The sequence below is a fragment of the Cottoperca gobio genome, chromosome 24 (assembly GCF_900634415.1).
Source record: "Cottoperca gobio chromosome 24, fCotGob3.1, whole genome shotgun sequence".
In the NCBI taxonomy this organism is placed as follows: domain Eukaryota; kingdom Metazoa; phylum Chordata; class Actinopteri; order Perciformes; family Bovichtidae; genus Cottoperca; species Cottoperca gobio.
Genome location: NC_041378.1, coordinates 21,942,201 through 22,049,487, shown reverse-complemented (window position 1 = coordinate 22,049,487; position 107,287 = coordinate 21,942,201). Strand labels below are relative to the sequence as shown.

The 107,287-nt window shown below is 41.1% G+C and overlaps 1 protein-coding gene across 1 annotated transcript; it reads right to left on the bottom strand.

The window, feature by feature from the left end:
• Positions 1–6,337: 6,337 nt before the first annotated feature.
• Positions 6,338–101,531, bottom strand: bach2b (BTB and CNC homology 1, basic leucine zipper transcription factor 2b). The gene is made up of 7 exons (XM_029462969.1): positions 101,263–101,531; positions 81,595–81,661; positions 81,156–81,229; positions 36,866–37,120; positions 22,939–24,450; positions 13,722–13,928; positions 6,338–12,165 (listed from the first exon to the last, which is right to left on the bottom strand). The coding sequence occupies exons 3-7, from the start codon at positions 81,192–81,194 to the stop codon at positions 11,671–11,673; spliced, it is 2,508 nt and encodes an 835-aa protein (XP_029318829.1). The 5' UTR covers positions 81,195–81,229; positions 81,595–81,661; positions 101,263–101,531; the 3' UTR covers positions 6,338–11,670.
• Positions 101,532–107,287: the final 5,756 nt, after the last annotated feature.

Genomic DNA, 107,287 nt, shown 5'->3' with positions numbered 1-107,287 from the left:
CCCTTCTTCTCCCTTCTTCTCCCTCTCTATCTGTATGCATTTATGTAAATGTATTTTACTAACTCACCATCCGGGGTATCATCCCCGGAGTGTCTGTCTCTCATGTGGCAGGTTGCCACTGATAAAGTTTACGTCAGGATCATGAATCGTGACAGCGCCTGCTGACCTGGTCCTGCTGGACACCGGGAAGCCTTATTGACATTTTCCTGGATTCATCCAAACTTTCTCTTTTTTTTTTCCAACACAACATAATTTCTGTCAAATGTTGTATTTGTACTATGTTGTTTATCCTGTACACACGACATCTATTGCACGTCTGTCCGTCCTGGGAGAGGGATCCTTCCTCAGTTGCTCTCCCTGAGGTTTCTTCCATTTTTCCCCCTTTAATTTTGGGGTTTCTTTTAGGAAGTTTTTCCTTGTGCGATGCAAGGGTCTAAGGACAGAGGGTGTCGTAACCTGTACAGTCTGTAAAGCACACTGAGACAAATGTATAATTTGTGATATTGGGCTATACAAATAAATTTGATTTGATTTATTTACCAGTCAGCGATATGGAGAAGTAAGGTCTTACAGTGTTCGGGTATATCATAAGCACAAATGTTTAACGTAAACATTGAAAACATAGCTTTAGCATAAGCTCTTACCAGATATAAAGTGGACGCCACACACACGGGTGAATTGTGCTTTTTCTTCAGTTAAATCCTCACGAGTTATGTTGCTAAACCATAGCTTACGGCGTTCGGTAGACAATTTATCCCTCTTTTGTGGATCGTTTTTGATGATTGTAGGAAATCTAAAGAACCGTTTCTCTGGGTCACGAGTAGCGTTATGACCACAATTATACACTGCACACACGATTGGCATTTTCTTTCAATCTTAGACGTTTAAATACAAAGAAAATTATGAAGCGTTGCAGCAACTCAACCATGAACGGCCACAGTCTTGGTTGTGTATATCATCCAACATGGTTGATTTACGGGTTGGGAAATAAGCGTGACATCACATGCACACGATCTATACGTCACCTTCACACTTCTCCACTTTTGTGCAAAATCGTAATCTTATATATAAAATAACACAATGAAAGAAATAGTGTTGTACATTCGTCCTTCATTGAATTTGTATTCTGTTGCCTTTAAGTGCTCTTCAGTTACCGTTTACACGACAGACGAAACAGCTTCACCGTATGTTGCTAAGAGCCCTGGAAACCAACCAGTACTCAAATACTGCTGTGAGTTTATGGTCATTTGATTAAACACAAATTATATAAGAATATACACTATGTATGCATAACATCGACTAGCAGCTAAAGAGACAGATACTTTTCACACGAACAACAACAAAACAAAGCAGCAAGGTCTTATGAAAGCCCATCTCTGCCAATGTGTAGAACATAGTAATGACTGAGTATCTAAAGGTATTGACTTAGTATCTCAAAGTAATGACTAAGTATCTAAAAGTAATGACTAAGTATCTAAAAGTATTGATATAGTATCTCAAAGTAATGACTGAGTATCTAAAGGTATTGACTTAGTATCTCAAAGTAATGACTAAGTATCTCAAAGTAATGACTAAGTATCTAAAAGTAATGACTAAGTATCTCAAAGTAATGACTAAGTATCTAAAAGTATTGATATAGTATCTCAAAGTAATGACTGAGTATCTAAACGTATTGACTTAGTATCTAAAAGTATTGACTGAGTATCTCAAAGTATTGACTTAGTATCTAAATGTAATGACTAAGTATCTAAAAGTATTGACTTAGTATCTCAAAGTAATGACTAAGTATCTAAAAGTATTGACATAGCATCTCAAAGTAATGACTTAGTATCTCAAAGTATTGACTTTGTATCTAAAATTATTGACTGAGTATCTCAAAGTATTGACTGAGTATCTAAAAGTATTGACTTAGTATCTCAAAGTAATGACTGAGTATCTAAAAGTATTGACTTAGTATCTAAAAGTATTGACTTAGTATCTCAAAGTAATGACTGAGTATCTCAAAGTAATGACTGAGTATCTAAAAGTATTGACTGAGTATCTAAAAGTATTGACTTAGCATCTTAAAGTAATGACTTAGTATCTCAAAGTATTGACTTAGTATCTAAAATTATTGACTGAGTATCTCAAAATATTGACTGAGTATCTCAAAGTATTGACTAAGTATCTAAAACTATTGACTGAGTATCTAAAAGTATTGACTTAGTATCTCAAAGTAATGACTAAGTATCTAAAAGTATTGACTTAGTATCTCAAAGTAATGACTAAGTATCTAAAAGTATTGACTTAGTTTCTCAAAGTAATGACTAAGTATCTAAAAGTATTGACTTAGTATCTCAAAGTAATGACTAAGTATCTAAAAGTATTGACTTAGTATCTCAAAGTAATGACTAAGTATCTAAAAGTATTGACTTAGTATCTCAAAGTAATGACTAAGTATCTAAAAGTATTGACTTAGTATCTCAAAGTATTGACTTAGTATCTCAAAGTAATGACTTAGTATCTCAAAGTAATGACTAAGTATCTAAAAGTATTGACTTAGTATCTCAAAGTAATGACTGAGTATCTCAAAGTAATGACTGAGTATCTAAAAGTATTGACTGAGTATCTAAAAGTATTGACTTAGCATCTTAAAGTAATGACTTAGTATCTCAAAGTATTGACTTAGTATCTAAAATTATTGACTGAGTATCTCAAAATATTGACTGAGTATCTCAAAGTATTGACTAAGTATCTAAAACTATTGACTGAGTATCTAAAAGTATTGACTTAGTATCTCAAAGTAATGACTAAGTATCTAAAAGTATTGACTTAGTATCTCAAAGTAATGACTAAGTATCTAAAAGTATTGACTTACTTTCTCAAAGTAATGACTAAGTATCTAAAAGTATTGACTTAGTATCTCAAAGTAATGACTAAGTATCTAAAAGTATTGACTTAGTATCTCAAAGTAATGACTAAGTATCTAAAAGTATTGACTTAGTATCTCAAAGTAATGACTAAGTATCTAAAAGTATTGACTTAGTATCTCAAAGTAATGACTAAGTATCTAAAAGTATTGACTTAGTTTCTCAAAGTAATGACTGAGTATCTAAAAGTATATGGGTGTGTGCATATGGTTGTGTGTATATGGTTAGGTGTATATGGTTGTGTGTATATGGTTAGGTGTATATGGTTGTGTGTCAGTGTTGTGTGTATGTGGTTGTGTATATATGGTTAGGTGTATATGGTTGTGTGTATATGGTTAGGTGTATATGGTTGTGTGTATATGGTTAGGTGTATATGGTTGTGTGTCAGTGTTGTGTGTATATGGTTGTGTGTATATGGTTAGGTGTATATGAATGTGTGTATATGGTTGTGTGCATATGGTTGTGTGTATATGGTTAGGTGTATATGGTTGTGTGTATATGGTTAGGTGTATATGGTTGTGTGTCAGTGTTGTGTGTATATGGTTGTGTGTATATGGTTAGGTGTATATGGTTGTGTGTATATGGTTAGGTGTATATGGTTGTGTGTCAGTGTTGTGTGTATATGGTTGTGTGTATATGGGTGTGTGTATATGATTATGTGTATATGGTTGTGTGTATATGGTTGTGTGTATATGATTGAGTGTATATGGTTGTGTGTATATGGTTGTGTGTATATGGGTATGTGTATATGGTTGTGTGTATATAGTTATGTGTGTATGGTTGTGTGTATATGGTTGTGTGTGTATGGTTGTGTGTATATAGTTATGTGTGTATGGTTGCATGTATATGGTTGTGTGTATATGGTTGTGTGTATATAGTTATGTGTGTATGGTTGTGTGTATATGATAATGTGTATATGGTTGTTTATGGTTGTGTGTATATGGTTGTGTGTTTATAGTTATGTGTGTATGGTTGTGTGAATATGATAATTTGTATATGGTTGTGTGTATATGGTTGTGTATGGTTGAGTGTATATGGTTGTGTGTATATGGTTATGTGTATATGGTTGTGGGTCACTGTTGTGTGTATATAGTTGTGTGTATATGTAATGTGTATATGGTTGTGTGTATATGTTGTGTGTATATAGTTGTGTGTATATGTTATGTGTATATGGTTGTGGGTCAGTGCTGTGTGTATATGGTCATGTGTATATGGTTGTGTGTATATGATTGTGTGTATATAGTTATGTGTGTATGATTGTATGTATATGGTTGTGTGTATATGGTTGTGTGTATATAGTTATGTGTGTATGGTTGTGTGTATATGATAATGTGTATATGGTTGTGTGTATATGGTTGTGTATGGTTGTGTGTATATGGTTGTGTGTATATGGTTGTGGGTCACTGTTGTGTGTATATAGTTGTGTGTATATCTAATGTGTATATGGTTGTGTGTATATGTTGTGTATATATAGCTGTGTGTATATGTGATGTGTATATGGTTGTGGGTCAGTGTTGTGTGTATATGGTTGTGTGTATATGGTTGCGTGTATATGGTTGTGTGTATATGGTTGTGTGTATATGGTTGTGGGTCAGTGTTGTGTGTATATAGTTGCGTGTATATGTTGTGTGTATATGGTTGTGGGTCAGTGTTGTGTGTATATGGTTGTGTGTATATAGTTATGTGTGTATTGTTGTGTGTGTATTGTTGTGTGTATATGGTTGTGTATGGTTGTGTGTATATGTTGTGTGTATATGTTATGTGTATATGGTTGTGGGTCAGTGCTGTGTGTATATGGTCATGTGTATATGGTTGTGTGTATATGATTGTGTGTATATAGTTATGTGTGTATGATTGTATGTATATGGTTGTGTGTATATGGTTGTGTGTATATAGTTATGTGTGTATGGTTGTGTGTATATGATAATGTGTATATGGTTGTGTATGGTTGTGTGTATATGGTTGTGTGTATATGGTTGTGGGTCACTGTTGTGTGTATATAGTTGTGTGTATATCTAATGTGTATATGGTTGTGTGTATATGTTGTGTATATATAGCTGTGTGTATATGTGATGTGTATATGGTTGTGGGTCAGTGTTGTGTGTATATGGTTGTGTGTATATGGTTGCGTGTATATGGTTGTGTGTATATGGTTGTGTGTATATGGTTGTGGGTCAGTGTTGTGTGTATATAGTTGCGTGTATATGTTGTGTGTATATGGTTGTGGGTCAGTGTTGTGTGTATATGGTTGTGTGTATATAGTTATGTGTGTATTGTTGTGTGTGTATTGTTGTGTGTATATGGTTGTGTATGGTTGTGTGTATATGTTGTGTGTATATGTTATGTGTATATGGTTGTGGGTCAGTGTTATATGTATATGGTTGTCGGTCAGTGTTGTGTGTATATAGTTGCGTGTATATGTTGTGTGTATATGAATATGTGTATATGGTTGTGTGTATATGGTTGTGGGTCAGTGTTGTGTGTATATAGTTGTGTGTATATGGTTGTGTGTATATGATTATGTGTATATGGTTGTGTGTATATGGTTGTGTGTATATGATTATATGTATATGGTTGTGGGTCAGTGTTGTGTGTATATAGTTGTGTGTATATGTTGTGTATATATAGCTGTGTGTATATGTGATGTGTATATGGTTGTGGGTCAGTGTTGTGTGTATATGGTTGTGTGTATATGGTTGCGTGTACATGGTTGTGTGTATATGGTTGTGTGTATATGGTTGTGGGTCAGTGTTGTGTGTATATAGTTGCGTGTATATGTTGTGTGTATATGGTTGTGGGTCAGTGTTGTGTGTATATGGTTGTGTGTATATAGTTATGTGTGTATTGTTGTGTGTGTATTGTTGTGTGTATATGGTTGTGTATGGTTGTGTGTATGTTGTGTGTATATGTTATGTGTATATGGTTGTGGGTCAGTGTTATATGTATATGGTTGTCGGTCAGTGTTGTGTGTATATAGTTGCGTGTATATGTTGTGTGTATATGAATATGTGTATATGGTTGTGTGTATATGGTTGTGGGTCAGTGTTGTGTGTATATAGTTGTGTGTATATGGTTGTGTGTATATGATTATGTGTATATGGTTGTGTGTATATGGTTGTGTGTATATGATTATATGTATATGGTTGTGGGTCAGTGTTGTGTGTATATAGTTGTGTGTATATGGTTGTGTGTATATGATTATGTGTATATGGTTGTGTGTATATGATTATATGTATATGGTTGTGGGTCAGTGTTGTGTGTATATAGTTGCGTGTATATGTTGTGTGTATATGGTTGTGTCAGTATGATGTTTGCAGTTTGCTCTGCTGCCCCCAACTGGCCAAACAGATGAATAAAGGCAGTTTTGATACTGACCAACATTTAGTCGTGTTTTTGTAAAAACATCCACAAAACACAAAACATGATATGAACGTTTCTTTATTTCATAAAGAGAAATGGTGTCTAGACAAAAGAGTCATTTATATAACACTAGCAATTGAAATGAATGAAAATGGGGTTTGCACAATACCATATTTACAATGGTTATTAAGCCATTTTAATTAATTAGGGTCATGTAGCATTTACAAATTATAAAGGTAAGAACTCTTAATAGAGAATAAGCAAATAACAGCTATTTCAAATTGACAATATTAACACAAAACAGTCATCTAGAAAAGTGAAAGAAAAAAACAACAACTTGAACTACAAGCTTAAGAGCTATTACATTAAAAATGATGCACCAAAATCTACTAATACAATAATCCATATAATCTGTGTAAAAAGCATGTAGAAAAAACACCTGATGCAGTTTGCTGATACAGTCATTGACCAGTTATGAGAGGTATGAAGGATTTCACAGGTAGATAAGTGTGAGAAAGTCCGCACTGGTGACTCAGGGATGGGGGCCCAGGCCCCTGCATACACTCACTTTACTTGAATGTGAACTATGGCCTCTGCAAGTTCTAAGGCAAATATCGGAGGTGCACTTGTATCCATGTAATGCTGACCCATCCCAAAAGTTGGAATAAAGACAAGGTGAGGAAACTCATTCTTTGTCTCTTTACACAACACCAAGAACCAGTCCAATTGAACCGAGCGATTTTTACATGGCAAAAGTTGATCAAACATGACATGACACCTATTTGTAAACATTTTCCATTTTTATATTTAACTCAATGATCTCAGCCTGCTTATTTAAGATACCAGATTGATTTTTTTCAAGAAAGTTGAGCGATCTGTGAAAAAGGCATGTTTTTGTTCATATTATTTGAAAGAACAACCTTTGGAGTTGAAAAGCCAGTGTTTGTTTCAGAGAAGCAGCAACAAAAATGTTCAACTAAACAAGACAAATACACAGCAAAAAGGTAAGAGCATCCAATTACAGCAACAGCACTCTGCTGTAATGGCCATAACCAAAATAGTCACCTGGAGGATTCCTTGTATCAAATTCATGAAGTCTTAACTTAATTTGAGGCGTTCATGTGTATTATAACATCATTTTAAAGCTGCACCAATCAACATTTTCATATCAACGATGGATCAGAAGACTATGTGTAATGTGAAACGGGTTGATGATCACCAACACTTCATCTCTGTAGAGCATTTTAAACCAATTTTCCAACCAGTAAATTCTGCTCTCATCAATCTTGTTTCCAGCAGCAGCAGGTAGCTGTTTTCAACAAACAAACAAACACTTTTAAAAACTCATTGTGCGCCTCTTGCCGAGCACCAAATGGCACAGATACAAAGTTAGATACTAGCTGGTGAACATAGTGGAGCGTTTAGCAGCTAAAGAGCCACACCATTCTCTTGAGTGGGTGGAGATCAAAAACAACGAGCTGAAAGGAGTGAATATTGGACACAAACACGACTTAATATGAATCTAAATGTTTAGCCTTTAAACTTTATAAGTGGTAATATGTCCGTGTTGTGATTCACACCGGTTTTGCTGACCACAAGTGGCTAAAAAAAATCAATTAATGCAGCTTTAAGTAATATTACAAATCATTTCATAGTAAGTACTAAAGTAAGTAAGAAAATCCAACAGTGGAAATGTTGAGGATGCCTGTTGCTGCACTTTGAACAAACAGTTAGTTTTGGAGCATGCAGCAAGACAACAAGACAAAAAGCTGTTCTGACTGGAGAGAGCACTTCAGGGGCGTCTATTCATCTCAGCTCTACAGGATTCTAAGGGTTGTTCAATAGGTATAAAAGAAAAATGTTATGCAAAAACAAGGATGTGATCATTGTAGTATTATTAGGACATCTGAGGAGACACCCAGGGGCCTTTGTTACAATAGTTTTGCTACAACACAAACTTCACAAATTAATTTTGTCCAAACAGAAAGTCAGAGTCGGTGCTCCCTAATGCAACACCGGGCTTCCTCCATTCAAGATAAAGCAAATGAAAAAGTACATGAAAAGAAAACAAGTTGCATAACATTTGCAGAAAAGAAGCGTCTGTAAAGTAGATTGTTCCACTTTAGTTTTCTGGCTTGAAGCTGGTAGAATCTCTACGTGGGTAAATACTATTTTGCTACAGTAAATATGCATAAAAGAATGAAAAAGAGTACAAATTGGATAAAGGGCTGAACAAACACGAAAAACCACACCAGTCAATGAGGAACCACTACTGCTCCGCACTCAGGCTGTGCCACAACGTATGTAATGTGTGTATTGCATGAATATTTGTGTGTATGTGTCTTTGTTTGGGTCTATGTACCTGCCTTTTAAGAATTTAAAGACAGTTTTATAAAATACACTTAATTTTTTTTGTCTCACATGAGACATTATATTTTAAACTACATCTAAAATTTACATCAGTTAAAGTCAGAAGGAGAAACATTTCATCCCAACCTTGAAGCCCCAATCCCGATTTATTTGGACAAAAAATAAATTATTTTTCAGGAATTGATATTTTGTTGTTTAAAAATAATCTAATAAAACAGAGTTTCAGCCTGTTCTGCGTAAAACACAGATTAAAAAAAGAATCACCCAAAGTTGGATGGATGAGTAGGTGGTGTGCCGACTTGTGGCTAATCTTAGTAGCATGACTATATGAAGTTTACTGTCCATATTAAACTAAAGGAGTATTTACTACAGAACTTTCCATTAGAATTTGAACAATAACAAAGTCAATTTAACCACTCGACATACTGTTTAACAAAGTTATGTTGCCGGTCTGGATTTTTTGTTATACATTATTTAAAAAATAAATGTGATTAAAACGTTTTTTTGTTTTTTTCACTATGTGGACTGCTGCGAAGGTCTGACCCTCATTCAGTAAACGTTTTGTGCCCACTTCTGTCAGACTACCGTGAACGTATGATGTCATCAGAAGGGGTGGAGCTTTAGAGCAGCAGTTACATTTCCAAACCATTGAGCATTTATTTTATTTTATAATGCCGGCAACATTTATACTTTTCTTATAATTCCCCATAAACACGCAGTATGAAAGCTTCTTCTTTTTTTTATCACAAAGGCTTTGATTTTTAATTGCAAGTATTGTAGTAAACATGCTTTTGTTTTAGAGTAAGGATAGTAAACTTCAGGATCACATCTCTGTTTCAGAAAGGCTATGCGATGGGACAAAATACTCAATGAGAGAAGCTAGTGGAACAGTGGCTACAGGTTACATTAGCTTCAGCTCTCTAATACGCCAATATGGATCGGCATTTTGGATTGGGGCTTTAAAGAGCAATGAACAAAGATTCACATTCCAATTGAATTCAACCTTATGCTAGAGTACGGCCCTGCTTGTACTTAAAGCCGGCCTCTAGTGAGGGTTAAGATGGTTCAGCTCGTCTTGCCTGTTTATACATAAAGATTTTAAAAATATATGAGTTTAAGAGCAGACTGCCTCAGAGAGAACTCACGAGGTAAACAGAAGCTAGACAAACTAACTAGGCCTATAGGTATAGGCAGCATGCATGCACATCACAAAGGAGGATGTTCAAACAAATGCACAATTAGGGCAAACGTGTTACTATCTTATACGATTGTTACTCAATCTACGCATACACTGCTTTCACGTTGAATGAAATTTGAATTAGCTTATTCAATTCCTAAAGAAATACAAATATAAGGTGTGAACACTCTTATACTAATCCATTAGCTTCTTCTGATGTTTAGCTTTCAGATACTTTTTCTTCATAGAGATATCTTTATATATTGTATATATAATCATATCAACCAGATGTTTCCTCATGAAGTGCCAGTTTAAGTGCTCCAGTCTGAGACTTTTAAGAAGTCTGAAACAAAGTCAAAGACCCTTATTGAAGTGCTAAATGGCTTTGAGTGCTTGGGGCCGGAAACAAAGTGCCTGATTGAAGTCAATATTTTTTCTTTTTATCATTTCATTCAGGATCAATTAGATTTTGTTTTTTTTAAGTATCTGTCACATATATGTTGGCTGCGCTTCTTTCTGTCTCTGAACATCTAACGACAACACTGAAGAAACCCAAAGCATGTCTGCGAGAGTGTACACAAATAGCATCTTTAAATACTGATAAGAAATAAGATTTCCTCCAAACAACACAAGGCAGAACTCTTTTTTCACATTTAAAGAGGATTAAAAGGGGGAGAAGAGCTGGCCTGAGCCTCGTGTAAAAACACGTCTTGAATGTCTAACCTTTATACATGCATGGGGCTTAAAATTGTACACGTTCGTTGACGCTTGTGTCTGTATGTACTGCATGTGTGTGTCTACATGTATCAAGCTGATTTCCTGAGTATAAGAATGCTCACCGTGATGGGGAGCGTTCGTTAGGCAGGACAGGAAACAGCAAAGCAAAGATTTTCCCTTAGAAAAAGGTGCTTGATATAACCCCGTGAAAAAGAAACGTCTAAGCCTCTACCTGTACAAAATCACTGTTACAGTCATCATGCTCCATACTATGTACATTTCTGCCAAACAAGCACTTGAAAGTCACCGTTACAACATCCAAATACAATGGTATTGCTGATGAGTGGGAAATAAAAATAGCCATTTAACCGCCTGCAAAAACTTTTTTTTCCTTTCAATTCAGTGCTGAGGAAGGCAAAGGAGGAATGTTTTCGGTTACAGCCTGTAAAAAGTTCTCCTGTACAGAAATACAAATGCCAGACGCTTGAAAACATTTTTGCATATGAACATTTTACAGTCTAACTGCATCGTAACTTCCTCCTGTACAGAAACTGTATTCTCATGAATTATGTTGAACATTCAGAAGATTTGTTTTTTTCCTGAGTTTGAATTGCTGTGACACAAAGGGCCACTGAGATATAGTGAGAGAAGAACCACAGACAGACAGAGAGAAAGAGAGCGAGACAGAAAGAGGTAGAGAAGATTGATAGAGACAGAGTGGGAAATAGAGAGAGAAGAAGGCAGGAACAGAGATACTGTTGGTACACAGAGAGACAAAGAGAGCTGCTGTTTAGGTCCGATGAGGTTCCACTTTGAGTTGTGATGTGTGACACATGGAGACCATAGTCTCCACTGTAGAGGTTGCTGTTGGGGCGAGGATAGCACCATTGTAAGTGTTTGGTGAGAAGTTCCCACTCTGTCATGGTAAGAGGAGAATACCTGGAGAACAGTATTGCTGCTGTTAAGACAACTTTAGTGTCAACCGTTCAAAAACAAAAAAGACATAAATACAAACAAAGCTTGTTTTTCAGTGAACACTGGCAGAGGCTGACTGTCTCAGCAACCCCGAGAGAGGGTTTGTCAGAAGAGTAAAATTAAATAATAAAAAAACATCAAAAACAAAACAGAGAACCACCACTACTTATTACAGTCCTTCCTTGGCTGCTCGTCAGTTGTACATTTGTCAGTCATTTCCTGACAAAAATCCACCGTTACCGCCTGGTTGGATTTTGCCAGCCCTGACTCTGTGTACAAGCTGGCGTCTTGGCCGTCCATATCTCTGTCTGGCCCGTTTCTGATGACCGAGTCGGGCTCGCTCTCTGAGGGGCCGGGCGATCCGTGGAAGCTGGGCTCCGGCGTGGCCGAGCCCGAGTGGGTGGTGAGGTCGATGCTGGTGGTTGTGTCGGTAGTGGGGCTCGGTGCGGGCTTGGGCTCGTGGGCCGCGTTGATGCTGTCAGTAGAGTTGGCTGGCCGCAGCACGGGGCAGTAGTGGTGTAGAGACTGGACCTGCTCGGGGCTCAGCTGCACGTCCCTGCAAACCTCCTGGGACAGGCAGGAGAAGTTCTCCCACAGCTCACCCATACACGCCTTCAGCTGGTTCCTCTCTGTCAGCAGCTTCTCCTTCTCACACACCTGCACACACACACACACACACACACACACACACACACACACACACACACACACACACACACACACACACACACACACACACACACTTACTTTAAAAGGTGCGGTTTGTGAGACAGAGTTTTAGTTAATTTAATAAAACCCTTTAAAATGTTCCTTTGCCACTGGACAAACCTACTAACATCACTTTGAAACTGTTAGAATTTATGTTGTCATTGGTCACATCCTCTGCTAACAAACCAAAAAGCTACTTTCTGTTCCTTATCCACCCAACCATCTTGCATGCACGCCTTATCCTCGATCCTCACACATGTATCTTGTTTCATGTCTGCCTCTTAAATCACCTGTTTTGTTTTGTCTCGCTTCAAGATCTAAAATTATTCATTATTTCCTAACCCACTAGAAGTAGCTGTCAGGAAAAGGTCAAAATCAGAAGTTTAAAGTGTTTAAACTAATAACTAATGTATTTGTTCAGACGCAAATATTTTTCTTGCAATGAGTCATTCACTACATAATACTCAACGTGCTTTTACAACACATTCATACATTATGATGGTGCTCACCAGAGAGAATTAACATTCACACACATCTTGCCCAAAGACACTTGGACATGTTAACCTCAGCGGCCGGGGATCGAACCACCGACCCTTCATTTAGTGCATGACCACTTGACCTTGAGCCATAGCTGAGTGTTCACAGTTTCATTTTCATTGAACACCATTACAAGCAGGTGTAGTGTTGCAGAACTGTATTTTCACTTCTATAAGACATAACATTGCATTGTGGTGTAAACCTGTAGTATCATGCTGTGGACATTTCATTTCATTGTGGGAATAATAGTGCACAAAGTTTACATTTAGAAGGAACTCACTCAAATATCCCTGCTTTGGAGCTCAACAAGAAATGTAGCTACAAAGCATGTGCTTATAATGACTGCGGTTGGAGAAGTTGAAGCTATTGAGGTCAAATGATTGAACATTTTAATATTCTGGATGTTATTTCCTCATCTTTCAGTGGAACTGCAACAAGAACAGGTGTCAGAGCTAACACCGCCTCTGAAATGTTCCAGGCATTTGCATTAGGAAAGGATCTTTTAATGTCTGAACAAAAAGTCAGCTGTATGGGAGGACCAAGTTTGAAATGATTGTCCCCTCTTCATCATAACACTCTTCCTCACTGTATACAGCTGGCCAGCCTGTGAGTCATTTGAGTTGCATCTTATGCATGAAAGGTGCTTTATAATAAAAGGTATATTAAAAGGTTGTGGGACTTAAGCAGACTACTGTAACTTTTCCAAAGGCTGACACAACATCCATCCATCACAACACCCCAGCTTCCCCATCCCACACACTGCTCCACACACTCAGCATGGCAGCCAGAGGGCACCGGAGGTGTGAAAGTGCTGATAGAATGGAGCCGCTCTAAACAATGGCAGCCCATCTGAGAACAGGGAAAAGTATTTCATCACATCATCATTTCCTTTTCTCTGCTCAGGTGGCGGTTGATGTAATTGACCTGGTTTAATGAAGAGTCTCCTGGACTGATGACAGTCGACTTACCAGCTTTCTGATCTCACACTCCAGGTTCATGATGCAGTCGAGCTTCCTCTTGCGGCAGCGCTGCGCCGCGATGCGGTTCTTACTCCGCCGCCTCACATCATGGATAAACTCAAGCTGCTCCGAGGTCAGTTTGTGCATTTTCACCAACATTTGGAAGTCGTTCCGTGGAAGATTAGTAATTTGATCTACAGGGAAAGGCAGCTTCACCTGGAAAAGAAAGACAAGGACCAGACATTATGTATGAAACAAGTGAATTGTATTTTATTATTGAGCATTAATTAAGGTGGACAGAAGTTTCCCATAATGTACAAAATAGAAACAGATACTTAAAGTTAGTCTTTCTTTTGTTAGGAGTCTGAAGTGTGCCGCTGGAATAATTACAGACTTTTGGCAGCATTTGATCCATTAATCCATTTTTTTATTTTAAAGGCAATTATTAATTGATTAATTAAATTAAGGATTAAACTCATAGAAAAGAAAGCCATTAAATTTGCCAACCTGTAAATGTTAAAGCAGGAAACAGACAAACAATTGTGAGATGGAATCTGATTCTGACGCATGTTGACATTTTTAAATAGAAAGATGTTTTTAGTTATTTTGTCTGATCAGACCTCTGCTCAGGTTGACATAAGAAATAAGGATGTTAGGGATGCAACAAAGCCAACAGGAGACTGAAGGAGAAGTCAATCAAACACACTCATCAACAGAAAGAAGAAATCTGTATGGGCATACTAGTCTTTTATTTCTTAAGAACAACTTAACAACCCATCTGCCACTGTGCCGCCTTCACATAGTAGCTGCCACCTCGGCTGTTTACTGTTTGGAGGAGGTTGCATCATACAAATGCACAGAAATCGCACATGGTGGGTTTTCCAGATGGGATTCTGATATTTCTTTAGACCCAATATCTTTAAATTTGCCTAAAATACACAGGATTTAGTATTTATCCAGAGTGATATAAGTGTAAGTGTAGAGAGGGCTTTGAAACAACTCATGATTACATTTGACTAACTTCTTTTGCAGCATAACGGCGTGACTCCCAGAGACGTTATGTAGTACTTGATGGGGGAGAGGGGCACAGGTTGGAACAAACGTGACACTGCCTTTTACTTTGGGACAGAATTAATGGTTTTCTATTTTCTTAATGAATGTTTTCTGTTGTTATGAACACTACAGACTGGGTCCAAAATCATTTTAGTTTATGACTCTATTATATATACTTTATTTGACTATAATATAGCATAATAAAGTGACTGTAAATACGATTAACTAAGTCAAAAGAGTGAATTTAGTATTAAATTGCTCTTTAATCAGTCAGTTGGTTTTTACATTCATCAATTTATTAATTTATTATATTCAAACACATAGAAGTCTATGTTTATTTCAGTGGCTCACACTGGACTACATACTTTGGAAGCACAGTCACTTCACATGGTTCACATCTCAATGTCAAAACAACCAACAACAAAAACATCAGTTACTTTCCTGATTGTCTTAATACACATCTGGTGTGTGTGATTCAATGAGGGAGATTAATGAAGGATTATGACTAAACTGACCAGGTACATAGAGGAGAATGTGACAGTTACTACACTTGACCACAAGATGGCAAAAGAGCACTGCTTCACATAGCTCACAGAGCAGGACTTAGTGAGCCTTCAGCTCTCTCCGCCTTATATTTAACATGTAGCACATTCTCAAGCAGAGGGGAGAAGATGATCCAAGAAAAGAGTCCCTCTCCATCTGTCCCTGAGTATCTGGAAAGGTGCCAGTATGACAGATTGGGGGAGCAGTGCCTTGTCAACCTGTTCAGTCAGTGTCAGGTGATTTCTGGGGGCATGAATATCTACACAGGCAACTATAAGCAGATCCCATGCACTGCAGAACAAAAAAATTAGAGGAATAAATGCAGCAGTGATTTGGCAGTGCAAACCAGAATCAGAAAAGCGTGTGGTATTTCTTCACTGATATGACACCATATCAAGGTTGGATGTGTTGATTCTCTTCTCTTAGTTTGGAGAGCGACAATAAGTCTGCCTCTCTCCCTCAGGTGATGGCAAACCTTATGATAAGCACATCATAGGCAGATCCACCCCAGCTGTATCTGTGTGCACCAGGGATCTGTAGCTTTAGGCAGCGAGTGAAGCAGTGGAGGCATAACAAAGAGCCAGAGGAAGACAACCGTAGAGCTTGGCAGAGATGCGAGTAGCTGCAGATCTCTTTCTCCTCTAGCTTTCCCTTTCCTTCCCTGTGGCTGCCTCTGAGGAGCACAGGAAGTCAAACAAAGGAGGAAGAGAGGAGAAAGAGGAGCAAGCGATGTGACTCCACACTCCCACTGTACCTGGCTACTTGAGCCGGGCCAGATGTTCCCCAGAGACCTTTAACCGCTCAAATGACTACATGCATAGCAAGTAGAGGTGGCATCAGCTTCTCCACCAGACGGTTCACAGCCGTGGCTGAGGCATCACCTGGTGTAAGCATCACACCCAGGGGGATAAGCAAGGTGCGTACTCATGACAGAATCCAAATGATTCCTCAGTGAAGAGCAAATCTAGATGTCAATCTATCCCTGGGAGAGAAAATGGCTTGAATTTTCTCATTAGAAGTGCAGCCCTCTGAGCCGCCAGGAGCCCTATTTCTCATCTCAGCTCGACATCTGCATGCAGACAAATTAATAAATAATGACCCGAGCTTTCAAGGCCACACTCGGCTCTCACTACTTTGCCAGGGCAATGACAACTTCAGCCTCAAAGAGAGGAGCAGGGAAAGCTATAAAACATCAGTACGAGCTGCCAGCTTTGTCTAAAGCAGAGGAGAAGATGACTGTTTGTGATCAGATAGCTTGTGTACATCATGCACAGCGCTTACAGACGTCAGAGCCTTCCCCCTGCAGGGCCTGATGGGATCTTTGGCCAAACCAGGCTAAAAAAACAAGAAGGAGACGCTGCGACCTTGTGATGGTTTCTTTCTCCCCCTCATCCAGCAGTCACCAGTACGCAGGGGACGGATACATTTAGCCACTTCACCACGAGACCCAGTTCACCAGCAAGGCTGGGATGACAGAATACGCTTCAACAGTGGTCATAAATTCACGCTAACTGTTCTGGAATGTCCTCTCTTTGTTTCTCCTTTCTACTGTCAGTCACTCTTTTTTCTGGGTCATTATGCTGCAAATGGGGTACAGAGCAAAAAGTAGGGCTCATCTGATATCAGGAGCTCAGCCTGCACTGTTAAAAAAGTATGGCTGTTTCAAAGTCCCACATTCAGGCTCAAAATACTATTTATGTGGGACAAGTGAACAATTCTGTCAAAGAGGTGAGATGATATAAGACTTTAGATTTGCTTTTCATTCAATACATTTAATTCAATACAATCATGAACCGTGGATAAAATCTGCCTGATCTTATGACTGCTCAGATGTTTTGTCCTATTAGATTTCTTTTTAGCAATGTACAATGTAATATCATAGGAGGAATAAAGTATAAAAATACAACCAAATATTGTACAAAAAGTTCAAACAATGCAATTTAGAATTGATCTTTTAAAAGGAGCAGCGTGACATTTTGAATATGTTTGTTTGTTTCTCATCTCAGCTAGAGTCAGATCAGAAGATTCTTATTAAACCTGTCTCTGTGCACCGCGGATAGCTTTTTATGTACAAATGTTGGGAAATCACTTAATTGCTTTCTTTCCGAGAGATATCACTTTAATATCAACCTCACGTCGGTGCTAGTACAGAGTTGGACGTGGTTAGCCTAGCTTTGCGTAGGTAGCTAGCCTGGCTCTGTTTGAAGTAAAAAAGGAAAGCTACCAACACCTCTAAAGATGACTTATTAACAGCTTGTATTTCATTATTCTTCCTGTATGATGAAATGATCTAATCCAATCTTGTCATATTTTTCACTTAAAAACAACAGTTTGAATAGTTGTTGTGGGGACTGGTTAAGTAGGATCTTTTAGCAGTGAGGATGGGCAGCTGGCAGCCTGCAGCAGCTGGAGCCCCGAGGTGAGTTGTAGTTGTGTGGGACGGTTCAATGGATGACCCGGACCAAGAGGGGTCACTGTGTTCTGCGCTCACCTGCAGTCTCTCAACCTGCTCTGAAGCTTTAACACTCACTTCACACAGGCCCCTGGGCTATCATATATCCTCTGCAGGTATTTTCTAAAATGATTGCTGTTGACACATCTGGGTCTCTGTAAGACTGTTCCTCTATCTTATGCTAACTCAAATGAGATATTATCTTGTGATATGAGGTATAGAATCCCACGCATTTGTGTTTCATGCTATCTCTGTAATTAACCCTGTTACATTTCACATGCTTGTAAATGGGATTATAAAGAAGCATCACACACTCATATCCTGAGTCAGATCTAAATGAAGATAATAATGTGGAGATGTTTGGTAGCAGCTGTTCTGCGGTGGTAAAGTAGTAATCTGCAACATCTTCAGATAAATAAATGAGTGTTTTGCTGCTCTGCTCTGTAATCATGAATAATATCTACCTGTAGGTTCATATAAAGCTTCCTTAAAGTAAGAAGCATTCAGTGTCATGTAGACATTTCCATGGAAAAATCATCTACTTCTACTGGCAGCAGCAGCAACTGCAGTTTGTTTGGAATATACACAAGAAGAAATGCTATTCGAGAAAAGTGTCAAACTTCATCAACAGAAAGAAAACAACAACAACACAACACCAAACTTGCAGGAGTGGACACACTGTTTGATGGCCAAGTTATTTCTGGATATTTGAGTGCAAAAACACCACAGCCCGAGCCGCCAAGCTGCAACGGCATAGCCAAAATCAACATAACAAGAATCTTGCAAATGACCAGTGTAAGGGAGCTGGACGCTAAATGTCTCAGTTCTTCCAGGACTGCCACAAGATGTAAGGCCCTGCAATAGAGTAGTTTCTGTGCCCCAGTTGGCCCTGAGGGCCCACGTACTGTGCAGCATGCTGTAACTCAGCTGCAGCAGCATCCTGGAGATCTCCACTCCATCCTGATCACACGAAACACACTCTCAGTGCAAGAATATCTCCACTGTTTGAGCTCTATATTTGTCCCGCTCCACTCAGCGCTCCAGAGCAATGCAGCGTACGCTCCAGGGGCGATTTGGGGCTAATGAAGAGGCACTGTATCTCATTACCTTGATACTACATTTTTTGTAAATGTATCAAGCTAGATAAATATAGATTTCTAAAAGAAAAATGCTTGGGTAAACAGCACTCCTCTTGCTCAATTTGAACAAGTCTCCCTCTGCGTACTCCATAGGCTACAAAATAAAGCTTCCTCTGTTACCACAAGTAACTTTTTCTATGCAACGCACTTGTTAAATACAGATTTAAGAAGGAAATGAATGGGCAAACATCCCTGGAATTTTAAGATTGTATAAGTCTCCTTTCACAATCGCTTGCTCTTGCAACAGCTACTGTACTAGAATCTACTCCTATTCAGGTACACTTATCACATGTTTCATGCCATGTGTTTGTATCCTATTAAATCATTTAAAAAATACTGATTTTCTATATTAACTATACTATAGTTAAAAACGATATTTACTCTACAGTATTTGAGAACATTTATTTTCTAGTTAACAATGAAAGATGTTGTCATATTGCTTTAATAAATGACCCATAGTGAAAGGGGAAAATCACCAATTACATCTCATCCATATACATTATGACTATCGTATATGACTTCAGCTCCACAGCAAACATTATGAATGGCAACTGGACTCAGACCATAGCCACATCACATCTAGAGTAGAGCAGAAGGTTCTCTGGCAGAAATTATATTCAGTTCTGTGCACTTCCTGTCAAACGTTCACACTCTTTTTCATGTTTTGCCTGATGATACAACAACAATGTGCTGATGTATCAGGACTACTTCCTCATTCCTCCCACTTGCTCTGAGATCAATATTTTCACCGCTGTGGCCAGACGATACGCTAGAATGAGCTCAACGCCTACGCTGCAACCAGGAGCTGCAGCTCTGAGAGGCACAAAGAGAGAAGGAGACAGACTGAGGTGCGAACGGTGCTGTGTAGAGACGCATGATACATTATCTGCAGCTCAGTCTCAGCTGAGACGCTGCGGGTTGCAGTGGTAAAGTCTCAGCACTGGAACTTTGCTTCAGTGCGGTCCAATCCAGGTGGGATTGTGGCCACCTACACAACAATAAACTCCTCTCTAATTTGAGACGTGTCATGGGCCTTTGCTGGGAAGCTGTGTCCTAAGAGCTGAAATGTAGGCCATTACAGCAAGCCTATGTAAGTTTACTAAAAAACATGAACTGTGGCCACATTGATACGTGCTAAAAACTTAGTGTCAATATAACATGAGTATAAAGTCAGTGAACGGACAGTGATGTAAGCATAACAGTAGCACAAGGTGTCAATTAAGTGATGTCAGTCGTTACACAGCATTAGCTATCCACCATAGGCTATTTGTTGTACTACACCAAGGCTGTAGCAGTGTATTATTAATGATAGATAACTATAAATGTTGCTACTTAATCCTGAAAACCACCAATAAAAAATACTCCCAGCCCCATCCTATATCCAGTCCCCGTATGGCCAACTCCAACTGGCACAGCGTGTAGCATACTTATCTAGATGAACATCTATCTTTTATTTCTAATGTCTTAGTTTACATTTCATCCCAACATATCAAGAACATTTCCATTCCTACACTTTTCTTTGAATATAATAAGAGTTAATTCTATAATTGCTGTGGTATAGTAGGTAGGTCAGCAGTATACATTACTGCTGACATAACAAGGAAGACCTGAGCCGGATCTAAACCACAATACATCCATCCCCTCACAAAGCCCCACTCGGGACCAACTTTGGGTCCAACTATTTATTTGTGCTATTCGTCTTTCAAAAGTTGCTTAGTTTCTCTTTTAAGGAGATTGTTCTGTCTGCCTTACAAAGCTCTCAGATGTGGCTCATGTGAACGCAACAGCCCATAACCACAGAGCAGGAGCTGCCCAGAGACCTAAAGTGACTCTGCTACGTTGAATAATTAGGTGGTCAGACTGCCATGCACTTTAACAACTTCCTTCCTCATTGGGATCCACTGTGTCAAGTCCACAGTCCAGAACTGAAGCTTTTTACCAAAGCTGCCTTCCCCTGCCATTTGCTCTGCAAACACGCCATGTTTGTTTGTTCGGTTGGACTACAGAAAGGGGTGATAGTAAATTGAGTGACCCAGGAAGCATGAGGTAGCACTTCTTTACCACATAAAGGCCAAGGGAGAGTTACCTAACACTGAGCTTCACGTTGGAAGTATCTTTCTGTGAGCTCCGATTTAGCACTGGTGCAATAAACTGTGGAGCAGGGAAACATTCATTCATGAAGAGTCTTATCAACAGCCTGTGAGAGTGGAAAGCTGGCAGATAACCCTGTGTAAAGTCATTAGAGATTTGACAGAGGATATTGTGTGGAGGAATGGAGCGCCAACAATGGCTGACACATACATATATAAACACAGTCAAACCCACACAAAGAAATGACAGAGTGAACTAAAATGTCTCCTAGTCATTTTTGGGCTGCCCTCCGAGCGTTGTAAATCAATCCCACATAATTTACAGTGGCACATTCAGCAGGCCCTTCAAAGGCCCATAAATCTAATGGCAACGGGTATTGTGTGCCAGGCTATGATGATAATAATTACATATTAGTGCTGAGCCTCTTTATCTCGCAGCTCTTTCCACAGAAAAGCAAAATCCTGTCATGTAGCTCCAACCATTGCAACACACCGACTTGCTCTTAGAATCTGATCACCATGGCAACGCACCACTTTCTTTCTCTCGTTCCCTTTCTGCTTCCTCTGTGCACTTAGAGCGGCCCTCTCCCCCAAGCTTATCAAAAATGATTCTGCCTGCACCTAAAGCTAACATCACTGAGGTAAACTCACAAGAAGGCCTGTGGGAACATGGAGCCTCCGGGAGCCAAAAGGTCGTAAGTTCAAGCTCTGCAACATGTGATGTGACAGTCTAGAGAAAGACATATGAAAATGCTAGTGTCATGAGAAAAACCTCATAACTGATTGCTGTGATGTACAATTTACTGTAAAAGTATTTCAAATCTCAAGCAGGGGAAAAAAACCCTCCTTTTCTAAGCTCCGACAATTTGGAGATACACGTTTTTCGCCTGACAGCAAAGTCCTGAAATGCAGATAAAAAATTTAATTATTAAAGTGAGTAAATAGCAGCGCTATGAGGAAGCAACGCTATTCTTTGAAAATGGATTTTTAATGCCCTAGACTTTCCCTTAGGTGGGAAATCTGCTCATTTTGATATTATTACAACTGCGCTGAGCTCCATCTGTGAATTAGAGGTTCCCTCACTGATCTTCACATGGTAAACAACAACAGTCTTCTAGTCTGCAGCTTGGAGGACGTCTGCCCAAGTGGATTAGGGGAGGTGATTAGAGGATTGGCTATTCATCCTTGTCAGCACTGTCGAGCTGCGCAGACATGAGACCGAGCTGAACCTCTCGCCCACTCACATTCACTGCAACCACCGACCATTAAAACTTTATGGCCATAACACATCGCTGCTGTAATGTATTGGTTGTAATGGTTGTAATCCCTTTGTGACGCACTGCACACCTTTAATGCGGCTGGGTATCATTGCTAATTGTCGATAGATGAGCAATGTCAGAAGTCGGCTTGGCTCACCTAGAATTAACATATGCATATTTGTAGGGGTGGATTATAGATGTCAGTGTTTCTGCTGGGATAAAATGAGCTAGTTGAGTAGTTGGCACTGGCAGGGAAACAGACAGAGCCAGAGGGAATCACTTCAGAGGGTAGTTCTACCCTGGGAGAATCCTGAGCCTTCAATCGCCTGCAGAGCTTTTCACACATACACACTACTCTCAGCTTAGATGATGAACCAATCACAGTCTTAAAAAACAGCACAACAGCCTCCTATATTTAGGCTATCCTAGTGCATTTGGGCTCACATATTCAGACTCATTACACAGATATCCAGCAGTGCATAAAGAAGATTAATAATATCAAAGCACATCTGTGCCCTTTGGTGATGCTGTAAATCTTGTACTGAACACTCCTGCTTCAATTACATGATGATTTAATGACTGCTAATGCAGACCTGGAGAGCAGGGCACTGCGATATAATTAGCCATGGTGGAATTGAGTGTAATGGCTACATTGTGTGTTACAAGTGAAAGACAATGTTTTACACTCACCTCTGGCCCTTGCTCCTGTACATGGCAGGACTCACTGTCTCCCTCTGAGAAGGAGCCCGACTCGTCGCTGGAGTTGGTGCCGTAGGACTGCTCACATTTGATCTTGGGCCGCACCTGGTTAAAAAGGGCATCCCCGCCCACGCTTTGCTCCTGCTGGTCCACATTGAGGCAGCGTGCCACGTTGGAGCATGGAGAGGATGAGAACTCAAACTGGGGTAGGCTGCAGGGAGAGTCTCCGCTTCCATCCTCCGCATAGGAGTACGAAGAGCAGGAGCTGGAAGTCCTGGTGCGTGTCTCACAAGGCGGCGAGCGTGGACACACTTTGATTGGCACTGGGCAGCTGGTGTTGGGTCTTGGGCGGCACAAGAGTGGGGGCTCAGTGGAGGTGGTGCTGGGAGAATAGGTCTGGGAGGTGGGGAGGGACTGGCTGGCTCCAGCCCACAGGCCCTTTGGCATGTGCTCAGAAAGCTCCATCTCCAAAGAGTTCCCACCAGGGTAGGAATGTGCTGGGGTTCCCAGACGGTCGCAGGCCCCTGAGGAAAATATGACACTACGGCGATCTAGCTCAACTTCCTGTTTGCAGACCCCATCGCAGGAAGCGGACTTGAGGGATAACCCCGCAGGGAAACCGTCCACGTCCTTTGGGGATGTAACAGACAGACTCAGCTCCCCAGTAAAAGGCCTGAAGTCTTTTATATGATCTCCCTGAGAGTTTCCTTTGTCCTGGGGGCAGACAAGTCTGTTGGCGAATAGCTGCTGTGATGTGTTGGGCAGAATGGGGAGGTCCATCCCTTTCTTGAAGAAGGCTCGAAGGCAGGAAGGGGACTTGGTTCTCTTGGTTCTCTCCACAGATATGGGGTTGTCCATCTCCATGGCTGTCACACTGTCCTTATCCCTGACGTCCTGCTCGTCCCCTGACAGGCACAATGAGATGGCCTCTTCCTCTACCTGTGGTTCAACTTTGATCTGTGCCAAAGGCAGCCTGTCCTGACCCGGCGCTGTCCCGCTAACGCTGCTCTCCTTTAATGTGCTTGGAAAACCTGAGGTACTGGTGTGTGAGGATGTGTCATTATTGTGCTTGTTGCAAGCCCACTGGTATTTCCTGTACTTTGGGCATCGTGGCAGATCGGACGCTCCATGCCGATCAAAGTCCAGCCTACCATCTGTGAAGTCGCTGGGAATAGCCATTGCTAGCCGATCATCGTCAGGGTTCCCAAAGGAGGTGAGGGCATCAGCGCGTCGTCGTGCCTTCGGGGAGGTGGGCTTTTCGGCCTCAGACTGCATGGTCTCATCCCCTGAGTTGTTTACCTCCGCCGCCACCTTGTGGCAGAGCAGCAAGCCATCCTCCTCGCTGCGCAGCTGAGCTTCTAGGAAGCGAAAGCATGAGTCCTCGAGGTTGTGCATGCGCAGGAATTCTGCACAGCGGATGACCTCCTGGATATTTTCTTTGCTGAGTAACAGCTTAGCGGTGTAGGCAAACTGCAACAATGGAGCGAATCCCCTGGCAGTGACCTGCAAAAAAACAGGGAAATTGCCAGCATTACCATCAGCTCAGCCATTGTTCAGATCACTTGGGGTGTGGTGAGACAACCTGACAGCTCGAACAACCATAAACAAACACTGTAAAATACCGGTTAATCTTTTTATCAGGTCAGCACTGAACATTCTATACGGCGTTAAATAAGATCTGGCGCTCTGGGGATGTTGGGAGGTTGTGTGTCCAGCCTCATGTTCATAATAACAACCTGTGGGACATTCCAGCCCGTCTGCCCTGGTCACATCATTGATTTTAACTACATACACTCTTGTCACTGCTTTAAATTTGCAAAACCCTTACTTACTTGAGGTAAGATGTCTAAGCACAAGTGCTGTTTTATATTCATTCAGTTACATTTATTTCCTGTTGCCAGTAGTAATATATGTAGAACATGCTGCCTTAACTGCATTACCGGAGGGCCAAGTGATGGTAATTCTAAAAAAATCTCTTCCTGACTTGTTTGATGAATTATATGTTAGCGTTTTAGCCTCAGTACTGAAGTTTTGTTATCAGCTGCAAAAGCTTTGACACTGATACCAAGCTAATACTTTTTTGATAATTGATAATCATAATCTATTTGATCAGAGAATAAGTAAACAACATCACAAATCTGAACACACATTTGATGCTAGCTTTTGTTACTATACAGTACAATAAACTGCTAGTGGTGCTATGAACAAAACATTGAACTTTGATACCCTGCCCCTAATATACCTGGGACCTTCAACTAAAAAACTGCTTTGATAACACTTTGGAGTTTTAGCTTCACAACAGTGATGTGAATGTGTCCAACAGTGTACTGTACTGTAAGCACCCCGATCAGGGCATGGTCCCAGAGCCTCACATTCTGTGTCAGTGTCCTGCATCCTCAGGTCAAGTGCTTGTAAAGCCTAGTGGTTTGTAAGACTACGGCTTATCCCCGTTGTGGCCATGTGGCGTGGGATGATAGAGGGAAGCCTTCCATTTAGACTTAATGCCAGATAATTAGGTAAACTCCTGAGCCTGCAGAAGTCCAGGCCACCCTCTGCTGCTGTTGTCACAGAGCAAAGAGACAAGAGAAAGGAGCCAGAGGAACCGGCTTTAATAAGAGGGTTGTCTGCTGTTTGGAGATCAGTGTGAGGTTCACACTAGGTTGCATTCATCGCTTAACCCAGGCTCTAGCAACCAATCCCTGCAGCTTTATTCTGGTTCATTCTCTGGTGACAAACAAATTACTGGTAGGCACTCGGGGAATGCAATCAAACCACACACATAGAAAAGGTGCGCTCACATACACAATTGCAATGCATTTACTTTGAATCTGAGACAGTATTGTTTGCTCTACAAAGCACCTTTTCAGAGGCTGAGTGATGTAACGTTTTCCTTACAAGAGTTAACAGAGCTTGCAGTTGTAGATGATGAGCGGCACAATGTGGTTTTAATGAGTCCACAGTTTACTGATTATTTAGCTGCCTTTGTTGGGAAAAACAAGAAGATGAATTACTCTACAGTAGGTGGACACTGTGCGAGCACTGCAGCACTTTCCACAGTTCCAACGGTCTCTGCCAGACACCCCACTAGTAAAACAGGATTTTCCCTCTTTAGTAATCAAGCTTCAAAAACCACAGAGTTTGCCCTGTGGACTTTTCCGCCTGGAAAAGCAACTAAGCAGTATGCACGAGGAGACACAAATATGTCAGTAAAAAATAGCTTGAGGTCATCAGATTGAGTCTAAGAATGAAATCTTCTGGTTTAGTGGATTTTCAGAAAGATAAATAAACATGTGCAATAGGTTGATGCTTTTGTTTCGTAAAGGTCTAAACCAGTTAGAGCTAATATTTTATTGACTTCTTCACTTCCAAACATACTGCGTGAAATTAGAGATAATATATGGTAGCGGCTCGGAACTCAACAGCACAACGGAGGATGTGACTGGGCCAAGTTTAGGGGATTATTTGATTCCAGAAGAGATATGAGAATTAGAGCTTTAAAATGTAAAACACCCAAGTTAATGTGTCAGCACAACTGTACTGAACTGAATCTGGCTTTAAGATGTGATAATACTATCTACCATAGAATTGAGTACACACTTTCATGCTGCACTTGTTTCTGATGATCGTCATGAGTCACCCCCTTCCCAGACACTATACATAACAAGGATTACTTGATGTTTCATAGTTTATCTATGAAGTAAACTGTTTTATTAGGTTAACTGTATATTATGTTTCCAACCATTAAGGTCTAAATGCTGTTTCAAACCTTTAGCCACTTTGCCAGGAATAAAATTCTGTTAATAAAAAATACTCAAAGTTCACTAACGAGATTATTCCTAATCTTTCAAACAAAGCCCACGTCTTTCTTCACTTTTCAATTTATTCATTGGCCCTCTATAGCTATAAATAAATGTTTTTTTTCCTTTTCTAATTGCAATACTGTGAAGTAAGGCGCTTCTTCTTGACAGCAACAGCTGTCTAATATGTCAATATCTCTTTCAACTGGCCCGTTACAGCTATACATATTTACCAGATGGGTTTAGAAGTTACTACTTGTGGCCTTATTATCTACATTACCAGTGTAGTGGTGGCTACATTTATTCAACCATGCTATAAAAAGACATGTAAATGCATTCTTGAATAATTATGTGTGTTTTGGGCTTAAATCATAATTCTCATGTTAACTTAATTTTAATATGTGCTGAATTTCTTTGTTGCTGTGATATGACTACAGACAGCCAAATGTTTCTGATGTCAAACATCATACCCGCAGCATCAGCCATAACAGATGAGTCATATGCTAAGTACACCTCTGTTTGCATACACTGTGTAATGTGTGATGACTTCTATAAATACAAACATAGTTCTGTATTTGGTGTGCAGGGAGCACTGCAGCTGCGTCTAGCAGTTGAACTCAGCCTCCCAGCATGCCTCTGGTCTAAGGCACCTTGCAGTGAGCACGGGCTAACAGACAGTCCAACAGCAGCAGGCATATCAGTCATTGTTAAGAGAAAGCTGCTGACTCCATATCTGTGAGGGGGGATGGTGTGCATGTGTGTGTGCATGTGTGTGTACGAGGGTAAGTGAGTGGGTGAGGGATTGGGGGGAGGGTAGAGGCTATGGACTCTCTGCTCTACTGCTGTAACACACATACAGACACACAGACACAGACACACACAGACACACACACAGACACACAGACACACAGACAGACACACAGACACACACACACACACACACACACACACACACACACACACACACACACACACACACACACACACACACACACACACACACTACTGTATTTGCTGCATTAATGAATCCATTGAATCTGAATATCATGCTCTTTTTCAATGTAAATGATATGATTATAAGTACGCTTTAGGCTGCTTTTATCTTCCAAATCATATTGCTAGTTTAATGATCTGGATTATATTGTATATACAAGATATAACGTGAATAATGCCTGTGCATCACTGACTCTTTGTGTCTACTTTAATTTGGGAATTCCTCTTTGAACACCCTAAAAAAGTGTTAGCCCAAACATGCAAATGTGCTCTTGGTGGTGTGAATTTAAGTGACTTGAGACTTATTTCTAGCTTCTAGTTTATCCTGAAGCTTTATTACTTTCAATTCATGATGGTATGGAGACAAGAAGAAAAAGTAACAACAAGAAGTGGAGTCTCCTGGCGAGATCCGTCTATCTGAGCTATCAGACACACACACAGACACACACGGACACACACACAGACACACTCAATGAATGAGTAAGTTGACGCAAATATACAAGGTGAAAATTGGCTTCAAGGTCTGTCTGAACACGACTTTATTTGACCATTTAAAAAAAGATAAATAGATTCTGTATTGCCTCTAAGATGAGTGAAAACCTATTCAAATCAAATCAAATCAAATTTATTTGTATAGCCCAATATCACAAATTATACATTTGTGTCAGTGTGCTTTACAGACTGTACAGGTTACGACATCCTCTGTCCTTAGACCCTCACATCGCACAAGGAAAAACTTCCTAAAAGAAACCCCAAAATTAAAAGGGAAAAAATGGAAGAAACCTCAGGGAGGCTTTATTATTGTAGATATAAAGATTTTGTATTATTTACTAATGAACAATAGCTCTATATTTAGTGTAAATGATTTTATAGGGCCTCACAAAGCCCCAGCTTATTATTGGTTGTTGATTGGTACAAGTGATTCACATCAGTTTAGATACCACTATGGACTTCATTGTATCCATTCTAATCAGGATGTGGCCTTTTAGTCAATGTGACTTCTGTATTTTAAATATATTGTACATGCAATTAATATTTATATTATATGATTTATGTGTTAAGGATTTCCATATACATTAAGATCTATAAAGAGTACACACAAAAAGAAAAAAACACAACACACACAGCGAGTTGCTGTAGATGGGGCTGTGCCGACTGTAATGGCGAGGCAGTGGCAGCTTAAATGGCTGGCCGGCTGCATTCAGGGCTGCTGATAAACAGCAAAGCTGCTGGAGGAAAAATGCTGAGCGTACCAGGGATCTATTTTCAGCTAGTATCAGCAGCTGTTGTCGGCAGGAGTGCATCTTTATGTGTGCTCTGCACCATATGTGATTACTACACTGTTACAACCAGCACAGCAGCCTGATGAAGGAACTCTTAAATAGAGCGACGCAGGATGGGAGGAGTGAGGGGGGTAAATATGAGGGAGGATGGACGGAGCACAGAGGAAAATGAAAGAGGAAGAAAGACAGTCACAGCGTAGGAAACTGTTGAAGGAAGAAGAGGAGGATAGGGAGTGTTTCCTGGTCATTAGCTGACTGCATGATGTTTCAGCCATTAGCAGCACTTAGTGTACGAGTTCAGGCAAAGAGACTTTGAAATTCATCAATGTGACAGATTAGTGCCATTTTAGGCTAACACAGCTTTGCTCTGCGTCTGGACTGGACAGGTGATACCATTACAGGGCAGGACATTATAGGCGGTGGCTAACCTGGACAGTTTGCATGACATTTTTAGGAGGCCTGCCAAATATCTTTTCAGAAATAGGCTGAACAATACTACACCCTCTCCTCTCTTCCTTAAATCATTCTCCCTCTTCCCTAACCCAGTGCTCCTCTCTTACATCGGCCTTTCGCCTCCGTAAAAGAGAGGGCTAATTTATGCAAATGTACTCTAGTGAATTCCTGCATGTCATGCATGCTAATGAGGGCAAGGCATGGCATGACAATGGAGTGCAGGAGAAAACACTCCATCTCCATTGGAGGGAGCAGCCAACGCTTTAACATCAGATGTGCTGAGTAACCTGACATTAACCTCTGTGTTCGCAGACAAACAATGAGAAGCCTGAGTCACAGCCCTAATGGAAATGAAACAGGCGCTGTACTGTATGCTGACATGACGCCATTGTGGCTTGAGCTGTTATGCTAGAGGGGATGACAGGAAATGTGTAGCGACAAAGGCCTGCTCTCTGAAAAGCTCTGTGGCCAATCTTTTATAAAGACAGCTGGAGCAGACCTACAGTAACTTACTAACATATCAGACAGCTTCTATGTGTCCTGCAGCTTGCATTAGAAATATATAATACTATGAAATGGATGACTACTGTGGAAGTACTGGCTAAAAGTCAGGTGTAATTTAATGTGACAAGCTACTTGCATTACTTTAGAAGTTCACTGCACTGTAAGTAAGTAAAGTATCTTTTTTCCATACCTGAGATTTTGCATGTTCACTTCATTTACAAATGAAATTGTTGTATTAGTAATACCAGGGTATTTGATTGGTTCCAAGCAGTCATTCTCTCTGCAAAATGAACTAAAAGACTCAAATCTTCCTCCGTTTACATTTTCAATCACTGTGAACATATCTGCTTTTGGTGTTGCCTCATAAATACAACAAGCAACAATGTTACTTTGATAAACATAAACACAAACATTATTGCACGATTGTTTGTGGAGAAGCTCAGTTTTACAGATCTGTCCGTTAAATCAACTAATCGATTAGTCGTCAAAATCGTTTGAGTGTTAGTCGACTTAAGATTTCTTAAGTGGAGGACAGCCTTAGAACAGTATGCTTTGAGAAGGAAATACTCTGCAGTAAGAATTAAAAGATGCAAAAACACTGGTATAGTACTTTAAATGTACCCATATACAGTACCTACATGATATGAAATGCATCTCTTGCTCAATGATCTTTAATCAAGTAATAAATAGAACCTGACAAATTTAACAGTGATACCAATATTTAACCAAATAATTACAAATAAAAAACAACTGCAAACATGAACATCTTTTCATGTGTTTATTAATTACTGAGGGAGCATAATCTAAAATCTAAAATTATAGTACATTTTATTAAAATAAAAATATGAATATATTAAACCCTACCCTAACCCTAACTCTTTTACCTAACCCATATACACTTAATTAAAAATATTATTCAGAAGACATTACATGCGGCCACAGTGAATACATTTCACAGACATGTTGGGAGAACTGGAAACGTAAGGAAAGTGTCATCCTCAGTGACAGCAGAAGCTCAGACGTTCCTGGTGCTGAGCTGTGGGTAAGTAAACCTCCCCTGACGGTGGATTAAATCAGATAGTGTACGTCCTAATCCTCTGCCATTGCAGCTTACTGTACAGGCCAGACACTGGGGAGGACGTGACCCTACCTCTACACTGTTTAAGACACAAGGGGATTGTGTTTAGGCTTGTTTCTGACCATACAAATATCCAATCATTGAATTTATCCAGGTATGTTAACACATAGCTACTCTAAGCTCTGTGTCCAGCATTTGTTTTGTTCTCCATGGCAGGTTCTTCACCCAGGCTGATGAAAGCCTGTGTATTCCTTCTATTAAGGAGGATATAGCTGCTTAACTGTGCAGGGTTTGAAGGTTAAATACAAAGAGCATACACATGGGGATCACACCGCAGGCTGTCACCCGGCAGGCTGGCTGCTCAAGGTGCTCCTATACCTCTCACACTCAGACAAAGACCCTGCATCTTCTCTGTCAGTACTGACATGAGATGTGTCCTTGTGTTGGCAGAGAAAGAGAGACTCCTGCTGGACCAAGGGGGTTGGGTATTAGTGGTGGTACTACAATACAGCATATAACAACTCTCCCCACCGCTTCCTCCTCATCTTCTACCACCCAACCCCCCATCTTTAAGGAAAGCAGGGCTCTGTCCCCGGCTCCCACCATCTGTCTAATAGGCTGTATTTCTGTTAGAGTGTCTTGGCCAGGCACTCAGTGTGGGGCCAGTCTGTGTGAGGCCCCTTCAGATTAGCTGGCATTGTGCAGGTCGAGCCCCGATCAACTGCTTGACCTAAAATGGTGGATGGAGGTCACTCATCAATCCTCCTAAACCACCACAAGAGCATTACATTTGCATGTCTCTGGTCTGTCTCAAGCTCTTCCTCTGAGCAGACAGACTTATTAGTTACATCACAAGCAGCGGAGTCTGGAGTCCTATACGTCCTCACACCTAAACAATACAATCGGTGTTTTGGCAGTGGCTTCTTAAACGACCTATAAGAATGTTTTCTGACTTGCAGCCTGTACGGTTTAGTACGTAGCTAGAACTACTGGATTCAGGTCAGGGCAAGACGATGGTCATTTGAGCTAATACAACCAATGGGTTCTGAGATTGCACTTTCCCCAATGCGTTCCCCCCTTTTGCCCTTGACTAACACCTTGATTCATTATGAGATCTATGGGTAGATACTTCATTTTGGTCACTCTGTGACATTTTTCCTCTAGTGTCTTCTACCACTGTCACTTTTGCAACCGAGATATTTCCTAATCTAAATCTCAGATTGCAGAGTACAGTCATGCAGTTTAAAAGACTATTTTATATTCTACCCTAACCCGCCTGTTAGTGCCGGCTCTCTGCCTTGGCCTTTAATCCCTGGAGCAGTCTGCCGACACCACAACCCTCTCAGCTTGGATGCATAACCCCAGCTGGGTTTGCCTAACGCCAAATTCACACCGGGGGATGGCGAAGTGTGGCCGCAATAACTACATTTCTCCGCGAACGGGGGCGTGTCCATTAATTTCTTTCATTATGTGTGCCACAATAATATACTACTGATGTGAACCAAAACATGTATCATCCATTCTTGCTTTGTTTATGTCGGTTTTCTTTGTTTCAGGTGGGAAGAAATTCTTTGTAACATAGATCACATCTCTGTTCACTGATTGGCTGCGGGTACTCTCTCGCCACACTTTGCTGCAAAAAGTTAAACTACACCCAACTTTTAGCTCGCCACACCTCGCCGCAGAATCAAACAGCTACAGTTGGAGCAGCCGTTGTAGATATTGCATGGCAGCTCGCCGCAGGCCACACTTTGCTACTCCCCTGTGGGAATTTGGCGTAAGTCATCCCACTGTCTCCTGGATTCTGCACTTCTCATCTCTGTCCTCCACCACACCAACGCTTTGGTCAGGGGGCTCCTCCTGACTGAGTAGGGGTCCATATGATGCGTGGAGTCTTGAGTGTCGTACCTTTGGCTCTGCCTAATTGACTGCTTTAGGTGTCGAGAGCAATTAAAGATCTCCAACCCCGACAGCCTTACACCCCTAACCCTAGCCAGGATCAGGATACACTACTGTTTTTGCTGCTAAGGCTTCTTTTAAGTCAGGATTTTAGTATTCCATCGAACCTTTTACATTTGTGTGGTGTTAAGAGGAGCCCCAAGCAGCACTTCAGACTTTGAGTCTTTGTGACACTGCAGGTGGATACACTCTCCTTTTAAACCGGTTGCATATTTGTGTGTGTGTTTTGTTTTGAATTGAAAAATGTGCAGTTTTCCCTGGCTCACGAAGGAGGAAAGAACCGACAAACAGGAGGTGGTTTGAGGTCTGTGAACCAGCGCTCTGCTGAATCACAGTGCTGCCCTCTCCTTTTTTCCAGAGGTAACACTAATGATCTAGCCCTCCACTGTCCCCACATCGGTCCAGAATTATTCATTGCAGCCAGTCAGGACACTCCCACATTGGATGTCAGCTGTGCAAACAAGTGGACAGCGCAGTAGCTATTGATATAACTCTCTCATTGGTTATTGGATTAATTGAAGTTAACACAATTATCCTCTGATGTAATTACTACAATAAATGAGCTTTCTCCTACAATTAAGGAATAAAGTCCCAATGTACAGTAGTGAGGATTCCCAACATCAGCATCTGACAGCTGACAACAGTCTGCTGTGATCATGGCAGTGAGGATTGAGTCACAGCTTTGCATACAGTTCCACTATATGGAGGTCATTTCTGTTTGTCACAGTGATGACTGCTCCTCTCCAGTGGAGGGCTCTCTGTGGCACGCTGATTCTTATGAATCCCTCTTTGTTCTTACTCTCACAAGAAATATGATGCAGAGAAACACTGTGTGTGTGAACACGGACGTTGTGCTCTTCTGTTCCTTACCCCTGCCGGCTGGCCCGGAGGACAGCATTGCTGAGATAAAGCAGGATTGTTTTGTTCCTATGATGTGATGTCCAACAAAGCCCCTTGATGAAACTGGCTGCCCCTCTGCAAGCCCACAATCACATTAGATATAGATGATGTCACTCACCAGAGCCAGCCCCGGCTATTCCAGGGGCGGCGGGGCCATGAGAGGAGTGATGAAGGTTGTGGGGGAGGTGGTCTTTGTTTCATTTGCACCAACCTCCCCCCCTCTTTTCCCCAGTGGCAGCCAAGGCCTTTCTTATTTGCTCTTTTTTACACATAGGTGGCAGCCTTCATTAGCAGCAGAAGAAACACTGTATATGACCCGAGCCACAGCTCAAGGCTGCTACTCTGAGCAGACGCAGCCCTCCTCCCATCATCAGAGAGAAGACGGCGTCCCGTCATGAGGCAGGGGTGCGTCAGCATGCTTGAGTCACTGACCGTGAAGCAAGGGTGGCAGGGACCTTAAAAAACTTGACTGGCCACTTAAATGAAATGACAGTCCTCCATGATGCGACTGTAGATTGTTAGACAGTCAGATAGAGATGTACTACTTGCTGTACAAGGCAACAGGAAAGTTCCACCTTAAATAGATAAGCCAGTTTGTTGTTACTCTTGGACTAGAGTATTTCCCTTCTTATGCCACTTTATATTTCTACTCCACTACATTTACTACATTTATTTCACAACTGTACTGTAGTTACTAATTAGTTGAAAGATTGGGATTTTACATCCAAAATCACACATTAATAAATGAGCTCTTGAGCTTTTCACTAGTTTCTGATACTGACAATGAGATAGTGATCATGAACATAACTGTATTTTAAAATACAAAAATACATGCGTAAGATTCCATATACATGGTGGTGTTGATTATAAAATAGTCACCTCAAATGTTCATAGTGACAGAATAAAGCCACATTTTTATGTTGTTTTACCATTTAGATAAAACAATTGTCAAAATGAACAGGGATGGACAAAGGGAAGAAGACGTGGTTAAAACCTCAAGAGGAGTAACTCTCTCTCTCTCTGGCACATTAAAGATGTAACTTTCCACACTCCATCTCACACCTGAAACACACAGCAGCTCATGCATTATTCATGCATGCAGTGAGTGAATGAAAGAGATGCTGCTTTGAGCATCCAGGAGCTCTTCCCTGCAGTCCTTCTTTGAGTTAAGGAGCAGAAAAAAAGCCCCTGATGCTCATTTTACATAAGACGACAATCTGACGGTGACTTCTTTTTCAATGAGCGCAATGACAAAGTCAGTTGACAGGCGTTACTTTATTAATGCTGGCTAGCCCCAACTCCACAGCACATGTGGGATGTGCCCCACTTTTCACAGCAGCACATGTGTGTACGCATATGTGAGTGTGTGGTTGTGTGACATCAATACGTCAACGGGGCACTTTCATCATGTGTTCAGTGAAAGAGCTCTGAAGGGGATCAGTTGAAAGTGAGAGCAAGAGTGAGGAGTGTTGCTAAACCTGATGAACGCTGAGCCCGAGGTGGCGTTAATCTTGCTCCCAAACGCTACCTGTCGCCGACAACAGCAGCAGGCAGCTGACAGGTGCTAATTGGCAATCACAGCCTCATAGGCTCAATAATGCACTCTCACACCTTTCACTGAGTCTTTATCCTCCGGTGAACAGCACATTATATTTATATTATATTTCACTGCTATCCTCTCTGATGACATGCAAACAGAGAAGAAACTAAAAAATATTCTAAATGTCAATAGTGAAGTTCAAGCTGGGTAGTGATAATATGTTAAGAAAGGAGCAGATGGAGTTTAACAGAAAATGTGCCACCTTTTATGTGGATGTGGAGTGTTTATAGTAAAAGTAGTTGATTGAAGCAATAAATTCCTCAGTGCGTGCTGGATTGACTGAGAAAGCTGGCAGTTTGCAGCTGAAAATCTTGTTTTTTCCCACTAAAACACTAAAATTGAATAAACTTCTGCATGAACAATCTCACCCGTGTGAGTCCAAAGTGTTTGTGAGGTAGTGAGCGTACGACTGGATAAATGAAACTTGGATTAGACTGCTCGAGTTGTGCTCGAGTTTGCAAACAGATGTTTTCATATAGTTTTGCTGTTGTTAAACGCGGCCCCCATTTACTTTATTTTGTCAAGACTTTTATACGTTTTTGGATTCTTCGTTCACCGTGGAGGCGTGTGAGAAAAACTACGTTTTCTTCAGAAATTCAAGGTAACACAGGGAGAGTAATTGTTTCACAAAATATTATTTTGTAGGTAAAGTATTCCTTTAATGATATACAAGTCTCCATTAATATTGCTCTTTGTGAAACTAGAGAGGATAAATGTTCTGATAAGGCGCAGCATAACTTGCTGTCAGTCCATGTGGGTCCATGTAACACTCATGATTCAGGATGACAGTCACCAAAACTGTCCAGCCAATGAGTTACCTGTTAGTCCATATCACTTCAAGTTTACTCCTCTTGGTTCTTTTGTAAAAAGCCAGAGAGAATATAAAAGGCAACATCTATGTTTAATTTCCATTGGTCTGAACCAAATAAACTGATCTACTAGAGATTTGAAAGATTTTTCCATAGAAAATACATATAATCCCAGTGGACAGGATCACTATAGTAAGAACACATCTATTGCTGGGTGTAGCTGCTTTGTAGCACAGAAAGGAGTGTGTTATGGGTGTGAGATGGAGTTTAGCACCAGGTATACCAGTTACAGCTAGATTGATCTGTGGCTGAGTGCGTGTTGATCCATGTGATTGAATGAACGTTCTAAGAAAGTTGTTAATGTTGCAGTGGACCAAATGAATGTACAACATAGGTCCTTAGTTAGCTGTGGATGAAGGGTGTGGAGAGCCTTATTAGTATTGCTTTTGTACTGGGGTCAGTGGGGAGTTTTAGTGTTGCATTGTACTTCCACCCCTGCAAAAGAAACACTGTGAGGGAAAATGCGTGTTTGATAGACGTACCTCTTCTGGAAGACTAACGACCAAGCCATTCTCCGCCTGGCCCACCAGCGCCTGGAGGAAATATTCGCTACAGGCCGCCAGCACGGACCGGTGCCCGCGGAAGTCCTTGCCCTGCACCAGGACAGTCACATCGCACAGGATATCCTGCTTCCGCTGGTCGTTGAGGCAGAGGAGGATATTGGTACAATGAACTGTCGACTCATACACATACATGGGGGCTTCAGGCTTCTCATCCACAGACATTCCGCTCACGCCCTGGAAATAGAAGCACAACAAAGGGGGGTCAGCTTACAACCGAGCCCAGCGAGCGCATACCGCAGGGCTGACATCAGCCCCGGCCTCATGATTCAACACATACAAGCCTGACTGACTGCTGCTCTCTGGTTCACATGCTCACTCCACTTTTAACATTTAAAAGCCAGACAAATGTTGTTGTGCATGCCGCTGCTCAGTGTGGACCCACACAACATAGACTGACTTTGAGTGTAGTCTGCACATTTCCACTTCCCACTGTACATTCAAAACACATGCACAAAAAAAGGGTATCACAAGACTTTTTATTTAAAAAACAAACATTCAAATTAAAGGTAGCCAGGAGACTTTAGTGTAAAGTACTGTTTCTGTACTTTGTGCTCTAGAGATCCACATGTGTTTGTAATCTAAGGACTGACTGTTAAAGGTATGCTGAGCATCTTAGACACACTCAGCAAGAGAACATCAGCAGAGGAAGAATGGGAGTCCTAGTGCAGCTTTTCACAGGATAACAACCCAGATCACAGCACTGACGTTGTTTTGTATCCACGAGAGAAGAAACAATTAAAGAAAATACTGTGCAATATGATTACATATATGCAGCTTCTAAAGAAAAACAGCAGTTTTACCCTCTGGTTTGTAAAAACGTTATCAAGCTAGGGGAGCTCCAGGTCAAAAATTAATTGTATCACCTGATGCTGTTGTGCGTCAGTTAGTTTGCAATCATTTCAATTAAACACAAATGTATGTAAGATAATGCTCCATGTACACATATTATCAACTGAAGTATTAAAGGGAATACTTCCACATTTTGGTGTAATATACGTATTACTAAAATGTATTACCAAAACCAGTTAATCAATGAGCTTTAGAGGTGCTGGTAGGTGTATTTGTTAGCTTTAAACCGAGCCAGACTGTTAGCCTGTTTCCAGTCTTACTGCTAAGCTAAGCTAACCACATCCTGACTCCACAGGCACGCACACCCTTAGGGGCATCAGGACAGTCGCCCACTGAGCCCAGTTGGTAATCCATCCTTGGATTTACAGGAACAGCTTCAGGGCAGTACATTTAATGAATATTATCAAAAAGTGTTATCATCTACTTCGGCTCCAGCTTGTCCGGCTGGAGTCACAGTAAGTCAGCGTAACTCCACACTTTCATCAAAACAAAAACCCCAAGAAGCTCAACTCTTGGAACATAACAGCACATGCCCCTGATTTTTCCTGCCAAACGTTCCATCCCGCTCACCCTGTGGAGACAGACGCAGAGCTATCTTCCCTCAGAGAACCCACTAGACACACACACAGACACATAACTTCATCAAAGGGCCTTTATATTAGATGGTATGCAGTGCCAAGATGCCCCTCTGCTCTATGTGGGCTTGTGGTCGCAAGTTTGAAATGAACTCTACATTACTCTCTGTCATCTGCTGACACAACAGCACACAGACAGAAGCTGCTTAGCAGACATTTGTTACATTACTGTTCCAGCTGGCTTTGTGTGAGGATTCAGTCCACACATATGCAGGTGTTTCTTGTAAACATAGCTATTTTATGCTAAAGTTGCTATATTAATAAAGTGTATTATTATTATTATTATTATTATTATTATTGTTATTGAGGAACAGAAACATAAGAATGCACCACAGAGGTCACTGCTAACACCCCCACAACACAGAGCCTGCTGCCAGTGTGTGTGTGTGTCCAAACCTGTCCACTGGCACAAATTGTGCTTTTGTGGCATCAAACTCAGCCTCAATAAGAGTACAACTCTGAACTTGAGTTCATTTGTGCCATTTCATTGAACACTTTAATTTTCTGTCAAAATGAATGCCTTGACATTTGTGACTTTGTCCTTTTGGCCCAGTGCTACAAATTAGATTTCCTCAGAAAAGTTCTCATCAGTGTTTCTTTAGTTGGATATCAAGCTATGAAACAAATGTAGAGGTCTAGAACATGTGATTTTACACAGAAGATTGTTATTATTATTATTTAATTAAGTTAATTAAATGTCTCCTTGGAATGATTGGAGATACAATAACATGAAGTGCTCGATGTTGACTGCAACTGATTACCAGTTCATGGGCTATATGGGCTCCTTATATGTTAAGTGTTTATTGAATGGGATCTTTACTAACCTGATGTGTTTTTTAAGACATGTTTTTTGTGTGAATAAAAGGAAAATACATTACATAATACATTTTAACTTCCTGGTTTTAGCAATGACCACAATTTACCAATTTAAGCAAAGGAAACTGACTAAACAAAATGCTTAGCAAGAGCTGAAGTGTTACTGTAAATGAGGAAGCACAGCCAACATCCCTTAAGTAAATAAAGAATCAAACATTCAGTGATGAGTCCCATCACTTTTGGACTTTTCCATCGTCCAGGATTCTCAGAGCCATCTGATCTGGTAACATCAAGCGCGTGTGTGTATGTGTGTGTGTGTGTGTGAGTGTGTGTGTGTGTGTGTGTGTGTGTGTGTGTGTGTGTGTGTGTGTGTGTGTGTGTGTGTGTGTGTGGAATGGTTACTACTACTGCGAGTATGAAAATGGTGATTAAGAGACGTCTTCACCCTTCAAATAGAACTAGCTCGCATCGTGTGAGAATAGGAGCCTCTCACCGTGTAAATGCAGTGAAGGAGAGCGTCGGCACACCAGTACAACCTTTGAAAAGCCTGCATCAAGTGTCAGGCACAATCTTTGCATAACTGCTGCAATTTCATCACTTTACATAACAGTAAATACTGAACAATAAATGTAATGTAATAATGCGAGTCTGAGATATATTCTGAGAAATAGAATATAAAGTAACTGGTTTGAGTATTTGCACAACAACATCTTGATTTATAAAATGGATTGTGTAAGGTTTGAATGTGGAATAAAAGGCTACATGTAAATGCTTGGATTCTTAATTCTATATGAGAACAGATTATTGGATTAAATGCTAAAAGGAACAATGTTGGAAAGATATGCCATCACTTACATTTCCCTAAATGTAATTACATTGTTGTTTTATTTAATTGTGCAAACATATTTGGTTACTTTATTCATTATCATATTAGTGATCCCTTACAGATTGTACTAATTCATTCTAAGCCTTGGATCAGCTGAGCCTTGCCTAAAAAAAGAGCCCGGAAAACATCTGGACAACCTCCATTGAACAACTGACTGAGCTGGAAGCCAGACGGATCCAAGCCAGCTTTACTGTGAAGTGTTCTAGTTATTGAGGTAATTCGTCACATTTTAAAACTCTCAAATGTCATGATTATATATATAGGCCAGGCATTATAGATGAGATAAGCAAACAACTCAGTGACTTGGATGACCTATTTTTGACCTCAGGTTTATGAAGAAACAGAGAGAGAGCATTTCCAGAACAATCAGCATCTTTGAAACCCACAAGCAAATACTAATCACAATGCATTGAGTGGTGCTTTTGTCCAATTGGGTGCAAGAAGGGATCAAGTTGATGTCTCATCCACTTCAATCATCCACGATCTACTGTAGAGCCTAGACATGACATCTGACAAAAGCAAATACGTACTGAAACTAGTCCCCAATGACAAAAGGGAAAGATTGTAGGCTGGTTTTGCGAGGCTACACTGCGACATGAATTACATTAAAGTATTTTAATATCAGGTCAATTGTAGATTCAGTTGTTTACCTGTGAGTGAGTAGTAATAATGATTTGACTGGAGCAGACCACTTTGGGGCTATTGTGGAACAACTATGTCAGTCCAGCCTTTGCTGTGGTTCTAGCTGGTCTAACTGTTGTACAGTTTGCTTATTTCCACCAAACATTTCTCAGTTGGCTTCCTATGATAATGACCTGTCTTCCAAGAATAATGTTTCCAGATGCGGTCGTGAGGTTCAGAGAAATCCAAACATGCTATTTCTACCCTGGTATGCACAAACATGGTTTGTTGCTGTGGGAGGAAAATGCAAGGATGACACAAACACAAGGCACACACATACGCACAAACATATTCCTACAGGCATGCACACATACCCAGACAAACACACCACAGAATAAAAGGTTCTGGCAGAGTTCTGATTAGAAGTGCTGATAGATGCAAAGTATTTATTTTTTGACTTCCATGGTCAGTTGTTGACTAACACTGATACCGCCAACCTTCTCGGTGAGTTGCTAACATTCCTGCGTAGATCAAAAGCACAGCGTGATGGTGAGGAGTTGCTCCCTCAGCAGTCGGAGCTGACTTCAAGGTGTAACGCCTTAGCTCTGCATTACCCATTACAGCAATTATGTATGTGGAGCTATGGTGCAGTGCTTAAAGTGTGTGTGCACTACCATACAGTACAGAAGGTGGCTGAGAGCTGAAGGTAACATCCTGTACTAAACCATTCATTGTGTTCACCTGTCACAGTCTTGGTTAAATGGATTGCTTACTAACACATGGTGTTACAGTGCAGTCACACAGTTTTATTTTTTTGGTTCACAGTATCAACATTTCTTCTTCAATACAGCATGATGTTCATTTAGTAAATGATGGTTCCATTTAGAGTAACATGGACAATAAAGCAGTGTATGCTTTAGGGCGGGTCTACCTTGTGATTGACAGGTAGCTACCACGGTGTTGTCCGGTTTGGATCTATTCCAAATATTCAATCTGCTGCTGGCACAAAACTATCCAAATCTTATGTCCTTAAATGATCTACAATTATTACTTTCAGAGAGAGATGAGAAGGTCAATATCAGTCTCATGTCTGTGTGTTCAGTACAGAGCTGGAAACAGGACGTGGTTAGCCTAGCTTAGCATAAAGACTGGAACAGGAGGGAACAGCTAGCCTGTACCTGTCCAAAAGTAAAAAAATAATTTATCAACACCTCTAAAGCTCAATGATTAACATGGTGTATCTCATTTGTTTAATCTGTACACAAACAGAAATATAAAGATGACAATTTGTGGTTCAAGGGGAAAGTACATTCTTAGCCTTTATGCTAAACTATGCTAACTGTGTACAGATGTCCGCTCTGTATTAACGCACACACAAGATTGTATCAATATTCTCACCTCACTCTTGGAAACAAAGCACTTAAGCATATTTCCCAAATGTTGACCTTTAAGTAAAACAAATTATCAATGCATTCTGGGTAAATTAAGAATTCTCGTCAAAATAAAAAACATGGCAAATCGAGCAGGGCTGCAACTAACAAAAGAAAAATTGACCACAGCCCAAGATGATGTCTTCAAACTGCTTGTTTTTTCCCCCCCAGCAACAGTCCAAAACCCATAATTACATTTATAAATTGAACTGCAATAACATATCATCACATTTTAGAAGCTGGAACAAGCCAATGTTTTTTTTGCCACTTCTATCATCTGAATTGTTGTAAATGACTGTTGACTGATGAATTGATTAATCGTTTCAGCAGTATAAGGAACCACTCACGAATAGAACTTGTGCATGTTGAAAGAATTTAACAGATACAAGGATGATTTCAGAATTTGAAAGATTTCCAAAGGTTTACTGTCGCCTTATTTTATCTGCAAAACACTTCACAAATTGTGAGCCATGTTTTCCACTTGTTTTAGTTGGTTATCAGCAGATTGGTGTCACTGTTTATTACCATGGAAACACAGCTGAGATACCCTAGGGGGGTGGGTCAGATTTTCATGCATCAGTACATTAGAATAGTAGAACTAAGACTGGACCAAGCAAACACTAACAGAGGAACAAATACATTTATATAGCCAAGCATGAGCTGAACAGGGCCAACAGCAGGATGTTTGAGTCAGCTTTGGCCTGACTGTATCATATGACGCAGACTTAGTTTGGGGACTTTAAGTAGGAGGGGTGGGACATGTGACAGTGTGTCTCTCTCTCTCTGGGCCTATGAAGGACTGAAATATGTAAAGGAGCGAGGGCTGACAGACTTCAGGGGCTGAACTGGGCCCCGAGAGGCAGAGTCATAATGGCTCTTATCATAAAAATGCATCATTCACCATTCAGGAAGCATGTCTTCAACACATTCTACTGCACTTCGTCTACATCTACAGCACCATGATGGGCAAACACAGCAATGCAAGTTCTTTTCACATTGTTTACTTCCCCTTGAATCAAAACCAATACTCATAGTCTTATATGGTTCCTAAAACAAACTTCCTAAAACACAACGTACTCGCGACACTAAGACCTAAATTGGTGAATAAACTATTACACTCGTGGTCCACTTACTCGCTTGTCTAGGAACATTCTACCTTACAGTAGCTTTTCAAATCTCACTTACACTCTCCTCATCTACAGTTTTACTGAGATGTGGGCAAAAGCTGGAGAAAAAGCGAATCAGTACAGCTTGAGTGCAAGGTGGTTTGCCCACAACTTGGGTTCTAATTTCTTTGTTTTGGCCAACATTTCTATAATTCATGATAACATTGTGCTCATCAAAGTCATTGCTGAGATCTGGTAATGCAGAGACATTAAAAAGAGTCCCGATGAGGGAGCAGTCAGATACACCCCTGAAATGTTGGTGAGAATCCTTTATTAGTGTGTGAGCACACTATGACAAGTATAGTGGGTCAAGTTTGGTTGGATTATCTGACTGTCATGTTTCTTGTAGCAATGTTACTGTGTTCCCATAAAGTCATTACTACTAACTGAAACTATGGTCAAGACATAAATGAGAACCAAGTTGTAATAATAGGGACTATCCCTTGATAAAAAGTAGAAGCAAGTCTAAGAAATGCTTTGTGTAAATGATCAGACTGCATTTTCAGAAGCCAAAACAGATATATTAACATATTGGTAATGTCTTCCATCATTTCCTGACAGATTAGAGCCTCAAACACGAGACAATGCATCTGCATGGAGCAGAATGTGGCACCAGCTGCGAGTGTTGAGCAAACAATGAAATCACAGACAGGATGTCTAAAGCACAGCTTACTGTGGGACAATCAGTGTTACATCTCTTGACTTATTGCGATGATTTAGTCAAATGCAACATCTATGGCCTCATTGTGACAACACACAAACACACCGTGGGACTCCTTGTAATAAACAAGGTTAGTCTCAACTGCTGCTGCTACAGTCTTATAACATTATCTACTGAGCCAGTAGAGTCAGAGGGGAGACTAACATGAACTCTGTCACTGTGCACAATTAGGGGGGGGGGGGAGGTCCTGCCAGGTGACTGTAATTACTCGATGATGTTTTAATTCGAATAATCAAATTAGGCCACGGCGACGAAGGCCTTTAGAGCAGTACAAGGCGGCAGATGTCAACATGGATGGTGATGACGATGATGGGTAGGTATATGGTAGCCTTAAACAGAATTATTACTATGTAAGGTTCAAATAAAAATCCCTTTGCAGACTGCTTTATGACAGTGTTTGCAGGCAAAAGAAATGCATTTTAAGATACATAATTCACACTGTAATGTAGTGTCTTTAAATATAACATGCAGATGATATTTTTAGAGGTGTTTAATTTCCTCAAGGGAAACTATGTGCTTCTCCAGACCCTCAGATTAGTTTTTGTGGCAGTGTTTGTCAGTGTGACAGTACATCTATCCATCAGTCTGCTTTTAATACTTTGGTCTAAGATATTGCCATTTTGCTATGACACTTGTTTTGTTGTGAGAAGTGCAAAAGATAGCAATAGTTAAGCAACAGTCCCTGCAATAGTCTGGCAAGCTAATCGCCATTAATGGATTAGCTTGCCATAAATCTATGGCAGTACCAAATTTGCTCAGTGGTGTGGATTAGGTTCCAGTTTATAGGTCAAGCTCTGAAAACACTACATTTCCCATAATGCAACCATCTTTTCTTAACCCCCCTGAAAAATGATGATGTCTTTCAAATTCCATGCTAACAGTTTATATTGCAGGCTTTCTGTAATAAATGTATATTCTCCAGGCTAAGGCAGCGCACTGACTTTCAGTAAAATGAAAGATGTTTTAAAATTACATTTGAAAGTCAAGATTTTCAGTTTACAATGTTGAAACAACATTTCAGTTTATGTTTAAGACGGTACCAGAATCTTGAAACACATCTAGATATAAGGTACATACTACATGTAATGCAGCATACGTGGTCTCCTTTAGTATTTATCAAAAGGTGGTGCTAGTCATACCCAGGAGGGTGCTTCGCTGTAGGAAGAACTGCCGAGATCATCAGAAATGTGTTAATGGTTCATTACCAGCATCAATAGGGATATCAGGCATGGGGATTGGTTTATCTGGGCGGTAATAGAAAATGTTAATGAGGATGGAGCTCCTAATTTTTATTAAATGTCTCCCTGGCTATTTTGCTATTACATTCCTTCGGTTTTTCTTTCATTCATTTACACACTCTAAACGTTTTCATGTCTTAAGACGTCTTAGAACGTCTTCTAATAAATGTAATTATCCAGAATTTGTTGTGTAAAAACTTTGTAACTGCAATTCTGATACAAGGTTTTCACTTTACAAATGCTGTTTATCACTTTTATGTTATAACTTCAGTAGAAGTCCCTGGATGTCTATGTGCTGACACCATACTGTTGCAAAACACATTGAATACATATAAATGTGCACTGTCATCAAGACTAATAACAAGGCTGTTTTTGTCAGTTCCTGAAATATGACATTTTCTTATTACCCAATGTGTTTCTCATCTGCAGCTGCAGACACAAAGCATGCTGTTCAGGCTCTATAACACATCTAATATAAATTCAATAATAATAATAATAAATTGAATTTATATAGCGCTTTTCGAGACCTCAAAGCCGCTACACTTCAGCAGAAACACTTCCACCTCGCTGCCAGTATTCCTGTTAAATCCCAAAGAAATTATTTCTAAAGGAGAGGCCATTCTTAGTCAGATGAAGGAAGTCTGATGTGTCTCAGCATTACAACAAGCAAACGGTAACTTAGGAAGTAACTGAGTAATAAATAAAAAATCAGATGTGGCTTGAAACATAAAAAAGAGAACTTCCAGAGCAATGAGATATTTCCACATGGTTTAACAAACTTAAGCCTTCAACACGTTTCTTCCCACCTTGAAGTAATTATGATAAATCCTTGGATAATACATCCTTGGTGTTTTGCATTAAAACAAGTAACACATCATCCCTGAAGTAAATTCCCCCGCTTAAGCTTGTAAGACAAGTTTGAAGCTGAGAAGTATTTTTGGTGCTTTCCACCACACAAAGTTCACTAACATTCATGTCAGAGGTTCTTCATTGTCAGCACTGCTGATAAGGTAAACAGCCCTTCAGAAGGTCACTGGGTTGCCGATATTGATCCTGAGATAATAGATGCAAGACAGCCACGTCTGAGACACGCTGCTGATGCTCACCAGATTACAAACTGAGGAAGTTGGAAGCATAATAAGCATAATATTCAGAAAAATACACATTCTAAAAAAACTATTGCGCTAAAGCAAAAGACCCTCACACTTAGATGTGACAGGTACAGTTTTTACTATAGACGATGTTCAAGAAAGTTCAAGGTAAAACCTAACATAGAGGATACGGCTGGAGTTATTACGCTTCAGTCCATCTATAAATGGATCAAGTGCTCTCCAAATAGAAATCAATACCGTCTCCTCCCTGTGCTTCGATCAGGGGACTGAGCAAAGACAACACAGCAACAACTGCTGAACAAGAAAGCTCCGCCAAGACAAGGTATTTATGCACAGGATTCAACAGGACTCCAAATGTCGTCCTGGATCTCATTTAGTGTCTGAGCTGAGCAGGGACCTTCATCTGATGTCCTCAGCAACACCCAGGTGACTGGTGTAACCAGGTGAGGTTGAGCCCCTGGGTGTAGCCGAGCTGCTGACCATCCTAAGGTGCTCCTACTGCTGACACTGATGAATGGGACCAGCTGTGACAGCGCGCGTCCGTCTGCATGGCCCAGAATGCACTTGGAGCGCTGCACAAACCTGCATCTCTCTGCAATCGGCCTAATTAACATCAGAGCTACTTCATCTCTCAGCGATGGAAAGGTCCAGCCAGTGACCTCAACCACATGAATCAATACACAAACCACCTCCTGGATTTACCTTTTAAAAGAAACAATTAGTGAGGAGCACAAGCTGCATAGAAAGACATCATCATCAAAGACAGCTGGATTAGATACAGAGCAGCCAACATCTGCATTAAAAATACATCAAGACTTATGTCTTTGACATCAGAACAAGCAAGACGACAGGGTGAAAGCTTGAGTATAAAAAGCTCTCACTGCTTCAATCTCTGTGTCAACCAAAAGTCGACTAACGTGCAGAACGTGAACACACATGGTTAGCATTCTTATCTTGAAGCACAACTTGGTGTCATTGTGGACTCTTGCATCACAACAACAATACTAAAGAAGCTATTAATAGATGTATCCTGCTGACTAATTGCTCTTGAAAGATCTGCTAACCAACAACATCAAGACAAACAGCAAAGGTTCATTATTGGACCAAATCAGTTTGACTTAAGAGAAGATATGTATGCTCTCGAGCAATTATTTGCATCGTTGAAACGCAGTGAAACTAAACTACCTGTTGCAAAGAACCAGACTTGACTTTTAGATCTCAAGAATCGTCTTTTCCATCGATTCAAAGTCACACAAATAGAAAAAGAATTAAGCCTCGAAAGTGTCAGCTGCTAGCGTACGTTGGTATTACCTCAAACAGGCATCAGCACCGATCCAGTCATCTTGTTATTCCAGTCTTTGCTCTGACAACTTTCTAATGTCTCTCACTATATGTTACCGGCAGCATCTGAGCCGATGAGCCTGTGGGTGGTGAGTATGACTGAGCAAGTGAGGTATGTGTGAGAGTGTGTGTGTGTGTGTGTGTGTGTGTGTGTGTGTGTGTGTGTGTGTGTGTGTGTGTGTGTGTGTGTGTGTGTGTGTCTGTGTGTGTGTGTGTGTGATAGTTGTGTATGTGTTTGTGTGATGGCATGCCAGAGTATTTTTGGGCCCTGCCTGCTTAAATGCAGCTTGCATGAATCATGACTTCCCACATAGTAGGTCAGTGAGCGGGGTGAGTCATATTGCTGTCTTATATGGTAACACGCTGCACATGTGATAGAAACACTGGGGTTATCTATAGACTGGGCTCCCTTTCCAATGTCTGCAGCAGAACTGTAATATCTCAGCTCTGTCTTCAGGTGATATTAGAACTCAAGTGTCTTTGTTTAATCTCCCCTTTGATATGCATGACAAGAAATATCTAGATTTTCCGATATTCCTGAATTAGATTTTTGGTTTTGAACAGTCCGGACAACATTTTGGTGTACCTCAACATGACTTGGATCCATTTTTGGTTTTCATTTGAAACAGCTTCCGCCCTAAATGTAAATACCACAACAGCCATACATTACTGCAAGAGTCACCACCAAGGACACATATAGACTAAGTCTTTGACAGAATCTAGAGAGAACAGCAGATGCTTAATGCATTTTCTATCTCATGCTTGATATTCACACTGACAATGACAAGGTACACCTGCACCCCTAATACACTTGAGGGATTGGATTGGGATATGTGATGTTCTCCAGCAGCAGCCAGAGAAGGAGCATACTTTGTGTTAATTAGGGTAGTGATTGGCAGGCCAAGGGGCCGCTAGCATGAGTGTGCCCAAAACAGGATCATGTGCTGCATCAGTAATGGGGCCGGGTGGAAACATATGCAGTAAAGTGTAGGGGCCGCGAGGAGGTGGAAGTCTTCAATTCAAAACAATACATTCAGTGCGTGCATGAAGTTGAAATTTAACTGTCAACTTTGATAAAAAGCTCACGCTCAGAGCACTCATAGAAAAAAGGCAAGTGGAAAGTCTCCCCACAGGAAAGAGTTGACACAGAGGCATCGCCCACGACAAACCTTCAAAAGCCACATCTGTACTGATATATGCGTGTGCACAGCTAAGAGTGTGTGTGAGTGTGTGAGTGTGTGTGTGCGCGTGTTAATGTGTGTATGTGTGAGTGGGCTGGAGGGTACAAATCGGTTGATATGGCAAAGAAAAGCACTTTTTCCTACAGTGCTCTTGCATGTGCGACATTTCCAGTTTTAAGACTACATGAAAGAGCTCTTATTGTTGTAGCAACATGCACACATGTGCCAGAGCAATAGTGTAAATATCCAGCTGAGATCAAAGCTGAGGCTGTGAGGAAGATGAAAGACAACATCTACTGATGCGAATGATTGTAATACACCGATGACAAGCACAAAGACAGCCAACATGTCTGAAAACTGGACGCCATGCTGGCACCTTTTCACATCATATTGCTCCTCGTTTATGTGTTTGTGTGCTGTTGTCACATCTAGTTCTGCAGTTCTAGCTGCCGTGAAAAGACCACACACAAGACAGAAGGTCATGTGTGTGCCTTTCAGCCATTCCCAAACAAGCTTATCTAACAATGCACTGCACTTGCGTTGGACAAACAGTTTGACTGTGAAAACGAGATGCTTTTTCTATATCTTGGTAAGAGTGCTCTCAAACATTCGTATAAATGTTCTCCTACCTAAGAGAAGAGCAAGAATAAGAAAACATTGGTCAAATCTAGTAATCAATGGGTAATAACAGAACAAGAATAAATCACAGATATGAATAATAATAAGAGGAAATGTGTTCTTCCTGCATGGGGTCCATTGACACACAGATCGTAGACCTTAGGCAGTACAACAGGACGGTACTAGACCCAATTACTCTGACGCAGCCCGATCCATGATCAGGTCAGGATCGGTAACTGACAGTCCGTCTTCTTATTCCTTCAGTAACAGTATTTTATCTACTGAGCAAAACTGATTTGACCTCAAACAAGAACACCTTAAGATGATATTTTAAAAAGGACTTAACGCCTCTCATGCATGAAAACTCCAAATAAGTATGTGCGTATAATTGTTTATCTTACTGTGACTATGATTCTGAGTGTTAACAGAGTGCTGCTTCACAGTCTGAACAGTTTAACTATCTCGCAGACTTTCACCTCATTGGTTTAAAAAACAAACAAACAACCTATATGACATTCAGGCAGTGCATGTGCAGGGATCTGCGGAGCAGCCGTCCCTGTCAGTTTACTCTGGCTGCGGCGGCCAGTGTGGGAGGAGGCGAGGCTGCAACACATTCACACGTTCCAACACTTGAAGCTGAGCTGCAAGCTCACTCACATTACCCAGCCAGAGAATGGCCATAGCGGGTTAGATGACCCAATGGCAGCAGCAGCAGCAGCAGCCACACAGTATGAGGGAGCTAATTTAGGAAGTGATGTGAGGGTGAAAATATACAAGCGCACACACACACACACACACACACACACACACACACACACACACACACACACACACACACACACACACACACACACAGATGAGTGTACTAACATACATATTGCAACATCATGGTAATCAAATAACAAGAACAATAACATCCAGCTTCTTTGTTGTGTGAATAAGATGTTGCTCATACATAAAACGAATCATGTGACAATAGTTGTCATGTCATCATCATTCAAGTGGCTGGTTTAAGCAAGTGGCCCTAGTTTGGGTTCAGGTTAGAGGAATGAAGAAAGGTCATATATGAACTCACAGTCCAAATCTAACCCTGCCTCCCTTTCTTCTACACATGGTGTTCACGTATAACACATTCGTAAACAGCAAATATGTTTTAACGAAACTTAATGCTGCCCAGATTCAGTTTTTTAATGAAGCAAACGAGGAATCTGTAATTCAGTATCTAAAAACGGTTCACTGCAAAACTTTCACTGTCAACCTATTTCATTAGCTTTCAATGTTCAAGTGTTTGCTTCTGGCAACTAAAGCATGATTAATGTGTGCGTGGTTATCTGCAGTTTAGAACCTTTACACTAACCAACACCACAGCATTAATGAATTATTAATCTAAAGTGTATTTCTAGCCTAAACCAAACAACACATGTGATGCAGGACAGGAAGGTGTCGAAGTCTTGTGCTTTCTTTGCACCACCATCCACTCCCACCTCCCGCTTACAAAGTCTCTGCTGTATAGGAACGTCACACACTTTGGATAAAACATCGCCAGTGAAAGTAATCCAGGTTTGTTACAAATGTAGTTCTAGATAACAAATATTTTCTGGGATAAACGGTTAAGCCACTTAACTTGTTTCCTTAATTTTGATCAAATATTTCCTCACGTTTAGACAAAGTCGGAACATGTGCTGACAGGTTTTTTGTTAAATCTAAAAGTTTTACCTGGCTATGAAGAGAGAATAATTATTGTACAGGTACCAAAACTCAGGTATTAAAGAGGCACCTGTGTCAGAACATTGAAGGAATACCCTGTGCGCAAATACAGGTATACAGTACAGTATGTTCACTCGTAGCTTTACTCGCTAGTTTTTTATGTTTTCAGAACTGAATTGAGCCATCTCCATGACAACCAAACAAACTCCATCTGCTGAGGAAGAAGTAAAGAAGTAAAAAGCTCCGCAAAAAGGTACTTAGTGAACCTTGAGATTTCTTTATTTGCCAAAATACTGCAAATGACACCTCTAAGATTCTAAGATTAAGAATTGACTGCAAAACATGACACCATTTCTGAAAAAAACTGGAATTATTACATATACTAAGGTAGCAACTGTGTGTGTGTGTGTGTGTAGAGTGTGGACATCTTCCAGAGAGTAGAAGAGTTCAAGAGTTGAATGTCTGCAGCATCTCAAGAGAACTTATTGTGATATTGGTGCACACAACCTCAGTAGCTGCTTCTACTTATCTCTCTGTAATCTCTCATCTCAGTGGTTTCTGTAACCACTGTGCTCCTTGCACAGCATTTGGTGAAGTACCAAATGAATCGCAAGTGCGAGTTTGCAGTTTTTATACAAAGCGATCATTAGTCAGCTGATTTCAGTGATTTCCTTGCAGGTGCCAACAAAGGTACTTTTGGCCTGACATGAAAATAACAAGTCACAAACTCTGTCTGTGCATTATGTCTTTTAAACATGTGCTTGCAGATCGTAAGCTCTCAGACATAATTCCTAATATACATATATCACATTATCTACTGTAAAGCATCAGTGCAGAGCACGTATCAAAGGTCAGTCAGAGCTGTCAGAGTACGCCAACACAAGCCCCCGTCTGCCTCAAATCAAGTGCGAGGGCACAGAATGAAAGGTTATGGTTTCACGTGTGCGCAGATGTGACACAGTGTGTGATTTAGTGGCTTTTGGGCTCCAGTATTGATGACTCAACCTGAGAAGAGAAAGCAGTACTTATGTATTGAACCCCTTTCACACACCAAAGCATCACAAGACACAGTGGAAATATTCACAGGGAGGTGGAAATGCATCACCAGTGAACAGTGTGTCAGATGTTTGAGGCGTTATTTGGTTTTGATAACTTTGTTCCGAAACATAGATGGGGTCATAAACACATGGCTAAATTCAATATAGAAAGATTCCTTCTAAACTGTGAGCCAGTGTGTGTCAGTCGATGTTGTCCATCTGGTACTATTTAAGGAGTTTTAATTCCACAACCTGCAACCATCAACATTTTTTACGTCATAGGCTGGTTGAGAAAAAAGGCAGTCAGTCATAAAGCCAATCTATGAGTAATGTACACATGGGTGGGCCAGCTGTGCCATGCAGTCATTAGAGCAATCTGTTAAACAGTGTTGCAATCTGACTAATAATGTGTGCTGTGCGCTTTCCCATTCTGATAATACACAGTTTGGGTGATAAAAGTGAAAGGCTGCGGTTCAAATAACTCAGCCACAGTCTTGTCACTGTCAGTCAATACTGAGAGATCAAGATTTATTATTTAAGATTATTGATTTCTTCTTGATTAAAATACTGAATGGTAAGAGAGACAGCACTGAGTGCAACAGCAGACGGGTGTTCGATCTTGCAATCACTGCAACATTGCACACCCCGAGCTCAGCTCAGCACAGTGCGGACACTGATGCTTTATATGGTGGACGATATTTCTCTGAGCCATGTGTGATTGATTTTTCCATCACGGCTGGGAATGACTAATCCAATAATCAGTTGAAAGCATCTATATCTATTTATCTATAGGCAACACACATATTGATCCTCTTCTGATGTGATTTATTTTTCCTCAAACTAAAAAAAGGAGCAATGACTTAAAACAGAAACGCTCATCACAGTCTTTGTTGAATATCAGATTCATCCCCGGTGTATATGCAGCAAAGCCTGTGTCCATTTGTTAGAGTCACCATGGCTGAGAGCAGCGAGGCCGACGGGGGAATATGATGCCAAACCGAATGTTCATATCTCCGTCTGTCCACCTCCTCGTGAAGATAAATACACCAACCGATATGAAGCAGAGTACCTTGATATGACAGAAGCCATTAAGTGTTCACCAAAGTCCTTTCCTGCATGTTAATTTCCCTTTCAGAGCAAACATGAAAAGAGTGACTGAAGGACATTTGTTATGCTGTTTTATTCACAAGTCAATCAAAGGGGAATTAATGTTACTCATAAGCAAATGTTTTGTCAATGGTTCAGATTTGGAGCCAATTTTCCATCACGGTCAAACAGGTGTTCACTTTGTCTTTTAAGGTGCACTAAAGCAGTTCTCTTTCATGTTAACGTTCGATGAAATGACAAAGAGTAGCTCTTCGTGACAAACCTACAGAGCCACTTTTATGTCATATTGTTCAATCTGTAATTATGAGCAGTCGAGAGGAAAAAGCTGAGTGAGAAATTTTGAGAATTTCCGACAGCTACAATATCTCCAAACTGGCAAAAGAACTAGAGAAGTATCAAAACAGTTGTGGCTACATCTCTGGCAGTTACAGCTGAAAAGAATGCAAGCTTCTGTAGTGTTCCAGAAATATTCTTAAAGTGTGTTGAAGCAGCACATCACATGACATGTGCACAAGCAGTGGTCTCAGACGAAGGCCACTGAAAGGCCCAACACATACACTGCCATGGCTGTGACAACCATCAGACATGAACTGCATGAAACAAAGTACACATGGCAGCGTATTCTTTTATTCTCAGGCTTCATTCAGTCAATTAATAAGTTGATGATTCAAATAATCATTAGTTAAAGGCCTAATTTAGTGCACAAGCCGCCAAAAGCATCCCTCTCCAAGTGCTGCGGATAGGAATTGTTGCAGAAAACACCTCCATGACTGTACTTTTATACTTCTTTACATTTTTCAGTGGAACGGCTAGCAGAAATAGCCACTTTACAGTGACGGACGGAGGAGGCCAGCCTTCCTCTCAGATCAGCCCTGTGGAAACCTCTGGGGAGAAAAGCGCAGACGTAAGCGGCTGCTATTTGCAGATGAGAGACAGCGTTGGCTGAAATGACACGTTGGACAGTCTGCGGCAGGACATTGGCTTTTCTAGTGGCACACAGTTCTTGGAAGCCATGATTGATGCACATCTCCGCTCGAGTGTCCTAAGCGTTTTAGCTCGTCTGTGGCCGTGCAGCCGCCACACAGTGGACGCAGCCTGCGAGAATACCACTCTTAAGCTCCAAACAGGGCTAAATGGCCCTGTTTTATCCTGCCGCTGTTTCCTGACCGAGGTCAACCTCTTTGCACACCACAAATTACTCCCTGAAACGCTGGCAGACAGGGCCGCAGAGAAATTGGCATTTGTTTGTTTAAGTGTCAGACTGTGCACTAAGCCCCCGATCATAAGAGGCTATTTTTAGCTGCCTCATCCTTCAATGGATTCACGATGGCCCAAACTGGCCAGATGACAAAAGGAAACTGCCTCATGTTAAACACTATACTACTAGGTTTAAGTCTCATCTGCCATTATTTCCCTTTACATTTCCATTCTAAAAAGAAATTCCCTGCATCATACAGTTGTACTTATCAAAAGGGTTATTTATACAGTATATACATATCTTCCTTAATATTAAACGTGAGGTGATAAATCAGAGCTACAAGAAGGATTTCAGCCACAAGTGTTAAACAACAGGTTCTTTATGGAGAGCGTCTGATTCATGTCTTTCAGAACTGTCTCACCTTCGACATTGTGCACGGCTAAGCATTAACTGTGCTGCTAATCTGCTGAAGTAGGTGGGGACAAACATGACCACACACAGACTGGATGAACTCCACCCTCAGGCTTTTACCAGGAACTCTTCTGGCTGTCTAGAATCCTGCAGACATTAACATGACCTCTTGCCCTTAAATAGCTGTAAAGCATCACACTGGGCCCACTTTTCCCATCTCATTCCTGGGATGCTCTGCTGTGGGCTAATGGGCATTCTACAACTCCACAACAAAATCCTATGATGCACGTCTTTATGTAAGAACATGTTAACAGGTGCTTTCCAGATATTGCACTGGGTATCAGCTTCAGAAGTCATAATATGAAGTAATACAAAATAATGTTTTCCCCAAATTGTTCTTTTGTCCCCTCGATATTTTGTGTTTCTGTACATCCAAGTAAGCAAGATGTCAATCACTTCATGCACCAGTGAACATCTTCTAGTACAAAATTCACCAGTAAATTCAGAGAATACAACGACTCGGACGATAACAGCAAAGAGCCAGCAGATGAACGTGCAGACATGTGGTGTACAGCAGAGAAAGAGACGCACACTATAATCTTCCAGGGATGCAGAGCCTCTCTGAACTCCACACACTACAATAAGAGCACACACTTAAAGATGATGATGTGATATCGGCTTTGATTTAGATTTCTAGATTTCCCAGGAGTTGATAAATAGGTGCGTTTCACATGAAGTAGGTATTCAACCCTAACCAGCTGCTCTCTCTGCCCTCCGTCCATGGTGAGGTCGTACACTTGTCCCACTTCATGTGCAACAGTCCAGCTCGCTGCTCAATATGTTTTAATGTAAAGCCGACAATTAAATCACAGCCAACATGAGCTCAATAACACTGTGGACACACTGCATCAGCCACCGGACAGACAGTCAATGTCATCTGGTTTAACCCCTGAGTGGACAGTGTCATTTTCCTAGGTAAGTTAAGGTAAGTTAAGTTAAATACGCAGACTTTGATTAGAAAGGTGTTTGTGATTTGTCAAAAACCGAATACGGGAGAAAAATAAGTTTCCCTGAAAATGCAATTGGCAATGCAGTTTCCTTGTATGGGAACGTCATTTTTAGGAGACCAGGCTGTTTATGTTTAACACTCATGTGTGGACACAGTTGACCTGGACTGTCTGGTTCTGGTTTTAAGAGTTTGGTTTGTCAGTTGAGAATCTGTTTTCCTCAGCGTGGTGAGCAAAGCATTTCCACATTTGGCACTTGGCAGCACATTGGCAAACTAGTTTAGGTGGAAATGAATTTAATTCAGTGCAAAGTGGACTGCTTAGTGTTGAATTGAGTCTTAGTCAAACTGAACACGGTTTGGACTGATCAGATTCAGCAGTCGCCCCCTCTAGGGGAAGGAGTTAGTCACACACATGTGAACGTGTTTTTCAGTCTCAAACAAGTTAGCCTGAATCTGGTGATGTCACAGGCTGCGGAAAAAGAAATTGCCTTAATGCAGAGGTGACGTGAGATCTGGACTCGAGAAGCACTTGAGGTGCAGAAATTAAGAAGATTAGCAATTTAACTCGGACTTCTGTGAAACGTTGACACTTGACTCAAGACGGACTGGAAAGAGTATTCATTTACAACTCTTGTCTGATGGGTGTTTTAGTGTTCTGTAGTATTTATGCAATATTATGGTTTTAGACAAAATATGAGGTTTTTATGGAAAACAATTAAATTGACAATACTTTTCATGGAGCTCGCGTTCCCCTTGTTAGATGTCTGGGTAACTTGTGTAAGTCAGTGTGCTCTGTTTCTCCTGAATGTAGAACATATAGGATCATTGCCACAGTGGCTATGTTTCCCTAGACATGTTTTTTCTGTAAAAGCTCTAGGAAAGCAGTTCAAAGGCAATGACTTGGTTACATCTGCCTACAATACAGATTAGTCTGTAGACACCTGTTGAACTGTGACAGTCGTGCACATGTCTTAAACACGGTGCATCACGAGTCCTTGTTCTGATTTATAATGCATTGATTATAAAGTAATACTGCAACTCTTCCAACATTCCTGATGTGTGTTTGGGGCTGCATCGCAGGGATCTCCGTGCCCGCACACAAGCTGCAGCATGAGCACAGTTTACTGGCGTGGCTCAGCAGTGCCTCTGGTCCTCACTCGCCTCATTTGGTGAACTTTTCTCATCACCTCTGCAGCTCGCAGAACTCGTAAAAGCCCCAGCCCAGACTTCACTTGTCAGGGCAACAGCTCGGAGTGAGTCACGGTCCATTCATCACCCCCACTGACTGAAGGTTATTTGAGGGAAGAGCTCACGTCAACTAAACTGCCTGCTGCTGTTTTGCCTTTTCAAAAGAAACGTTTCCTTGCGGTCTCGGAATTGACACACCGGGTAATGTAAACAAGTCCGACAATCTAAAATGTGATGGTGTATGCGACAAGCTGACTTTTTCTGAACTCTATCACATCCTGTGTGACTGTCGTAATATTGTTTCTAACAGTTGCTCAGGCTCGTCACAACAAACTCTCTACAGCGAGGTGACGCAAGGCTGGGGTGGAGGAGTGAGGGGGAGGATGGGGTGGGAGGTGCTGGGCTACAGAGGAGACTCGTAAACAGCTCACAAAGGTTGCCGCAGGACATGCATCCCCTCCCATTCTTTCACCCACACACACACAGATGCACAAAGTGGAGGTGGAGGCGGAGGGGAGGGAGCATTTGGACTCTATTTCACTTCCCCATTCCCACAGATATAGAACAGCGCAGGGCCACACACATGTGTAATGTCCGTACTGTACTGTATGAGTAAACAGGTCTGTTTGGTATTAAAGAGGCCTGTCAGACCTGTTTGCACCGCTTATTTTCTTTTACATTTACAAAAATAACTGCCAAAATCTTATCAAGTAGTGTTTGTCTCACTGAGTCCAACATGTGCATTATATTATAGCTTGTGTGAGGGAGGGGCTGCACTTTATGGTGGTTTTTCTTGAGTTGTGATATATTCATCATTGGAGCTTGGAAGTACAATAGGGAACTAGCAAAGTATTCCAGCTGTGTCCATGCTGGAAGGCAGAGTGAGGCAGACAGGGTGTGGGGGTCACAAACCTGCAAATAATGCATACCTCTTTATTAACCATACGTTTAAGATGCTTAATCCTAACCATAACTTAACCAACGTTTATCTTTCATAACCACAATCTTTAGCTACCATGCAAACATATTGTAGAAAGCAAGAATTTTTAAAACTTGTCAAAAAGAAGCTGGGGTTTGTATGTTAAAATGAGCATTATGCTGGGGGTGGCGTTCACTGATTTACTTGTTGGTTGTAGGTACTGCACTTTATGATTTGATCACTTTTTATATGTGTAAATATTTAATTCCTGATTGCTTTCTGTATTGATTTATCCTTTCAATATGAGCTTTATAGTATTAAGAACTTAGGAACCTCGTTCCATTGTTGTTCCCCTGCAGTGATAAAGTTATGCTAAATAGCCGTAGAGCACAATTGCTTTTTTAAATGCAGGTAGCAGTAAAAATAAATAAAAGAGCTGATATTAAGTCAGTTAGGCTCACAGAGGTAAGGCACAACCAATGAGTGCTTTTACACTGATTTTGACAGATTCTTTAAAGGCTTCCAGTAAAGCCCAGAAAGACTTCTGTGCCTAATAGATGCAGGTTGGTGACAGGATTACATCTTTCATAAATGCATCTTTTCTCATTAATCAATAAACAAATCTATATTTCATGAACTTCATTTCGCACTTCACTTCAAATTTCGCAATGAATAATTCACAAAGTGAACCAGATGTACAGTGTTTCTTGGAACAGCCATAGTAATGAGATCACCTACTTTTAGAAAGTGTGTCTTGGGGACGACTTCACGTTTCACATTTGCGATCTGATTACATCATTTTATAAATACAGTGCGGGCCGCTTGCATTGGTCTCTCACTCCTGCACACACACACACACACACACACACACACACACACACACACACACACACACACACACACACACACACACACACACACACACACACACACACACACAAGAATGCTCTGAAGTCTGAAACTTTTTTTCACCCTGAGCCTCTGAGTCATACTATGAAGAAGGAAGCCAGGAATGAGTCAGAAAATGTTCCACAAGCCTAATAGTGCATCTCAGTGCTGCATGAATGACTCTCAGCCAGAGACTGTTTGTCTCTTGACATAATAAATACAACTAGTGACGAGAATGAACTTGATGTCTGGTGTGTGGTGACATGTCTCTCTCCAATAATAACTATGATTTTGCGATATATACTGCAGTGAGAGAACGGAGGTTTGCTGCGGTGAGCGTTTCTTGCCTTACATTAAAACACAATTTGTTTGTGCAAAAACGTCAAATACAAAGCACATGTATTGTGTATGGTAACGCAACACCATTTTCCTTTAAACCAAAACATATATATACACTGCCCTCTCTACAGCCACTCTATGAAATTCTACTCCACGCCACAAATTAATTGGCTTTGCAGATGAAAGAGACATGCATTGTTAAGTGTTAAGTGCTGAATTGAGAGGCTTAGCGGAGCAGCGTCACATCAAAGATCAAAGCTACAGCAATTATGTTGGGTATCCCCACACCATTGAGAGGAGCGATGCTCACTGTGAGGGGGGATGGAAGGCAGAGTGGAGGATCCTGGGTAGCTTGGACTCAAGTCTGTGAAAAGACTGTCTGTCTGTCCCACTCACACTCCATCTCACACAGGAGAAAGCTTCAGCACCAACTGGATGTATTAGTCATAGACATCATCTCTGACCATTTCAACTGAACCTGCAGGATAATATTCAGACTTTAAAAAGTATTCTTTGGCTCCACGCATTGAGGTTTATTTCTGCCTCCAGATGAGCTCGGTCTCTGAGAAAGCTTTTTACAGACAGAATATTGAACCATAAAAAAAGAAAAGAAGAAAGATTGTGGTTACTTTCCTCTTCGCTATAGAAAGGGCACACTACTTCCTGCACTTGCAGCAAACATCAGAGCTGGACTTAAATCGGGCACTGCATCATGTGAACATAATTCCTAGGGATGCCCAACTGGAAACACAAAACAAATCATATCCTAACATTTTGGATCTCACATTTAACAAAGCAATACTGTAGCTGCGAGTGCTCGCTCCAGAGCACCAAACAGGTAAACCTGACTAACCAATCAAAGGCTTTTGTCTGGAGCCTGCTGTGATGTCCTCTCTGTTCCACAAACACAGCTGTGCTGCAGGCGAGAGCAATTCTACTGCACACATGATGAATATACAAAAGCTACTATTATTGGGTTACATCTTGACAAGTCTAATTAGGCAGAAACAGATTTTTGAATGATAGATTTATACACTTGGAGAAGCTATTTTATCAAACTATATTGCTTTATATCTACTGATGTTTATTTTCTGTAAATAAAACTGCAGCTAACACTTATTTTACTTCTTGTTTTATGTTTTGAGTATTCACTTTACGGTGACGCAGAGAATGTTTGATGTTTTGTCTGATAAATGATCTAAATGTTTGACCGATTATCGAGCGACTAATTCTTTACTTGTTCCAGCACTAAATAAAACTGTTTTGACATGTCACTATAGTAAAAAGCATCAACCTCATGGCAGTGCGAAATGAAAAGTCAGAGCATCACCAAAAGCCTCAAGAAGTCCTCTGAAACTATTCAATATTTGTCAAGCGGTGGATGAGCGAGCATTAAACAGAGCTGACCGTCGCCATAACTACGTAGTTAGCATGGCTGAAAAGAATAAATCCATCTAAGAGAAAAAATCTATTTATGAAGATAACGACACAATGTGCAGTGTCCAGGGCGACATTGTGTAATACGTCGTCAGTATTCAGATCCTTCACATAAGTACCACACTGTGAAAACACTCCACTACAAGTCAAAGTCCTGCATTAATAATCTTACTGAAGTTAAAGTATGTAAGTACTATCAGCAGAATGTACTTAAAGTATGAAAAGTAAAAGTTGCTGTGCAGTAAAATGTTCCCTGTCAGTGTTTTATTATTAAATATGATATTTTTGGATTAATGGAAATTTGGAGATACATGATTTTTACTGCACTGGAAGGGTATGGAATGTGTGATTTGTAAAGTAACTAGTAAAAGAAGATGTCAGACATATTTAGTGAAGTAAAAGTAATTGTTTTGCCTCTGAGATGTAGTGGAGTAGAAGTATAAAGTTACAGGGAAATACTTTTAAAGTGCAGTTCTTAAATAAGAACGTTTATTTAAGTTAATTGAAGTAGTAAATGTGCTTATTTACATTCCACCACTGGTTATGAAATATATAAAAACCACAGAGTTGGTTATAAGTTGATGTTTTGTCTTTCATTAAATTGTGCATATTTCAGTTAGTAACCAAGCTCTTGCATACTTTCCCAGTGGGCGAATGAAAGCTGTTGTAAAATCATCAGGTGTCAGTGAAACCACATGGAAGACCACTCAATCACCCCGGGAATCGTCTCAACAGAGCCTCACTGATTTATTTCACAATCCAATAAAGACGCTGGGCGCAAGAGTGGTGATGTGGCGAAGGGGAGTCAGTCAATGTCGCAAACCACTAAGACGTCATCGTATTTAACCGCTGATCGACCAGGTCTCCTTGTCCTCTGTTGGCCAACAGGTAGAGTCTCCCCTGTTGATGAGGTGGCCTTGTATGGGGGTCCCAACAATGCACAGAGGCGGGAGGCTAAAGAGACCCATCAATGAGTTCCTTTCTCCCTGTGGAGCCACTGTTTACTCAGCACAGGGCAAGCTGGAGAGCAGCACAATGGTGTTGCTGGGCCTCTGCGCCTCATATTGATGTCATACTACTCATCTCCACGTTATCCCTGCTATTGATTAGTCTGATCTCAGCCTGGAGCGCCAGGGAGTAACAACAAACAGAGATTGTTTTTTCTTCTCATCTCTCTTTTCCCGTCTCATCCCGCCAACTCCCACACACTCTGAGAGAAACTAAGCCGATTTATTTTTTCCCAGCCTCCTCCCTGAACCCCCTTCACCATCCGTTCATGGTTTATCGATCAGAGCCGGGTCAATACTGCAGAGAAGTCCTGAAGTGCACAATCACACAAAATGAGTAGCAGCTTTTCATCCCTCGTGGCTAAATTGGTTTTGCAGCAGAAAGATCATTAAGAAGTTTGGTGTTCACAAAGCAGATACTTTCACTCTGCATCGAGCTCCATTGAATGGAAGCAGAGCAGACCGCTCAAGAATATACATATGTTGCTATATAACAGCCAGAATATGAGTTGTTAGACATGTAAAGTTGTGCAGAAAAACTTTGAAGATGCTGTCTCATCATGCTAGCAGCTAACAATTTACTCACAGAGAACACTCAGCTGCCAGAAGCTTTACAGTAAGTGGAAAATGTGAATCACCCACTGTAACGCTTCAACCCAAAATAAATCTGTGGAAATGTAGGCTGGGCCGACTACCCCCTCATTGTTTCCACACAGGAAAATGTACAGGGGTTTAACATTCATAAAATCCGTATCACATCCCTGACTGCAGGATATCTGCCTCCGCTGAGGAGGGAAGTGGGTAGAACAGCGTTTTGATCTAATGCTTAATGAGTCACTGTATGACATTTAGTTAATGTAAATTAATGCTAATGCAGTTTTGATAAGACGGAAATCACCAAGTCATTTCTGAGATCCGGGTGACAGCGTTACAACCAAGTGGACAATGGTGATTACAAGTTGTTTCTATGGCAGCAAGGTTAAGGATTATAATAAAAGAAGGTTAAAGAAGTTAAAAATAAATGACATTTTTACAATTTTTTATGAAATAATTTTTCTGCACCATGGTAGTTATCCTTTACATGTTCAAAGTATGCCATTGAGGGCAAGGCAATACGAAGAAGTGCTTCATGGCACCAATGTGATATAACAACAAGTTGTTGGTGTATGGCATTAGGCACAAGCCACTTCAATCTAGTTAAAGCATCTTTAATAGTATATAGTATATATATATATATATATATATATATATATATATATATATATATATATATATATATATATATATATATGGTTAGTGGTTATTGCAATATAACTTAATAAATAATAAAATGACACTATTTCATTAGCACATTTGTATTACATCACCACATTTTGGCCTCTTTGAAAATAAAATACAATTCTCAGTACATGAACTTCCAATGTTTTGTTTTGTAGCCAATCAAACACAGCACAGTAGAGAATGCACTGTAAACATATCGGCTACAAAAGGTAATTAAGTTCCATATCAAGAGTCGATAATTCCACTTCTTTTACTCCAGTTTGATTTTCAGTGCGTTTTATTCCAGTTAAAAGTCACTAATTACACTAAGTACTGAGCTTAGTTTAATTCTGAAGTACAAAACTATTTCCACTTCTTGCTACTTATATATGTATCCACTGTATTTATTTGATTGTCATAATTAGCGGTTACTATTCAAATAAAGATATTCTAATCTTAAATAAGTAAATGAACTATGATTCAATGGTATGTAATTATACCCACAAGCATATACATTCATCAATCATATAATGATCTTTCAGCTCCACCCTGACCAGCTACAACATTATAATGCTTCTTAAGGCCCTGTCACACATATCCGTATGACAGAAACGTATGCCGGCGCATACGAAATATCAGCAATACGTTCATATAAATTAAGGGTAATTTGTGATCGTTTGAAGGACTTAATAAGTCACTTAATAACAAGTGACTTGGTAAGATACAGCTCTGCTCTGTGTGTTGCTGACGGTGCCATCAGCGGGCTGTAGCTCTGTGGAGTGCAGGTGGGAGCAGCACTGACACCTTGCACTGTATGTGTGACACAGGAACACTTTGCCCTGGCTCCCCTTGTGCTCTGCTGGCCTGCTGCCTGGAGTCTGCCACTCATTGGTGTTGCCTTTCAGCCTCGCCTCTGACATCAGTGCTGCCCGCTGGGCCGGGTCGCTGTCCAGATCATCCTATCTAGGGTTTCATGTGCAGCAAGGTGTAGTAGGAGGATAATTTGTCCTCTGATGTCTGCCGGGTCACAGTATCTCCCTTAGCTAAAAATACACCTCTCGTGTGTCCGCCTTCATACGTGTGCAGAGGGAAGCCCGTGGAGGGCCGGCGGAGCTTTACAACCGGTTTATTGATGACGGAAAAACAAATGAGAGCCCTCTCTGAGCAGCCTGGGGAAACAACAAAGTGTGTGCCAGTGTGGCTGTCACGTTGACGGCTCACTGAGAGGATCCTTTCTTTCAGATCATGCCTTCATACAAGCTGCTTTTAAAGTGTAAAATGGCAGGATGTGATCATTCACATCAAGCAGATGTACCACACACACACACACACACACACACACACACACACACACACACACACACACACACACACACACACACACACACACACACACACACACACACAGTGTTGCCTTGTCTTCTTAAATATACACCTAGTTAATTATTCACAGCCCTGAGGGTCTGTAGTCTAGCAGGGTAGCTGCATGCGTAAGGACCTGTCTTTCCTGATTTTATCTCTCAAGATTTCGTTATTCTGGGCACAGAGTCAACAATAGGCACGTCATCAGAATTTCTTTGGTTTCTAGGAAGGGAAGGGAGGGGAGGAAGGGGTCACAGAGCAGTTAAACTGACAAACCTGGCTGACAGAGCAGCTAGGTGAACGAGTGTGAATGGCAGGTGAGAGGCCGGCCTGCGAGGCTCGCTGGAAACAGATGTCAAACAGGAACTTGTGTGTTTAACGTCTCCTCTGCAACAAGCTTCCTGGAGACACAATCTGCCTCGACCGGGGCCGGCGGGCGAACTGCTGCCTCATACTTTAACTCGGTCAGCCTGCGACCTACTTTCTGCAGGGATGTGGGGAGTCAAAACAAAAAGTACAAAAAAACAAAAGGCGCACTAGCTCACTGGTTGATTTGGAAAGAAGGCTTCGTAGAATATCTTGAGGGAGTGTTAGGACAGTGTCTGTCTTTTCTAGCTGCTCCTTACCCAGAGGCAAACACACACTAAGCTCAAAATATAGTCCAAGGGAAATACTGGGGAATGTACTTTGAAAAATCTTCAGATACCACAAAAATAAGTATTTTTAACATGACCACAGGCAACAGTAGTACGTTTTCAATATAGAAAAAGAGAATGACAAGCCCCCATGAATCAATAGACAGAAAAGACACAGAAACTGCTTGACATTACACATAACACTGTTTAAATGACACCAGAGCAACAAACCAAAATCACACATAGTGATAGGCAATCATTGACACATTTGTGTAAGTGAGCTGTTAAAGGTTCGATGTGTAAGATCTGCCAGAATTTAAACATGAAACATTAAAACAATGCACTAACATTACCACTAGAGTGTGAAGAGGTAACAGTGATGACGTTATGGCAAAGACGTCTCTGTGTTGTGTTGCAGAGATATCTCCTGAAGTTAGCATGCTAACAGCTAGCTGAGCTCCGTCCAGTCTGTAATACCACTTGTTCCTCTAGAGGTGATAGTGAGTCAGTGTAGCTGCAGTCTGCCTCAGTACAGAGGGAGAAGAAGTACAGCTACTGACTCAGCAGACTCAGGGTCAACATCACATCCATGATCCCTGCACGCTTTCATAGTTTGTTTTGATTAAATCCAAAGTGGCCGAAACGAGATAACGACTCACAGCATCGCCTCACTGTTCACAGGAGGCTGCTTCACCGGGAATAGAGTGCGGGAGAGATGTCAAAACATAACGTTACACGGAGCGTTCATCAACAGTAACACACACATATCTGAGCTCTACGTGAACATTATAAGATATTTATGTTATTTAGACTCTCAGAGTTTCAACAGTCTGCTCTAATGAACTGACTGACAGGCTTACACAACCATCTGACTATTCATTTGTCTGTCTTCATAAAATATTGTCTGTTTGCACTTTTTGTTTAAAAACCTATTCTATATTTCAATACTGGAATAAATAACTTGTTTAGCTGTCATGTTTGTGCAGAGCTCCAGTGTCTGCTGTGCTGAATTCAGATAAAGCCCATTGACATTTCCCAGTCATAGTAATTGACATGCAGGGAGTATCACTGACAAGACGGCTCTGGATTCCCACAGAGTCATGGATTATTGTTCCCCCATCAGATCTGTGGTCAGCTATTCATCATGACACCTCCTCTCATGATGCTTCTGTCAGGCCAAGGACTGACTTTCACCAGATCCTGTCTCCGTCAACATGTTCAGACATGAAGCTGTGTATTGCTATGAATGTTCTGGTAACACTTTGTATGACCGCCATGTCTATAAAGTATTATAAACATGCTTATAATGCGCTTAAATCTGCTTATAGCACTGTGCAAGTATATTTATAAGTATATATAGTATATTTATCACAAGCATGTTTATAATGCATTATAGATATGGGCTTGCAAAAACATGTCATTGAGGGACCAGTAATTATAAAGTATTATGATTATTTACCTTATAAGTCATTATAAAATGCTTTATAATGTGTTATGAATACTAATAAGTGCTTATAACTAGAATTATACAGCGATATAGGCATATTACAAAACATTATAAGTATGTTTATAATGCATTAATGACATGGGTGTGATAAAAAGTGCCTCCAATGTTCAGTAATGGCTCAAACATGACAGGACTGTGGAAAGAGCCAGCTCACACAGTACTTGGCTCTTAGTAGGTGAGAGGCAGCGGTGGAGCTGCTTGGAGAACAGCGGTGAGTGGATGGATTTTAAGTGATGCAGAAAACAAAGATTATGCAAGTCAAGTCTCACTTAACGAGCATTTCTGAATTTCTAAAAATAGGGAATAATACTGGGGACCCTTTGTACTCTGTACACGGCTCAGCTTGACTCACATTCTCACTGACATTTGTTTTATTACTCAGCATGAGCTTATGACCTTAACGTTTGCAGCTCGAGGATGAGCAACAGGGTGACGGGGGTCAGGTGGGGGTTGGATTAGGTCTCTTAGGGCATGGGGGAATATGCTGTCCAATGAGAAGCCATGAAGTGGAGTGTCTGTGAATAAGGGGGATGGAAAGGGAGGGGCAAGCAAACGAGGAGCATTAGGATAGGTTCAAGAACAAAACACAGGGGAAAGTGGGAGGGAGAGGTGGGACAGACTGGCCGTGGTGGAAGTGGCTGACTAAAGCAGGGTTCACTGAGTTCAGCTAGTAAATAAGTGACTGACTCCTCTGAGTGCATTCCAATGCTCCACCTCACCCTCCCGCCCAGCGTCTTCTCAGGGGATTCCTGGGGTTTCTGGGGCTGCTCTCCACACCGCGTGTCAACATTTCCAGACCCCGCTGCCAGCAGTGAAGGGAGGGCGGCTGCTGCGTGGCTCATTCACTTTTAGCGTGTTTTGCTGCAGATGAAGAGGGCAAGGTCCACATACTGCCCGCCCACCGCCCTAACAAAAACATCCTGAGGGTCCCAGTCAATCGGCCTGCCACGGTAAATGAGCCAGCTCCATCAGAAACCTCACACACTGCTGGAAAAGACTGACTTTCACACTCCCATTCAGTCATTTAATACACAAAAACATTTCTCACAGTCAAACATGGCTGTCAGTTGTATATGCAGATTAATTGACGCCTGAAGCAATGCAGAATCTGGCCGTAGGACCATCTGCCTCGGCTTTTGCTAATCACCTCAGCCAGATGGGCCCGCAGATCTTTAGGTAGCTTGTTTTCTTGCTCAATAACAATGTGCCATGTCAGGCCATAGCACCGAAATTGGCACTGCTTTTTTATATAAAAAGTAAAAGTGGAATTTCTCTCAATGCCTTAGAGTAATCCCAGGTGATAGGCTAAAAGATTGCTGAGCGTTTCAGGTTTATGAATTTATACAGCCGAAAAAACACCAGAGGGAAATGTCTGTGAAGGGCAAAGAGGTAATATCACTGTGAATAATAAAGAAATATCATATTCTGTTCAGTAGGTAGGGCTGAGTTAATGATGCACAGCTTGGCAATTCAATGAGCATTCTGAATCAGCAGCACTTTCTCTGAAATTTGAGTCTCAGCACATCTGCTCTATATGAAGTCTTCATCTTATTTGTGTTTTTGCCACATCAGGACAAAGAATGTAGTGCAGTGCAAATCATTTCATTGCCCTGATCAAAGTTGAAATTGACGTTATGCACTGCTGCGGTCTGCATGAGTCAATGAAATGAATCTTTTAAATTAGATTTCTTCTGTATAAAAAAAGACACAGTGAGAATCCAGAGGCATTGGAGCTTCCCTGGTGGCTTCAGCCTGTCTATTTGAGATTTCAAACCTCAGCCAGCGGCTGGGTTGTTTTTACGTCCCTGCGTGGAGACGGGCTATAGGTCGAACATTCCTGAGCCGAGGCCTGCAATCCTGAGAACAGCGCCTGAAGTAAACTAGCTCCGAGACAATGGCGAGAGGTTGAAGGTGAGGAGAGTGGGGCCTTTGCAGCCACTAATATATTCCAAGGAGATTTCTAAAGTGCTCTGCCGCCAATTGCCCCACATAATGGTTTCCATGGAGATGGGAATTTGGATCCAGGGTTGCGCTACAGAAATGAACCGGCAGAACAATGACCCCAACTTCCACCACGTTACAGAACATTTTTCAGCCGGCTCCTTATTCCACTCTGTGTCAGAAGGTAAGTAAACGCTGATTTACAGAAAAGAAAATCCGCTTTTGTCCGTGTTCCGTCTCCATCTCTGCTGTTCCCATGGTCCATGGGTACAGCCCCAGACTTCCTAAGGCTTTTTTTTGCCAGAGGCATCCTTTCAGCCTACAGTCTTGACAACACCGTAGGAATTTGCATGCATCAATAGTCTGGAGGAAAACAACATCCTTAACAGAATCCACAAGTCTGAATAACCACATCTCTACGGAAGGGTCGTGTCAACTTCAGCAGGAGTACAATTATTGGGAAATTTACATTATTGATTAGAAGCAGCACTCTATAGTCTCATATGAGCAATTTATGAAGCCTCTTCATCAATAACCCTTTTTTTGCAATGTTACGTTTTTCAGTAAATTAACATTAAACTCAACAAGCCACGAAGGGAAGGCAACGAATCTCACTCTTCTGAGAAAAACTACATAGCTGGGTGCCTCCTACTGACCACAGGCATAGCTTTGGCACCCACACCAACCGTGAACAGTGCTGACAGCTAGGGTTGACGTCCCACTAGATGCCACACAACATCAAATACTGAGCGGACAATAAATCCAGTCAAGGCGAGGAGTTAGACTTTAAAATGAGATATCAATCATTAGGAAAAGGCAGCACCTGCTGGCACGAAATGTAGAGTTACAGTCATAAAGATGCAGTGTTTGGCCCAATCTTGCGTGGACAGGTCTTTGTTAAAGCATCCTCATGGAGGTCCGGAAAAATATTAAAGTGCCACCGATTTTACATATCAGGCTAACTCATCATAGTTAGTATAACTCAGCTTGTGAAAATGACTTGCTTGGCTCTAGAGAAGCTTTGTCAACTCTGACCCCTGATAGCAAAAAGAAGTCCGATTGTATAGAAGTCTAAGAGAAAATGTCCCAATTTCTCACTTGATGACATTTTCCTCATGAATTTTTGGTCTCAATCACTAGTTGCAAGTCTTCGATACAGCCTGACGTTCATTTAGTAAATTGTTGTGACATTTAAAGTAGAATAGACAACAAAGCAGTGTATGCTTTAGGGTGTGGCAACCTTGTGATTGACAGGTTGCTACCACGGTTTGTCCTGTTTCAGTGTAGTGACTTGCAAAAACTTGCGAGAGTTTCGCAAATCAAAGGTTATTGCTACAACGTTTACTTCTTATTTACAGTCCGTGCTGCTAACCTTGTCTCTTTTGTGGAGCCATTTATACTCTGGCAGAGCAGGTTAAATAAAAAGTGGATGGTGCAACAGAGCTAATAGACTATAATGGTTTTGGACTCTCTTATATGCAGCTTTAAACATCTCTGGGTGACTCGGCTGACACATTGGGCACTTTGACAGTACACACTAGAGCTCTATTGTACAGTAATGAGACATAACACATCAGAGTTGGGGTTTAGATGTTTTTTTCCTTTTGTATGCGTGTCAGAAGGTATGCATCTCCTCCCATCCCCCCATGAACATACATAGCAGCATGGCAGCATATAGTTCCCAGAGACAAAGTCACACATGCACAGACGGAGGATATACAGCCTCCTGACAGCTCCATTGGGAGTGGGAAGACCAGCTCTGATGGAATCTAAATAACACTTGTGCAGGGCTCATTAATGTTGCCCTGTGTGTTGGTCATTAACTCTCCTCTGCTGTGACCTTCATCACTCAAGGTGGATGTAAGGGGTTGCCACTGCAGTGTACAGCCTTGTTTCCAACATGCTTCAGAACACCCCGCAAAGACAGACTGTGCTGATTTATGTGCTGTGAGAGTGTTGCCGCTTTTTATAGGCTATAAAAATCATTAACCCACTGAATGTCCTCTAAACAGTTTAATTCCACAATGGATAATATCTGCCATGTAAAAAAGCCGGTTCCTGTTCCTGCAAAGCTAATACTGCTGTCAAGATGAACTCATTGGGCATCACTGCTACTGGCTACCAGTCATTGAGTTAACACTGAACCTGACAGTAGCATTCTGTGTCAGTCCAACTTCAAAAGGAGTTCAGATTCAATTATTGATGCTAGATAGGCATGCTTTTTTCTCTATCTAACAAGACTAAGAGTCTATGGCCACGCTAGCATCTCTAATTTCTAGACACTGTTGTGCTTTGAGCTACTATATATAAAGTCTGCTTACATGCTCACAATGACAATTTGACCTGATGATTGAGCTAGATGAAAAGTCACCAGTTCCCCAAAACATAATTCATCCTATGGGGAACATGGATGTCTGAAGCACATTTCATGTGATGCTTTTGAGACCCTTCACTAAAAAACAAAAATGTCAATCTCATGAAAAAGTCAGAATCAGTGAAACCCATCCATGGAATGTTTAAGGACCAATAAAATAAAAAAACAGGAAAAACTATTTGAGTTTGTAGAAAAAATCCTCAAGCTGCTTTCGATGATCAGCAGTAAAACTAGGCGGAAGTGCTTCCCATGGCGCGGCGCTTCGTTCGAAATTGCCACCGAGCGCTGTGCTCAAAATTCTAATTCGACTTCGATTGCCGCTGACCTTTCAAAGTGCAACCAATGAGATAACAGCTGTATGAAACGGCTCAGACCATAGACTGGTAACCATAGAAACAAAAGGAACTAGCTGCGCTCACCGCAGAGAACAGCTTAACACACACTTACCAGCTTTGTCCTCAGCTTTCACACCCAATCAATAACTATTTTGATAATCCACTAATAATCGTATTATTATCATATAATCAATTAATTAAAAATATAATTAATAGATTCATTAAGTATTCATAGAATATTAGTTGCAGCCCTAACAGTATCTGATTAGTCAAGTAAGAAATCATTCCTTCTCTAAAACTGATATGGAACATGTGTATTCTTTCAGGTGTGAAGCGACAGCAGACTATCACCTCTGGATGCGTAACTACCTTAAGGCAATTACTCATACTGTATCACTGTGATGTTAAACACAAGACTGAAATGCCAAACCCAGACCTCCCTGCAGGGCAATTCACTCAAAACATGCATCTGTGAGAGGAGCTGGTCCATCATGAAGACAGCATGAGAAGAATGAGTTCAAACAGCTTTCATGGGACAGAAAAAACAATCCAGTCTGATCATGCAGATTAAAAGGTCAAACTTGGACTGAAACTTGTCTCCTTTCAGTGTGTTTTATTTGCCTGTGGTGAGTTTGTCTACTAAAAAGTCTTGTCCGAAGTGTGACAGTGGTCCTGGGACGAGCTGGCAGGCTCAACATCCCTCCCCCCACTGGCAAGACCGGCAGTGTATTAAAATAAATCTTTGCACACGTCCCACCCCAACATGCTCACTAGACATGACCTTATACAAGGCTAGCACCAGGCAGTGCGTTCTGCTGTCTGCTGGTCTGTGAGCAGATTTTAGCTCCCCTGCTGCTCTTGGCCTTAACCCCATCCGACTCATTTACCCCACAGCCCCCTCCACCTTCAGCCCCCACCCCTCCCGTGTTTCTGTGTACATGATCTCACATGACTCAACAAAACCTCAGGCCTGGAGCAGGGCTGTCCGTAGCTTTTTCCCAAGAGGGGAGGAAAAGATTGACTTTGTGGAAGGGACCTGAAGCACTGCCCTCGACTTGCCTCAAATTGCTCCACTTGTCAGGCTTGATGGATTTGGCTAAAAATAAAAGCAAAAGGAGGCCCTTGACAGGCGGATTAATGAACTCAGCAGTGCTCCTTCTGCTCACCGAGCTGCCACAATGTGCAGCGTCTCCAGGTCCCGAGGTCTGAAAAACAAGGACGGTGTGTACGGCCCTGAGAGCGCTGTGTTTCACAAACAAAACATCCCCTTTTCCATGTGTGGAGGGGGAGATTCAGAGAAGGAGTAGAACAAATGCAAGATGAGCCAAGTGAGTGGGAATTTCTGTGCTCCCCCCCTAACCCCCCCAGTTACCCCGCCCAACGCAAATTCCCCCGTCACATTCATAGCATCAAAAAAGCTGAGCAAAACAGAGCAGCAGTAGCATGGCTGGACAGGATGATCATAAGTCAACCAAAACAAATACAGCAGCAGACGAGCCTGTGAGCGTAGGGTGAGTTTAAAATATGTGCGCATCAGTGTGCACATGTGTGTTTTGCTCAAAGCTCAAATTCAACATTGACCTCGGTTTCCACTGACCAATGAGATGACAGCTGCATGTGGCGTAACCACCTTTTGATGATGTATACCTGCGCAACGCTTTTTCTTCGGGCTAACTCGCGTTTAACGAAGAGCACATTTCTTATCATCTGAAGGGTTTGGCGGTTGCTGTTAGTGATGTAACCATGGAAACAATAGAAAACAATCATCTATACCAGGGGTATTCAACTAAAAGAGGTCCAGTTTGAGAACATTTCCGCGAGCAAAGGTCCGGAGCATCATAATGTCTAACGTGCGTTATGAATTAGTGTGATATATATTGAAGTAGCCTAGTAGTTCAAAAACGACTTCATGAAAGAAAGGGAAAGAAAAGGAGAGACCCTGCCCGGAGGAAGCCAGGCCCAGAGGGAGGGCCCGACAGCGAGCGTCTGGTGGCCGGGTTTGCCACGGAGCCCGGTCGGGCACAGCCCGAAGAAGCTACGTGGTGCCTCCCATCCATCCATCCTGTGGGCCCACCACTCATGGGAAAAACCGCTGGGGTCGGGTGTGCTGTCACATGGGTGGCAGTGATGGTCAGGGACCTCGACGGACCAGACCCGGGCAGCAGAGGCTGGCTCTGGGGACGTGGAACGTCACCTCTCTGTGGGGGAAGGAGCCGGAACTAGTGCGGGAGGTGGATCGCTACCAGTTGGATCTGGTGGGGCTTACCTCCACGCACAGTCTTGGCTCTGGAACCATACTCCTGGATAGGGGTTGGACTCTATTCTTCTCCGGAGTTGCCCAAGGTGTGAGGCGTCGGGCCGGGGTGGGGATACTCACTAGCCCCCGGCTGAGCGCCGCTACGTTGGAGTTTATCCCGGTGGACGAGAGGGTCGCCTCCCTACGCCTTCGGGTTATGGGGGGAAAACTCTGACTGTTGTTTGTGCCTATGCCCCAAACCGCAGTTCTGAGTATTCGGCCTTCTTGGAGACCCTGAATGGAGCCCTGCAGGGGGCTCCAGTAGGGGACTCCGTAGTCTTGCTGGGAGACTTCAACGCACACGTGGGAAACGATGGAGACACCTGGAGAGGCGTGATTGGGAGGAAGGGCCTCCCTGATCTAAACCCGAACGGTCGTTTGTTGTTAGACTTCTGTGCTAGCCATGGAATGGCCATAACAAACACCATGTTCGAACATAAAGATGCTCATAAGTGCACGTGGTACCAGAGCACCCTAGGCCAAAGGTCAATGATCGATTTCGTAATCGTATCATCTGACCTGAGGCCGCATGTTTTGGACACTCGGGTGAAGAGAGGGGCGGAGCTGTCGACTGATCACCATCTGGTGGTGAGTTGGATCAAGGGGTGGGGGAAGACTCTGGACAGACCTGGTAAACCCAAACGGGTAGTGCGGGTGAACTGGGAACATCTGGAGGAAGCCCCTGTCCTGGGGATCTTTAACTCACACCTCCGGCGGAGCTTTTCAGCCATCCCTGTGGAGGTTGGGGGCATTGAACCTGAGTGGGCGATGTTCAAAACCTCTATTGCTGAAGCTGCGGTGATGAGCTGTGGTCTCAAGGTCTTAGGTGCCTCAAGGGGCGGTAACCCTCGAACACCGTGGTGGACCCCGGTGGTCAGGGAAGCCGTCCGACTGAAGAAGGAGTCCTTCCGGGTTATGTTATCCGGGAGGACTCCGGAAACAGTTGCAGGTTATCGAAAGACTAGAAGGGCGGCAGCTTCTGCCGTGTCAGAGGCAAAGCAGCGGGTGTGGGAGAAGTTCGGAGAAGCTATGGAGAAGGACTTTCGATCGGCACCAAGGTGCTTCTGGAAAACCATCCGGCACCTCAGGAGGGGGAAGCGAGGAACCATCCAAGCTGTGTACAGCAAGGGTGGGACCCTGCTGACTTCAACTGAGAAGGTTATCGGCCAGTGGAAGGAGCACTTTGAGGAACTCCTGAATCCGACTAACACGCCCTCTATGGTTGAGGCAGAGCTGGAAGCTGATGGGGGATCATCGTCAATTTCCCTGATGGAAGTCACTGAGGTAGTCAAACAACTCCACAGTGGCAAAGCCGCAGGGGTTGATGAGATCCGTCCAGAAATGCTGAAGGCTTTGGGTGTTGAGGGGCTGTCTTGGTTGACACGCCTCGTCAACATTGCATGGAAGTCTGGGACAGTGCCTAGGGGTTGGCAGACCGGGGTGGTGGTTCCCCTATTTAAAAAGGGGGACCAGAGAGTGTGTGCCAACTACAGGGGTATCACACTTCTCAGCCTCCCTGGTAAAGTCTACTCCAAGGTACTGGAAAGGAGGGTTCGGCCGGTAGTCGAACCTTTGATTGAAGAGGAACAATGCGGATTCCGTCCTGGTCGTGGAACAACGGACCGACTCTTCACTCTCGCAAGGATCCTGGAGGGGGCCTGGGAGTACGCCCATCCGGTCTACATGTGTTTTGTGGATCTGGAGAAGGCGTCCCCCGGGTGATACTGTGGGAGGTGCTGCGGGAGTATGGGGTGAGGGGGTCACTTTTGAGGGCCATCCAATCCCTGTACGCCCAAAGCGAGAGTTGTGTCCGGATACTCGGCAGTAAGTCGGACTTGTTTCCCGTGAATGTTGGCCTCCGCCAGGGCTGCACTTTATCACCAATTCTGTTCGTGATTTTCATGGATAGGATATCGAGGCGTAGTCGTGGAGGAGAGGGGTTGCAGTTCGGTGACCTGAGGATCTCATCGCTGCTCTTTGCAGATGATGTGGTCCTTATGGCATCATCGGTCTGTGACCTTCAACAGTCACTGGATCGGTTCGCAGCCGAGTGTGCAGCGGTTGGGATGAGGATCAGCACCTCCAAATCTGAGGCCATGGCTCTCAGCAGGAAACCGGTGGAGTTCAAGTACCTCGGGGTCTTGTTCGCGAGTGAGGGGACAATGGAGCGAGAGATTGGTCGGAGAATCGGAGCAGCGGGGGCGGTATTACAGTCACTTTACCGCACTGTTGCTGAGCCAGAAGGCAAAGCTCTCAATCTACCGGTCGATCTTCGTTCCTACCCTCACCTATGGTCATGAAGGCTGGGTCATGACCGAAAGAACGAGATCACGGGTACAAGCGGCCGAAATGGGTTTTCTCAGACGGGTGGCTGGCGTCTCCCTTAGAGATAGGGTGAGAAGCTCAGCCATCCGTGAGAGACTCGGAGTAGAGCCGCTGCTCCTTTACGTTGAAAGGAGCCAGTTGAGGTGGTTCGGGCATCTAGTAAGGATGCCACCTGGGCGCCTCCCTAGGGAGGTGTTCCAGGCACGTCCAGCTGGGAGGAGACCCCGGGGAAGACCCAGGACTCGGTGGAGAGATTATATCTCCTCACTGGCCTGGGAACGCCTCAGGATCCCCCAGTCGGAGCTGGAGGATGTGGCCCGGAGAAGGGAAGATTGGGGTTCCTTACTGGAGCTGCTGCCCCCGCGACCCGATCCCGGATAAGCGGTAGACGATGGATGGATGGATGGATAGTAGCTGTATCAACGTCTGCACGTCATCAACAGCTGACTGTCAAATCTAATAAAGAAAGTACAATTTAAAAACATTTAGATAATATTTATTGTCACTTAACATTGAACTATACAGATATATATAATACTGTAGATATGTATAGTGTTCTTCTCGGGCTTCATTTCAAAATAAAATTGAGAAAATAAATAAAATAGCTTTTGAAAAATTGTGCATCTTAAAATGAAGTGCTTAATCTTAGAATGATAAAATAAAGTGTAGCAGCAGCTTGAGTTTCCCTTTTTCTTTAACTGTTTCACATCTTGATGTGAGAATAAAGTCTCAACACATCTTAACACTTGAACAGTTTAACCCAGACTAGCACATCCTGGGTTAAACTGTTCTCTGTGGCTGATGATGCTGACAGGTGGCCTATTTGCTTTATTTTGTCACAAATCAAAACCATATTGGGCTCTGAGTGCTTATTTTCTGTGCCCTCACTTCAGGCTTGAGTGGGTATGTTCGGTCAAAAACGTTGTGCTTTGCCTCATAGTGGCGTTTCACATCACCACTTCTAATGAGCGCTACGGTCTCTGAGCATATGAGACACTGGTGTTGTGCTCCAGTGGGAAGGATGAACATAAATGAGTCCATTCTGGGTTGAAAGCTCTGTTGACTTTTCTCTTCTTGGAGAGCGCCATGAGTAGTTATTGTTCTCTCCCTGTCTGCCGCTCACTCGTCTCTTCGTCTGTGTTTCTCTCCCTTTCTTCGTCTTCTCTCCCTGTATTGCTAACTCGTCTTTCCGTCTGTCACGCGCCTCTCGCCTCTCATCTGTCTGTATTCAGAGTCGCAACGTTTCCCGCCTGGAATGCACAGATTTGATTGGCTGTGTAGCATCACGTGGGATGGCTTAACTTGCATGCAATTGGTCTGTGAGTTTCCTGAACCGCTAAACCAGTGCCGTAAAGACGAAAAAAGCTGCGCCGGTTAAAATAGAAGCGCCCAGTCAAAATTGAAAATCCCTTAATAATTTATTGATTATAGGTCCGGATAGGTTGGCGTCTGGGTCCAGACTCGGACCGCGGTCCGCCTGTTAGTGACCCCTGATCAGAACGGCTTTTGAAAAGTCTGAATTTCATGAAGAGAGATTCGAAGTTGTAAATTGTTCAAGTAGATTTAGGGATGTTAATCACCAACTGAGATACTGTCATCACAGCAGTATGTGCACAATGTCTCTCTGTTGTAACTTGAATAAGTTAGAAGAATGAGTTTGAATGTTTTGCAGATTACATTGATGGAGTTTCAATTAATAAGAGTCACAGAGTTTAAGATGTAGTTGGCCAGGTAAGTGCAGATAAGAAAGTAAGAGGGTGTCTAAAGAGATTCATCACATCTTGTCCCTGTCTATGACGGCTGGCTTTTCACCTTACCTTCACAGAAACGTACACACACTTTTGCATTTGATGTGTTACAATGACACTTTGTACAAACTATTAATCCCATCCAGAATCTAAATACCGCTCACAGGACACTGATTACAAATGAACTGCCAATTCTACAAAAGCAAGGCTCCTTTAAATATTCCTTTACTGTTTTCCATATGTGAAGCTCATATGAGGTCTGCACGGGTGTTCTAGACCGCCATCTGGATCCTATCATAGACCACAAATACAGATGTAGTGAAAGCGCTTGGTAGCAGCGCAGGCCGCCCAGCCTAATGAATGGGAAGAGCACATTTTAAACCCTTGCTACAGGTCAGTGGCAGGCGTGGCCTTCACTCGCCTCACACACACATGAAGCAGAGGGAAGATGAATTGTCGGGGAGAAGATCCGCCTCACCTCGCCTCCCACGCTACCCGAGTGTACTGAAATATCCCTCCCTGCCGAACAGAAGAACTAACTAACTAACTAAGAGTTGATACGTGATACAGCAGGGTTAAAAATAGACTCACCGCTGACGGACAGTGCAGTCTTTTGTGACCTCTACATAGTGCTCTTGGTTTACACTCGGAATAGCTGTGGCTCCTCAAAAAAACTAACAAGGATATGCATTTTTTGCATCACTTATAAATATAAGGATCAGGAAGCCTCACTTCTATTAGGGTTATATGAGGCCTGGAACTTGAGAACAGAGAGACATTCTCACACACGTCAAAGCAAAGAACGCCTTGTTTAGGGGATTCATAGGGTCTCGTGGTATGTGAAGCATAAATGATCTGCCTGAGAAGACAGAGTAGTCCACGTTTTCAGAGGAAGGATATTGCTTTTGTGTTGATGTAACTGCACATGGCATACTACATAGATGGTCATCAAAACATTACATCATGCAGGAAAATCCACGAGAGAAACTGCAAGCTTTTCCAACTGTGGTTTGCTGCACATCAATCAAAGCAAGGAAAGGAATTAGTGAGAGAAGTCCTGAAAGCCACTTGTTGTCCTGCAAAGGTTCAGTTCAGAGGATCAGACATGTGAAGGCTCTGGAGGTGATCTGCACTCAGGGTCAGGCTAAAAATAAAATAATGCCTCATTTGAGGAAGGAAATAAAACAAGTTTTTGCTTTTGATTTGAAAACTTGAAATTTTTTCTCATCTTTGTTTTGTTTTGTTTTTACTATACTTAGTTCCAAACATAAGCACGTTTGTGAGTAAATGACGTTGTAAATCAAAGTCTGCTATAGAGCAGCATTAAATTATACCAAATTGATTGATTCAAAGACATTCCAGGAGTATAAAGGGAATAATTTCTCCCACTCTGTGTCAGAAGTGCATGCAATATGCCTCAGAGTGACAGGAACAATGGCTTCTTTCACTGCCTTCGCAAGGCCGGACATGGGGAGGTGCATTATGGGAAGCAGACAGGCAGACAGGCTCGTACAGTTGAGCGCAGATACTTCAGAGAGGCCTCACACAAACCCTGGCAACAAGCAATGGCACTTAAACGTTCAGATATGGGCCATGTGTGAACTGTGTGCTTGGATTACTTCTGCTTTGTAAAACACACAGAGCTGAAACACTCCGCCTGGATCAGAGGGCAGGCAGTTCACAGACTCCTCACAACTCCTCATGTTATGTAAGAAAAAATAAAGTATGACTAGTGTGATGGGATGTTTTCACTTGTTTCTGATGTACAAGCACATCTTTCTGTATTTCATATGATTACATGTTCTGCCTGATTTAAAGATGTTGAATTCACTTAACTGTGGCAGTTTTCACACATTTTACTGGAAAGAATATTGCTCTGGTGCACAATGCATTTGAAAAGAATGTTTTCCTAGTTCTTTAGAAAAGGGGACCTGCAGACATGTTACTAAAGCTAATGCCTCAAGGAATATCCTTAAATAAGTAAAGATCTATTTTTAAGTACATTTTGAGACTATGGAATCCCTTAAAGTCTGCATTATATTGCATCCTCATCAACTAAAATAAAAGATTTATCATGTTTTTACATGTGTTAACTTACACTGGATAAGAACTTTGGATTACATTTTTTTCTTTTGCCATTTTTGTCTCCTTCAGTTTGTCTCATTTTTCTCCAGTTTTTGCCAGACATTGTTTTAATAAACACACAAGGTTCAGTTGGCCTGAGCAGGAACAGGAAGCAGGAAGTCATTCAGGATTTTAGCTTCCTGTTTGAGACATTTCTTCCACCCCTAGGTAGAATAGTTAAGAAATATTAAACAACTTAAAGAGACGGCATTAAAATATTTACGCAACCTAGCAATTATGTTCCAACAGGTCTCATTGGTAAAGTAAAAGACGTATGTGACCTCAGCCCTTTTAAACTGTTGAGATAGTAAAGGTTTAGTGCCCACGCAAACACATATTTCACCAATGAAATCACAGTAGTGTCCTTGCAGAAAAATAAAAGATCATTACATTTCCTTGATAATAAACAATGTTAATAATAATACTCAATAACCAAATAATAAAAAACAAACACCAAGGAGATTTATTTTGGTCTTATTACGATTTCAGGTATATGTATTTTACAGTGAGAGGTCGAGGACTCACAGCCCAGAGCAGCAGGCCACAGCCGCCAAAAGTAAAAGTGTCCACGTTGAGCCGGTCTCAGATGCCAGCACTCCACGTGGTCGGGGCTAAGCACTCTGACAACTTATATTATTACTACAGCAGCTTTAACTCCACTATATACGCTAAGTCACAAACTCTGGCTATGAGACTAACAGCTCCGGCACAAAGAACGCCTCTGTGTTTGCTAGTAGACTCTTAAGAAAAGCAGGCTTGAAGGCTGCCATAAAGAGATCTGTGAGCAACATGTCACTTTAGAGTTATAGTTTCTCTTTTTAACAAGCACATATTCAATGGAGTACTTTACACAGATCTATTGTTAGAGGGACAGGCTTAAAGAAAAACGTGGCTGAGTTTGAGCGGTTACGAGGCTTGTTCAAAGATTTACACTAGCATAGGAAAAAGACACAGTTGGACCACTTATCATTGAATATTAAGTCTACTACTACAGCCGCTATTGTAGCACCTGCAAAGGAAGTCAGTGAAGGAAGTTTTATTTCCTTTGCAACAGTTAGTTATAAATGGAAATGCACACAATGTATTTGTTTCGAGCTGTGTGGTTTTCTCATGTTTGAGAGCACACAGTGATATTATCAGTCTTCAAAAGCCTTCAAATCATCGGAAAATTTAATTTTCTTAGACCTTTTTTCAGCTTCAAAACAGAAAGGAATCCATGAGTTATTTTTTATTAAGTCTTTCTCTTGGGGTTATACATGATATATTGAATAAATATAGCTTATAAATGAATGTAATCAGACTACAGCACCGTCTTGCTTCGGTTTCACACACTCTAACCACAACAGGAAAAAATAAAAAAACAGCCTTCCTGCCAACACAAAATAATGTTTTGACATATAAAAACAAAAGCTGAAGTATGTGCAGTATAAGTGTTACTTACAGACTTGTCCTTCATCTTCTGATGGTGATTAGTGATCATTTATCCACGAGCAGCGTACAGTCACACTGACTCATCTACATCACCATCAGTCAGAAAGACACAAGGTCAGGTACATGATTGGCAGGTCGGCGGTGCAGGGAGGACGTCCCTGCAGTGTGGAGACAGGCCGTCCTATCATCCACAATTACTCATGCAATCTCACAAGAAGGCTCCAGAAACACATACATGCTTTACATGTGCACATTCCAAACACAGATTATGTGACTAGAAGTTAAGAGTTTTGTCCCTTTCCAACACCTATTAGAAGGTTTCTTATCAAATCTATGGCAGGACAGGGAAAAACTGTTTATGTACGGATATAATGTGAAACATTAAAGAAAAGCTCAAAAAGTTATTTATTTTCTTTGAATTCAGGTTTAAAGAACAAATGAAAACTTACCGTAATAGCTGTACATCAATAGGAATACTTTTGCTTTCAGAGCAAGTTTACTTGTGTCAGGAACTTTCTAGAATCAAAAATCAGAAATAAAGGAAAAAGGGGAAGATTAATCTACTTATAGTATATAAATAAATAGCATTTGATTTTACAGTGTTGCTGTCCCTGAATAAATCCAGTTAACTTGCTCTCTAAACTAGAGGCAGGAAGCTTTCTTTAAGCATGAAGGTTCATTCTTTACGTTGGTAGATAACAAAACAAAACAAAACAAAAAAGAAACCCCAAACTAGCTTACTAGCTTTTTGCTGCGCTTTCGACTGTATCTCACAGTCCTCCTCAGGAGAGTTTGCTCTCATTGATGGAATTTACTCCATTTGCTAAAGACCATGGAATGCTGTTGAAAGCCAGAGAACAATACAGAAAGTGAACGTTGAGTTTGGATTTGGTTTGTCAAATGACATTTTGTGTTTTATTTTTGTGTATTTAATTTAATTTAATTTAATGTATTTACAGTGCAATCCCCTTAATAGAGGCTACATTATTTGTTATTCACCACACTTTTTATATTTCACTCAAACTCTTCAAGTCAAAATAAATATTTTCCTAATTTTCTTCCAAATCTCAATAGTGACATAAATCTACCCACTTAATTTATATCCACTTGCTTTACATAAATGCTTCATATCACAAAAGTAAACTAATTATCTTAGTAGTACTGAGAAAATTATAGTATTTAACTGATTTCACAGAAATCGCCTAATGAACCATTTTGATAATCTGATTAATTTATCCTAGAAAATCAAAAATGGGATTTCTTAAAATTGAGGCTTTGTTGTTTTTCTCAATGTCAATATACCACTTCTGAGTTTTTGTACAGTTGGTTGGACAAAAATAAGCAGTTTAAAAGCAGCAATTTAGATTGTTAGAAATTTCAATTTCCATTTGTCATCATTTAAAAAAAACGTTATGGCTAAATAAGATATCTAAAAAATAGAGCCTTCAACCACATCTCAGTCTTCATCAGTGGATGGAGTTCGCTCACTTAACATGAAAATGAATGAGATGTTGTTGAAGGCTCTGGAAAAAACTATTATGCGGATCTTAAATTGACACACTTCATTTATATATTAATAAAACATTTAAAAGTTAGTTTAAATCAAATAATTTCAAAACATGATATTGAGTTATTTATTTTAAATTCTGTAATCTTATTTTCTTATAATTAAAAAAACTGTGCGCTGCTGAGAAAGTGTAGTCTGTTTCCAAAACAAGGAATTTGATTAATTTGGTATTCATGTAGCTGTCTGCCTCATTCTGTCTTATTTCAACAGTTATTCATGAAACAATGAAACAAGTACAATTAGCGACTAAGGCTGAATCTGGTGGATGGTTTTTGCAGTACAGACTATAGCCAGAGTCCCATCACAGAGCAGAACCAGAGACTGTCTGAGATGATTTAGTGGTGACTCTACCGTAGTGAGAGCTGACAGCACTGGTGTCTCTGCGTGTGCTGGTGGTTAAAGAAACCCTTCACTTTCAGATTCAAATCAGCTGTGAAATCTCTTTTTCAATTTCTTCTCTTCTCATTCTGCCATTCTGTGGACCGATAACGATCACAGAGCTCGACCTGAACGTGTGCTCACTGCTGCATGTTTGTGAGATATCATGAAGGTTACAGCAGCATGCTGATGAATCACATTTTGGAAAAGCTGCAGAGCAGAGTATGATAGATTAGCCTGTTTGTGGTCTGTCACTGTGCTCTTGGAGAAGATGACTGTGATAGTTGGCTTAAAGCGCCGTGTAAATGTTCCTCTTGTATGTCATCCTGAAGGAATATATACATCAGTGTTCAAACAGACTCAGCTATCAGAATGAGACTGAGCAGCACTTGCTAAACATGATGAGAACCAATTTGCTTCCTCCCCTCCAGACACAATCCCTGAGTGAGATGAAAGGGAAGCTGTGCTACTGTAATCCATCTAAATGGCCGCTTCCTACATCCTTTCATGCAGCCATGACTATTGATCTCCACTCACTCTGCCTTTGTTTCTCAATCTTTCCACTTCTCTGCCTTTCATAGGACATCTCTGCAATTGGACTTGTGAAACATGTGAAACACTTTATCCATGACAGCTAAAGTTATGCTCCTGTTAATTATTCTGTGATTTATTCAAATCTAAAGAGTTTATTGGTAATAACCAACTGTAGTACAGATTATCAAAGCATCTAGCATTACATTGATTTATTCTTTCATCAGTCACTTCCTAACTTAAATAATTGTAACAATTTCAGCCTTTTATTCAGTCAACATACTTCAGGTGTTTAGGCAAAATGTAAAGTTATTTTGTTAAAAGAAAAAAAAAAAAATACAGGACTCAATGGATGGAACCCCCCAAAAAGTGAATAAAAATCATACAATATATATTCATGACGGTGAAGTTCATTCTTGACCTTGGTTTGTGCCCTCGAGAAAGGACTGTTTGGTCAAAATATCTCTTACATTATTCTTACTAACAATGTCTCAGTTCATTGTTTAACACTATATCATACATGTCATATAATCACACAACCGTCAACTTAATTCTGAGATCTCTTCTACTCAAACCCCACAGACACACGTTTGTGATAATGGAGTATGGTTTTTGACGAAACCTGTTTAAGAAATAAACTACATTTCATTAACAAATGTAATTCTCTTTTGCCTTCAACAACTCAAAAGCTGCATGTGAACTAAAAGTCGTGGGATGAACAATTGTAACGACAACGGACACGGGGAAGGAAGACTCAAATGCACGACACCAGAGACATATATAAAGTGTAAAATAAAAATACTTTCCTCTCAAAAAGGTAGCACAAACTCAAAACGCTCACAAGGAGGCTACACCAAGAATACTGCTGACACACTGGTTCAATACACAGGGACATAACATGACGAACTGTCACAAGACAAGGGGAGACAGGACTATGTATACATGAGGTGAGTGGGCACAGGTGGAAACAATCAGGGGCGGGGCAGACGCTGACGATGGCGGGAAACCACACAAAGGCAGGAAGTAAAGGGATCTGGAAAGAGGGACAAGAGGTAGGTACAAAATAAAACAGGAAGTGAAATGACAGACAGTGACTGACAAGACTACTTGTAAACTCGACGAGATATGACAACAATGTTCACCTTTCTCTTGGCCGTTTCTTTCTCAACAAAATGGTTTCAGCATGTAGACAGAATTAAACTAAAATATTGAATATATTAACTAACTCGATCAGTTAGTTAGGGATTTGGTGTAGAAGAAAACATTAGTTTATTTCCTTCAAAGTACGAAATCAATTATAATTAATTATATCAAATAAATTGAGCTATTGTATTGGCACTGGTAGTGAAAAAACAATACTGATGTCCTTACATATAAAACTGTAACTACCCTGGACCCTGATTGGCAGACACAACCAGCTGCTCTTAATGATAAATAAATAATGACACGATGATTAAATTGTGTCACGCTCTTCTTGAGAAAACACTTGTCATTGTCTGAGTCTGAGAAAAAACAAAAAGAATAAAAAACAAAAAGTCTTATTAAAGATTACATCTTTTAAATCAAACAAAAACTATAAATAAATGGTCTAAAAGTCAGAGGCAGGTTTGTTTTAACACGCCTGGCTGACTCAGATCTTGTGACTCAGTATCAACAGAGTGTCCACCATTCTGCTTTGTTGACCTTTCACCATCTGTCCTCCATGACACGGCCCGGCCGGTGGACTGCTCAGGGCAGCATGTGACCGCCGCAGGTACACACCAACAGTATGATGACTCACTGCGGGCCAGAGGGAGACACAGGTGGACTCCCACTCAACTGGCCATGAACTCAGATCACACCTACTTGTTAGTTCCTTGTGCTGCTTTACAGTTGATTTGGGTCATTTAGGTTCAAACTTCCTGACTCACTCACCAGGGCTCAAACTGATTGTGTGGTTTCTGCCATAATGAAGCTATTCTAGATGTAAAAACACCTTTTATTACTTGAGGTTTTTGCAAGAATGAGTAACTGCTGGCTTTCAGAGGTCAACATCTGTCATCTTACAGCCATAAAACCTTGTGCTCTGGGGTCATTTACTCTAGTTACTCTGGACTACATTTTAAATCTTAAATCTTAAATAGGGATTGAATGATGGCATTTTCAAGATTATTCAGAATTGATGTTACCGACATGTATTGTTTTATTTGAACAACAAGCAATAATGGAATCAAGGGTGAAGAATAAACAATTATTTAACTCCTGCATGTATATACACTTTAGTGTTTTTCTTCCACATTTTTTTCTAAAATGTTATCTGCATGCTGCTGTTAGTTAAAACTCGTCGATCTCAGCTTGCTGCCTTTGTGGTATTAATACTAATAAAGCCTGTTCAAACTAAAGGCTTCCAACACAAACTGAAGTTTAATGGAGCAAAGCTTCTTCAGACTGCATGTAGGAAAACGTGTGTAAATGTATGGAAATGTTAACTTTTCAGTTTTCTTTCAGTTTTGAACTCACCTCCCAAGAGAAGTTGGACTAAACAATCAGCTTTCCTATTTGTGCATGTAACTCTGGAGAACCATCATTTCAGGCTAAAGTCTTATTATACTTTCCATATTCACTTATCTGCAGAGGACGGCATGAAATACATTTTCATTAGTGCATTATTGTTATGCAGGTAAAGGGTTTTCTTTTAAGGTCTGGACCCACATTGTACTCCCTGCCAGCAGTCATCACTAACTGCTTGAAACAATAAGGGGTGAACATTCAAAAGCATCATCGCTGAACACAATCTGAGGTTTTGCAGAATCGTAATCACCTAATGACCCAACATGAGGTTGACATGGAGGAGCGAACTCTCCAAAGTCTGACTGAAGTGCTCCAAACATGTCTGATGACAACAAACCCTGAAAAGACTTGTGATCATTCACTTTACAGGATGACATCAGCATAAACCTGGCTGACAAGTATCCACGCACAGATTACACCCCCACAGGAAGGACTGTATACATGGATTTAACGCAACACATAGACTTTCATGTTTTCCACATCTGTGCGCAACAAATGGAAAACCCATCGGGGTGAACGCCATGCTCTCAGTTTTTAATGCGTTCATTTCCCAGCATTTTTCTTCCTGTAGAATTAATGTTCCTTTTCTTGCTCCTTTACTCTACCATGATTATAAAAAATACAAAAACACCTTAAGGAAAAGTATGAGGCACAGTGGGACATTAGAGCGCACAGACAGGATCTCCACCTATGGCTGCCTGCTGTGAAATGGCAGGAAGCCACCACCGGCAAATACTGCTGATCTCGTTGTAAGATTTCTGTTTTACAGTACAGCACGGGGGCTCGGTGCAGGAAGTGGGCACATTACTGCACTTCTACGCCCCCACAACCTCCCCCCTCCCCTCCTACCACTACACCAACCCCCTCCCAACCACCTGTGCTGGTCTCACAGGATGTCCCCCCTACTCTCTTCACCTCCCTCACACAAACTCCTATACAGCTGCACTTCTTTACCAAACCGCACACTGAACATACTTTGTTGTTTTACACTCCACCGCTTCAACAATGAAGACATGATTCGGTTTAAACTGTAAACTGCCTCAAAATGCGTGCAGTCGTTAAGAGGCTGGCCACCCCACCCTAATCTTTAGTGTTATCAAGCCATGCAGATAGTGTTAGAATTATTTTCTACAGAATAAGTTTATGATTATTCATATTCATAATAATTAATTCAAAGCAATTTTGGTGATAAACTTAAAACAATGTAAACTCTATAAACATAGTTTGCATTCATATGTAGAATATGTATGAAACCTGACAAGAACTTGATATCGAAAGCGTTCTGGTTTTTGTTTGTAGTCCGAATATAGTTTTGGCCAATTACGTTCAAGCGGGCTTTAGTATATATGCAAGTAAACAGACTGTTTTAAGCAAACTGATTATTTTGCTTTGTATTAGCTTTAAACTACTTGTGAAACAATCCAGTCCTAGACTTTGTCTCTCAACTTCAACTCCATGCTTGCGTCTCAGCTGGCTGCGGCCCCCTGAGGATTATCTTCATGAGGCCGAAAGCCAATGGGTTCAGAGATTGAAAACAGTGATATGATGTGCATAAAGTTGAACATGGAAATGTCTACCTCTCTTCACAGAAGGTCATTCACTTGACAACTACCAAGCTAGTTGCTAATCGGTAGCTGTCAGGAAATTATAGTGTATAGTAAGACTCAGCACTTTGAGGGTTGTGCACTACATTCTGTCCTTTCTAACATCAAAATGATAGTTGTTCTTTCTAGAATAATATATATTTTTTTACTAATTGCGTGAAACTGAAGTGGAAAAAGTGACATTCTGTAGTTTAATTTATTTCAGTTCATTTAAACTGTCTCTTGTGATTGGAAAACTGAACTCATTCCTATTGCAATTTCGATAAAAAAACAAAACAATCAATGAATAAATTCTACTCGCATTACAGTATATCAGAGTTCAGGAAGAAACCTCGGAACCAGGAAAACTCAAAATAAGTGAGTGAAGTGTCGCTTTAAACTGGATTTTGTAGTGTCCAGGATCTTCTGTTATCTTCAAGTATGAGAACGTGCAGCAATAATAACCAAGAACATTTCTCAATGTCATCTCGTATGTGAGCTCACAAAGCAAACAAGATCACATTGTTGCTTGTCAATAGTTTTCTCCGACACTTTGTTTACTCCGACCTCGGAGAAGCATGCCCATTATTTTCTATTTATACTACATTCATCAGCCACAGATGACAGAGCTCTGCGTTAACGTGCCTCACGGACACAATGAGAGTGTTTTGTTTTTGCAGAGTGTCTCTGATGTGCAAAACAAATAAATCCATCTAGAGAGGAATTCTGTAGTCTGTCGCAGCCAGAGTCAACTGCAAGTTCACAGCGATCACTGAGCGACTCTGGAGGATGGACAACAACCTCCTGCCACGAGGGTCATCCCCGCTCCCCCCCTCCTTCACTAAAACAATGATCTCACTCCCCGTACCAGGAATCCACTGATTGTTTGAAATACCTTCCACGATGCTTGACTGAGCGCCAATTCTTTTTCCCATCGACCCGAAAGACTGAGGGAGAGGTGGGGGGGAAACAAAACGACCTTGGCAGGAAAGATCCAGCCCTCTAGTAAGATGAGAACTAGCTGCATTTAGCTCCTTACAGCTAATGGTTAAAATCACAGACAGTAACGATGATGCCGTTGTAACTCAGAACAGGTAATGCACGACTTAGAGGCAGATTGACAAAAAAAACTACCATGAGGTCATCAGAAATGTATCGTTAAAGGCAACGTTACATAATGTTTTGTAATAAGGATTTGCCTAAGAAAATATATTGGACCAAGATTTGTCAATGGCACTAATTATCACGAACAGTAAAAACCTGAGGCCGGCATCAAAGCTCAGAATTGTAATCTTGTTATGAAGATACGTGTATATGTAAAAAAATGTAAGAACATTTTATTTAGTTAAGTTCTGTTTTTAGACCATCTTAGAACGTTCTTTTGGTAAATATATAAATACAAATTAAAAAAGGCTTTTAAAGAAAACTATATTCATATTTCTCAAAGTGAAAGCAAAATCGCAAATTGTGATAAAAATAAATAAATTGCAGCAACAATCTAAAAATAATTATACAAAACCATAATAAAAAGATTAAAAAACAGTATCAAACTTGAGCTTGATGATTTATTCTTGACCTTGGAAGCAGCAGTCGACATAACTCAAGGTCCACTTGTTCACTTGTTCTGGACCTTTAACCATATCACATGGTCTTCATTAACATACTTCTAACCCATGTTGGCTCTGAAATGTAACATTTGAGCCAGAACAAGTGAGTAAGTATCTTCAGTACAGATTGATCTGCCAACATATGTAACAGACTAGAGTAGCCCGCTAACATCAAATTTATCTAAAAGGTTCGAATTCCCAGCCACACCAATACAGCGAGAATGACACCAAGAATTGTATAAAATGATTGACTTTTATTACATTACTTTTAAAACACCTCGTTAATTAATAGTTAAAATAATGTTAAATGTGTCAAGCAATAGTTTAGGTTTAAAAATACCAAAAGTCCAGTCCAGTTAATATGGCACAACCGCTTCACCTTGCGCCAGGGAAAGGGGGTGCTCCAGCCGGACTGTCGATAGAGTGCGGAAAGGAGCAAGAGGGATCCGATCCAGTCCGATCTGCGGGGAGGCAAGGCAGCAACTGTCCTGGGAAACATCCTCCAGTCAGTGCGCAGCGAGAAGCAAAAGGGATCCGATCCGGTGAGGCAGCAACTGTCCTGGGAAACATCCTCCAAGGTCTGGTTCACCAGACGAGGAGGAGCTGAGGAGGATCAGTGCGCGGCGAGGGAAACATCCTGTAAGGGCTGGTTCACCAGACGAGGAGGATCAGTGCGCGGCGAGGAGCAAAAGGGATCCGATCCGGTCCGATCTGCGGGGAAGCAAGGCAGCAACTGTCCTGGGAAACATCCTCCAAGGTCTGGTTCACCAGACGAGGAGGAGCTGAGGAGGATCAGTGCGCGGCGAGGGAAACATCCTGTAAGGGCTGGTTCACCAGACGAGGAGGATCAGTGCGCGGCGAGGAGCGAAAGGGATCCGATCCGGTCCGATCTGCGGGTAAGCAAGGCAGCAACTGTCCTGGGAAACATCCTCCAAGGTCTGGTTCACCAGACGAGGAGGAGCTGAGGAGGATCAGTGCGCGGCGAGGGAAACATCCTGTAAGGGCTGGTTCACCAGACGAGGAGGATCAGTGCGCGTCGAGGAGCAAAAGGGATCCGATCCGGTCCGATCTGCGGGCAAGCAAGGCAGCAACTGTCCTGGGAAACATCCTCCAAGGTCTGGTTCACCAGACGAGGAGGAGCTGAGGAGGATCAGTGCGCGGCGAGGGAAACATCCTGTAAGGGCTGGTTCACCAGACGAGGAGGATCAGTGCGCGGTGAGGAGCAAAAGGGATCCGATCCGGTCCGATCTGCGGGGAAGCAAGGCAGCAACTGTCCTGGGAAACATCCTTCAAGGTCTGGTTCACCAGACGAGGAGGAGCTGAGGAGGATCAGTGCGCAGTGAGGGAAACCTCCTGTAAGGTCTACATCCTTCCAGCGTCTACATCCTTCCAGCGTCTACATCCATCCAGCCTGGTTCAGCAGGTAATCTGGCGTATTTATAGGGGAGTATAGTCACCAACTGGCGAATGAGATCGCTGATTTTAGCTGGGTTCAGGTGTGTCAATTAGCAACGCGTCTGTGTGTCTTTGTTATGACAGTTCGGGGAAAAGGTTAAAGGAAGCATGCAAATATTTATACACATCAAGAGTTCATCGCCATGATAGCGCACAACAACATTAAAATCACAATATATATAACATGCAACAGTCATAAAAAGGGTTAACCATACATCACACTGTCTTAAAAGATGGCTTTATGACACAGTGTTGGCCTACCAACATACTGGTCAGGCTCTACAAAACAATACCTGGACTCTCTGTGTCTGGAGGAAACAGTGTATCACTCCAGAATGTATTTAGATGACAAATGGCCTGAAATATAATTTGAAACCATATTTATGACCACAGTAGCTTCCATACCCAATTCTTACTGCAGCCTCCATGAGTCTGTCTGGGTTATGAGTATAACCACAAACACATAAACTCAGTTGTTTTATAGACCCAAAACATTTTCCTCAGCAGCAGTGTAACAGTGGTGACTGTCACATTCACACACTAATCATAGTGTCATAAAGGAGAAAACAGTGAGGATTGCATCAACACTGGCAATATTTTCCTTGTTCAGTGTCAGTGAACAGATCAAAAGGGTGTCACATAAGGATATGACCTCAAGTTCAGAGGAGGAAGCCTACAACAGCATTCTTCTGCAGGACAGGGGGAAACCAACACTTTCATTAACACTGACGTCTTTGTATTTAGAAACACACGTGTTTGTGACCAGCAGCTTCTGTCGGATGCTGCTGAGTTTACAGATGGGTTAAGCATGTTATGTGTCATTTGGCTAAAAGTGAAAGTTTTCTAAAACATGCTACTCTTTCCGTTTTAGCTAGGAGTTTTAAGCTACTCTGAGGTACAGTTAAAAGAACAAATCTCTCACTTTACCTGCAGTGGTAGGTAACTCTCTCAATTAGTTGTTTTTGGAACATCTACTTTACACTTATGTGTGTGTGTGAACCCTGAGATTTCTTTGCAAACTTGTTCACACCACTGCAACTTCTCAGTTCTGGTGGAGGGTATGTGAGTTTTGAAGATTGTACAGTATAGAATCTGTCCTTGTACTGCCTGCTGCAACATGTGCATATCCCCTCCGAGCATCAAAAAAGGCTTGTCTTGTCTAATCTTTTCTATTAACTTTTACCTCACTCTATATATAATAATGAAGATTAATTATTGTTTAAGTCTATAAAAGCCTAACATTTATACAGTACGTTTAGAAAAGAAAGAAAAGAAAGTAGCTGTGTCTGAAATCCCTCAATACTCTCTATGTATGTACTCTCTATGTAAGGACTCCCTATGTATGTACTCTCTATGTATGTACTCTCTATGTAAGGATTCCCTATGTATGTACTATCTATGTATGTGCTCTCTATGTATGTACTCCTGTGTATGTACTCTCTATGTATGTACTCCCTATGTATGCACTCCCTATGTATGTACTTTCTATGTATGTACTCCCTATGTATGTACTCCTTATGTATGTACTCCCTATGTATGGACTCCCTATGTATGTACTCCTTATGTATGTACTCTCTATGTATGTACTATCTATGTATGTACTCCCTATGTATGTACTCTCTATGTATGTACTCCTATGTATGTACTCCCTATGTATGTACTCCCTACGTATGTACTCTCTACGTATGTACTCTCTACGTATGTACTCCCTATGTATGTACTCCCTACGTATGTACTCCCTACGCATGTAATCCCTACGTATGTACTCCCTACGTATGTACTCCCTACGTATGTACTACCTACGCATGTACTCTCTACGTATGTACTCCCTATGTATGTACTATCTATGTATGTACTATCTATGTATGTACTATCTATGTATGTACTCCCTATGTATGTACTCTCTATGTATGTACTCCTATGTATGTACTCTCTATGTATGTACTCTCTATGTATGTACTCCTATGTATGTACTCTCTATGTATGTACTCTCTATGTATGTACTCCCTATGTATGTACTCCCTATGCATGTACTATCTATGTATGTACTCCCTATGTATGTACTCTCTATGTATGTACTCCTATGTATGTACTCTCGCTATATGTACTCTCTATGTATGTACTCCCTATGTATGTACTCTCTATGTATGTACTCCCTATGTATGTACTCTCTATGTATGTACTCCCTATGTATGTACTCCCTATGTATGTACTCCCTATGTATGTACTCTCTATGTATGTACTCCTATGTATGTACTCTCGCTATATGTACTCTCTATGTATGTACTCCCTATGTATGTACTCTCTATGTATGTACTCCCTATGTATGTACTCCCTATGTATGTACTCCCTATGTATGTACTCCCTATGTATGTACTCCCGTATGTACTCTCTATGTATGTACTCTCTATGTATGTACTCCCTATGTATGTACTCTCTATGTATGTACTCCCTATGTATGTACTCCCTATGTATGTACTCCCTATGTATGTACTCCCGTATGTACTCTCTATGTATGTACTCTCTATGTATGTACTCTCTATGTATGTACTCTCTATGTATGTACTCCCTATGTATGTACTCCTATGTATGTACTCTCGCTATATGTACTCTCTATGTATGTACTCCCTATGTATGCACTCTCTATGTATGTACTCCCTATGTATGCACTCTCTATGTATGTACTCCCTATGTATGTACTCCTATGTATGTACTCTCGCTATATGTACTCTCTATGTATGTACTCCCTATGTATGCACTCTCTATGTATGTTTTGGACACTTACTATTCATCATCATTTTTGCATCATAACTGACAGCAACAACAGCAACAACAGTCATTGTTGTATCTGTAAGAAATTGCATTGTGGGATTGTTAGCAGAAAGTAGTTTACTTTTCTTTTGACTTGATTCTCAGAATTTACTTGATTTTAATCTCAACTATCATATTTCTCATTTTTAACTCAGAGCTCAATTGTATTTCTATTCATTTGTGTTTATGTGCAATTTCTGTTGTCAGTTGGACAATGTAGTGAGATTGCCACTGGGACACCGATCTTGACAAAAATAGCTGTGAAACTTTAGCGTGTGTTACGGTCGTTTCACTCCTGAACACACATCCAGTGCAGTATGAAACACACACTCTATATTTCAGCAAGTGCTTTGATGAAGCTTTTGCATGTTGTTTTATATTCCACTGACTTGTGTGTGGTCTTTCTTTTATTCTTCCAAGTGTCACACAATGAATGACATGTGTGCTGCAGCCCACTAGGAAAAGAGCGTCCAAAGAGTTACATCAAGTGCTTTCGTTGTGTCTAGATGTTCACCTAGGTAACAATCACAGAGGCATTACCAGGCATGGAGCTAGGCCAGCTCCTCCATATATTCATGTTGGATTTTCCTCGAGTTGCTGAGGTTATTCATAGTAAACACTGTTGTCTTTGTGGTCCCCAGTGCCCGCCCCCCTGCTACCACCATAGAAATCATATGCATACCATATGAAATGAGAGTAGTTTGCTGTGAAAACTCAGCGGAGTAAACAGTGTGTCCTCCTGGGAAACACTGAAGCTCACATTAGTTATAATTTAAAGTCCTCCTTTTGTCTGTCAGCAGTTTTTCTCTTTGCAACTGCTGAGTCACACATGAAGTGGACACTCTCACAGCTACACCTCTGCTTCAGTCTGTTCACACACACAGCCTCTGTCTGAGCCCGGACATGTCTCCCACTGCTCTTTGTGATGCATCACAGTACTTTATAACAGTGGATGGTCTACTGTGAAAGGTCCTTTCAGTAGCTGTTGTGGAGCTTCTGATCCTATCACCATTTTCATTAGCAGATAAAGAACATGTGATGTGACTGAAAGCAACTGGACCCGGAGGGGACATTGTTTCATCAACAGCTGCTTCCAAGGTCAAGACAGCACTTTGAAGCTTTCTTCATTAACATTACCAATAGATGTATGGAAATATGATTTTCTTATTGATATTATTACTTTGAATATACATTTTGAATAGATATATCAGTCTGAGTTTAATAGGAGAAATCACATGACATAATTTAGTCAGTATGAAATATGAATATTGTTGTCAAACTAAATAAATAAAATAATTAAAAAATGTTCTTTTGCTAAATACTCCACCAAATGTCATTGATATTTTGAGATGTTCTGCTAAGTAATACATATAGGGACCGGCAAACGCCATAACTGTAACACAGTTGGGATACATATTAAAATGACATTTACCAGCCAAGTAAAATACAGTATCTGAGTTAAAGACTGAAATGAACTAACTATGGGAAGAAATTGAGGATTCTCAATTTAATTTGAGAATTGTATAACTATAATGAGAATTCTGAGATTTGAGACAAAGATAAGTAAATTCTCAATATTCTGAAAATTAAATGTGACATTGAATCAAAATGTTTATCTTTTATTTGAAATTATTTTCAGAATTTGGGAGAGTATTAGGGCCATGTGAACAAAACAGAATTTCTGAAATGAAAACATGAGAGAAAATGTAACTTGTTTTTTGAGATTAAAGTGCAAACATTTAATAAAATGAAAACAATTAAATTCAATCGTTTAGTAGATTATCAAAATAGTTTGCTAATATTTTTCTCTCGATCAATTAATCGACTAATCGTTTGAAGCTCTAATCAGTATTATTAAAAGGAAAAAATAATTCTAACACTTACTCCTCAGAATCCAAAATTCTGATATTAAACTCAGAATTGACTTTAGTCTCAGACGCTCGTGGGTGTAAGTTTAAATAGACCTCGGCATTGCTCTCCTGTCCCTTGCCAGTAGTAGTGCTGCACTAATCCAATAAAAACAGGTCATTACACTGCTCTATGTTTTCTCTTCATTCACTGAGCACCACTTTACACACGCCTCATTCTTCTAAACTGCTTCAATAGCTACTAAAACTCCCTTCCTCTTCTATCCTCAATTTTATATTTTCCAAAGCGATTAGGACCAGATGTGCATCCTTTTATTAGCTCAATATGTTTTTCACAGTTGTAAACTTGGATGACCACAGGATGGGTTACTAAAGAGGATTAGCTCAGAGTTCAGAAGGTGAAGCAGGACGAGTCTGTGAGATCTTCAAATCGATTTGACGCAGCCATCAGGATGATTTACGTGTCTTGGTAATTTCTTACAGGCAACACAAAACAAAACAATCAGAAATACGCCTGTGGTGTTTTAGATTTGATAGCTTCTTGGCAAGTGTCTCTGTTGAGCAGCAAACACACTGACACAGGCTCTGACTCTGCAACCGCAGACTGAGGGCAGCTGGGTCTTCCGGGATAATGCAATCTGATTTCACATGGTGAGCGATAGTGCCAGTGCACATCGCTGCCGTGAACGGTGGGAGAAGAATGAGCAGCCATGATATGACGGAGAGAAGAAGGGATTAGAAAAGAGAGAGAGAGAGAGAGAGAGGGGAAACAATAGCCCTTGGTGTAAAGAGCAGGATCTTAGATTTCTCCCAGCAGTGCTGTTCCATCGACGCCTCACATTGGCAGCAGCCCAGTCAAACATGCCTTTGTGCTGACGTGGGAGAGCTATGGGAACATGTTTTTTTCTTTTTCTCTGGCCTCGGCACTGACTTGGAATGGTGAGCTGAGCTGGTGGGGGTTACTGAAATATCCTCAGTGATGCAAACGATCCTTTAATGATATATAGAGAGAAAAATCTATGCAAGAGGCGTGGATTTGCAGCTTTTTGTGCATTTCTTCAAGGAGGATCTGCTTTTCTTTTAGACCACACTTCTGCTATGCTTTATAAGAATCAACAACGATGCCGTTTAAGTAGATTAGAGGCTGCTGGGACTGTTTTCTGGAGACATCCACCTATGATCACACAAAGAGATCACTCCATCACGTCCTACTCCAACTGCAATTTCATGAATCATTAACCCATATGTGCTCGGTTACTTTTGAACACAAGTGGCTTCTTTTGTCGTCACCATTTTAATTAGCTTGATAGGAACTTCAGCAGCATAAAGATGATTACTACGGGCTCAGTGGAGAGCTGAAGGAGCCAGCCCTGGACAGTACAGTTGAGAATGGAAAGCATGAAGGGGGGACCGGCAGGGTCACATGAAGGGATCCTGTTGCTGTGTGGGATTTCAGCTGTGGCTAGTAACCCTGAGGGAGTCATTATGTCCAGATCTCCAAAACAGCCAAGCTCAACTTGAGAGATGTTGTCCTTTATGACATTATGACTTTTTCTGTATCTATTTTGATACTTTTGCAGTTGTGACCAAAGCGGAATAAACGAAGAGGAAGTCTAAAATGTGAACATCCAAAATATGGTTGTGGCTCTCATTCACTGAGGTCATGTCTTGGGTACTTTATCTGGGAATTTGGGGGATTTAGCAAATAATTAAGGTTAGGGTTCAATTGTTGAATAAAAACCTACAAGTGAGTATTTTACAGGCTGATTCCAGTATTCTTAAACTCATTATAATTACATTTGGCTCATCTAAACAAATGAAAAAACTATACATACAATAACAATAACATTATAATTTTCCCACCACAATTATGTTCTTGGTAGTGAGAAGAAAGCTTTAACGCCATTTTGTTTCTCATATCATTAAATGAAAAAGGAAATATAATATTAAAAGGATACCTGAATAAATCAAATATGAAAAATAAAACTAATTTTTAGTAAATGTTGCGTTCCTTTTATGTTCCTGCAAAGGTCGGTCATTTCATTGTCTGATGCAACAATGTGTATTTCCAGTGTGTTGTCTATATACTGTAGAACACCAGGTGTGCTTGTACTGTTTACAGCCTGATGAGGAGCCTGAAGTCAATGCCTAAAGAACATTTTATGTATTTATTATTGTTGTCCAGCCAAAGTGTTATGGGGGTGGACGGTGAGGGTACATCATGCCATCAGTGTGTCTAAAGTCCTGGCAATGGCCCTGACCTCAAACAACAACATCACAAGCTTTTACAATAATACAACAGAAGAGAGTTTCCATTAAATGTGTTTAACCCAGGTTTAACGAAAGCTTTGTAAGAAGGGCAAAGTTCAGGCTGGCCGACACACATAGAGACGTCTTCACCTTTTTGGCCTCTCCTGGCACCTGAACCGTAATGGTACAGATGCAACGTGTTAAACACACACACACACACACACACACACACACACACACACACACACACACACACACACACACACGCACACACAGACACACAAACACAGAAACACACACACCCACAAAGACACACACACACACAGACACACACAGACACACACACACACACACACACACACACACACACACACACACACAGACACACAAACACAGAAACACACACACCCACAAAGACACACACACACACAGACACACAAAGACACACACACACACACACACACACACACACACACACACACACGCACACACAGACACACAAACACAGAAACACACACACCCACAAAGACACACACACACACACAGACACACACAGACACACACACACACACACAAACACACACAGACACACACACACAGACACACACACAGACACACACACAGACACACACACAGACACACACACACAGACACAGACACAGACACACACACAGACACACCCACACACAGACACAGACACACAGACACACACATCCTCATTTCTATCACAGACAGGCGCGCTATTTTGTGAAAGAAAACATACAGAGACGCCCCATAGTGGCTGTTAGCCGATGTGGTCGGGCTGTTGTGTGGATTTTTATGCTCGTCCATTTGCACTTTTACATTTAAGCGCAGGCGCTAACCAAAGTCTGGCTGGGTGGACCAGGTTTTCACAGTTTTCTATTATTATTATTATTATTATTATTATTATTATTATTATTATTATTATTATTATAGTATGATAATGATAACTGCCTCGCCCTAGTGTGATGATAGTAAAGACTGGATTTGCTGTGTACACTATCCATACAAATGCATATTTGCAGAAGTTAAAATCAATGGGAGATTAAAAAAGACTGGACAAGAATAGACAAGTATTATCTGGATGCAGGTATCAGCTGAGGCCGTCTTTATAAACTCACCACATGCAGTCTTTAAAGATGCAGAATGACAAAAAACAAACACACAGAAATGCCATGCTTGATTAAATGGAAATGTCTTATTTCACATGGTAAGAGCAGACTCAAAACCTTTCACACATCTCAGTGAACAGATCTCAACAGGAAACCTGACTGATGTGTATTGAGGAATATGTCTCAATAACTGACCTCTTAAACTGCGTGTTAATGTTAGAACAATTTCTAAATGTATTTTCTTTTGTTATACCATTATGATATACTGTAGATAATTTAATACCAAGGTCAACATGTAATTTGTCATTTAATTCCTCTCATAATTGAAGGACAAAGAAAATAGAGAATCCAGATGCAAAGAAATAAATAGCATTGGATATTTTAGATGATAATAAAAGCGAGAGAAACAAAGCGCTGGCAGATATGATGAAGTGGCATTAAAGCCTGACTGAGTCACTGTGGGGTTTACAGTTTTGGACACCCCCTCCCCTTTACAATAAGCGGGGGATGGCCATGCATGGGAAAAGAAAGGCAGCGGGACTACTGTACAGAACAAAAGGCTTCCTGCGTAAAACTGCGCATGAGTGCTGCCTGCCGCTATGCACGTGTTGTGAAAGCAGAGCGAAGTCAGTGAACGACAATGTGTTTTCATCTCAGTTCCCAATAAAATGTCAATGATCAGGTATTACTTCAAAACCTGCACCGCCTCTTTTCAGCATTCACTCAAAATCATCTGCTGCACGTACTCGTATATCCAATATTTATAATGTTAGAATGTGAAAGGAATAACAGCGTTAACGCGACACAGTACGTGAGAAACGCTCGAGGATGGAGGGTGATGCTGCGATCCCCTCAGTGCATCAGCACAAACAGACAAAGAGGCTGTGATGCCGTGGATGTCACCGCTGCTCAAAATGCTGTATCACCGCAATAATGGCAGCATCACTCTGCTCCCTTATGGCACCTCATCGCCAGTCAAACACGTGGCGATCAAACAATAGTATCCCGAAATAACACATGAATTATTCCTTTCTTATGTTGCTAAGACACAGCACTGGCTGCCTGGACACATGCTTCCTGTTATTCCACGAGCGACTCAGCAAAGCAAACGTGGATGATAGAAAGCGGAGAAGAAGCATGATTTATTCTTATTGTAAACTTCGCAAATATACATCACATTGAATATCTAATATGTATCTTTGAGATAGCTCGTACGCATGTGTCATCAAACTGGTTTGTTTAATTAAGGGATTTTCTTTTTCCGAAAAAGTGTTTTCCAACCAATTATCTCGACTAGCGAGACCTTATCACAGACTTGCATCACAGCATAATTCACCACTACATCGCTGACTCCTGCATAATAAGACTGACAGGGACTGACTAAGGCACTACTGCAGCACACATCCACATGACAAAGCAGGACTGCGCGGAAAGTAGCAGCTGTTTTGAAACAGTCACCACTTGATTTTAAATTCCACAATGTATTCTTTTATTTCCCCCAACTTAATGAGAGTAAGGCTTGCTCACGATCTTTTTAACATAAGGGGTTAATGATAATGAAAATATGGGTTCCTAAACGACACCGTCGAGCGATTTAGATGATTCCATTGGCTGTCGGAGCAAATAAGGCTCGTCCTTACACAGCAAATATTTTTGATGATTTTTTAAAATGTTGATTAGTGAGCAGATGATTACATCATTCCATATTTTCGGATTGGAGAAGAGCAGAAAAAATGCTGAAGTGCACTGTATAATAATAATAATAATAATAATAATAATAATAATAATAATAATAATAATAATAATAACAATAACAATAACAATACTAATAATACAGATTATATTCGGCTGCAAATGCATTTGATGAATGTACATGTAGTGAATGAGGGAGGTGTTTAATGACGCTGCAGGTGACAGCGTCTTCTTTTATGGAGTATTTGTATTTTTGCTCGTCGAAGCAGCGGCATGCCTGACCCTCCTCTGGGATCACCAACGCACCTACTTTGCAAAAACAGAGAAAATGGAGCGTATTGACTCAAAGCATAACAGGATGTGGTACAGAGTTGTGTTTCACTCCCGAACCCGCGTTCACACCCCAACGCATTACACCCTTAAATACTCGCACCTCGAGTATGCATGCGGTTTTTCTTTCTTTCTTTCTTTCTTTCTTTTTCTTCTATAAGTGACTTTTTCCATAGATCACAGTGAGGACTCTCCTGACTGGAGCGCACCGCTGCGACACTTATGCAAGTTTGCAACTCGGTTATGAGAGCATTAACAGTAGTTAGTAGAGATTGACAAAACGGTGAATTAACAGATATAAAACAGCGATATATTGATCAGAGAAAGAGAAATGACGCCAAGAAACGTGCATGCCAGCTCACCTTTTACTTTCTATTCTGCTCGTATTCCTGCCCTTTTGTCCGTTTCCTACATAAGTTCTTTCACATGATGACTCGCTTTGTCGTTTCCTCAAAGCCTCCCGGCTGCAGGTAGGTGACTTCTTCTCCCGTTGCTGCAACTCGCTTATTTGTCACTTACAGAAAAATGCCGTCTGTGACTCTACGGTCTGTTGTTGCCGCTGTGTGTACGACTGCGCGCGCGTGTGTATGTGTGCGTGGTGATCCAGCGCGGCGTGCCGCTCCGTCTCTGCTGTTTGTTACACTCGACTGGAACGCCTACTCTCAGTCGCTACATTGTTGACATTAGGGCGCTGACGTCACTCTATCCCCTCATTCACAACATCGTAAGCGCGGTCTGGCTTTGCGTTGGTGCCTGCGGGAATCGCGCGCGTACTCCCTGCAACATGCGCAGCGGAGCTTGGAGAATCGTACTGCTGGCTGCTCGCTCAAATCCCTCCCCTCGTGCTCGCTGGTTCTGCTGCCCCCCCAATTCCCTCCTCCTCTCTGTACACACAGCGGGAATTTGACGGCGAAAGATGACAGAAGACATTTTTCACAAGCTGCAGAAGGAAGACATTCTAGTTCAGTGTTTACTTATTTCATGAGGCAAACAACCTTAAGACACTTAGATGGGGTTCGTTCCCGTCCACAACAACGTACAATATATGTTATAATTAAAAATCGAAAAAAAACGAAATATTGAAGGAAGGCGGACCACTGTCATCAAAGTTCACCAGTTTAAAACAACACATCTTGAAACACGTTGCATTTAATTGTGCAGAAAAACCTTTATTTTAAACATCATGTTTGTTTTCTATTATTGTTTTAAATGCATATGTTTGTGATCAATTCAAAAACTAACCTGTCAAACTAATGTCCTTTGAGAATGAGCCAGTGTGAACAGCCCCCACATTTGTTTTCAGGTTCTGGATCAAAAACCTCAAAATGAAGGCAGAAGTCAGACAAGCCCTATTGCTATCCAAAACTTTTTTGGTGTACTAATTATCAATATTATGTTATATTTTTTAAATATAATATTTAATATATAATATTTAAATACTTTTTATTTTGTCTTTTGTAACCAGTGGTTGTTGATTTTCCTTTTAGTTTGTTATTGATTCAGCATGTTTTTTGTATTTATTTTCTATTTTCAAAGAGGCACACATTGGAAAGTATGAAACAGTGTTATTAATTCATCATCCTGCAGACATTCATCCTGCAGTTTGCAGCTGTGTGATGAGTGTGTGTGTGTTTCTGTATATTTAGCTTGCTCTGTGGTGTTTACTTTGAAATGACTACTTTATTTCTAAATGTTTTGGGGTTCTTATAATGATGTGAATGCTAAAGTAGTATTAAATAAATATTTCACCCACAAAATGGCCATTTGTATATTAATTACTCACCCTGTGTTACCTTGAATTCTTGAAAAAACTTTGTTTTTCTCACATGCCTCCATGGTGATTGAAAAATCTAAAAACTTAGGAAAGTCTTGATTTTAAAAGAGCAAAACTATAAAAATATCTGTTTACAAACTCTCACACAACTCGTGCAGTCTAATCCAAGATTCATGTATCCAGAACAAACACATGCACTTTCACGACATAAGCACACCTGCACTAACGTGAGGCTGTTTATGCAGAAGTCTTTTTTAAATAGTAAGGTCTTAGTGAAAATGATTGTGTTGTAAACAAATGTTAACATATAGATTTGCTGTTGTTAAATGCAGCCCATATTTACTTAAATTCATCAAAACTTTTCTTAGTTTTTGGATTTTTCGGTAATCCTTCGAGGCATACAAGAAAAATAAATTCTTGAAGAATTCAAGGTAACAGTAACTGATACTGTGTACAAATGGACATTTTGTTGGTGAAGTACTCCTTTAACTTCCACAGATACAATACAGGGGTCTAATAAATGTTATGTTGTTTATAAGGTTATCATTTTGTAAGATGGAGGGTTAGACTAAGTGAAGTATTTGGTGAACATTTCAGAAGTGAAAACAGACCAAAGCAAACAAACAGAAATGGAAAAACATGATTGTAAATGAGCAGAGCGAGGCGGTGAGAGGGAGATAAGCTGGAGAGCGCTGCTCAGCTTAAACATCAGCCATGTGAGGGAGGCAGGGTTTTTATTCTGGAAGGAGCTCACATCCTATTTGGACAAGCGAACACTCACTGGAGATGTTTTAATTTCTAATGTAAAAATTACCCCTGGGGAGTTTGCATGTAATTATGAATTATCGCAGTACAGCAGACGGCCCCTTCTTCATTGCAGCCGTCACTTTTCACAGGGTATTCCATGAGTGGCATTCAAAGAGCAGCTCTCTGTGCTGCTGCATGCATTAAACTGGTGATTTGAGATGGTGCTGCCGCTGACATCAAAACAACACCACCAACATGCGCTTTTTTATTGACATGGAAAAAGCATCAAAGTGAGTGAGATTCAGAAACAATAAGACAGAGAATTGTGCGTACTGTATTCAAAGGGAAGTGATGATGCCATTTTGTGATGTTGAGTAGGGCAATTTACAATAATACATAATAATAATGTCAAAAATGAAAAAAAAGTCTGAAAATGTTATTATAATTGAATTCCTATCTTTAATGCACATGAATTATTTACTAAATAAGTACCATAAACCTGAAACAATACCAATAAACTGAACTCTGTACTCTTGCCACTCCATACACTACGCTACACCATACTCTACACTACTGAGTACTCTGCGCTACTTGTTACTCTACATTACTACATTACTTGGTACGTTACTGTGTACATTACTGTGTACATAATGTTACTCCTTATAATGAAGCCTCAATTATACTCCCAAACGGACACGTGCACAGACAGCTGCAGACACCACGGACACGTTTATATTCACTGCTTGGAGGACAGGTTCCACACTTTCACAGTAGAGTGGTAGCACAGTGGGTTGTCACAACCTCTGATGACAAAATTTACACGAAAAGTATAACTTTGACATTACTCCGTAAATGATCCCGTACGTAATTCCGGTTACGTCGTACGTTACGTCGTACGTTACGTCGTACGTTACTCATATGTTACTCGTACGTACTCCGGTATCAAATCATTGAGTAACATCTCTGAGTTTATAGGCTCTGTCCTTTTCTATTATGCAGGACGAACTCAACACTGAGTGTTCTGTAGCTGCTTTAGCGGGTGTGAAATGAACATAAACGAAAAGTAACGTGTAGTGGAAATGAGTGCCAACGTTAGCAAGTCATTCTGTCATTAATACAGTAATGTTCAGAGTTCAGGGCATCTTTTTAGTGGCTTTTTAGTACTAACATGGCTCTTGGTATGTCATGCCCATTCTCTTGTCACTATACCACAAGTTTTAAGACACACATAGCTTTAATTGCTAACCGTTGATAGCTAACTGTATGTGGACCAAAAAATGGGGGAAAATGCTTTTAAATCAATATTCATAGGGTATACATTATGATATTTACCCGTCAGTAGCAAAACATCAGTCAGTTGTCACTTGGCTACCACAAATATGTCCAGAAACAATTTCTTTTCTCCTTTGAAAATTCAAGAAATCTGCTAGATAACTGCACTATTACATTACTGCACATTTCAGTTGGACTTTAAACATGCTGCAGCCCAACAGGCTCTTTCAATGTGTTTTATAACAGACAGAGGGGCCATTTGCTTAATCCAAATGGTGTTTTTTTATGTGCAATGTCATCTTACCTAAGAACTAAGATGACAGGGACAGATTTTATCATCAGAGGTTCCCTGAAATAAGGAGGAGAATTGCAATCTGTCAAGAGCTGGTTTTGGGGTCCAGAGAAAAAGTTTGAGAATCCAGCAGCTAATCCCCTAGATTAGTGAAGGTATTCATATTCATATTCATCCACGCAGAAACCTTCGAGACATCTGAGGGTTTTTCATTCCGAAACCTAAAGTGGAGCTGCAAAGCTGGGCCGGGGGCGTTCAGCAGGCAGGAGCAGCCCCGTGTCTAAAGGGGTTGGGAGACGAGCCTTGAATTCTTTGTCTCAGCGCGATGCATTCACAATCAACATCTTGCTCATGCTCCAAATGCACTAAATGCAAGAGGAGAATTTAATTACAGAGTATAGTCTCCCTCGACACACACACATGCATAGACACACAGCAAGAAATGGCATTCCTGCACTCGATGACCTCTCCTCGAGGCCTTTTCAAGGAAGGCGGCTGACTGAAGTTGGGTAGCGGTAAAGGGGGGAAGGCGTGGGGTTAAAGAGTCTACAGAGCAATAGTATTGGCCTAGCCTTCCTGCCTAGCGCCCATACTGTGGACAAACACTATGTTGTTATGTCAGGAAGTCTAATTAGACTTAATAAAAGCAGCATGTGAAACGTCTGCCAGTCCTCCATGACAGAAAGAGGAAGCTCCATGTAGAGGGAGGTCTATGTGGACATTCTGAAACCCTCACCTTTAGGACAAGGTAATGCTGGGGATTGTGTAACATGTGTGGAATGTTATTGTCATTACTACTGAGAAGCAACCGATGACAACACTGTGCTCGTCCTGCTCTCACATGGTTAACTCCTATTGAGGTATTTGGTCTCAAAATATTTTCTAATGGTTTGATTATAAAGTTATTAGTTATAAATTCAATCCAAGGTTTTCACCACATCTCATACTACTGTGTGATAAACCACTTTTATACAGTTGATTCAGTTTTTTTCTATTCATAATTTCTATTCCTATGTATTTTTATTTTTATTGCTTATAACTTGTAACATGATAACTGATACCATGCACCTTTATTAACGTCACGTGTTGCCTTTTTTTAATGTATAAATTGTTTCGTTTTTTTTTTATGTTATTATGTATGTACATTTTCTTTTACTTTATATCTAGCTAATATCAACCCTATCCCAGAGAAGATTCAGTTCTGCTTCTGGTGTGTATGTGTAATCTGTGGACTACGTCCTATTTGTTTTGCAGAACCTGCAAGTTGCTCGACATCTTCCCGTACCCATATTCTTCCTATATGCTTTCAGTCTATACCTAATATAGTGATTCTGATTCTTCTTACTGTAATTTTACTATATATACTGTATGTCTGTATATTCAACATCTAATGCACATCTGTTCATCCTGGAGGAGGACATTTTCCTCTGTTGGTATTCCTGATGTCTCTATTTCTGTTTTTTAGTTGAGTTCTTCCTTATCAAAACCAAGGGTCTAAAGAGGGTATGCTGCAAATTTGCGATGTGTAAAATAAAAAACTGATTTGCTAAACCCTGCATTACTATCAATGATAACGTTTTTTTTATTTCCAATGCCAACATTTTTTTTATTTTCCCTTTCAACAATGTTAGTGCAAATACATGATGGTTAATGTTTATCAACCAAAACACGTTGTTAAGGTGATGGAATGACCATGGCAACAGTTGATATAAAGTGAACAATCATTGAGACCTCTGGTCTTCTACATAAAAGTCAGACGTGCTACATATCCATCTACCACTATTACTTTCTACTTGTGGCAACCTCCAGGTCTGAAAAGTGAAGCCAATAATAAGTGCTTTAAAACTAAATTATTTCTAATGACCAGCAGGGGGCAACACCACATGTTATAAAAAGAAGTCCGATTGTAAAGGAGTCTATGAGAAAATGGCCCTACATCTCACTTGATTTATTACCTCATTAAACATTGTCAACATGAGTTTATGGTCTCAATCGTTTTTTATTGTCCCATTTACAGTAAAATAGACAATAAAGCAGGGTCTGTTTTACGGTGTGGCTACCTTGTGATTGACAGGTTGCTAGATGTTAGCATTGGACATACATTTCAAGGTGTGGAATTTTCAAAATGAATGTAATTCCTACAATAATGGACTGATAAGTATATTCAGTACACTATGTACTACAATTAAGATTCAATAGTAAAAAGACTATATAATAAGGGGATTTTGAAATGTACTTGTTCACAAAGAGTTCTCCTCCCCATGCAGACATATGACTCTTCGATGCAGCACTACTGACAGTT

What these genes read in the sequence shown, in the direction of transcription:
- bach2b (XM_029462969.1), bottom strand. Translation starts at nt 81,194, where the DNA reads ATGATCACTAATCACCATCAGAAGATGAAGGACAAGTCT. An exon ending in AGAAGATGAAGGACAAGTCT is followed by an intron (nt 37,121 to 81,155) that starts GTAAGTAACACT and finishes TTCTATTTCCAG; the next exon opens with GGCGTGAGCGGAATGTCTGT. An exon ending in AGTGTGAGATCAGAAAGCTG is followed by an intron (nt 12,166 to 13,721) that starts GTAAGTCGACTG and finishes GTGTGTGTGCAG; the next exon opens with GTGTGTGAGAAGGAGAAGCT.